The sequence below is a fragment of the Podarcis gaigeae genome (assembly GCF_964106915.1).
Source record: "Podarcis gaigeae genome assembly, chromosome: 9".
In the NCBI taxonomy this organism is placed as follows: Eukaryota; Metazoa; Chordata; class Lepidosauria; order Squamata; family Lacertidae; genus Podarcis; species Podarcis gaigeae.
This window is the reverse complement of record NC_139685.1, coordinates 15,367,134-15,511,312: the sequence shown is the minus strand read 5'-3', so window position 1 is coordinate 15,511,312 and position 144,179 is coordinate 15,367,134. Positions and strand designations below refer to the sequence as shown.

The 144,179-nt window shown below is 42.0% G+C and overlaps 1 long non-coding RNA gene across 3 annotated transcripts; it reads right to left on the bottom strand.

The window, feature by feature from the left end:
• Positions 1 to 24,726: 24,726 nt before the first annotated feature.
• Positions 24,727 to 137,319, bottom strand: LOC310852168. Of its 3 annotated transcripts, XR_014568000.1 has the most exons (5): positions 135,754 to 137,319; positions 134,148 to 134,202; positions 62,621 to 62,647; positions 27,689 to 27,770; positions 24,727 to 24,859 (listed from the first exon to the last, which is right to left on the bottom strand). It is a non-coding gene; the product is annotated as an uncharacterized lncRNA (long non-coding RNA). The 3 variants fall into 3 exon arrangements; XR_014568001.1 differs by lacking the exons at positions 24,727 to 24,859; positions 27,689 to 27,770 and adding an exon at positions 39,459 to 39,559; XR_014568002.1 differs by lacking the exons at positions 24,727 to 24,859; positions 27,689 to 27,770; positions 62,621 to 62,647 and adding an exon at positions 111,591 to 112,300.
• Between the last annotated feature and the right edge of the window lie 6,860 nt (positions 137,320 to 144,179).

The window sequence follows — 144,179 nt, the reverse complement described above, 5'->3', positions numbered from 1 at the left end:
AAAGCGAACAACCCTATTCTAGGGAGGGAGGGACGGGCAATCCACTGCACGGGCGAAAAGAGGAAGCCCTAGCCTCGTGCAAGGAGTTTTAGCATTTCTGGCTGTCAATCAATAAATGGCAACATTAATTTCTTCCCAACAACAAGGGAAGCCCCAATCGCATCAGTGGCCAACAATCAGTTAGCCCGCCCCCAACTTTGGAGTGTCCTGGTGGCCCCCACCGCAACACGTGCTCTCCATGAAGGAGAACATGCTTTGTGGAGCAGCAGCAGTCACTGTAACCTGGAGCCTGAGTCAGAAAGCCTACGAAGATCAAATCAAGTTTGCGTTGCCCAGCAGTCTGAAGGAAGACCTCAACGAAACAGAAGGGCACCCCATAGGTTAAACTTTTGCCAGTTGCAATAGGCCTCACTATGGAATAGCCCCCACCCACCCACCTTTAAATGCTAAGTATGGATTGGGCATCATTTCCTGCCAGGAATCATGTAACTTGTACTTTACAGGACATGTTACCCATATATGAATCCATGCTAGAGATTAGGAGCCCATAATTTATAAGATGTTTGACTCCAGCTCCCATAAATGCCAGCTGATGTGGCCAGTCATGAGAAATGATGAGATCTGTAGTCCAGCAACATGGCTTCCTCAACCCCGGTCTACACACACCTACCCATGTGGAGGTGAGCATTCCCACAATCAATACACCCACAAGATCCCCGTTTGGTTGCCGCAGGTCTACTGCCAGTCCTCATCACACACAGTGGAAATCACATAGGAATCAAGGGTTGTACGATGTTAGTCCTAGGGAGAGCAAACCCACTGACATTAACATACATGGCTCACATAAGTCTATTGGTATCATTGGGTCTGCTAGGGACTGTGCCCTGCTCAATATGCTTCTCAAGAGCCAGTGTGGTGTAGTGGTTAAGAGCAGTAGTCTTGTAATCTGGGGAACCGGGTTCGCGTCTCCGCTCCTCCACATGCAGCTGCTGGGTGACCTTGGGCTAGTCACACTTCTCTGAAGTCTCTCACCCCCACTCACCTCACAGAGTGTTTGTTGTGGGGGAGGAAGGGAAAGGAGATTGTTAGCTGCTTTGAGACTCCTTCAGGTAGTGATAAAGCGGGATATCAAATCCAAAGTCGGCGTCGTCTTCTTCTTCTTCTTCTTCTTCTTCTTCTTCTTCTTCTTCTTCTTCTTCTTCTTCTTCTTCTTCTTCTTCTTTTCCTCCTCTCCTCCTCCTCCTCAAACCCCTGCCATTCCCTGCACAATAACTCCCTAGAGCTTCCCCTTCCCACCCCATGCAAGTACTAATCTCCCTTTTCATTTTCTCAACTCCATTTATAAAGATACTTCTCTGTTCTTCTCTGTAGCCCTGCTTTGCCCCTTCACCCTAAACAGCCTCGGTCCAGTATACCTGAAGGAGTGTCTCCACTCCCATCATTCTGCCCGGACACTGAGGTCCAGCGCCGAGGGCCTTCTGGCAGTTCCCTCCCTGCGAGAAGCCAAGTTACAGGGAACCAGGCAGAGGGCTTTTCGGTAGTGGCACCCGCCCTGTGGAACGCCCTCCCACCAGATGTCAAAGAGAAGAACAACTACCAGACTTTTAGAAGACATCTGAAGACAGCCCTCTTTAGGGAAGCTTTTAATGTTTAACAGACTACTGTATTTTAATACTTTGTTGGAAGCCGCCCAGAGTGGCTGGGGAAACCCAGCCAGATGGGCGAGGTATAAATAATAAATTCTAAATTCTTCTAAATTCACCCCTATGACTCCTTCTCCTTTTGTGCAACCCCCTTGCACACAAACCAAGCTCATGCTAGCCTCCTGCATCTTCCTCCTTCCATGCATTGCAACCCCTTTTCGTCTTCCAAGCAATTATGAAGCCACCATCACCTCCTGTTCTTTGGACCCTTTTGTGCCCTTGCTTCACCCCCATTCTGATGCCTCCCTCTCTCCCCTTGCAATATATATGAAGAAAATGAGGGGAAACGGATGTTCAGATGTTGTGCATCAACTAATAAAAGCACACTGAGTGATAAAAGAATGCAGGACCAGCATATTGGATGATGGAAGTTGATTGCTGCCACTAATTACATGAAAGGTAGACAAAATTAAAGCAGAAATGTTGCATTCGCCATGGTCTTATGTGCTCCCATTAACTTCTTCACAGAGAGGTGTCGCCGGCGTCTGTTACTGTAAATCACAATGGAAATTATTCTAAATGAAAATTGTTTCTAGTAGAGTCAAGACCCAGAGAGATGACTTCCAGAAGGGAGAACAGATGGTTCAGTAGCATTTATTGTGGATCCTGCCCACCTCCAATGTTCCATAAATTAACCTGCCTGTAACTGAGCCAATGGGGGATCAATACTAATGCCAAATGAAGTTCAGTGGACCAGCGACAATAAAGGAAGTTAAGTATGCCATTCACAATGGCTAGTTTCCCTTTACAGACTAATAATTTTCCACAGTGGCCTCCTTCTGGGAACAGCTATTTGACAAAATTACTGTGACTCTCGTACCTCCAAATAGTGTATAAATGTAATTAACGCTTCTTGATGCAATGCATTATGTAACTAAATTACTGCTCTTCATCTAGATATTGCCTGCATTAATTCTGTGTTTATAGCCATCAAACAATCACTGTTAGGGAAGGATAAACACATTGGAAGCTTCTCAAAGTGTCCAGATTATGGTACATAAATGATCTAGCATTTAAAGGTGTTTTCTTTAAAAATGTGCAACCTTTCATTGATTTTAATATCTTACCAAAAAATGGGTTATCCGTTGACCCATAGGAACCCTTTGCATCCTCCCTTATCCATTCTTGCTCTCCACAACTCAGGAAGGAAAACAGTAGGAAGGAAACAGTAGAGGGAAAAAGGAGAGGGAAAGAAGGACCCAGGAATGGAAGGGAGAGACCACCTAGGGTTTGGGTGCAGTAATCTAGAGTGTTGTTGCTGCATCAGTTTGGGAAATAGTTTCCAGACTGAACTTTAGGTTTCTTAAGCAAGTGCAGTTGATGTATGTTACCCCACCCACGGCCTGACAAACCATTCCAAGATATGTCCTTCTTTGAAATCTTACAGGGAATATCTTAATCCCAACATGTGACTGAAGCAACGTGATTGCACCTTCCGCCAACCTGAGGACCTGAAGCTCATCTGTTGGGAGCCTTCAAAAGTTGGCAAGTTGACTAGAATCACCCCACACTCTTCTTCCATGCACTGAGAGAAAATAGGAGCCTTTGGCAGCAACTGTTTTAGGCTTCAGAGAAGGGATATTCCCATCTTTACCTAGAGATGCTTGTTTACAAAGCTATTGTACTACCAACCTTACTATACGCTTGTGAAACGTGGACCACTTATAAGCTCCATCTCCAACTACAGTGGTATCTTGGGTTACAGACACTTCAGGTTACAGACGCTTTAGGTTACAGATCCCACTAACCCAGAAATAGTACCTCCGGTTAAGAACTTTGCTTCAGGATGAGAACAGAAATCATGCAGCAGCGGCGTGGCGGCAGCAGCGGGAGGCCCATTAGCTAAAGTGGTACCTCAGGTTAAGAACAGTTTCAGATTAAGAATGGACCTGCAGAACGAATTAAGTTCTTAACCCGAGGTACCACTGTACTTGAATGATTCCATCAATCGTGTCACTGAAAATTTTTACACATCACTTGGGAAGACAGGCAAACTAATGCCACTGTACTGGAAGAAGCAACCATCACCTGTGTTGAAGCAATGATTCTTCAACATCAACTTTGTTGGACTGGTCATGTTGTGTAGATGCCTGATTATCGTCTTCCAAAGCAACTACTCTATTCCAAACTTAAAAATGGAAAGTGTAATGCTGGTGGTTAACAAAAGAGGTGTAAAGACTCTTTTAAGGCAAATCTTTAAAAAGTAGTATAAACACCGAGAACTGGGAAACACTGGCCTGCGTGTGCTCCAGTTGGGGAACAGCCTTTACCAAAAGTGTCATGGGCTTTGAAGTAGCATGAACTCAGAACGAAAGGGAGAAATCTTCTAAGAGGAAGGCACACTTGGCAAAACCTCACCGTAACCAACTCCTGCCTGGAAACCTCTGTCACCACTGTGGAAGGATGTTTGGATCCAGAATTGGCCTCCGCAGTAACTTACTGTTAAAACCATGTTTATTGAAGACAATCTTATTCAGCTACAAATGATCACCAAAGAAGAAGATTCCCAGCCCTATCTAGAGATGCTGGCGACTGAACCTGGGACCTTTTGCATGCTAAACAGATGCTCTACCACTTAGTACACTCATGTTCCTTACTCAATCCACACATTCACTTGCATGCACGCATGAATCCATTCACAACATTATGTTCATTCTGTAAACCTTTCCTCCTTTCCCTTGACTCTCTTGGATCTCTTTCTTTCTCCCCTTCCCTCACCAGCTGCTTTCCCTCCTTAGGCCCACCCCCATGGAGCAAGTGAAAGGAGGCAGAGCTCACCCACCCATTAGGCAGGATGAGGCAGCCACCCTTGGTGGCACCCACCAAGGAATGGCAACCCTGTTCTGCTGCCCTTCTGTTTGTCCTAGGCATGGGTCTGAGGCAATGTCTTTGCTGGTGCCTGGGGCCTGCACAAATGCATACCAGGCGGAACCAGAGGCAGGGTGTGGAGGATGAACAAAACCCACTGAGCCAGCCCAGTGATGGTGGGCATGGGGCATGAAGGGTTCATGGGGCCGCACAACACCTCCTGCCTTCCCACACAGAGAGCAACCTGGTTAGCAGAGGCAGCACTTGGCAGGGACATCCCTCCAATGCTGGCCAGGTGGCCATTCAGTGATGGGGCTGGGGGTGTGGAGGCCAGGCCAGCCAAGGCTCTGGGACCCAGAGACCCCCCAGCAGCAGACTGGGCAGGACTAGGATCCCTGTGTGTGGATGCCTGATTCACACTCCCTCAAAATCATGCACCAGGGGCTATGCTCCGCCCCCCCCACGACTCTCCCCATGCTACCAGAGGCTCTGAGGGATATTGTTGGGCTTTCCCAGGGAAAGCAGAGGAACAACAACATTGTTTACCACTGAATCAGAACAGAGATCAATCAGGCTTTCTGCGGATTGACGTTTGTTCTGATTCAGCAGCAAACAGTGGGTTTTCCGGGGAAAGCAGTAAGACAAGAGGCAAAGCCCTCTTGGACCCATGCCTAGGATTCACAGGGCAAATGGAAGAAAACACAAGACAAACTGAAGTATGGATGAGTCCTAGGTGCACCACACTGGCTTTACATTTGAGGCATTTGCTAGAAATGTTTTAAAGCAAGTTAAATGATCTTGAATATGCTCTCAAGGGCAATGGCTTACAACTCCCAAATGAATCTAGCATAGGGAGCCATGTGTGCCTCTTCTAGTTTCTGGTTTAGCAGCAGGAGCAGCCACCTGAGGCAAAGAACGATGCTGTCAACTCTCTGGATAGGAAAAAAAATGGGATCTGAATCCAGCCACAAACATACACAAAACTGCAGGTGTTTCACCACCTTGGGAACACTGATTGGAGAGGTGTGATAAGGTGATCAGCGACTCTCAATGCTGCGCAACTAGCAAGGAAACGTGCAGCTCATTCAAGTGTTACTTCATATTCAAATTGAATCAGTGGGTATCTTCAAGGCAGGCTACACTTCCAGTCAAGACAGCTAGATTCAACTGTTCCTCCTGTTATACAACAGTCAGGAGTCCAAAGGAGGTCGCAAGACACACCAGAAAGGAGGAAAATGCAATTTTGCAGCAGGTACCTCTCATCTATTCGTCAGGATAACATAAAATTGGCTTCTTTTCTATGAAAGGATAATGAGGACAGGTTGATCCGTAATCTGAGATATACAGGAACATGCTGTACCCCGGCGCTGCCAACGCTGACTTCACAAACATTGCAGGGAAAAGGAAAAACTAATTAAGGCAACCGTGTGTTTTGGCCGGAACAGTCATAAACAAGTAATGACAGCAGGCCTGTTTCGCATTCTGACAACCTCTGCACTTGAAGAAGTGACCTTAAGCATTTTAATTGCTTCGAGTTTCCAGGCCCCAGGTAAATAAGAGCTCTGACATCTCCTCTTGGTAAAAGAGAAAGGGAGACTTAATTAAATCCATATTGCTCAAGTATACCCAAATGGACAGAAGCTTTGCATGATCCCTCAATTTTGTTTAGAATGATGCAAGCCGGTGGATAAGTAGCCACATGCTCTACAGAGTGAACTTACTGATCTGCGTGAGCAGGGATTGGTTTATTCATGCCGGTGTTAGAGATCACCACTGTGATTAATAAAATGAATGTGGAAGCAAAGCTCTATCTGTGTAGTGGAACAGCTGCATACCATCAACTGCGTACTAGTGATGTAGTTTGCAATCTAAAAAGAAGTTATACTGTACTTATTGAGTCTTATGGTCATAGCAGCCCCTCCAGGTGTGCCTATTTTCCAAGTACACCCCCGATTTAGAGAAGCCATCCCGGTTTCTCATTTGATCCTGGAAGGTCCCGCTTTTCCTTAGAATGTCCAGGCTTGACTACTGTAATTCGCTCTATGCGGGACTGTTAATTGCACATGTTAATTTTGGTGTCGATGAACACAATGAGGGATAACATATCAGTCTTCCAGATCAGCCCTGACTGGTATGCTTTGACGAATGTTCTTTTACCACATGTTATATCTCTGTGATAACCTTCTTTCCCCCTTATGTCATATAATGCATTGGTAGATGACATGAAGAATTTAGGAGCAGGTACGAGGGAGGCGTTTAGGTCAGGTTGATTCATATTTTGTCTTTAACTCTGCAGTTGTATGTATACCACCTTGGCAATAAATCCCATTGAATCTACAAGCATTTCTTTCCAAATATCCATGCACTGGATCAGGACGCTACTGGCCTTCCTGATTTCATAGCTTTGTATACTGTTGCTTTCAGGGTTGAGCTGTTCTCCAGCCTGCATCCTTGCAAGCAGTAAAATATGAATTTATGAGATGCTGCAGTTTTATCTAATCTCAGTGTAGAAAACTGCTAATTACACAACGATTTCCATTCCCCTTTGTAAATCATTAGGCCTTACCCATTTCCACACACCCCCTTAGCTAAGGAGGAAGCAATTAGAAGGAAGTGTACTGGTTACAGCTTTTAACAAGGACGCAGCTAACTCGATTTTGTTTCATTATTGCTCTCCTGATTCAATTAAAATAATTTTAGTTATAGGGAAAGTCTGGGAAGTTGTGCGCAGTTTTGAAAGCCAAAGAAATAAATATCTGCTGATAAAAGCAGCAGTCTCTGAGCTCTGTGGACATTCTGGAGTTACTTGGACTTAGGGATGTATAAGCCTTTTCAGAGGACATATATAGATGTAACACTGAACTTGAGTCACTGATGAAGACATCCCTAATTCTGTTCTCATGCTCATTCTGTTTTGATGTTTGTTGACCCATTTGTAATGCTTTATGTGTCTTGGAGTGGGGTTTAATTGACTGCCAGTTGCTCCTTTAATAGAGTTGCCACCCAAATCTCCCCTAGTGCAGCATTCAAATTAGAGCTTTTGTCCTCAGGTGACATTTTCATAACAGCGGTTCCTTTTTCGGAAGAGTTTCACACATTGCAGTTGAGCTTGTACTTAGTCAGTGTGAACGGTGACGGATACTCCGGAAAATCTGATGGCAATCAAAGGAAAAAGCAGACTTCCCGTAAACACATTTCATGATCAGCTCCACATTTGCAGGAGATTAATATTACCTAGAAAGAAGAAAATAGCACTTTGGCCCAATTAAAGATTAACCTCAAAGCCAAGTAATATGTGCATTATTGATTGGTTATATAATGAGAATGTGCCACACAGGAGTCTCAATTTACCCAAAGGTTGTGCAAAGGCAAAAGAATCCTCCTACTGAAAATGTTGACTTACGTTTTTAAGTTCAAAGCTTGACAATATTAAGTACACATGCAGCATATTCCCAGTAATTGAGAATTAAGTCCCACTAAATTCAAGAAAGTGCTCTCCAGTGATTGTGCTCAGAAAGGTGGCCTTTCTTGAAGCTTAATTGCATGCAGATACGCAACTGCATATGACTTAATTGCATACAGAGGTGAAAGACAATTTTTTGAATTAAATCGGGACCACAGCATTTTTTCTTTCCTCTGCTAGAAAAAAAGACTGCTTAGGAGTTTTCAAAAGAGTTAGTCTCCTCACACACCCTTGAACTGGAATTCTGTTTGGCACTTATTAGTCATCTTGGAATCAACCAATTTTTTCATTAAATTTAAAAGCATGTTTACTGGTTAAAAGTCAACAACAGGAAGAAATGTGTCTTATTCTTTTAAACACACAAAAGTAAAGCTCTACTAATAAAGAGCTCTTACATCTGCTGCTTCCATTATCCTGATTAACTATCATTAAATCCGTAACAGCAGTGAACAAGCTGCTGTTTTAAAAAGGGCATTATTTCTATTCTGGTAGAAAAAGAGTAATGAATGGTGGGAACACCACTTGAATCCAAGAATAAGAAATATGGCATTTAAAAACACATGTTAAAATACATGTTAGTGTTTTGGGAGGGGGGGAATGGCAAAACTGAATGTTCTTTATTACTAAATACCATGTTTATTTACCTGGGAATAAATTACAATGAAGTCAGTGGAACTGAGGAGGCAAAGCGTGTTCTCCTTCATAGAGAGCACGTGTTGCGGTGGGGTCTGAACAGGCCACCCCTCTGTTGCTGGGCGGGTTAGTATGGATGACCATCTGCAGTGATTGGGCGGTTGGGTTACTGGGCAAATTTTGGTGTTGCCATTTAGGGGGACGGACCAAAGGTTATAAAATCAAGACTGGGCTCTTTTGCTGCGTGCATCGAATCACCCACCCACCCTCCGTGATCTAGGGGTATTGCGTTGACCTTGCTATGCCTGTCATGGGGTCGTCTGCGTTTGGGGCAGGGGCCTGGTAGGAATTTTGTCCATTTGGTTGATTGGCTGGGGCCATTTGGTTTTGCCTACTGCGTAGCAAATTGTCACAACTTGTAAGGTTGCGATTAGGCTTTGGTTAAACAATTGGTTGGTGGAGGGGTACGTCCCTGCCCTTCCAATGCTGCTGCGGAAAGGGAATTCTGTTAAAGGAATCCAGGGGCTTGCCATTCTTTCGTCTGTACCCCTGAATGGGGCTTAGGGCCGCGCAAGCCTCCGGGAGTATGGGGGGGGGGGATGAGGGATTGGCGCCTGGCTCCATGCTCTCCCCAATATTGTTTTCCCTCACTGGGTTTTGCTGGAATCTGGAAGTCAGTTCTCTCCCTGGGCGTGGGGACAGATAGTCATAACCAATGCCTAAGCAACCACTCACATTTATGTATTTTAATAAAGTTGTGGCCAAAATTATGCCAAACACCTTAAACAAAAATTATGTGTGAATTGTGAATTATTTAGGGGTGGCTTGGGGGACCTCAACACGCAATGCCTAGGATTGCACTGTAATTTTCCTAACCATCACCATGGTCCTGCTGTTTCTCACTTGGGTTGCTTACCAAGTGGAATCATCTTAAAAGATGGTCCTGGTTACGGGCAGGCCCTCAACCCAGTTCCCCCCACCCTGGTGTGGACGGAGTAATACCCTCATGTCGGGGTGGCACCACGATCACCCCAGGCCTATTGGCCAATCATTTTGAGTGAGGTGATCATGGGGGGGGGGGGGTATAAAAGCATCAGCGTGGCGTGTGCCAAGCACCTGCTTCACTCTGCCAAACACCTGCCCACCCTCCCTCTAATTTGGGTGTCCTCTGGCCTTGCTTTGGACTTCAGAGTCTTGGGATGGGGACTGGATAGGAATTTTTCCATTTGGCAGATTGGTACTAGCCTTTGGGTTTTCGCCTACCTCTTAGCAATCGTCCCAACTTTGTAAAGTTTGGCAGTTAGGCATCGGCTTATTGATGAGTGGGGGAGGGGAGATCAGCCATCACCTGCCCCTCCATTATCCAAGGGTATTCTGTTAATGGAATCCGGGGCCTGGATCCTGTCCGAAGTCCGGTTGAAGGGCTAAGGCCATGCCAGGCCTCTGGGAACACCAGGGGAGATGCAGGCAGGTTCCCCCAAAGCAGCTTCCTCTTTTGGTGGTTTACCTTTACTGTCTTCCTGCAAAGGGGGCAGGAGTCCGATATAGTCTTTTGCCAATGCCTAAGCCAATACCGCTCACATTTGCTGTAATCAATAAAGTTGTGGCCTAAATTTTGCCCCTTAACCTTAAACCAAAATTCTGCATCAGTGTGAATTAATTTATTTTAACAGGGGCTGGCTTGAGGGTCTTGGCACGCAAAGAGAACATACACACAACATTATTACTTTTTAAATGGAATATTTGTGCTTAGACGTAGGGGATATTGTGATAGCTTTCCTGATTATAATGCTTGTGCTTCTGTCCCATTTTCTTATGTTCCCTTTGCACTGAACTACCTGTTGCATTATGGAGCGGTGACTTTTTGTTCAATATACGAGCATGCCACTCTAAATTCCACTTGCACCAGTGGGTGTGGTGCAACACAACAACAAACAACATTGAACGTTGTTTCTTCCTGCTGCCCTTTTTGCACATATGTGCTTTTGTCCCCCTATGATCCCCCCATGAAAATGGCAGGAAAGGACCGTATGCCCCAAATTTCGTCACTTTATTTCCTTCAATTTTTCTGAGTTAACAGGATTCTCAACAGATGTCCAATGGCGAGGCTCAGTCCAAAAGGAATGAGTTCAGTGGAAGAGCACATGTTTTCCACAACCATGGCTGAAATTTACCCTGTTAACTCTGCAGTTAAAGGACCACATTTTTTAAGGATGAGACCAATTTCTGCCAAGGACTATGAACAGCCAGTAAGAATTGGACAAGATGAGGGCTGAGAGACAGAGGCTGTGCATTGTAGTTTACTTTCCTCAAACAGATACAGTTCCCAGCACCTCTGATAAACTAAAGGTAAAGGGACCCCTGACCATTAGGTCCAGTTGTGACCGACTCTGGAGTTGCGGCGCTCATCTCGCTTTATTGGCTGAGGGAGCCGGCATACAGCTTCCGTTTCATGTGGCCAGCATGACTAAGCCACTTCTGGCAAACCAGAGCAGTGCACGGAAACGCCGTTTACCTTCCCACTGGAGCGGTACCTATTTATCTACTTGCACTTTGATGTGCTTTTGAACTGCTAGGTTGGCAGGAGCAGGGACCGAGCAATGGGAGCTCACCCCATTGTGGGGATTCGAACCGCCGACCTTCTGATCGGCAAGTCCTAGGCTCTGTGGTTTAACCCACAGTGCCACCTGCATCCCTTTCTGATAAACTAACATTCCCATAATCCTTGAAAGGGATGTGTGCTTTAAATGGTGTGTGTGTGTGTGTGTGTGTATTGTCTGACTCACTGTAAGACAGCTTCATGTTTTATGTTATTGTTCAGACTGGGAATGGAGCCATGCTGAAGCCTCAAAATCATATTCCAGAGTAGTTTACCATAAGGTGCCCCAGCAAATGAACCATCATAGAATTATAAAATCGGAAGGGACCCTGAGTACCATCAAACCCTTGCAATGCAGAACTATGCAGCTGTCCCATTCAATGCTCAAACCTGCAACCAATGTAGTTTCCAGTTCAAGTCCCAGCTGATAGTTGCACAACCTCACCATTTCATTTATCTAGCTTGGCATTCCCTCCATCTGATATTTAAGACAATATTGGACAGCGATCATATATTCAATGCAATCATTCAGCAAAGACACGTTGGAAATTGTCGTGAGTTATTGGGCGAGTGTGAACTGGTTTGAGTGATTTATTACCTAAACAAGAAAGTTTCATTTTTGGACTTTTGCCACACAAGTACACTAGCTCATGTGTGGGTTTATATATATATATATATATATATATATATATATATATATATATATATATATAGCAACAGTGCCTTCTTTCGTTAAAACAAAGAAAATATAAAGAGGAGAGTTCATATTTCTTTGCTTGGTCTAGAATAGGAAGCATGGTTAATTGTAATGCTTGATTCAAATATGAGAGGTATCTTTCAATCATCCCATTTATATTTTGTCTTTGATTCTAAGGAAGGTGGTGAGTTGGAGATCATGTAGGTGGGGATGAGGGAGGGTTTGTACACTCATTGGGGAGAACTTGGAGAAGGGATCAGTGTGACGACATTAGATTTGGCTCAAAGTAGCTTAGAATAGGTCATCAATTTCCCATTTTTTCCCCCAGTTCAAGATGTTCACGGGTTTTATCGGTCTGCATTTTTAAGCAAACCGATCAGATCTGCAGTGCCCAGACTATTACATGAATCACTAAGACATTTACACTTCAGCTTTCACACTTCTGTAAATTTCTCAATACAGTTCTCAGCTCAAAGAAAAAGAAAATGCATATGAAGATGTGTAGTTCCATATATGTAAGGTAAAGGTAAAGGGACCCCTGACCATTAGGTCCAGTCGTGACCGACTCTGGGGTTGTGTCGCTCATCTCGCTTTATTGGCTGAGGGAGCCAGCGTACAGCTTCCAGGTCATGTAGCCAGCATGACTAAGCCACTTCTGGTGAACCAGAGCAGCGCACAGAAATGCTGTTTACCTTCCCACCAGAGTGGTACCTATTTATTTACTTGCACTTTGACGTGCTTTCAAACTGCTAGGTTGGCAGGAGCAGGGACCGAGCAACAGGAGCTCACCCCATCGCGGGGATTCAAACTGCTGACCTTCTGATCAGTGAGTTCTAGGCTCTGTGGTTTAACCCACAGCGCCACCCGCGTCCACTCCATCCATATATATTAGGATAAATACATACAAAAATGTCTTATGGTAAATGTTGCTTGAAACTTGCAGTAGGGGGGGGTATGTACAAAAATGCACAGTTGTATGCCATATGCTAAATATGCTTGCTATCTGTCATCTATAAATCTATCTGATTGATGTGGAAATAGGAGAGAATGAGCTTATGAATGAATGTCATGGACCAGTATGAACCATTCATTCAGCTTTACTTATATGGTATAATCAATACAAACTGTATTTTACTCTTGCTGGAGCCTATGTTTTATTCGCTTTCATCCTTCTAGATAACAGCACTGGTTTTCAAACATCCCATCCTTAATCAGCCCTTTTCAAATTCATGTCTCTGTGTGCCCTGCTTGTCGCAAAGAATTCTGGCTCTGGAGAGCATGTGCAATTCACATGTGACATTGAACAGGCTTAGGATGTCTCCAGCACTCCTATTTTGCAGTAGATCAGTAGCAGTAAAGGGAGACAACCATCGTATCTTCCATCATTTTTTGCACTGAGGAACACCTGGTGAGCTGCTGAGGAACCCCAATGTTCTTAGAGATATATTTTGAAAGCTACTCAATTATACTTCCATGATGCACTGTAATGTCTTGTGTACCCTCCAACATTTCTCCAATGAAAATAGGAATGTCCTATTCCATTATTATTATTATTATTATTATTATTATTATTATTATACCCCACCCATCTGACTAGGTTGCCCCAGCTACTCTGGGTGGCTTTCAACATAAAAAAATCAAACATTAAACATTAAAAAAAATGTAGTTACTTATATCCTTGGCTCAGGAGGGGTCACAAAATTCTCATCATTTCTCCGATGAAAAGAGGAACATCCTAAGGAGAAGCGGGGCATTCAGGGAGCAAATTAGAAACTGGGGTGGCTTCTGTAAATCTGGGACTGTCCCTGGAAAATAGGGACGCTTGGAGGGTCTGGACTTTGGGGGTTTATCTGCCAGTTTATACAAGTTATCCTTGCAGACATTCCAGTAGCAGCCCAACAACTGGAAGTGACTTCTATTTGGCCATGAGGACTGCAACATCTAACACCACTCTCAGATTCTAGCCTAACTAGGAAAACTGATGTGTTTCTAATATGATGGCAGTTCTCTAACACCATCACTTGATGGGCCAGCAAGAGAATTTCCCCCCATCAAACAGTTTCCAAAGCTTAAATTCTACTTAAATGAAAACTATAGCAAACTTTCCTGGTTAATGAGATTCTGTGTTAATCCCCCATGCTGCAAATCAAATATTTAAAGCCTTTCACAGCTAATGGATCATATAGTGCTTTCTGATTAACACCAACAAGCTAGTTTTAATACAGTGAAGCAATCAACAGTCTTAACTATTCTGCTTTCTTAATGCCTTTCCCAGTTTATCAGTGGAGGGGACGCAATCTAGATAATAAATGCTTTATTTGTATGCAAACAAATTAATCTCAAATGATAAAGGAGAATTTCCTATTTCTTTGCTAGGTGGCAAGCATTTTGACATTAAATGTTGATTATCCATTCCCTATCTCATAAATATCAGGACTAAAGTTTACTAATGCAAATATTGAAGGCACTGGTATGTGGCAATTATTAGAGCTCTGATATAAATAAATTTTATTTATTAGCAGCATATTTTGCCTAAGTAGATGGAGAACAAATTGCTGCAATATATACATTAATGGTTCATCTGCCATTTTTCTGTTCTAGACTATCAAAATGCCTCTCTTTCCCTTTCCACAATTTCCTAAAATACTGCTCTCTATTTATTTTGAAACATAATTTTCATTAAAACTCAAACTTGGTATGAAGCCATATTTGTGACAAGAGCACAATAAACATGAAAATGAAGTGTAGGGAAGAAACGCTTACCTCAAATAGGGATGGGGTTGAAATTTGATTGAGTTTGCATTTAAAGATAAATTCAGACTTTCCAAAACAATATGCAAATTGAAACACGGTCATCCTTCACACTTACCCAAATTTTTCAATGCAGTTCTCCAGCCAAGGTAATGTATACAAACATGTTTATATAAGAGTGAAGTGTGCCTATAAATGCATATATTACTGAAAATAGCATACAATCTTGTATTACATTTTGGGGGGGAAGCTTTGAGAAAATGTGTGTATTGGGCAAACTTGCATATAAGAATGTGTATAGGAGGAGAGAAATTTGTACAAAAATGTCGATGAGAACCTAAAATGAAATTGGAAAGTGATGTCGAAATGTGGAGAATTGAACAAAATTGAAACAAAATGAATGCCCATCCATTCCCTACTCCCAAATCTCATTCTGCACCATGAAAAGAAGGGCCCTACATGGGATGTCTCTTATAAAGGGGGAAAGTTGAAAAACTTCACCCAGAAATAAATTTATCACAGCAACTCAGCTATATATATATATATATTTGCTTTACAGAAGTTTCATTCCCAGTTTTGATACTGAGTGATGATGGCGGTGACAGTAAAGTAGAGGTGTGAGAAGGACAATCACATTTGTTACATTTTGGACACACCGTGAACCTCTTGTTTACTTGAATTGCAGAAACAACCATCATCTCCGAAAGGAGGCCAGTCAGTTCCACATAGGTTTCATTTAGGCTGGTGGTTCTTTCTTAGAGAGGACCATGAGAAAATGTTCATGCACAAATTAGACTAGGCAAGCTGCAACTTGAGAGACCGGCCACATTTCGTAGAGTGAAAAGGCAAGTCAAGCAACATAAGTTCACACGCTCATTGTACCCCAGGGCATACAAACTATGGTTGGCATAATGAGTCCAGTGTCAGAGGAGTGGTACAGAATATTTTGTGTGATATATTGGGAATGTCAATGCAGATATACTTGGTATGAATAAAGTTGGAAGGTAAAAACTTGAGAATTACTAGGTATGCTTTCTCGTTCTGTCACCGACGAGCCAAAAGTCTTCTGCTCCCGAATTCTTAGGTCTGTTTATACAATATTTGCAATGATCACTTAGGGAAATAATTTTAATTCAGTAATAAATTATTTTGCTTAAAGCTGTGCTCAGGCCAATATTAAAAACTGAGAATTGGCATCAGTGCTAAGGAACTGAGGTAGCAATCCTATACCGATTTATTTATTTGCTACAGTTCTTTCTATTCTACCTTTAAGGATACAAATCCTTCCAAGGCAGGTTACAAGTTAAATTAAAATACACACGCCTTCAGGATCCTTTTCCTAGGCAAATTCCATTAATCTGTGAAAGGTGTGGGTTGCCTGTAAAATAGCCCCTCTCCTTGTCTGCTGACTATCTATCTGGCTGTGATCTTCAACCTGTCTTGGGATCCTCAGGAGGGACCAGGTTTTTCTGTGTTGGACACCTCCATGCCAGATGGAATCTATTATTGTAGGAGAACTATTAGGCAACCAGTGCTTGCCTGGTCTTCTGGTAATCAGAATGTGGAGCAAACCTGCTCACGTAGCTGGTGGCCAAGACCTAACCCTTTCCTTCCGTTATGTGAGAAAGGCAACTTCCAAACCAAGGTATCCAAGGATAGCTTTGCTCCCTGCATGAGTGAGTGCATTTGAGTATCTAGCATGACGGCCGCACAAATATTTTTCTTTCCCTCAGAAACCTGAGCTTCAACTAAGTTATTGACTCACATCAAAGACCTGTCAACCTTCAGGGTCTGATTGTTCTATACTTTGAGGATGGCAAACCAGAAATGCATCTTTCAAGTTGATTGATTGATTGCATTTTTATTATGACTGTACCACAGACTTATGAATAAAAAAAAGATGTGCAAGAATAAATGAAACTAGCTTTCACCAAGGTACGGATCTGAATTTCTCAAATCAAAGGATCTCTCTTTTAAGGTACAAAAGACATTGGCTTAGGCTGCAAGACTTAGGTGTGGGAGTGGGGATTCTGGAGAAAAAACAACCACCATATGCTTCTGGGTATTTCAGTCAAGGGACGTGGGTGGTGCTGTGGTCTAAACCACCGAGTCTCTTGGGCTTGCCGATTGGAAGGTCAGTGGTTCTAATCCCTGCGATGGGGTGAGCTCCCTTTGCTTGGTCCCAGCTCCTGCCAACCTAGCAGTTTGAAAGAATGTCAAAGTGCAAGTAGATAAATAGGTACCACTCCGGTGTTTCTGTGCGCTGCTCTGGTTTCACCAGGTCATCATTTCAATAATTCATTTGCAGTTTATGAAGCATTTCTGTATCCTTCTGCTGTGCTGAAGAATTCCACGAAACAGTGGGTATATCCGGAATCACTGTTCACTACGTCTGTTTGTGGACCACTTCAGCAGCGTTGGACGTCATAAAACAAAGCTTTACGGCTTGTTTTCACCAGATAAGAATCTGACCCATTGCTTCTTTCAGAGCCTTGCATAGTCCACAAAGACATTCAGAGACTTATAAGACTTATGTTTATTTGGTTCTATGTTTTCAAGAGAATCCATCAAGAGTGCATATTTTGTGACTTTCAGAGATTTATAAGATTTCTGTTTATTTGGTTTTGCAGAGAGGGCATATTTCATATATTTCATACTGTTCAATGTTCTGTATAGATTATAGAAAGAGTTGACATCGCATTGTTGTACTTGGTCATAGTGTTGCCTGGGATATTAATGATAATTGTTTGCAACACAGGGGTTTAATTGTTTGGTTACTGGTTTCACCAGAAGCAGCTTAGTCATGCTGGCCACATGACACAGAAAAACTGTCTGTGGACAAACGTCAGCTCCCTCGGCCAGTAAAGTGAGATGAGTGCTGCAACCCTAGAGTTGTTCGTGTCTAGACTTAACTGTCAGGGGTCCTTTACCTTCACCTTTTTATCTCTGTTATATGCTAGGGATGTTGCCTACACAGCTGCCATTCATTTCGATGTGACTTGTGAGTGAGAGCTTCCCTGTGTGCCTCTGAGCACACTCCAAAGCAAACCCATTAGGCATTAAAATCCACAATAAGTCATTTGTAGGCTTTATGTTGACATGGAAACCAGAAGCAGTCTCTACTGGCAAGGATGACAGAAGGGGTCAGAATTGCAGGCAAGCACTTTCGGGGAGGCAAGGACAGAACTGAAGCCACAAGACAAACATAAATCATGCCCCTTCTGGTTCAAACTAAGCATGAGAGATGTCAAAGAACCGGCACTGGGTGACAGAGTTCTCCTACTTGCTTTGGAGAAGGCCATAGCTCACCTGTTTTACACTCAGGAAACCTCAGCTTCAACCCACAGGGTTGGCAAAGACTCCTCTCTTAAACCCTGGATAATCATTTCCCGTCAGCAGAGACAGATAATACTGACCTAGATAAACCAATGGTCTCACTTTGTATCAGGCAGCTTCCTATATTTATTTATCTCATATGCTTTCACCACCAGTAAGCTTAGTCCCTCTGGTCTGAGGTGGACTAATGCTTAAGTCATCCATGGTTTGTGGGGAACGAAGGAAGTTATGAGGAGACTTTGTTAAACTCCACAAGGAAAATGGCTTACTCCTTTGGTGGGCACATTTTTCCTCTTGTGTCCAGATATAATAAAAATGGGTTAATTTGCAAACAACTGATTTATAGTAGCACTGGAAGGCAGCACTGCTGCTTTATCACTACATTTGTTAGGGATGTTGAAGAATGCTGGGTATTTTATGACTAAGAATAGTTGATCAGCTTGTACTGTGCCATACTGACATTTGAAATTTTTTCATTAGTCCCAGCAGGAGATTCAGAGTTTTATGCTTCCTGTCTTCTAAAGTAGCAATGTAGGAACAAAAATGAATATGTGTATTTATTTTTTTTATCAAGTAAAGAAGATTGTAGGGTTTAGACTTGATTAAATAAAACCTCAGTAATAGGATGTTCCCTAGAGCAGAATGATAGTGGCTGTTTGAGAGTGCATTTACTTTTAAGAAAGTATGTGCAGTGACAAGGTAAACACGGCATTTCCCCCCTTCTTTGAAAGACTCTGAGCTATTTACTTCCCAATGTTAGTTACAAAGTGACAGAAATTATCAGAGTTCTGTTAAGTAACGGTTTGAGTTGGCTGCAAGGTTTTCAGAGCTGCTGTGTTATTAACTTCTTATTTATTGCACCAGGGGTGGGAATATACTTGAATGTTGTTCTCTCTGGAACAAATAGTGCATACTCAGTTTCACACTGGACAGTCTACCACAGGGATGTCCAACAGTGATCTACTGGTAGATCCCTGGAAGGTTTTGGTCGATCGTGGTCAATCGCTGCGTCCCTTTCCTTAGCGTTGGTAAAATAGAATCCAGCCTTGCCCCCTAATCCTGCCCTCCATTTTTGCACAATCTGCAGAATGGAAGGTGGAGTGTATTCAGTGAGGCTGTTTGTCTTCTCAGCAATCTGTGAGCGGCTCTTCCCTCCTTTCTTCCCCCCTAAAAAAGCTCAACAACTTTGCCCTGAACCCCAAAAAAGGAGGTAGATCACTGCCAGTTTTTAATTCTGTGAGCAGATCACAGTCTCTTGGGAGTTGGCCACCCCTGGTCTACCATGCTTCATGGGCACAAACAAGTCACACTCAACACAATGGGTTGTTGATGTGATGAAGGTGATATTGTGGTTGCAATCCATTCGATGTAGCTCCAACAAAAATATGCAAAAATGCAGTGTAATAAACAACACAGAATTTACCATCACAAGCTATGGTTATGACCACTAGCTTAAAACATTGTTAGAATCTTAAGTGTCATCAGCCCCAAACAGCATGACCAATGTTCAAAAATAATATGACCAATGCCAAAGGGAAACCGAATGAACTACCCATGAATTAGGTATATCTATGGAGGATCGTTCCACCAACAGCTATAACAAATAAATATAATCTCCATGTTTAAAGGCAGCATATCTCTAATAACCACTACTGGGTATTTCAGTTAACAAGATGGAGAACGGGATGCTGTCTTCATTCCCCGAGAGCATCCCAAAGGCATTTGATAGGTTGCTGTTGTGCTGGCTTAGACAGATCTTTGGTCAGGTTGAAGAAGGATCTTCTTATGCATTCTTGATAAAATATATAATTGGCTATACAAGCAATCAACGAATACTTTATTGCAGTCCAAAGACCCACAAAACAATTTCAAAGCTAGATACAGTTAAAACGACCAGACAGACAGATGGAAGAAACCACAGCAGTCATTTTGTTTTATCTAGGGCATAATGATCTTTGTTTCGTATAACCTCCAAAAGAAACTTTGCCACGGCCAGTGTAATATCACCTGACCTGTCTTCCAAAAGATATTTAATATGGAAGGCTTCAGATTTTCCTGGCAGATTTGCCAATAAGGGTTTGATCAGTTGATCCCTTGCATGCTCACATATCCACAATGCAGTAGGATATGCTTCACACAATTGACGTCCTAGGAACATAAATTGGCTATACAGATACACATCTGCACTACATAATGCATCCCAGGGTGTTTAATGGGGCCAGGTAAGTATCAGCTTTACACATGAAAGGCTGTTAAATGTACATTATCTTCTTTGTATCCATAAATTGTAGCCATACCAGAGAACCCATAATATTTATCAAAGAGTTGGTTCAAACCTGCCTGTCCTATAACTTAAAAACAGTCAGCATATTAAAGATGTGGCTTCTGTGTGTAAAAGGTCACAGTGGTCACAGACCACTCTAAAGATGAAGCATGACATCATGCACAACAGAATCAAGTGATATACATGCATAAGTAAAGCAGTTCATAGACAAAGTGCCCCGGTGCTGATGGGAGAATTAGCTTATCAGGTGACTTGTTTGCTGAGCATCCCAGACTAAAAAGCTGGAAGTTGGCAGTCAGCCATCATTACAAATTCAGTTTGATGCAGTTAAATTGAGCCTGACGATGACTGCTTCATCAGCTTGGGATGACACCCCCTTTCCCCTATTGCAGGCATAGGCAAACTTTGGCCCTCCAGATGATTTGGCCTACAACTCCCATGATCCCTAGTTAACAGGACCAGTGGTCAGGGATGATGGGAACTGTAGTCCAAAACATCTGGAGGGCCGAAGGTTGGGGATGCCTGCCCTGTTGTCTTAAAAACTGGTCCTTCTCACTCATCCATGCATTTCATCCAACAACACAATTGGACTACTGGTCTTAATGAGCATAGTTGAAAGCAAGTGACCAAGTTCAAAGTAAGGACTTGTCTAGACATGCTTTGGTGACCTTTGATTAAGGATTTTTATGAATAAAATAACAACCAGCAGATGTATATTGGCACTAACTTGATGGGATAAATGATACTTGAATAAGAGTTTTTCTCCTGCACCTGTACAGCTTTGATTTTGTACAGAGGATACACCACTTTATACCATCATTTGACATTTTCTGTTTCTCTCATACATAGAGGGTGAGAGACCAGCTCTAGTTGTGACTGCGATCTGTTTTAAATTGTTTTGATGGTGCATTACACATTGCTGTAAATCCCACTGGGACCTCCTAGCAAAGGGTGGGTAACAACAATTTTCTGCCATGCTTACACAAAGCTACCTGCATGTTTCTCCCAATGGGCAAATAGTGGTTTAAGTAGTGGTGGTGGGTAGACATAGAGCAGAGAAAAAGTGTTAAAATGTTATTTTATTGCATTGTAAGTTCTCTGGTCATTTTAGCAGTCCCATGTGGCTGCTTGGACATTTAACACACACACACACACACACACACACACACACACACACACACAGAAGATCCTGATCAAAGAACCACATCATTTCTAGCTTGGCCCTTAGTATGGTAAGATTCCTCTCCCCCCACAGTCCTCTAAAGAACAAGGGGACTAAGACTGGCTTTGGGGGCTATGAGAAAGCTGGACAAGAAGAACAAATGAGCCAAGTTAACACTGAGATTGCTCAGTTGATAAAGCATGGGACTCTAATCTCAGACTCTCAGGGTTGTGATTTCAAGCCCCATTGTAGCCTTATTAGACTTTACCAATTGGTGGGCTCTGTGTTGCTCCCGGACGGGAGGAAGGAAGTCAAATGACACCGAGGGTTGGTTCAGAGAAAGCGTTCTTTATTTCTGCTCTCTGGAGCAGCAGAAAGGCATTTGCGTGGTCAGTCCACAGCAAGTCCAAAGAAATGAGAAATTTCATGCAGTATGTATATCCTCCAGGCACCCTCTCCCCCTTCCCCAGGAATCCAGCCACGTCAGCTTGTATACGTAGGTTGACATCACAGATGTTCCTGCTCCGGTACTCTTAACCATAAAAGGGTTTTCCTTCCTATACTTCTGACCATAAAAGGGTATTACTGTTCCTATACTCTTATCTTGGAGCAAGAGGTCACCAACTCCAAGAACACACTCTGGCGCTGTTCCCGGACTAGGTCTGTGCGTCAGAGTGTGGTAAGATACTCCCTACTCCACTGGAACAGCCAAGGTCATCCATTGCCGTGACTGATAAAGGAGAGAGCTTTGTTTATACAGCTGTGTTCTTGTTGTGCATTTGCTCAACAGCTCAAGTTAATGTATTTTAGAAATGCTCTCTTGGAGAAAGAAGAAAAGGAGGGTTTTGGGTCCTGTTTCAAACTGACTGCACAGAAACCCATTCCTTCACCATGTTGGGCAAAATATTTGGTTGGACTAGAACTAGATGATCCTTGTGATCACGTCCGACTCTACAATTCTGTGCTTCTGTGAACTTTCCTCTTTTTGTACTGCCAGTGAAATGAGCAGAAGGAAAACCTTTGCATCTCTTTTTCTGGCATTGGACTTTGAAGCAGCACCAAAAGCACGACAACTGGAAGTATAACTCCTTTATGCTTCCCCTCCCTTCTATCCAAGTTGCATTCGACTAAGTCCTATGCACATTAGATTATGTGAAATCAAAGGATCTAACTAACTTAAAAATTGATTGCTACATTGCCACTTTTTTTACATGCCTAGAAGCTCCAACTCGTACATGAGAAGCCTTCAGCGTTGCATGAGATTTATATTATTTCATAGTTCTGTGTGCTATTGCATGCATCTACTTCCATGTCATCTTTTTTTACCAATATAATGTATCTGGAAAAGACTGGAAGTTAAGCAGCTACCAGGAAATCCTTGAAAATGGCAAACTGCCTTTCATGCATATTTAAATACAAGTAATATTACACCCGGATTTTTCACTTGCATTAGCTTCTCTCCATTCAGAATCAGACTTCATACTGAATAGTGTGACACAGAAAATAGATATAATAACCATTATAGCAAAACAAGTTATCTTTTTGTTAGTTCTCCCCCCTTTACAAAAAGTCTTGCAATTAAGCCTCATAAGCAAATATTATATTATTTTGGACATGATATTAGTAAGAATAGCATGCAGTATTAATTCTGACATCATCTGTAGATTCAAGATTGCAAAAGGATTTGTCTGAAACACTCATCAATTAAATATAGAGAGTTTAAAGCATCTTTCAAAGAGTCTATCAATCCAGATTCCCAGCCCCTCTCCAGACCATTCTTTTCTCCAGCACTTACTGCAAAATGCCCCTTGAGGGACATTAGATGTTGCACTAGAATATTAGCTGACAACCAGCCTGAAAAGTGGAGGACATGATTCTTGATCAGCAGAAAGGCCAATGATTTATTTCTTTTGATTAGACTGAAATCCCCATTTATCTTCAAGGACAAGGAAAGCAAATCAGAGGCTTCTGGGAAACGGAAGACTTAAAATCTTCAATAGTTGCAAATTAGGCGGCTCACCAATTGATCACTATATCAGTGCTGCAGGAGATCAGTAGATAGATCCAGGTTAACCATTTTGCTGCCAAAATTCCTTGGAGCATCTTACTGTCCAGAGGCAGCTGCTGGGAATTGCAGGTGGGAATAAGGTTTGGCTTATGGACTTTTCCTACAGGCGTCAGTTTGGCCACTGTGAAAACAGAGTGCTGGACTGGATGTGTTTTGGACCTGTTCCAGCTTGGACGTTCTTATGTTCATATAAAGAAATATGGCTTTCCTTCATCTCCAACTGTTAATCAATGCCAAAAATATTTTGGACCAATTTGAATACAATGACAAAAATTAAGCATGGAGTAATGGATAATTTCACTTATTTTTAAATTGATTTTGTCACCTTCTCATCTTGAAAGATGTGCATTAGGTGTCAATATGCAGAATGCTTACCCTCTGAACACTTGGAATGAAGCAGAACAGAGACCCACTTTTGAGCACATGAAGGCATTTATACCATGAGCAATTATGAAGTGTCTCTAAAGCAGATTAACAGCCTTAGCACTCATAATGCAGCTTGCATGGTCCAATCTGTTAGTGGAAGACTGCAGCTCAGAAAGAAGAGGAAAAACCAGACTAAGATTATGGTGAAGGTGAAAATGGGAAGATGAGGCCTTGTGTGAAGAAATATAATAAGGTAAGGGTAAAGATAAATGACCCCTGCCTGGATGGTTAAGTCCAGTCAAAGGTGACTATGGGGTTGCAGTGCTCATCTCGTTTTGAGGCCAAGGGAGCCGCCGTTTGTCCACAGACAGCTTTCTGGGTCATGTGACCAGCATGACTAAACCGCTTCAGGACACTGTGACGGAAACCAGAGTGCATGGAGACACCGTTTACCTTCCTGCCCCAGCAATACCTATTTATCTACTTGCACTGGCATGCTTTCGAACTGCTAGGTTGGCAGGAGCTGGGACAGAGCAACAGGAGCTCACTCCGTCGCTCGGATTCAAACTGCCAACTTTTCCAATCAGCAAGCCCAAGAGGCTCAGTGGTTTAGACCACAGCACCATCCATATGCCACATATATTATGTGTATGTAAAGAGAGTAATCGGAGTGGGTCTATTATTTATTTATTCTTGGCTATGTATTTTACCAACAAACGATAGTAACCCACTCTGGGATCAACTTGCATAAGGATAGAAATGTTTTCACTAAATAAATATTACAAAAAGCAAATGGAAGAATTTAGCTTTTATTCCACTGTTCAGTTGGAACACATGAAAGAACACTGAGCTATTTCTGGGCAAGTAGAAGAGAGAGACTCAATCCCCAGTTCACCTTTTGTTAAAATTCTTGCAGCTTCAATGAAGCACCGTGAGGAAAAGTTGTATAATGATGCGCAGTGATCCTGCAGTTACCTTGCTTCATTTGGCTGAGGATATAGGGAAATCATAAAGTGCATTTAACTAAAACATAGTGAACGTTTGAAGCATTTTCAAGTCCAATAGTCCAAAATATGAGCTATATTCAACTGGTTGTCAGTAGGAAATTATGAGTCATCCAACGTTTGGGAAAAGGTGGAGCTTTCCCAAAATGATCTGTGTGCCTTCAGGAAGCAGAATCCAATGATGCCCCCTTCATGGGCGAGACTGTGAATTGTTGGGAGTCACTAACAACAACAACAACAACAACAACAAATTATTTATACCCTGCCCAACTCTGGGCAGCTTCCAACAGAATATTATACAATAGACCATCAAACCTTAAAAGCTTCCCTAAACAGGGCTGCCTTCAGAATATATACAATAGACCATCAAACCTTAAAAGCTTCCCTGAACAGGGCTGCCTTCAGATGTCTTCTAAAGTCTGGTAATTGTTTTTCTCTTTGACATCTGGTGGGAGCGCGTTCCACAGGGCGGGTGCCACTACCGAGAAGGCCCTCTGCCTGGTACCCTATAACTTGGCTTCTCGCAGTGAGGGAACCGCCAGAAGGCCCTCAGAGCTGGATCTCAGTGTCCAGGCAGAATGATGGGCGTGGAGATGCTTCTTCAGGTATACTGGACCGAGGCTGTTTAGGGCTTTAAAGGTCAGCACCAACACTTTGAATTGTGCCTGGAAATGTACTGGGAGCCAATGAAGGTCTTTCAAGACCAGTGTTATGTATTATGTGTTATACAGACCATCAAACATTAAAAGGTTCCCTAAAGAGGACTGCCTTCAGATGTCTTCTAAAATGTATGTAATTCTTTCTCTCCTTGACATCCGATGGGAGGGCATTCCACAGGGCGGGTGCCACTGCCAAGAAGGCCCTCTGCCTGGTTCCCTGCAACCTCACTTCTCACAATGTAAGTATATTTGTCAAAACCATTTTTGTTGATGAGTTTCATTATATGTATTTTTCCAAAAATATCTTCATTATTAAGGGAGTCAAAAATACAGAGACTGAACCAGTTTGTTTTTTGTTTGTTTGTTTAAAAATGTTCATAGCACTTGCTACAGGTCAATGCAGAATGAGAACATTTCATGACCTCAGATTCATTCTGGAACATCAATAATCAAACATGATTAACAGTTATTTTGGAAGACAAAAACCCTATTCAGGTACTTGGATGAACATCTAGAACATATGGAACCACCCCATGATAGAGACAGCCAAGCTTCTGTAGTATATGCACTGGTAATGCTCTGGTAACCTCTAGGTAAGATTACTGCAATGCATTATACATGGGGCTGCCCCCGAAGATGTTTCAGAAACTTGAGCTGGTGAAGAAATCAGCAGCCAGATCGCACAGTTGCACAATACACCAATCCAGGTCCAACGGTACTGGCTGCCAATTTCTTTCCAGGCATAAAATCAAATTGCTGGTTTTGACCTATAAAGTCCTAAGCAGCTTATGACCACAATACCTCAAGGACTGTTGTTATTGTTTAGTCGTTTAGTCGTGCCCAACTCTTCATGACCCCATGGACCAGAGCACGCCAGGCACTCCTGTCCTCCACTGCCTCCCACAGTTTGGTCAAACTCATGCTGGTAGCTTCGAGAACACTGTCCAACGATCTGGTCCTCTGTTGTCCCCTTCTCCTTGTGCCCTCCATCTTTCCCAACATCAGGGTCTTTTCCAGGGGGTCTTCTCTGCTCATGAGGTGGCCAAAGCATTGGAGCCTCAGCTTCACGATTTGTCCTTCCAGTGAGCACTCAGGGCTGATTTCCTTCAGAATGGAGAGGTTGGATCTTCTTGCAGTCCATGGGACTCTCAAGATCAACATCAGGGTCTTTTCCAGGGGGTCTTCTCTGCTCATGAGGTGGCCAAAGCATTGGAGCCTCAGCTTCACGATCTGTCCTTCCAGTGAGCACTCAGGGCTGATTTCCTTCAGAATGGAGAGGTTGGATCTTCTTGCAGTCCATGGGACTCTCAAGAGTCTCCTCCAGCACCAGAATTCAAAAGCATCAATTATTCGGCGATCAGCCTTCTTTATGGTCCAGCTCTTACTTCCATACATCACTAACCTCAAGGACTACCCCTCCGCATATGAACTGATGCAGACCCTGCAATAATAATCCAAGGCCCTTCTTTCTTTGCCCCATCTACAAGAGTTCCAGAAAGTGGCAACACAATAACAGGCCTTTACTGTGGTGGCCTCATTTGTGGAATGCTCTCCCCAAGAAGGATTGTCTTGTACCTTCATTGCATATCTTTAGTCACCAGACAAAATAATTTCTGCATAATCAGGCCTTTTAAAAGTGTTTGTGAAAAGGGGGTTATTGGTTTGTTATTGGTCTTTTTTGTTATTTTATGGATTATTATTTTTTGTTTTCATTTTTATGTCATGAACTGCCCTGTGATCATCAGATGAAGGGTGGTATACAAATTCAATAACTAATAAATAAATAAATATAAATAAATAAGACTTTTTTGGTCATCTGACACCACATGAAAAGGCAGAAAGAAATGGTAAAACAAAATCCCTATCATTTAACTTAAAATTTACCCTATTTTTACAGTAGGGACCTGAAATCAACCTTAACATTTTATTTTATTTTTTAGCAGTTTGTCTTCAAAATTATGGGATCCAATCTTGGTTTTATTAAGCCCCCCCCCCCCAGCTTTTCTCTAAAATGAAGGATAATGGAAAGAATAGAGTCAGAGTAATGTGAAGCAAACTTTTCAAAGAACTCGGGGGCAGCAAATGAAATACTTTAAAAATGCAATTCTAAGAAATAATCTGACTACTTTCCAGGAGAAATAGCAATTCGAATTACTTTTCTTAGCAATCTCGCCACTCCTGTCTTGATTGGAAGTCATACTACGGTTGTCATGGTAGCCCGCATGGGAAAAGCTTTACTGTGCCAAGGAAAAGGTAATCAGTAATCAATTACCTTGAAGTAATCAGTATTACATACCTCTTAACGCATTATTTTTCAGATCCAGTAATCAGCAGTGCAATATAGTTGCTTCTTCAAACTACTTTGATAACCTTATCCACCGGGTTTATTCCTTTCTGTTTCTGCTAAGAAGCCTATCTGATTTCTGAAACAATTAGGTAGCTAAATAATCTAAGGCTGCAGTAGTCTTCTTTTGGCATGGATGTCCCATGTGACCCAGAGCACAGAAGATTGTGACTCTCAGACTGCAGCAAAGAGGCTCATGGATAGGGTTGCCTGGTCTCCTAGGTCAACGGTGCAATCTATACATGTCTATTCCAAAGTATATTCCATTAATTTCAACGGTGATATCCAGGAACTGGTACAGGATTGCAACCTCAAGCTCTGGGACTCAAGAGAGCTAATATCTGGCAGCTAACAATATTGGCTATTTTTTAAAATTATTTCTTTACTTTTTACAAAGAAGTCTCAAAGTGACTTCCAAAAATTTATATAAAATAAGAAGTGGCTTATGCAGATGTTTAAAATATTAAAAATGCCATAAAATAAATTTTAAAAATGCAGACCACAGAAATGTCAAAAGTGTTAATCCACAAATACAATCCAAAGCCCTTCTCCATGTGCCTCCTCTGAAAAGAATTCTTTGGATGATATTTAGATTCCTATGAGAAGCATTTAGATTCCTATGAGAATTATTCAGGGTTTCAGAAGTACCCCGAAGCCAGCCACCTACTCCTCCTGGGAAGTGTAACCCAGAACAGGTTGAACAACACATGTCCCACATATGTCTGTGAATTAGGGACAGAGCTGGTAGGATGGAGCAAAATGTAATGGAGACAAGAGGTGTCCACATGTAGGTCAGGGAACAGAAGCTGACTGTGACTGGTGACTCGGAATGGAGTCTGATGAAGCTGAAGGTACAAAGAGATCCTGTTAGGGACTGGACATCGGATGAGGAATGGTGGAGACCGCCTCCCTCTTCTCCTGAACCTCCCCGAGAAGAGGAGGACAGTATAGATTTAGAACAGTGGTTTGCAGAAGGTCATGGTTCAGAGGCTGCAGAGGGGAGAAGCTGGGAAATATTGGGAGGGGAGCAGGAGGAAGAAGAACAAGCACCAGAGGAGAGACAGCTGACAGACTCAGTGTCCTTGGAAAGCATTCCAAATCCAACCCCCTCCTAGGACCTGGCGTGCATTGAGGGCAGAAGAACAGAAAGCTCAGAGGCAGAAAGCATAGATCAGCCAATGCAGGGATGACATATAATAGGAGAGATGGAGAGGTTGGGACTTCACTCAGAGCAACACCATTGTCCAATAGGTGACATCCTATATCCCTCTCTGTGAATACTGAATAAAATACCATGGTAAGAGCTTCTTGCTTTTCCAATTACAGGCAGCCTGCCATGAGGTAGGGGGGTCAGATTTCCTGAAGTCTGACAGATCCTGAGCCAAGCAAAACACCTCAAAACAATTAGCCCTATCCCCTTGGTGCTGATCCCTCACCATCAGTCCTTCTCCTGGAGATCATAATGAAAGGTTGAACCCTGCAGCACAAAGCCAGGTTCTGCCCCCGGACCCAATATCATTCCGCCTGACACTCCAGTGTTTCACTGCTCTCCAATATAATAAACTATACACAAAACTACTTAATGACCAGGGGGCTGCATGCATACTGTTGTAGCATTATGTTAAATTCTGGATTAGGGTATCCTCCATGTTGGACTTAAGCTCCTGTCATCCCTCATGCTTATAGGTGGATTGGTTGGAGTTTGGAGTTCAGCATCATCTAGAGGGTACCACAATGACTGAACCTACTTTAGACCTAGTTTGTGACATACTTCCCAAAAATATTGGCCCTACTGACAGAAAGACAAAGGATCTAGCTGGGGCAAAAATAATAACAACAATAAAATTTGAAGCCCCAACATGCTTTGAAATTCCTCCTAATATGGGAGAACCATACATTGAAAATGTTGTCTATAAGAATAAAACAAAATTATTATAAATTAGTTTGGAGATGGTATTTAACGTCGGTCAGATTAAATCAAATAAACAAGGAATATTCGGTGTTATGATGGAGGGGATGCCAGGAAACAGGGAATTATGTTCACATTTGGTGGGGGTGTAACTATGTACAATTTTTCTGGCAAAGGATGTTTAAGGAGATAATAGAAATCACTGGGTTAAAGCTGACCGAAAGTCCAGAGGTGGCATTATTATCAATTTGTGATGGGGCAGGTTCACAGGCTATGAAGGACGAATTATTATAGCTAGGAATTGGAAGGGGCAAGCAGACTCTAAAATGGAAGAATGGTATAAATAGGTGTGGGATATAGGTATTAATGATAAATTAACATGTGTCATTAAGGTAAGACATTAATGAAGAAGAAATGATTTTGAGGAGATATGGTGTTTGTAGAATCTGTACTGTTAAAACGGAAAGAGGTCAAACCATCACAAGAGGTTTTGAAATTTTGGGAGGTTGGAGGGTTACAATGGAATGGGCTTGGTGGTGGGGTGCACATTTTTATTCTTATTTATTTATGATTATTACTTTGTCAAAAAAGAAGTTCATCCAATAAAAAGAAAGAAATTCCTCCTTAGAGTTATATTTGTGATTTAATAATCACATGAGTGCAGTTAGAGAAGCCATCTAAGATACTGAGTCAGAAGTATCTTATCTGGCTGGTGATGGTTCTCCAAGACTACAGGAAGAGTGGTTTTTGCAGCCCAGTAACCTGAGGCTCTTTTAAGTGGCGAGTCTAGGCTTTGAACATGGGACTTCTCTGCACAGAGTATGTGCTTTACTGCTGAATGAAGTATATATCTTCCCTCCTAAATGTCAGCTGTGGCATTTTATGTGTCATTATGTGCTATAACGCTGGAAAGGGCTCACGTTTACTTTTAAACTTCTGAGAGCGGTTTAGTCTGGGCATCTTCCTGAGGGAAGATGTTTCTATACTGAAGTGATTAAAGTGCTTTCAGGCACACCAGACATTTGTCTGAATTATTCAAAGACTTTAGATGAACACTGTAAGAAGAACAGCTATCACAGTCTTCCTGCATATCTGGAAAGTTGACTTGTCCTGGCTACATTGAGAAGAGCTTCCTTCCCTTCCCTAATAGAAGGGATGAGTGTGTGTCTACCATTATGATTCTGTGGGTTGGCTCTCCCCTTTATTCCCCTCTGCCTGCCCTCTGCTTGACCTGGGAGAATTTCTAACACTAATATCAGAACTGTCACATGCTCAGCTCTCTGGGGTTTTCAGCAGTTTTCAGTTTTCCTTCTTTTTTGGCCTCTTCTTCTTTTGCCTTATGCATTGTGCAAAAATGCATATGTACACTGATGTACAACAGAGCCTCACCGTATATTTAAAAAAAAAACCCAGCACACATTTAAAGCACATTACTTCCCCCTGAACCTTGGGAATTGAAGTTTGTGAAGGATACTATAATTTGTAGCTCTGCGAGGGTGAAGCCAGCAAGCTAGTCAGACAAATACATCTGACCCAAGGAAGTGGTAAAATTATACAGAGGGAGAAGCTGAACTAAAAAGGCAGGATGGGTAGCTGTGGTGAAAGAAGCCAGCAGTGAGACTGCTTAGGCCAAACATCCCAGATAGAGACTATCATAAGCTTAGGCAGGAACAGAGTCTCTTGAGCTTCATACAGCAGAGGCCATATTGAACTGGCAATGCCTACAGATACAACACAATAAAGTCGTAAAATTATGATATGCTAGGATACAGGTAGGGGATGCTATGATAGATAGACAGACAGACAGACAGACAGATATTAGGTAGATATGCCAGTAAAAATATGTATATGCATATGTGTGAGGGAGGTGGGGAATGTTAGGGAGAATGGTTCTGGTTTAGCTTGCTAACTGCCATGCTAGGCTCCTAACCCCATTTTCAGGGTGTTTTGTTTTGTTTGATAATGTCAGATGAAGCATGCTTCATTCATCCTATCATTCTACCACCACCTCAGGACTCTACTATCTCATTATTATACCCCATTATTCTGATATATAAGGGACGCGGGTGGCGCTGTGGGTTAAACCACCTAGGACTTGCCGATCAGAAGGTCGGCGGTTCAAATCCCCACGACGGGGTGAGCTCCTGTTGTTCGGTCCCAGCTCCTGCCAACCTAGCAGTTCAAAAGCACGTCAAAGTGCAAGTAGATAAATAGGTACCGCTCCGGCGGGAAGGTAAACGGCGTTTCCATGTGCTGCTCTGGTTCGCCAGAAGCTGCTTAGTCATACTGGCCACATGACCCAGAAACTGTCTGCGGACAAACGCCGGCTCCCTCGGCCCATAGAGCGAGATGAGCGCCACAACCCCAGAGTTGGTCACGACTGGACCTAATGGTCAGGGGTACCTTTACCTTTATTCTGATATATGTAGACTAGACCAAACTCAATTAAGGGAAGGTGAAATTAATATGAGGGGACAAAGTGGGAGGGGCCAATCACAACAGGGACGGGTGGGGCATAGCAAAGAACGCATAGCAGGAGTGCAAAGACACCTGTGGTGGGGGCTCTGAAAGTAGCTCCAGTCCAGGGCTATTTTTCTAGAAAACGTGGTGCCAAAACTCACCCGAATGCTTCCTTGTTCTCTTAGGATAGCAATGGTACCCACCTGAGAGGTGCCAGAACTGAGTTCCAGTGAGTTCCAGCTGGGGGGGAGCCCTGAGCCCAGCGATTATAAAGCTAGGAGTTCAAGTTTGCCTGTATCTGATTCACCCTACATGTTGCAATTTCCATACAGGAACTTGACAGGGGAAATAGCTTAATGTGTGAAGCATAGTTGTCACAGTGGAGGACAGCTGAATAATCAATTTATTGAATTATGAAGTAGGTTTCAGCGGGTAACAGCTCCTATGTCAAAATGATAGACAAATTCTTAACCCTTGCCACATTCCTTGTTTCCCAAGATGTATTAGTGCATGCATTCTAAAGCTGTCCACTGTGTTTAACTATCTGCAAAGATAATCCATACAATGCATACTTAATGCAATATTCCTGATAGCAGTAAATTTCATTAAGTTGGGAGAAAAAGGGCTTTGGTCCCACTCCCAAGTACCGCCTTATCAATCCAGTCTTTGTCATTGCACTCTTTGTTCTTTCACATTATGTCATGTTAAATTGCAGGAAAGATTGGGGGCAATCGGAAAAAAAGAGTGACAGATAATGCAGTATAATTGCGTGGCAATTCCCGCCCCCTCACCAGATGGAGTAAATAAAGACACCGGACACCAGTATTTAGGTTAATGGGCGAAAATGGCCACAACTTTATTGATTACAGGTAAGAGCGGTATTGGCCTTAGGCAGTGGCCCTAACAAACTATCCGGTCTAACCGGGAAGGGTTAAGCACCAGCAGGGGGAGCCCCCGAGATGCACATCCCTAGGCGCTCCCCAAGGGGTTACCGCTCGGGGGCGCGCTTTAGGCCCTAGCCTCCGTAGGTTTCGGACGAGGCGACGCCCCTCGGAGTCCTTTAATGAACTACCCTTCAAGGATTGGGGGAGGTGATGGCTCTCCTCCCCCCCGATCTCATTTGCATAACAATACCCCGCCAATGCCTAACCGCCAAAACCAATGAGTTGTGATGTTTTGCTACGAGGTAGGCAAAAAAACCAAGTGGCTTCAAAATTCAGCCAATTAGCCAAATGGAAAAACTCCTACCAGGCCCCTTGCGGCGACCAGCAGAAGCCCATAGCAAAGTCCGAAAGCACACCTAAAGGGCTGGTGGGTGGGAAACCGTGGCTGCTGCGAAGAAGGAAAAGGGGTGAGCCAGGGTTGCCCTGACCTTAAGTGCCCTTAGGTAGGCCCGCCCCTTCTGCCTGCCGATTGGCCGGCACTGTATAAGGTGCATACTAATGGGAAACCCTAAATCCCGCGGGGCTGGCACCAGCCCCGCGAGAATGTGGATGGGGTGTGAGCCCGCAACCCCCCTCCTTAGTTCGGGAGTGGCTTTGTGTGGCAATTCCCGCCCCCTCCCCAGATGGAGTAAATAAAGACACCGGACACCAGTATTTAGGTTAATGGGCGAAAATGGCCACAACATTATTGATTACAGGTAAGAGCGGTATTGGCCTTAGGCAGTGGCCCTAACAGACTATCTGGTCTAACTGGGAAGGGTTAAGCACCAACAGGGGGAGCCCCGAGATGCACATCCCTATGCGCTCCCCAAGGGGTTACCGCTCGGGGGCGCACTTTAGGCCCTAGCCTCCGTAGGTTTCGGACGAGGCGACGCCCCTCGGAGTCCTTTAACGAACTACCCTTCAAGGATTGGGGGAGGTGATGGCACTCCTCCCCCCGATCTCATTTGCATAACAATACCCCTGCCAATGCCTAAGCGCCACACGAGCAAGGCTCGCCGCCAATACCCTCAGACCTGTAACCAATCCCTGATTCCCTGGGAAATGTCGGCCAGCCAAATATCGTTACCCGCATCGGAGAGATGCACGCCATCCCTGCGATAGAGTGCTTCCTTGCTAAACTGGATGCCTGGGTGTTCGATGACCCGCCCACCCATCGCAGCCACTCTACGTGCGGCCGAGCGCTCCAGGATCCTCCTGGCTCTATTCACAGCCACAGGATTTGTGGCGTCCCACCAACAGCGCCTCTCAAGCAAAGATGACCAGATTATTGTTATATTTGAATAAGAAGCCCGCAACTCCTCCAGGTCATTGAAAATATTCCACATTAAGTCCACCCCTTTTCTATAAGCCAGGTTGTTCTCACCCAGTTGGATGACCAGTGCGTCGGGTGGGCCCTTGGCAACAATTCTTTTTGTTACTGCCAGGAAGAATTCTTCCCAGCGCATTCCCCGCTGTGTAGTCCAGGACACTTCAACATTGTTAGGGAGCTGCAGGCCATCGCACCAGCCCCTGGAAACTGCACGCAGTCTTGCCCAATGTACAATACTGTGGCTGATGATCCAGAGACGCACTGCCCCGATGCCTGAAATAAGAGAGTAAGAAATCTGGATCAGGGGGGGTTGATGGGGGAAGGGAAAGTTAGTGCGGTGTCCGGATGTAACCCCTGTACGCGTTGGACTTCCACGTCCCATGTCCATTATCCTCTCAGCCGGTAAACCCATGTGGACAGCGGTGGTAGCAGCCCTGAATCGGAAGGAGTGCACGGCATACTCCTCGGGTGGAAGTCCGATGGCCGTGATTGCCTTGCGCATAACCCTCATGAACTGGTGTTTAGAAAGGCAAGAACCATATGCGTGTATGAAGAAAGGGCCACTTGCTTTTGGCCTTAAGCACAGAAACTTTCTAGCGTTCTTTACTGGGCAAGGGCCAGCCTTCTGCGTTGCCTACAGGCGGATTAGAGCCCCTCTACCAATCTGATCTGTCTTTGAGCTACGGATTTTTAAGATTACATCTGAGCTTGACAAGGTTACATCCTCTAACAGGAGCCCCCTATTGTTACTAAACGGTTGGTCCTCACAAACCACCTCGCCTATGCGTAAGGCACCAAAGAAGGCGAAGGAAAATGCCGTGGAAAATAACTTGGCTTCATACCTAGACCAGCAAATGACCCTGAGCTTCTTACGTATTTGCACGAGAATGTCATAAGTTATCGGTCTTCTTCTGTCCGAGCTAGGTGGCCGCGACCTGCGCCAGCCCTCCAGCATTTTCCGCACCACAAAGTGTGCACAGGGATCGACTGAAAACAGTGCTTTGGAGAAGAACGATATTGCCGTGGAATGAATATTGAGGGTTTTGGGGGCCCGACCCAGGTCGCGGAGGTGCATGAGGTATTCTATGACGTCTGACTTAGACGGGGGCCTGCCCGTCTCCACAGAATAGTGGAGAAACTTCTCATCAGTAGTTTTGAGTTCAGAAACATAGTAGAATTTAAAATACTGATATGCTCCATCTAGTCCAACCTCCTTTGATGCAGGATTCTCAACTAAATCATACTTGACAGATGACCATCCAACCTCTGCTTAAAAACCTCCAAGGAAGCCGAGTCCACAACTTCTCTAGGGAAACCATTTGTTGTTGAATATTCTCCACAGATAGGTTTACTGGACACCTTTTTATTGTCATTTTTAGTGCCAGAAAAAGACCTGAGTTATTTAGATGCAAATTTAATCTAATGGACTTTTTTATGCTGCATTTTAAAATTTTGTGGCTGTTAGCTGTCGTCGTTTGTGTCTTTCTGTAAACCACCCCGGGAATATGACTGAAATCTGGTTTTAAAATACTTATAATAAATAAGATAGACAGCTACTTTCTTTCTCTGTTTTAAAGGGCAACCCAAACTGACCCATTTTTGTGTGATTTAGCTGCTTTTCTTCTCTTTAGTCTGACTAAAGGCCTTGTAGAAAGAACCAGCAAAGATAATTACTCTTGCATCACTATTATCATTTTGAGGACATGAACTAAGTTTCCTTACTCCTGTGTGAGTAAGAATGTAAGAGGAGGCACCAGGGACTGGGCCTGCAGAACATTGTAGAATTTCCTTTGATGAAGTCATATGGTACTGTAAAATGATGAAGGATCTGAATAGTAAGTCCAAGGGGAGAGGCTTCTGGGTGGAACGGAGAGTGCTGTTTTCCAACAAACACAATACTGACTAGTGTCTAGACGACCTGCATGAGAGAACAGACATTTCACCACCCACAAAACTGAGTTGCATATGCAAGCAAGGTTGTGTTGTATGCCCCCCCAACCTCAAAATCTGTATAATAAAGCATGTACTTTTTGTAATCAGGCATTTCTCTGTCTTTTATTTTTACACTTTCATCTCCCTGTGAGATGCTTTTACAGATGTTTCAAAAGGTACAAGGTATCTCCCTTGACACCCGATGTGGGTGGATTCAAAAGATGTTCACTTCTATCACATTGATTCTTTTCATCCAGAACAGAAGGTGGCAACCCCTTATCTTATACTGATGAAAAAACCTGAGCCTTGAGGTTGACAAAAGTGTTGAGATCAATGAGGTCCCCAAAGGAGTTCACACAAGAAACGGAGAGAACCAGACAAAATTCTTACAAAAAGTCCCTACCCGTTCCTGGTTAGTTCCCAAGACTTCAGAAACACATGAATACTATGCAAAGTGGTTCAAAACAATTATCTGGAGGCATCCAGCTGCTGCATGCTGATGTATCAGATCACAACCCTGGAGGACAACCAAAGTTAGAGGTTAAGTGATGGGTAGTAGATTTACAGCCTTGCGTCTAGCTAGGGTACACGCTAATCTGTGTATAATTAAATCACAAAAAGGGGCATATACAGTTTTGCAACACAGGAGAGCTTGGCAGTTGTTCTAGGAGCCTGCCTGGGTGGATAAACATATCTAATGGCGAAGACAGCTACCCTGTGCTCATTCCTAGTTGTTAGTTCAAGCATCAAGCTTCTTTGTCTTCATGATAGCTATGCTACCATTTGTATATAACTTTTTTAAGAGGGGCAAGGGATGATGCGTGGAGGAGAATATTCAACAAGCAAAGCAAAGCATAGTTATTTCCAATATCTTCATATCTGTTGTATATGGGCATCTATGGAAACTCTGAGAAGAAGTAAATTGCATTTGTGTTTATGAAATAGCCAACGTGAGTCAGAAAAGATGGTCCATGCCCAATAACAGACAGGAAAACAACAGCTTTTAATCACTTTTGGGGGGTTAAAGTTGCTAAATTCCTTGGATGCAACTGAAAGGGGAAGTAAGCCCCAAATACTGGCTTGGGCGAACAAGGAGCATTCCAGAATTCAAGCTAGATAAACTCATATTCATAACATTAAATCATTATTTTGTTGTTCAGTTCTTTCAAAGTATATGTCAAAGCTAGAGATATGAAAGCTTTGTGGGGGGGTCCACTCACTTTTTGTTTTTTTCTCTCAGGTTTTCACAGCCTTAGTCAAGACCTGGTGAAGGGTATATCAATCACTGTTCTGACTGATCAAATGAGGAATTTCAGGAATTTTATTTTAAATCTTTATGTAACTCCATCAATGTTTCATGGATAAAGCTTTTATTCTGTTCCTTCTTTTCAATGTTAATTTAAGGTTTCCTCATAAGATTCATGCTTCCTGAAAAGCAGCCGTGTCAGTCAGTTATAGTAAAAAACAGCAAAGAATCACGTAGCATCTAAAAGATTTCAACTAGAGTTACCTTAAGCCCGGGGTAGGAAACCTAAGGCCCGGGGGCCAGATGCGGCCCAATCACCTTCTCAATCCGGCCCGCAGACGGTCCGGGAATCAGCGTGTTTTTACATGTGTAGGATGTGTGCTTTTATTTAAAATGGATCTCTGGGTTATTTGTGGGGCATAGGAATTTGTTAATTTTTTTGTTTCAAAATATAGTCTGCCTGGGTCCTGCTGCAAAAGCTTGCCAACCCCTGCCTTAAGGCAAAACAAGTGTAAAGCTAAAGGTAAAGGGACCCCTGACCATTAGGTCCAGTCGTGACTGACTCTGGGGTTGCGGCACTCATCTCACTTTATTGGTTGAGGGAGCCGGCGTACAGCTTCCAGGTCATGTGGCCAGCATGACTAAGCCACTTCTGGCGAACCAGAGCAGCACACAGAAATGCCATTTACCTTCCCGCCGGAGCGGTACCGCTCTACTTGCACTTTGACGTGCTTTCGAACTGCTAGGTTGGCAGGAGCATAACAAGTGTGCTAGGCTTTAAAGTCCTACAAGACTCCTTGTTCTTTTGAGGGTTACTTTGTCACATATGTATCTAACTATTCATTGCATTGAAATCAGTTGTTTCAAATGTTGGAACCCTTTCCAGCTGATGCTTTAGAAAAGCATTTGAAGTTTTCTACTTGGTCTTTATGACATTGTAGGGAAACCACCAGCATTCTGTCAAGAAAGAACACACAGGGAGCTCAGTCTTGTCTTTGCAATATTGTGCAGTCTGGCGGTTCCTTCTTCCTCACATGCAGGTAGCGTTTCCTTGTGAAGACCAAAAGTTATGCCAACCTAAGAAGTCGTTGTCTTGGTGAGCTTTCCACTAACAAGTGACTGCTAGCTATGGTGAAGAAGCAGTCTGCATATGCTCACAGAAATACAGTTACTATTATTAATATACGTATCTTTCAGAGCTAAACTACCCCATTCCAGAAGGTTCCAGAACTCTCTTCTGAAACACTCTAGCTCGAATTAAGCATTGCTCCCAAGGAATAAACAGAGGGAGAGCAACATGCTAAAGATGGAGGGAGGAAGTAAATGCAGCAGGTCTTAAAAAGAGCAACTGATGTGGGTGGAGAAGAAACCAAGGAGCAATTGATGTGGTGACATGGGACTGTGCCCATTTCATTGGGGATTATGTGGGCACCCACCCCATGGAATGCTATTCCCATTATGATTTAGAGGGCACCCAGTCTTCTCATAAGTGCTCATGCTGATTGCTGTTGATTTTGGTCATTAGCGTATAATGTGAACTGCTTTGATATTTTCCACAAAATGAAATGTGCTACAAACAAATAAACAGAAATCACAGGACAAGATTGAATAGTCTTGCCTTCCAAGGTTATTATCGACTAGGGACCGCACTCCTAGTTGCATTGCTTCCCAACCTTGCTTACCTACCACCCGCTGCCTGCCCTTTGACTTTTTTCCCTTTACATGTCATCCAGCCACATTTCCCCGCTTATAACACTCTCATTTGCTCACCTGCCTGAGCCATTCAACTGCTGCTCTCTCAACCTGCCACAATTTGCAGGGTCACCTAACTGCAGCATGATCGCACCCTCGCAGTAAGAAAGCACTTGCGAGGTCTATGCTATTAGAGTCAGATAAAAATAAGAGCAGAAAGAATGCCCCTCACCCCCAAATCAAAATTCTTGATTATAAGCAAGGATGGAAAGGGACACAGTTCTGGGCATGTGCAAGCCTCTGGCAATGAGATTTGTTGTTCCAATCCTAGACTTCCAGAAGGTATCCACACGCAAAGCTACATTGCTACATTGCATGTGGGACAGAGGACATAGCAAGATATTATATAACCAATTTGTTGGCCACAGTAGAACTTCCTTTTGTGTCATCCTGTTTAGGATTGGACAGTATGTGTCCCTTTCATCTGGCAAATGAAGCTCTAACTGAGCTGCTAGCCGAGTCCACTATAGGCAACCTTCCAGCTTTCTGTGTTGGTTTCTCCTCATTGCTACAATCTGGGTTTTAAATTCTCCAGTTAACAAACAAGCTTCTGGCATACGTTCAAGACAGTACACAATAGAAACACATTGGAATGTCTCATTTTTCTTAAATATACACCCTGTCAGCAGTTCAAAGGATGTGTTATAGAGTGCTTTGGTGTCCAAGAATAACTACATATTGGTACAAGCACCTTCAATACCATTATGATGTAGCATTATTTAAAACTGGGGCACCGGCCAACTCTTGGCCAGTAACAAGGGAACGAGGATGTAGTAATGCTCGTCCCCAACCTCTTGCCCCTCCCTTCTCCTGTCTCTGCTCTCCGGCCAGACCAGGACGCCCAGGACAGGGTTGGCGGACGAACATACGTTTTTGCAAAACAGAACAAACAAAACCCGGTAGGGTTGCCACCACTCCCTCTTGTCCAGGGGACCCAGAATCACAACCCAGGGAGAAGGCCGTGACCCATTAGCCTGGCTGTCCCCTTCTCTACAAGCTGTATCCACAGACTTGCAGGCAGAAGTTCTACGGTATAGCGTAACCAAGCGTAAGGCTAGGACTTAGCTATTCCCTTTTGGAAAGGCACACAACCAAAACAGTTTCATCTTTAAAATGTTTATTTTAAAATAACATAAGAAACATGCTAAAATAGCAGGCACATCTTTCTGAATGTTACAGGTAAGAAAACAACAAAGCTACATAGACTAACTAAGATTACATACTTACAACTCTAACACAAAGATAGGATAGTTGTTGTTCTTTAAGCCCCTGCAATTAGAAGACGATCGAAGATCTCCATTTCAAAAGATGAATAGCGGCCTATTAAGCTGGAACCATAGAGCCGGGCATCTTTGCGATTTGCAGGGCAAGGCAGAGAGGCCAAGAGCAGAGGATTCTCTGATCTTTTATTTCCAATTCGCAACCTGCGTCGTAACTTTCAAGCCAATCATAAACTCAAATTATTTTTTGAATGCACCAATGATCGGCTTGCTAGTCTATCAATTTACCTCTTGACAGCTGGGCCAATTTGGAATTCAAACTTTTAAATCAAAGGGTTTCCTCCCTTCCGCCAGAGACACATTCCCAGGCAATTCAAGGGCAGATAACAACACTGGGAGAGGGGATGTTTACATCATTGAACTCAGGTGTTAGATCCTTCATTAATCAAGACATCCTGGGTTCTAATAAACCTTTCAGCTGAGGAGTCAGTTGTCTAGAATTTTAAAGATACACAATTCCTTTCCCAGGGTCCTTGTGGCTGACGAAACTCCCACAAGGCCTCACTCTCTTTTGCTTGGCCAAAGAATAATTTTCTAAATATTCCTACTTTACTACAGAGGAGAAAAAGCATTATGTTCAGAGGAAGCCTGTTATGGCTGAATTTCAATAACAGTTAAGATGTGGCCTCTAGCGGCATTCAGAGATGGAGAAGGAGCAAAAAATTCTGCGGAGCAGTTACTGAATTGTGGTTGCCCATCATTGGGCCAAATACTTTCATCACTATCAGGGGCTCAATTGAAGCGCAAGTTTGTGTACACCAGATGTATATAATTTACTGTATCCCCATTTTGAGATTTTGTGATAGGTGAACCTAATTCTGATGTCATTGCTGGACAGACAAACAAACACCCTCTCAGGAGCAACTGTATAATGCTATTGTTTAAAACACATAGGTAAAGGGACCCCTGACCATTATGTCCAGTCGTGACCGACTCTGGGGTCGCGGCGCTCATCTTGCTTTATTGGCCGAGGGAGCTGGCGTTTGTCCGTAGACAGCTTCCGGGTCATGTGGCCAGCATAACTAAGCCGCTTCTGGCGAACCAGAGCAGCACACAGAAACACTGTTTACCTTCCTGCCGGAGTGGTACCTATTTATCTACTTGCACTTTCTACGTGCTTTCAAACTGCTAGGTTGGCAGGAGCAGGGACCAAGCAATGGGAGCTCACCCCGTTGCAGGGATTTGAACCGCCAACCTTCTGATCGGCAAGTCCTAGGCTCTGTGGTTTAACCCACGGCGTCACCCATGTCCCATCTTTTAACTTTTAAAAACCATTAAAACATTAATAATACCCCTGTCTCAGTGTAATTGGATATATAATGAAATGTGATATGAATCACTTGCAATGCAATTTGTAATGCAACATGGAACATGCATTACTACCGCACTTCTTAGACCGGGTGTTAAACAAGTTTGAAACTTCCTTGCTTCTCTGTGTGCTTCACCTTGGCATTGCAGCCACCTCCTTTTTTCTCCCTATAGACATTCCTTGTGGTTGGTGTCACATTTTAAAAGGTTCACCTTTATAGGGACTATAATTTGAAATCAAAATTGCTGATTCGACTGTTTCATGCTACATTAACAGTATTCTTGGAAGAAAACAAACACCATTACAGGTATTCTTGCATTTCTTATGAAAGAGATCCCCCCTGCCATTTCTCCTCCCTAGGCTGTATTAGTATTTTGAGACTGTAATTGACCATTACCCTGTTTACATATGGAAGACGATGGATGGAATTCTCTGTGGGGAGAAAGCAGTTTAAGGGCATCTAAGTCATTTCACCTATACGGGCTATAGGGTCCAAATAATATCTTGGAATGGCATCAAAAAGGCTGCTTTCAAGTCCCTCAGGGCTGATCATATTCCAAGTGACCTAAAAGCAATTTTATATAACTAGACTGCACAAATACCAAAATGACATTGTAGCCATCTCACCAGGTTGCCTGGAAATAGAACAATTTTCAACACTTTTTGAACCAAGGTTCATGCAATTGATCAAAAAGCCTTCTTTTTCTGCTTTAGAAATGGTGCTGCTTAGATAATATTCCCTACACCTTGAGAAAGATATGCCTACCAGTTAAGAAAAAAAAATATATGTATTTATTTGTAATTCAGTTTATTCAAAGAAACCTCAGAAACTCTGCAAGTCTAGTCTAGTCACTATAAATAGCTAACTGCTACCTACCCACCAACACACATGAAGAGTTACTGCTCAGTCACATATAATTGTTGCACTTAGAGTTATTGAAGTGTTGTTTTCTAAAGTCATAATTATGACTGTACTTTTGAAAATCTTGAAGGCAGGAGGAAATATAATCCCACGGTCCTTTTAGCAGTTCTACAAAAGAATTTAAATTGTTCTTTGAGAAGACCACTAAGCTCCCAAGGGTAGGTTCATATACCCCGAAGTTAGTTCAGTGGTATATGAAGTGAAGCATCCCTGCTGCCGTTGACTTACTGATATGATAACAAAGACTCATACTACCACAGCAATTCTTAGGTATAGAATCAGGGAGGAAATGCCAATTCCCACAGGAAAGCCACTTGGAAAGTTGTTGTTGTTTAGTCGTTTAGTCGTGTCCGACTCTTCATGACCCCATAGATTAGAGAATGCCAGGCACTCCTGTCTTCCACTGCCTCCCGCAGTTTGGTCAAACTCATGCTGGTAGCTTCGAGAACACTGTCCAACCATCTTGTCCTCTATCGTCCCCTTCTCCTTGTGCCCTCCATCTTTCCCAGCATCAGGGTCTTTTCCAGGGAGTCTTTTCTTCTCATGAGGTGGCCAAAGTACTGGAGCCTCAGCTTCACAATTTGTCCTTCCAGTGAGCACTCAGGGCTGATTTCCTTAAGAATGGATAGGTTTGATCTTCTTGCAGTCCATGGGACTCTCAAGAGTCTCCTCCAGCACCATAATTCCAAAGCATCAATTCTTTGGCGATCAGCCTTCTTTATGGTCCAGCTTTCACTTCCATACATCACTACTGGGAAAACCATAGTTTTTACTATACGAACCTTTGTTGGCAAGGTGATGTCTCTACTTTTTAAGATGCTGTCTAGGTTTGTCATTGCTTTTCTCCCAAGAAGCAGGCGTCTTTTAATTTCGTGGCTGCTGTCACCATCTGCTACATATAATAAAAGTTGGGTATCTCTGGAGACCCAGTGGAATTCTGCTGCTTAGACCGCCAGCATTATGGTCCATTGTTAGGGTGAACTTTGCAAGCAAGTGGTTGTAAAGCTATGAGGTCCATGTTGTGTTTTTCCAGTAGTTTCAACAAACTGGAGCAGCTCAACTCAGATTTAACTCGGGATAAAGAACCATTCTTTGTCCTGAACGTTTTCCCCGGCTTAACGTGGGACTGCAGACCTCTTCAGGTGTTTGAAATAAGCATTTGGTTACCATGTGCAATATGGCATACCTTTCACACACGTTCCCCAAATCTATTTCAGACGATTGGTGGAAACTGTGAGTTTGCATTTCTTAGTACAGAAAGAATTGATCTGATGTGTACAGATCTTTCCTATTCTAATTAATTCAAGAGGGTTCTGAAAGCTTGTCTGTGTGAAAGAAACAAGCTGAAGGCTCATGGTGTTTGGGTTATACCTTCAGAGAAGCTGAGTACAGCTGGCTTAAACTGGTTCTGTTATCTCTTCTGTCAAGGTCATGCTGACTATAATAAGAGTCCAGAAGGAGCCTGGGTTTCATTTTCTCTATCTCTTTTCCTTCTAGTGTGCTGTTCTGTACATAGTATGCTTAGTGTTAAGGTTTAGACTTATTATAAGTTATTGTAAGTTTAAGTTAAGCCTGCTGCAACTGGATTTCTTATGGACAGTGCCAATCCTAAATCTATTGGATTTGTGACCATTATGCTCATTTGCCTTCAGTAGCAGTAAAGCTCTGCTGGATGAAATACAATTGCCTCTGATCTATTTTTGGGGGAATCCTGCAACGTGTTTAAGTTTTCACTCTGCTAACTATACAATGGAATCTACTCTGGATCAATATTGAGTAGAATTTCAATGACAGGTTATGGAACAAAATTTAGGAGGGGTGTGGAGAGAGGAATTTCCTTTGCATGACCAGACATCACAGCAAATAACTGAATACCACTCCATGTGAGGGGAGCAATGGTGACACACACTTAAATCTGCCCCCTGCATTGCTATTCCACTCAACTGGTTGTGAGTAATGTTCTGAAGCAGAGAAGCCTCTGTACTTGTTGGGAATACCGCGCACATCAGAACCCTGATCTTTCTAGTTCCAAAATTTGTGAAGAGCCTCTGTGTGTACAGGAGGCTCATTGCATTGGATAGTTGTCCTCCATGTCTTAGAAGGTGACTAGAACAGTGATGTGGGGTGTGTGGAATTTATTTATTCAGTTTTATTTATAAGCCACAATTCCATTTTTTAAAAAATTAACAAGGTGATGTACAACATAGAAAGTGCAACATTGCAAATAACGGGGGGGGGGGGGAATCAATAAACTGTTTTTTTTTTAATAAAAAAAACCCAACAACAACCACAAATATGTTCCAAAGGCCTTTCTGAACAGTACAGTTTTCAGAAGATGTCTAAAAGAAGGCAGGTATGACTCCTGCAAGAACTCTATTGCCAAGGAGTTGCACAAAGCAAGGCATGCCACACTAAATGCTCAGTCCCTGATAAAGGTTGACCAAATCCCAGAGGCATGGGGGACCACCAGATGTGCCCCACTAGAATATCTCAATGATGGCAAGGCAGCATAAGAAATCAGGATGTCCTTCATATACCTTAAACCCAAGTTGCTTAAGACTTTGTGAACACAGGAAATTTGAACCTGCCCACTAATAGACTGAAAATGAGCATAGCTCTCTCAGCAATGAGAGATGAGTTAGTGCCCCCATTATCACTGCCCCCATAAGAAAAGAATGCTAAAATTGTAACACCTGAAGAGAGCTGGAGTATTCTCTGGCCTTAATCCCTTCTTGAGGTATAGATGCAGGTGAGCTGCATTTCTGTGGTTGGAAGAGAGTATGAAACCTCTGAATTGGACTGGCTTGGTAGAAATATTAGGTTTTCTGCCCTCATCTGATCAACAGAGAAGAGCCTTAAGCCTATTAAATTTCAGCTTCAGGTCCAGTCCCATATAAAGTTCCTGCAATTTAGCTTAGGGCTGTTGGCATGGAGAACAGTTCCTTGCAGATGCAGAGGCCCTGAGAAAACCTTGTTTTAGTTTTGCCTGGTGCAATACCATTAAACTCTCTTGAGTCATTATTGGTTCTTAGCTTTGCGTCTCAGCACTGAGGCTTGTGCGTGCACACATATGTTAATTCATGCTGTGGTAAACCTTCTGCCCCCAACCACTCGCCCCTCCCTCACCTGTCTTTGCTCTCCGGCCAGACCAGGCTTCTTGAGCGGGGTTGGCAGGCAGGGTTTACATTTACAAAAAAAAACAGAACAAACTAGAACCGGTAAGGCTGCCACCACTCCCTTTGATCCGGGGAACTCAGAGCCACAACCCAGGGAGAAGGTTGTGCCTAATTATTGCTAGTTATCCCCACTCCACAAGTTGCATCCACAAACTTGCAGACAGAAATTATACGGTAGAGCGTAACCAAGCGTAAGGCTAGGAATTAGCTTTCCCCCGGAAAGGCACACAAACCAAACAGTTTCTTCTTTAAAAATTTATTTTAAAAGAACAGAAGAAAACATGCTAAAATAGCAGGCACTTCTTTGGTAAGTTACAAGCACGAAAAACAAGAACATTGTAAAATCTAGCTGACTTACATACTCACAACTAAGAGACAGAAAGAATGGTTAAAGTCCTTCCAAAATCCGCATTCAAAGTCTTTTCCGAATCTCCATCACAAAGGGTGAAAAGACGGCTACTAGTTGGAACATCAGCAGCCGGGCGGTTTGCGGATTGCAGAGCGCGCTTTCTCAGCCATTCCCAAGATCTTTTATTCCCAATTTGCACGTAGCGTCGGAACCCCGAAACCAATCATAACTCCTGATTATTTTTCAAATTCTCCAATGACCGGTCAGCGACCTAATCAATCTAACTTCTGGCAGCTAGTCTCATTAAAAAACCAGAACTTAAATCAAAGGGGTTCCTCCCTTCCTTGGTATTTATGCAGATACACACTCTCAGGCAATTAAGGCAGATAACATCACTGGGAGAATGCACATAACTTCGGACCCAGGTGTCAAAGCTTTCATTTAATCAGGGGTTTCCTTTCCCATAGTAAATCCCTCACACCCTGGGAGCCTGTTAGTCTGAGGTTAAAGGGACAGGACTTATTTCCCATAGTCCTTGTGGCTTGTTGGTTACCCACAAGGCCTCACTCTTGTTGCTTGACCAAGGAACAGAGACTAACTTTACTACACATGCTGTATGCAAAGTAGCTTTTAAAAAAATCTTAACATCATTAAGGAGTTCTTTTCTGATCTCACAATATTCTCCACCCTTCCAGAGTTTTTGTTTAATTTAATGGAGCATACTGCAACCTCCCTGCCCACCCTCTTTTTGCAAGTTAAATGAGAGGATGCTTAAGTCAATATTCTTTCCTCAATTTTTAAGTGCTTTTTGGGAAATTTGCCAGATATGCTCTTGGGGATGTGCTTACCTTAAAAAAGATATAGAAAAAATATGAAAGGGCAAGAGGACAGAGCAAATTACTCAGACTCTCCTCTCCAACCATAACTTCAGGAAAATGTTGTACATGTTGTATTCACTTTCAGTGATGTACTCAAACAGCAGGTCACAACACGCCCCATCAATTTGATGGTTTTGTCCTTAGAATATTTATCATTATGTTTAATGATTGGGGTCTTGAAGTAACAAAATAATGGCAGAGAGAGAAGCACTCCAGTGTTAAACCCTATGTTAAGGACATAAAGAATTGCCTTGATAGGATGGACTAAATGTTTCCTTAGCTTTCAGCAGTGTTCAGGCACATAATCCTTGGCAAAAGTAGTAGTGCTGGTCATTAATTTAGGTGACTTTAAAAGGTAAGGAGACACCAATGCAAGAGGAAGAAAAGAGAGCACTTCTTAAGTACACAAAAAATGAACTGATTCAGCCTGACACATTTCAAATACCCTTTGTCAGGGTCAATGCTAAACCTAAGCAACACCCTGAGTGACATTCAGAAATCACTTTGCAACACAGGAAATTGGGTGTTGTTCCTTGGCTTTACCAGTGCTGCAGAAGAAGAGTTTGAAACAAGGTGGGCTGAATCAGCTGTATGGTTCTGAACTTCAGGTCCTCTTTTCTCTCATTCCTTTAAAAGCAGAGCAGACAAACTCATGGTGGAGAGGTAGTCCGTCAAGTGATGCTAGCCATACCAGTAATAGTTAGCTTTCATTTTCATAAAAGGGCAAGGACAGTTTTCATCATCATGTGAAGTGATGCACGTTGGGAACAACAACAATAATAAATCCTAACTTTGTATATACACTAATGGGGTCCAGACAAGTAATGATTGGCATGAGAGGTTGGATAATAACCCATTGTAAATGATGAGCCGTTTTGTGGTTGGCAGCTATGAAAAAGGCACATTCTATGTTAAGGATCGTTAGGAAAGGGATCAAAAACAAAACTGCCAATATCATAATGCCATTATATAAATCAGTAGTGCAAACAACATATTAAGCAAGTGCCCAAAAGTGTACAGTGAGTGTGCCTGATGTCAATAGGCACAGAGTCTACAATGCATAGCTGCTGTCACACTAAAAGATCAATTTTGTACATGTACAGACTGGTATTATGTGGCATCTGTAACAGTGCCATTGTCATAGAGTCATTGGGCATTATGGCATTGGGGAAGGGTAATACATGGGATAGGCTGATTCCACAAATAAACTGGTACCAAATTCTTAAGGGCTCTATAGACTAATAGTAACACTTTGAATTTGGCCTGGTAGCAACAAGTGCAGATTTCTAAGCAATGATGGGGGCTTTCACTATGGTAGCAACCGTGTTGCAGCATTCTGCACTTACTGCAGCTTCCAGCTCAAGTGGAAGCCCTACATAGGATTACAGGAATACCTGAACTACTGTGATCAAGCTCTGCTAGACCAGGAATGGCTGTAAACTTTGCACCAGTCATGGGTTGTAAAGGACACTTCTAACCACTGAGGTTACCTGAGCCTCCAGTGACAGAGCTGGATCCAGAAACACGTCTGAAAAATGCATACCTGCTCCTTTAAGGAGAGTGTTCCTTCAGTGTCCAAAGCAGGCAATTGACCAATATATTGGATCCAGGAACCACTCATGCCCAGTGCCTCCATCTTGCCAAAATTAAAGCTCAGTTATTCTTTCCTCTTCCATCCCACCACTGTCCCAGGGTTTCTCCTGATTCAGATAGACGTTATGGAGAAATATGGACCAACTCTCACCTGGAAACCTATGTCCCCACTGTGGAAGGGCATGTGGATCCAGAATTGGCCTCCACAATCACTTACAGACTCACTGTTAAGACCGTGTTCATGGAAGACAATCTTACTTGGCTACAAGTGATCACCAAAGAAAGAAGACTGATGTACTTCGACAAAAGACTGCTTTGAGAAGAGGATGCTCTGATCCAGCAGAGCTCGTCTTATGTTCTTATCTCGCTACTACCAACTCCCAAACATTGGTCTTTTTTTATAGAGGACATTGACCATTGTTCTCATCATCTTAGTTACCCAATTTCTTGATTGTCTAATTTTTGAGCTGGGCCAATAATCAGAGCTGCATAGTATTGCAAATTTGAATTTATATAATGGCATTATAATTGATGTAATATGATTTTTGTCCATTTCCTAAGAATTCTTAATAACAAATTTGTTTTTTTAAATCGCTTCGCTACAATTAATTGATGCTTGAGGTTCAAGACTTAGACCTGCTTCGAATAATCCCATTGAAATAAATGGATTCAAGTTAGTAATGATGACTAAATAGAGTTCCACCAATTTCGTTTGGTCTTCTTAAAGTTTGGATGAATGTTCCACTATTTCTTTTCCATTTTGATGCTCTATTATTAAATCTGACCTCTTCTTCCTATGAAAGGTATCTTTCGTAGGAGGACTTATTTTATCCCATGACTCCAAGTCTTTGATGAAGAACATTTGTGGGAAGCCTTTTGAAAGTTCAGTTACATAATGTCTACTGGAAGTCTACATGGTTGGTGACACACTCAAATAATTTTAAAAGGTCAGAAAGGCAAAACTTCTCTTTCCAGAAGTCATGCTGACTTTTCTTCAGGGAGGTTCGCTCCTCCCCATGTATATGAAATAAAAATCAGAGAACAGTTTGTTTTCCTTAGCCCATTTCCAAAATTTTGATCCCTATGCATACACAGTAACTACACTGGGACTGAATACCTGTGCTTACCAATCTCTCCCACTTTCCATATAAATTCATTCTTGTGAAGTAGGATGCAGAACCAGTGACAATGGGAGATTGCTAGAGGCAAGAAAAGCATCACGTGGGTCAGCCTTAACTGACCTAGATAACCTTAGCATTGCTCTGGAGCATCATTTTATGGCATGGTTTGTGAGACTAACCTCCATTTATTTAATTTCTTTCCATTAATATATTAGGAGGGCATCTATAATTCCTTGGATGTGCAGGATGCTTTACCAATGCCAAACTATTCAATACAAATCACACCCTTCTAGAGCAGCTCCTCTATCTCTGCTCTTTATCCCTCAGCCTCTATCTCTCTGTGAACACAACAATTTCAAATTTGAGTTTCTTGGATGAGTGCAATCTGGTTTTAGTGATTTAGTCAGCTCCAAAACTGTACTTCTTTGCTCACCTCAGGCTGACATAGTTCTCCAGATGCTATCTTCTTCTTCTTCTTCTTCTTCTTCTTCTTCTTCTTCTTCTTCTTCTTCTTCTTTTAAGCAGAATTTTATTAATCGAGATTTTCAAGATAGTCTACAAAGGATGCTCTCCTTGAAAAGAATGGTTGTAGTTTGGGTTTCTCTCCAACCCTTCTGCAGCAAAGACTAATAAATATAATTCAGCCCGATTTTCGGCTATATTTCTCTATCTTCCTTCAGGAGTACTTTTTATTATCTTTGCCTTTTAAACAGTCTCATTGCTCTCTGGCTAGTTTCCTGCTTCTGATGCATTGGAGATATTTTTGATTAATACTCTTCATATCTTTGAAAATCTGCTCCCCAAGTTCCTTTGTGGCTTGCCCTGTTGTAGCTTTATCATTGGATTGCAGGACTTCAATTCCCCCCCCCCCCCACACCCTTTCAGATGATACAATTGAGTGAGACTTTCCTCTCTCTCTATCTCTCTTTTAAAAAAGAGAGAGACTTCTTTCCTTTTATAGCTTTTTTGACTCCGCTGCCTATGAGTGCATTTTTAATCTGTGGTATTCCTTTTGTTGGAGCCCTAATTATATTTATTTTAAGCAACCTCCAGCTTCCTAAAGGAATCTGATATTTCAGTGCATGCCTTTCTGTTGCATCCAGACTTTGCCATCCTCTCTGCAGTGAGTGCTGGATTCTGGAGTTAACGGGTTTTCTGATTCCTCCTGCTCCTTATTGGGGCGTTCTGGGACCATCACTATAAGGATCCTCTCATTGCTCAAAGCCAAACCAGACATACATTTAGAGTTCCTGCTGAATCACAGCATTTAACCATAGCTGTCAACCTTCCCTTATTTGGCGGGAAACTCCCTTATTTCAGTGCCGTTTCCCACTGCTATCCCGGATTGTTGATATCCCATAAATTTCCCAGATTTCAAAGGAAGCAGCTCCTCTCCCTCCCTGCCGGCCAGGGAGGCTCTTCAACTGCGTTGCTTGGCTGCCCAATAAGGAGTCTAAGAACAACTGGGGGGTGGAGCTTGCATGCCTTGTACCGATCACATTGGCCACGTTGCCTGGGGACTCACCTTTGCTTCAGCGCTTCCCATCGGAGAGGTGACGGTGTGGTTTTCCTTGCTACTGTATCCCTTTGCCGGGTTGCTATGCTGTGGGAACCACCGCTTGAGGCTTCATTTGGCTGCTGGCTGGGCTGTCTGCCTTTGGGCCTTTGGCTCGGAGGGGCTCTACTCTATTTGTGTGTGTGTGTGTGTGTGTGTGAGAGAGAGAGAGAGAGAGAGAGAGAGAGGGAGAGAGTGAATGTGTCACTTAAGCTGATAGTAGAAATGCTGTAGCTTCGCACACTTACCTTCACACAATGTGTAATTAGCTGGGGGAATTTTTTTACCACAGGATGTGGTGAGGTCAGTACTTTAGATTTACAAGGGGATCTGAGAGATGAATGGGAGATACAGTTTGTCAGTATTAATGGACAGCTAAATAGAAACTTAACCCCAAAAGTTAGGACCAAGATTCAAATCCTGACTGAGTAACTTTGCTCACTAGTAGCCTTGAACCATGCATTTAACAACAACACCATGACAAAAATGCAGCAAAACACAACATAGGCTCAACATAACCCCATAGTACTAAAGCCATGGCATGGTCTCATGCCTTATTCCCCCCAAAAAAATTGGTGAAGCAAGGTGAGGCTGCCAGAGAAGGAAATTCCAGAACCAGGGAGCACTTGCTCAAAATACCTTGTTGCTGATACATACCAGGAAAGCTTGAGGAATTCAGTTTCTGGGAATTCTGATCAGTGGAAGAGCTAGCTGTGCCGGCACCCAGAGCGCCGTGTACCTGGGGGCAGGACTAGTGTCCCAGGGGTGGGGTGAGCATCCTGGGGGGTGCTCAGCCCACACCGAGCATCCTATGGGTGTACTGCCCATGCTGAGCATCTGGGGGGGTGTTGCCCTCACTGAGCATTCTGGGGGGGTGCACGTCCTGAGGGTGCACCACCCATGCTGAGTGTCCCAGGGGGTGTGCATCGGGGGGAGCGCAGCGCCTATGCTGAGCATTCTGGGGGTGCAGTGATGTCACCCCCCTCAGGGATGATATCTGGGGCGGCCCACACCCACCACACCCACCTTGCTCCGCCTCTGATTCTGATGAGGACTACCTGACCTGCATCTCCCAGATTAATGTGTAGACTGGTGCGTAATTATCATTAGGTTTTTGCATTTCTCATTTTGTGAAACAGTTATCGGCTCAAAACGGGGGAAAAAACACATTATAAAATGTGTATTTTGTAATAAAATGCATTTAGAACTGTGCACATTAAGATAATGTACACTTTTGAATATGGATTGTGACAAAACCATATATAAATACATATTTATGTATGGATTTTCATGCTGATTTTTTATATAAAAGAATGCAAATAAATAGAAAAATTTGAAGGATTCGACTAACAAGGGAATAATAAGGGACACAGGTGGCACTGTGGGTTAAACCACAGAGCCTAGGACTTGCTGATCAGAAGGTCGGCGGTTTGAATCCCCGTGACGGGGTGAGCTCCCGTTGCTCGGTCCCTGCTCCTGCCAACCTAGTAGTTCGAAAGCACGTCAAAGTGCAAGTAGATAAATAGGTACCGCTCCAGCAGGAAGGTAAACAGCGTTTCCGTGCACTGCTCTGGTTCCCCAGAAGTGGCTTAGTCATGCTGGCCACATGACCTGGAAGCTGTACGCCGGCTCCCTCGTCCAATAAAGCGAGATGAACACCACAACTCCAGAGTCGGTCACGACTGGACCTAATGGTCAGGGGTCCTTTTACCTTACTAACAAATTAAGACTTGTGAAATTGACCAAGAAACAGATTTATCTGCCCATCCCTAATACATATTGATCAGGATGATAGGCCAGGAGAAAGGGGGATGTGGAACAGACCATTGAGCTGAGTTTGTGAGGAGGTAGTTATAACATAAATGGATTTCTAACCATTGGTTGTCCACTTAAACATCTGCAGCTTGAATATAGAGGACACATAAAATAGCTTTTATTGAATAATTACAGGTGCTGCATTCGGTGGCATCATTTCATTCAGGCATTCAGATGCCCAAGGCATACTCCTACACAGCATTTGATAGACAGAATGAGAATAAGGATTTATTATTATTATTATTATTATTAGAAAAATTGAATTACAATGTTTAACGAATTTCTGAGTGGAGGGAGAAAGTGAGAGAATGTTGAACTTCGACGCATACAGGAACTCAATATAGAAGCTATACTTAATTCAAATGTTTTTAGGTCATAACCTTTTTTGTCCTAACAAACACTGGAACTGATTACAGATTTGGCTAATGCAGCTTATGATTATTCATACAGGTAGATAGGTTAATTTCAGCTGTTTCAGAAAGCTTGAATGAAATATTCTCTTTCAAATTCTCACAGGCTAAACTTCATTGTCTGTTTGAGTGAGGCTATTTTTGAGGATGACAAGGTGAATTTTATCATCTCAGGTCATCTCTGCTGAAATGCCAAAATGTTATTAGTTTCTGATACATTTGACAACATCTTTCATTCCCCCTTTACAAAGAGTTATTCAGTTGTTTTTTCAGCACAGACTGGAGCAGAGAAGATCCATTTCCTTGTCATTACTCAGTGGATTATCTTTCTAGTAAAGCCTTGAGGATGGACAACAATCCTAAACATACATATTAGGAAGCAAGTTCATTGGACCCAGTAAGACTTGCTTCTAAGTAAATGTATGGATTTGTCTGCCTATGCATTTATGGAAATGCAAATGTACAGAAGCTTTCCATCATATGTATGTCTTTCCCAAGAATGGAATTATTGATAAGAAGCCAGGGAATAGCTCAGAGCTCCATTCTGTCCACCCCAATAATACAAGTTGTGTTATTTATTTTATTACTTAAAAATTGCATATACTACTCTTCTGCAGTGCTTCTAGGAATGTATACAAAATGTAGGAATGTATACAAAAAAGAAATTAAAATGCAAAAATCGCAGCATGTTACAACAGCATCAAAAAGCCTGGGTAAATAAAAGTGCTTCACCTGGCACTGGAAAGATAATGAAGCCCCAGAAAACTTCAGACCAGATTCCCATCGCAAGCACATTATCTTGTATAGCAGGGATGCTGGTGGTGCTATGGTCGAAACCACTGAGCCTCTTGGGCTTGCCGATCGGAAGGTCAGCGGTTCGAATCCACATGACGGACTGACCTCCCATTGCTCTGTCCCAGCTTCTGCCAACCTAGCACTTAGAAAGCACATCAGTGCAAGTAGATAAATAGGTATCACTGTGGCGGGAAGGTAAGTGGCATTTCCATGCTTTCTGGTTTCCGTCATGGTGTCCCATTGTGCTAGAAGTGGTTTAGTCAAGCTGGCCACATGACCTGTAAAACTGTCTGTGGACAAACACCGGCTCCTTCGGCCTGAAAGCAAGATGAGCGCCGCAACCCAATAGTCGCCTTTGACTGGACTTAGCCATCCAGGGGTCCTTTACCTTTTACCTTTGTCTTGTATAGCCCTTCCCTGTCACTTTGTTCCTCAGGAGAGACACCTCACCATGCTTGGTCGATGGTGATGGCCATCACTATGAATCAAAACAGTGTCTATTTTTGCATGCACATTCCCTTTCAACTATCTACTCTTCTTCAGTAGCACCTGCAACAAAATGTTGTGGCATGTGAAGTCTTCCTGAGTAGGATAAGAGCCACAGCTCAGTGACAGAGCCTTGCAAGCAAAGAGACCCTTGCCTGAAATTTTGGAGAGTCTCTGTCAGTCAGTGTAGACTCTATGGAGCAAGACGAACCACTGGTTTCACACACAGTATAAAGCAGATCCCTATGTTCCTATGTTCCAACCATGGCCTCCTCCACAATATTCAATTCCAGTTCTCATCTCCCAAAGAGTCAGTCATCATTCCGTGGCCAATGGTCATACTCAGTTCTCATTGTTTAAGGTTCCCCCACCCCCTAAAAACCCCAATAATTATTTTGTAAACCTCAGGGTTTTCTTGACCCTGGTGATGCATTCTTCTGACACAAAGGCAGTCTTGTTTTTGCTACCTAAACAGCACATTCAAACCTAAACTTGGGAATCAAGGGAATGATTCATTCTGCTATTTCCCCCTGCCTTTCCACACTGAACACAAAGCTCTTAAGGCAAGTTATCAACAATAAATGACATTTTTTTTAAAAAAAAACTGTATTAAAGCTCAGAGCAATAAAAAGTAGAGTTGGGCTGAAACCTTTCTTATACTTTCCATTTTCTCTCTCTTCATCTGTGAAAGAGGCTTCCATTTTCCTGCATCATTTTTCTTTAGCATATTAGCGGGTGTTGGGCTAGTCTTACTTTTCTGAAGTATGGAGGGTTGAATGTGTTGTTATCACCATTAAATATTTCTTCAGCACTCTGCAGCCTCCCTAGATGCCTGTGCTTCCCAAAATGAAAAGCCCCAAGGGAAGCATTATCTTGAAATCTTCCACTCTCTCTTTTTTTTAGAATGAGGAGCCAGGGATGCTACCAACCTCTTGAGATCTACTTATTTTCTTTTCACAGTATGTCATTCTTTTATGTTCATACATATTTTTCAAAAACTGGAAAAAAACTTCACTTATTTAAAGGGGGGGGGGAATTGCAAGCCTGCTCACCTTCGGGGTTCAATGCAACAAAAAAATCCCCTGTGTTTCAAAACATCTGACAAACATAAAGCAACACATAAATCTGACAAACATAAAGCAGCACATAGGCTAATAGTATACCAGCAATATTTATATAGCACTATCAAACTTTTTGTAGAATTCATCACGTCAAAGGCTGGGCTGGATGAATCCCAAATCAGAATTAAGATTGCCGGAAGAAATATCAACAACCTCAGATATGCAGATGACACAACCTTGATGGCAGAAAGTGAGGAGGAATTAAAAAACCTTTTAATGAGGGTGAAAGAGGAGAGCGCAAAATATGGTCCAAAGCTCAACATCAAAAAAACGAAGATCATGCCACTGGGCGCATCACCTCCTGGCAAATAGAAGGGGAAGAAATGGAGGCAGTGAGAGATTTTACTTTCTTGGGTTCCATGATCACTGCAGATGGTAACAGCAGTCACGAAATTAAAAGACGCCTGCTTCTTGGGAGAAAAGCAATGACAAACCTAGACAGCATCTTAAAAAGCAGAGACATCACCTTGCCAACAAAGGTCCATATAGTTAAAGCTATGATTTTCCCAGTAGTGATGTATGGAAGTGAGAGCTGGACCATAAAGAAGGCTGATCGCCAAAGAATTGATGCTTTGGAATTATGGTGCTGGAGGAGATTCTTGAGAGTCCCATGGACTGCAAGAAGATCAAACCTATCCATTCTTAAGGAAATCAGCCCTGAGTGCTCACTGGAAGGACAAATTGTGAAGCTGAGGCTCACAATTGGCCACCTCATGAGAAGAAAAGCCTCCCTGGAAAAGACCCTGGTGTTGGGAAAGATGGAGGGCACAAGGAGAAGGGGAAGACAGAGGACAAGATAGTTGGACAGTGTTCTCGAAGCTACCAGCATGAGTTTGACCAAACTGCGGGAGGCAGTGGAAGACAGGAGTGCCTGGCATGCTCTGGTCCATGGGGTCATGAAGAGTTGGACACGACTAAATGACTAAACAACAAGCAGAGGTTGGATGACCAACTGTCATAGATGCTTTAGTTGAGATTCATGGCCAGCATGACTAAGCCACTTCTGGCGAACCAGAGCAGCGCACGGAAACGCCATTTACCTTCCCACTGGAGCGGTACCTATTTATCTACTTGCACTGGCATGCTTTTGAACTGCTAGGTGGGCAGGAGCAGGGACCGAGCAACGGGAGCTCACCCCGTTGTGGGGATTCGAACCGCCAACCTTCTGATCGGCAAGTCCTAGGTTCTGTGGTTTAACCCACAGTGCCACCTGCGTCCCTGTTCTACTTCACATAGAGAAACATTAAAGTCCTACAAATATGGAAGCCTCTAGCTTGATCAGGACAGATATGTCAGTTTGATTAATGTAGAAAACTTTTTTGTACTCCATTTCTCTCCTTTGTATGCTCTCATTGCACAATAATCTACCTTCATCTTTAAAAGGTTGATCAGAAAGAAATAATCTTAAAAGTGCTTTCAGAACCTTTCCTTGAATTGGTGAAATTCCTAGAGACATTTTGCATTTATTTTTCATGAACTAGGATTTACTGTGAATATCCCCCCTACCCCAAGGTCAAGAGAGACAATGAAATCATAAAATGTGGTGAAAGGATTAAAAGTGTGTCATGTCTAAAAACGTCTTCATTTTCTAGCTTGAAACGTATGGCTTATTCATGTTTTATACGAGGGCCTGTGCTGTCCATTAGAAAATAGTTACCATACTATATTGCTGCATATTTTTTCACATTATATTAAGTCATGCTTTCACACACCACGATCAGTTTTTTGGGGAAACCAACATTTTGAATAAAAACTCTCATTTTTCACACTGTTATGATCTTCAAAGGAGAGAATCAGAGTAAAGCGTGATAAAACTTACCACAATAGCATTGGGCTTAAATTAACCACAGTTTGTAAACATTTTACCTTGTTACAGCAGACCCTACCAAAGCTATTATTGCAACAATAAAAATCCTCACCAAAACACCAAAGATAAAGGAAAGAGTGGAACGTCTTCCTTTGAACCTGATATGATTCTTCAATAATGTAACTTTTGATGCATTTTATTATCAACCATTAACAGTTTTAAATTGATACATAGTATGACTTGTTGATATATATCAGAAGAAGAATACTGCAGGAACTAATCTGAACTTCATGAACTGGCATAAACATAAATAATTGTGCAAATTTATATCGCCACAAGCTGCAAAATTCCTGTAATTCTTCCAGTTATTCATTCCTTCAAAGGGTTGCTGCACATTGAAATATATAACGATATGGTATTATATAAACAGGATAGCAGAACCAAAGGGCAAGAGGGTGGAGACACTGACTGGAGGCTGGTTCACAGAGAATCCTAGAATCAAAGAGTTGGAAGGTATTCCCAAAGGCCAATGCAGGAATCTCAGCTAAAGCATGCTGTGGAAGGGAGATTATTGGGTTGTCTTTTTGTTTTTGTTACGTGTTTGTGTGTTTTATATTGTAATTTTGTGTTGTGAAACACCCAGAGATCTGCAGGTGTAGGGCGGTATACAAATTTAATAAATAAATAAGATGGAAATTCCCAGATGTAAAAAAAAAAAAAAGTTATTTCTGTAGGCCACTACGGCGGCCTGTGTTTTGTTAGCCCCAAAATGGAAAATGAGCGAGGTTCCAACCAAAGAAGAATGACAACTTAAACTGGTGGAATATACACAGCTTGCAGATCTACTGTATTTTTCGCTCCATAGGACGCACTTTTTCCCCTCCCAAAATTAAGGGGAAATGTTTGTGCATCCTATGGAGTGAATGCAGGCTCCTTGGCTTCAGCGAAAGCAACGGAAAGCCTCCAAAGCGCAGAGGGAGCGCTCCCTCCACGCTCCGGAGGCTACGCGTTGCTTTCGCTGAAGCCTTGAGAGCAAGAGCACATGTTCCAAAGGCTTCAGGTGGCTATCCCTGAAGCCTTTGGGGCACAGCGGTAACTCGCGCTGCACTCCGAAGGCTTTGGGTTCCTTTTGCTGAAGCCGGGAGAGCAAGACTCCCCCTCTAAAACAAGGTGCATCCTATAGAGCGAAAAATACGGTAATAAGAGAACAAGAAGAACATTCTTTAAAGAAGATTGGAAAATGTTTATTGAACATATGGGGGGAAATTGTGTACAGCTGAAAATGCTGGCAGCATTAAGATGAATTCAACAGCGCAAATAAGTTTTGATGGAAGTAATAATGGAATACTGAAAGGTTTAGTAGTTTGTATAAAATATGCAGGGATTTGTGCTACGCAAAGTGAACCATGGAAAGAGAAGAAGGGAAGTCACTGATATTTTAAGGTTGTCAAAATGAATATTCTGACCTGTAAAACAGAAAATTTAATAAAAACAGAAAATTAACAATATATTATATATATATATATATATATATATATATATATATATATATCACACAAATTTAATAAATAAATACATGAATTGTATTGCAATACTGGACTAGATACGACATTGTCTGGTCCAGCAAGTTCATTCTCGTGTTCAACGCACTTTGGGAATATGTATTCCGGATCTAAAGAGCTACTACCTGAAAACTTGGTAAATTTCAACTCCTATTTATTTTGGCAATATTATAAAACAATCAGACTACTTATCCCTTCTTCCCTTTAAAAATGGGCGGGGGGGGGGGGAATGGTAGGAAGAAAATGTTTAAATTTAAGGTTTGAATTGGTTGGAAATCCAGGCCAGTAGGGGAGATGAGTGTCAGTTTGGAACACAACAACTGGATTTTTAATCCACGGCGCCAGTTGCGTTCTGCCAGAGCTTCACAGTTTTGCCAAAACCTTGGTTCATTCATGGCTAATCTGTGGGGTTTTCCTCTGCTGACTCTAAGCCTTGCAAACTCTTCCGACACCTCTAATGATGATCCTTGTATTCTATTACATATCTACAAATTGTAATGACAGATTTTTGACGCAGATGTTTTTGCATGATATTTGGAATGACACTTGACAGTTTTCAGTGGATACAACTAAACCAGAGTTGGCATACGTTAATTATAATATAATGCCGCAGTCATTTTGAGGAGCTTCAGGGGGTAATGACGGCATCAGCTGCTATGCTCAGCTTGAGCTAATTCCTCTGAAAGCAATTCTTACAAGGACTGTATACATTATTTGGCCTTTAAAATTACTATGCAATATTTATTTGTTTTTAATTTTCTATTTACATTATACAACAAGTTGGACTCTTGGGTATGCATTTATGTCGAATTTGCCATTTTTAAGTAGCTGGCATATGTTTCGCAGGAAGTCTCCCATCCAGACAATAATATATACATGTTTGCTTTGCCAGTATAAAATCATGCGTCTTTAGACCAGTCTGTGGATTTTATAGAAGATGTGATAATTGTGAACACACGAGAGGTGCACTGAAATCCTATGGCTGTTTCACACTTGCATCACTTGGCATCAGCAGTCTCAAGTTATGACTGGCATGCTTCAATGGGCTATGGCAGATTCAACACTAAAAACCAAATTAAACCAAACACAACCCTTTTTGATTGACTGACTGACTGATTGATTGATTGATTAATCCATTGAAATATTTATAGGCAATTCTGATGATCTACCAGGGTCCTCTACCCAGCGTCCCAGCTCCTATTCCTGACATCACACAGAAGCTGTAGAATTTGAGAGTCTACCTGATAGTCAGCTGAAACCTAAGCAGGGTGCCAACTTGAATAAAATATTGGTGGAGAGGGCAAGTAATCCCCAGCCAACATAATTGATCACAAGACGCGGTGCATGCACTGCCATTGAAATTCTACATAATATTGATCCGGAGTAGATTCCAATGTATAGGTAGCAGAGTAAAAACTTGAACATGTTGCAGGCTTCCCAACAAATAGGCAATTGTATTTCATCCAGCAGAACTTTAATGCTACTGAAGGCAAATGAGCATAACAATCACAAATCCAATACATTCAGGATTGGTACTGTCCACAAGTAATCCAGTTCCAGCAGACTTAACTTAAACTTACAATAACTAGTCTAAACCTTAACACTACAGTGGTTCCTTGGTATGCATACGTCTTGGTTTGCATACATTTTGGATTACAAACACGTCAAACCCAGAAGTGCATGACCCAGTTTGCAACTTTTTTTTGGATTACAAACCTTTTTTATTATTATTACGAACAATTTTTTTTTGGAGGCCCCATTGGCGAAAGCCTTGGGTTACAACCTGTTTTGGTTTACAGATGGACCTCCGGAACGGATTATGGTTGTAAACCAAGGTACCACTGTATAGCATACTATGTACAGAACAGCACACCAGAAGGAAGAGAGATAGAAAGAGAAAGTGAAACCCAGGCTCCTTCTGGCCTATTATTATAGTCTCAAATCAGTCTCTTAAGCAATCTCTTAAGCAGTCTCTTAAGCTTAAACCAAAAAATAGTATTCTCTATGAAATTGAATACAGTGGTTACATATGCTTCAGGTTACATACGCTTCAGTTTACAGACTCCGCTAACTCAGAAATATTACCTCAGGTTAAGAACTTTGCTTCAGGATGAGAACAGAAATCGTGCTCCGGCGGTGTGGCAGCAGCAGGAGGCCCCATTAGCTAAAGTCATGCTTCAGGTTAAGAAAAATTTCAGGTTATGTATGGACCTCTGGAACGAATTAAGTACTTAACCTGAGGTACCACTGTATCAATATACGTATCAAGGCTTTGAGATCAGACCACTGAAGAAGCCTGGAAAACTACATTGGGAGTGTGCTACCTGCAAGCCCCAGTAAAAGAGCCCCATTGGGGGCAAACAGCGGCCTCTTGATTACTTGGAGTGCCAGGGCGAAACAGGTGCAAAACGCCGGCACCCTGTATACAAGTTCGCTAACATCCATCTTAAAAAAAAACAAAAAAACAGAGACATCACCTTGCCAACAAAGGTCCGTATAGTTAAAGCCATGGTTTTCCCGGTAGTGATGTATGGAAGTGAGAGCTGGACCATAAAGAAGGCTGATTGCCAAAGAATTGATGCTTTGGAATTATGGTGCTGGAGGAGACTCTTGAGAGTCCCATGGACTGCAAGAAGATCAAACCTATCCATTCTTAAGGAAATTAGCCCTGAGTGCTCACTGGAAGGACAGATCGTGAAGCTGAGGCTCCAATACTTTGGCCACCTCATGAGAAGAGAAGACTCCCTGGAAAAAACCCTGATGTTGGGAAAGATGGAGGGCACAAGGAGAAGGGGACGACAGAGGACGAGATGGTTGGATAGTGTTTTCGAGGTTACCAGCATGAGTTTGACCAAACTGCGGGAGGCAGTGGAAGACAGGAGTGCCTGGCGTGCTCTGGTCCATGGGGTCACAAAGAGTTGGACACGACTAAACGACTAAACAACAACAACAACATCCATCTACAACTTCACTAGCATCTCTCGGTATTGTGAACAACATCAAACTTACCTTTTGTTGGTATCTTCATGAACTTACCTAAAAGCATAAAGAAAACAAAAGACTGAGTTAAGCACTTGAAAAATCCATTGAAATCAGACATTATAAGTTCATCTTAGGTTGGGTAGTTCGCAAGTCTCTGTGGCTTTGTGTATTTTTCTCAGAAGATTGATAAAGAATGTTTGGCTCCTTTAACACTCTTAGACACCTTTCATTCTACCTGGAAAGCTTCCCTGTTTGAAAAGATAAGAAGCTTAGGATTCTCCCCGCAGATCTTGATAGCGGCAGGATATGAGAGAGCCAAAAGTCAATTGCTTCAACGCATTAGGGACATAGAGTTGCAATGTCATATGGGCAAAATGAATAAACATGCCACAATTAGAGACTTTGGGAGAGGGTTTTCACCCGCAAATTATCTGGCTAATTTACAAATACCTAAGTACAGACACTGCTTTACCCTGGCCAGATTCAACGTTCAGCCCTCTGCCCTGCTGCTAGGCAGATATGAGGGCAAACCATATGAATCACGTGTTTGCCCATGTGGCTCATCGGAAGTGGAAACAAGTCTGCATGTATTGCTGCACTGTAGTTACTACGAGGATTTACGCCTGACCTTTATTGCCCCAGTTCTACAAAAGCTTAAAAATGAACCAGAACTCCAACGTATGAGAGCCTTGGTAGAAGATAAGGTTCCTGAAATTACGATCAACGTTGCCAAATTCTGTGTAGCCGCTATTAGGTGTAGGAAACAAGAGCTTTCCAATGTCAATATGCAGGTGAAGGCAAATACTTAATTTTATTTATGCTGTCTAATTTTAAATTGCTGTTATGGCCTAATCTGTATTGAAATTGTCCTTTGTCCTTTGTTTTTTTCCGGTGTTATGCTTCGCTGACTAGCTCTACAAGTTAATCTGGTCTGTGACCGTTTAATAAAATTTGATTTGATTTGATTTGAATGTATAATCATTTTGGTAATTATTGTGTGTATATTAGTCACCAACATGTTGTATGAGTTGTACTACTACTATCATCAGCACAGATTGCATTTTTCAAGCACTTATTATTATAGTCAGCATGACGTTGAAAGAAAGAGATAACAGAACCAGATTAAGCCAGCTGTACTCAACTTCTCTGAAGGAATAACCCAAACATCATGAACCTTCTGCTTGTTTCTTTCACACAGAGACACTTCCAGAACCCACTTGAATTAAGTAGAATAGGAAAGATCTCTACACATCAGTTTGATACTTTCTGTACTATGAAATGCAAACTGACATGCACACCATTTGAATGGCAATGCCCATCAACTTTTTCGGGGAGGGGCAGTGTGGCGTTTGCCTCCTAGGTGGGTCATAAGGAAAGGGTTAAAATGAGTGTGATGTGATTGGCCAGTGGGAATGCAAGGGAGGAGTAAAAGTTAGAGTGGGAGGTTTTGAAAGTCAGTTGAGGTTTGGGAATTGGAGAAGGAAGAGGCAGTGGGTTGGTCAAGTTGTATTGTGAGAGAGTGAGGGGAATTGTTAGGTGGAGTCAGATAGATAGTTGGGAATAATCAGTTTGAAGTTGTTAGGAATTAAGATGAAGAAACTGCCAAGAAAAACTAACTGAAACCATAAGCTTGTTACTGCATTTAAAAAGAAACTTGATTATTTGTTAATGTTAACATCTGTCTGGACTCCATATTTCCCCATGAGAAATGAGGTGGTGGCAGCAAAGAACACAATCACATTGGTGGCACAGGGTCAATAGACCGTCAAACGTCCAGGGGCCCTGTGTGATCGCCACAGGCACTCTATGAACCTAAGGAGTGTGGTGGGAGAGACCACTGACGCTGGATCATTTAAATGGCCCAATTAGACAGTCAAAAGGCAGACCTGTTTGCCAGGGAGCACGTAGGAGAGATGGGAACCAGATGGGAGGAGGATGAAATACAGACTAACATAACTGTGCAAATAATACAGCATTCTCAGAATAATTTTAAGCAAAAGTCCACACCCATTGCTTCCCCCCCCCCCCGAGGTATGGTATGTAAGATATACAGATTTGTCATGCCGATGTAGATCTATTTTCCTTGCTTGATCAGTACTTTCATCTACATTGAGAGCATGCAGAAGTTCCCTTGGAACAGATTCTGTAGACGGTAATGGACGTAAAAGGTGGCGTGGGGGGTGGGAGAGATGAATTGCAAACAGGTCCCAAAAGAGAATTTATTAATAGAGTACCAGGGTCATGTGCTAAAGCTCTCTGGAAACACATTGCGGTATAGGAGAACTTGCATTTCTTAGTTGCCCAGCTGAAGGTACTTGCTGAAACATGTTGGACAATTCAACTGTGTTAATAACTTCTCCTTTGGAACCAGCTTAAAGTTCAGCACAATCCCTTTCACACATCTGAAGGGTAGTGACTTGTTTGCTACTGTAGAGAATGCTCAAATCTTAAACTGTATCTATTTGGTGGGGCTGACCGTCTCACATACGCCTCCAAGCCCATCTTAGGAAGTATCTTGGCAATCCTATGATCTACGATGGTTTTGTTGAATTCTATTAATGGTTTTTGTTTTAATGGTATTATTAAAATGGTTATTAAAAACGATTAAAATAAGTCAATGTGCTGCTTCCAGTGGCATAAACACCCCGTCCCAACCTATGAAAACCACATTGCTTTGGCCTCACTTTCTATAAACACTAGTTTAGATACATGTGCTTCTTTGACTTTTATTAAGTTTTTATAAATTCTATTTTAGCTGGTCCCTTGTCAGCCTAGCAGCTAGCAAACATCCATTTACCAAAAACCTCTTCTTTTCTTGCAACTCCATTAAAAAATTTTTTGGGGTAGAGTGAATAGAAAGGAAAATCCTATTAAATAGCCCCATAGTTATTATTGGTGGCTATGTCTTGTCTAATCTTCTGACAGTGGTAAAAAAATTGTGGTGTGTGTGTGTGTGTGTGTGTGTGTGTGTGTGTGAGAGAGAGAGAGAGAGAGAGAGAGAGAGAGAGAGAGAGAGAGATGGTATTTTAACCTTTCACTTTACTGCTGTCTTGTGCTTCAGCAATTCTCCCTAATATGAAGCATTTTAACAATCTTTAAATCTTGAGCTATTCTTACTTATGTAAAGACCTCGAATAACGTCTGCTCACTTCATAGTAAAATGAGAGGGTCATAACCTCCATTTAGTGGTAAAATCTTTCACACAAAAAGCACATTTCTCTGATTCTTACCAACAAATAACCTCTCTCATTCAATATCCTTCATCAATCCCCTTTTTTGTTATATGAGAGGAGGAGAGAAAATGAAGAAAAGCAATTTAGTTTTGACTCCTTGAATCTTATAAATAATGTGTTGTTTTATGCTTGCTCAGTGTCCCTTTTAGACCTTCTGCACATGTACACTGAATGTATAAAGGAGGAAGTGCGGTGGGATCATGCGTCTGGTTGGGTCTACCCCCTGATTCTGATCTGCCTTGTACTCTTTGCCACAACCTTATCCAGTTAAAGAGCTGCAAAGTGTTCTCTATCTCCATACAGCTGTATGTGCTTCTTGAGAGCAGAAACCCTACCTGAATAAGAGAGAGTTTGGATTTGATACCCTGCTTTTCACTCCCTTTAAGGAGTCTCAAAGCGGCTAACATTCACCTTTCCCTTCCTCCCCCACAACAAACACTCTGTAAAGTGAGTGGGGCTTAGAGACTTCAAAGAAGTGTGACTGCTCCAAGGTCACCCAGCAGCTGCATGTGGAGGAGCGGGGATGCGAACCCGGTTCCCCAGATTACGAGACTACCGCTCTTAACCACTACACCACACTGGCTCTCTAAGTTCCCTATGAAGTTCCCTATGCGTGGAGTAAACATTGGCACACCACTGTGTCAGCGTTCAAAGGTTGAAGGGTAAGTGCACCCAAAGGAATTGCCATTTTCCACACCCACCCTTAGCTTTCAAAAGTTTCTACTCATAATGAGCATCCCATGTGTTTTCTGGTCCACCTTCCAATTCTCTCTCTCTACTCAAGGTCTTCTGACTTCCCTTAAAAATCCTCAGGTGCTTTCCCAAAAATTTGCTTTGAATTTCACTTCCTGTGACAACAGAGAATTGTGTGGAAGCCATCTGAGGAAGGTCAATAATCTGAGCACCTGATTACTTGTGACATTCCCATGTAGGAACAATGCCATGGACCCTCCAAGTGTCCCTATTTTGCAGGAACAGCACTGGATTTACAGAAGCCATCCCAGTTTCTGATTTGATCCTGGAATGTCCTGCTTTTCCTTAGGACATCCCTACTTTCATCAGAGAAATGTTGGAGGGTATGGAGTTATGCAACCCACCCCTGAGCCAAGGACATAAGTAACTATACAACCTTTAGAAGACACCTTGAAGGCAGCCCTGTATAGGAAAGTTTTGTTTAATGTTTTATTATGTTTTTATATATGTTGGAAGCCAACCAGGAAGGCTGGGGCAACCCAGTCGGATGGGTGGGGTATAAATAATAAAAGTATGTTATTCTTATTATTGTGGGATAGGTAAAGGTAAAGGGACCCCTGACCATTAGGTCCAGTTGTGGCCGACTCTGGGGTTGTGGCGCTCATCTCTCTTTATTGGCCGAGGGAGCCGGCGTACAGCTTCCGGGTCATGTGGCCAGCATCACTAAGCCGCTTCTGGTGAACCAGAGCAGCACACGGAAACGCCGTTTACCTTCCCACCGGAGCGGTACCTATTTATCTACTTGCATTTTGACGTGCTTTCGAACTGCTAGGTTGGCAGGAGCAGGGACCGAGCAACGGAAGCTCACCCCGTCGCAGGGATCTGAACTGCCAACCTTCTGATCGGCAAGTCCTAGGCTCTGTGGTTTAACTCACAGCGCTACCCGCATCCCTTTATTGTGGGATAGGATGTCCCTACTTTCATAAGAAAAATGTTGGATGGTTTGATGCCAGATTGTGAGAAAAAATACCCATAGGTAATTCCTCCGCAAACAAATAAAGCGGGAAGGGAAGTAAATTGCACATACAGAGAAACAGGATGCACACTGTGAATTTTCCATTGTTTATTTCCTCTTTTTTCTCTCTCCTTTACAGATAATTTATCCTGTTCTTCCCACTCTCAGCTCCTAGGGAAATGATACGAAAATCTTGACCACCCTCCTAGATGTATGATAACACACATACACACAGGATTTGCAAGATGTTGTAGTCATAAAGTGGTGAACGGCATGAAGAAAGCTTAAAAGGTGAAGTTACTCATATTATTAGATATGGAATAGTTAATTAATGATTACAGGAAAATACTTTGTAACTTATTAAAACTTGGGAGTTAAACGTTATTGCTGCAGGTAGACTGATACATACACATGCAAACAGCATTAAAATACAATCCTTTAATCTCTTTTCAGGACAAATTTAGCAATAAAGAGAGAGAAAAGGTTTTAAAATAGAAAGTGTTATCTGCCAAATATATAACTTTACGGAGTGCACAGGTCTGATAGATACAGGAAAGCAGACATAAATTAGAACAGTCAATTTTGTTGGCGGTGGGCCCTTTGACAGATTCATGACAAGATGGAGGAATAATTTTTGTAAGAAAGAGAAGGTTGAAAGATTCATGATCCGACACAGAAAAATCAGTTTTATGGGGGGAAGCTGGCCTAGGAGATTTGTGATGGAAGCGTTTTTTGAGAACTCTTAGGTGGATAGATGCAAGCTAAGAATAATTATGCGGCGTGATCCAAAGCATGCTTATTAGGAAGTCGTTCCTGGTGAGTTCAGTGGGAATTACTTTTCTATCAGGACTAGCCTGAAGTGGAGAGGGTTTACTTTCTAGTTCAAAGTCTTTGAGGTCAATGGAGTGTGCTGGGAATTAGAATGCCAGAACAGAGTGCATTGCTGCATTGACCAGGTGAACTCAGAAGTCCGTCTTTTAGGATTTATTCCAGAATAAACTGTCTATACTTCCTCCTGGTTACACAGGGCCTAATAAAAAACAACCTTATTCCCTTTTGCACATGAAGAGAATTCTAAGGACTGAGGAAGCACAAACACAAACAGACACAGTCCGTGGTAGATTACCAGGTTAGTTCCCAGCTCCTACTCAACTTTAAGGAGAGTTCTAGGACACAGATATAAATTATAACTAACCAAACATTATGAGTGATACTCAACTGTGGCATCCCATCAGTGAAAGTATTTCCACTTGCTCAATGGGACTTTCCCACCTCTCTTCTCCTTGCATTCTCCCCAATTCTGCTCCAGAAGGTTAGGGGAACCCCTAAAACAGATTTAGGGGAGAGTAGTAGAAGGAAAGGGGGAAAAATTATTTGTGCAATCAAAAAACCTTGCACTCTCTTTTTAAAAAACATAATATTTATTACTTTTTAAAAAGGAAAAAGAGAGAAAAGAGAAAAAAGAAAAAAGAAAAAAAGAACAAGAACAAGAAAAAATAAAACAATACAATACACAACCCCAACACATCACCCAACACAATGAACTTGAACAAACCAAAACAAAAACATTTTTTTTTAAAAAAAAACATACATCATACCTTTTCCATATTCTAACTTTCATTCCCTTATATCATTGATGGAAATGAATTGCTAAAACAATTAATGGAAGTGGAATACAAAGAGGGAGGTGAGAGGAGGTTGATGATAAAACCTTGCACTCTCATAGTATTCATTTAAAGTTATGCTGAATTCCACCTAAAGTCGTTCTCTCTCATTTTCTTTGGGGAAAAATGTCCCTGTTTTTGACACTCTTCTCAAAATAACCTAACAAGCTTTCATTTTCATCTGAATTGCACATACATTCAAACAAGTCCTGTCACATCAGCATTGTAATGATATGCTGATATGAAGGTCTACTTCTTCTTCTTCTGTGATCACTCGTAGCCGAGTAAGATTGTCTTCCATAAACACGGTTTTAACAGTGAGTCCGTAAGTGACTGTGGAGGCCAATTGTGGATCCACATGTCCTTCCACAGTGGGGACAGAGGTTACCAGGTAGGAGTTGATCACAGTGAGGGTTTGCCAAGCATGCCTTCCTGTTATCTTGTTTCTGCCTTTTGTCCTGAGTCTGAGCATCTTCAAAGCCCATGACACCTTTGGCAAAGGCTGCTCACAGGCCAGTGTTTCCCAGTTTTCAGTGTTTATACTACTTTTTTTTTAGCTTTACCTTGAGGGAGTCTTTAAACCTCTTTTGTTGACCACCAGCATTACACTTTCCATTTTAAGTTTGGAATAGAGTAGTTGCTTTGGAAGATGATAATCAGGCATAACATGACCAATCCAGTGAAGTTGATGTTGAAGAATCACTACTTCAACACTGGTGATTTTTGCTTCTTCCAGCACACTGGCATTAATTGGCCTGTGTTCCCAAGTGATATGTAATATTTTTTGGAGACGCTGTTGATGGAATCTTTCCAGGATTTGGAGATGGTGTTTATAAATGGTCCATGTTTGACAAGCATACAGTAAGATTGGTAGTATAATATGATATGAAGGTATCCTCTTCTCAGTACCAGAGCCGCCCCTTGGTCAGCACTCTATGTGTTGTGCCCCATTGACCCATACAACTTTATCCAGTGATGTTTCCTGACATGTTGAGTACTCCCTGAGTCATCTTATAGCATCATCCCATTTCTTATCCCATCCTACGGAGGCTGTCCTGTATCTCTTTGCAAAATTCAATAGGGGCAATGAACTAGCTTGTTGATCCACCATGATCTCATGTTCCTCTTTATCAAAGTCATTGCTGATAAAAGAATCAGCAGCAGCTCCAAAAACGCACAGCACACATTTTCAAAAAGAAGCAGCAACTTGAAATCAACACACACACACACGTCTGTACCCTGAACCACTGACCCAGGAAAGCATTTGCAATCCCCTCCTTCTTTTCACACCACAACTGCAATCGGAAACATCTTCAGCTGTCATTGAAGCATACATTCACTTCCTAACAAATAGGTTTTTAAAATTATTTTTTGCTGCAGTTAATTTAAAGTTCACCGCTGTAAGCAAGCATCATTATTTGCAGACCTGCTTAGCATTAACACTTCCATGCCATTTCTGAACAGAGGAGGAATAATGAGCAATTAGAAGATGCAGACCTAGGAAACAGGAGCTGGCAATATTTCAAGACAAACACAACAGGTTAAAATAGAAATGCCACACACCGAGTCTGCTTTTTTTGTGTTGCTTATTTCAGTTAATTTCTGGTGATGTACATGACTGATGTCATAAAAGCCTGGCAAGTGACAGCCAATGGAGCTTGCCATTTAAACAAGTCAATAAACAAAAAACAAAAGAAAAGTCTCATGGATCCAGAATTTCACAACTGAATATAATGAGAACGTATTAGCTGCATTACCAATAAAGACTTCAAGATGAACTCAAATTCCAGCTTCTACCTTTCGATCGGTGGCAGATCGTTTAGCATGTAATGATAATGATGATGATGATTTATTACTTATACCCCTCCCATCTGCCTGGGCCTCCCCAGCCACTTTGGGCGGTTTCCAACAGGATATAAAAAACACAATAAAACATCAAACATTAAAAGCTTCTCTAAATGGGACTGCCTTCACATGTCTTCTAAAAGTCAGATAGTTGTTTCTTACCTTGAAATCTGATGGGAGGGTGTTCCACGGGGCGGGTGCCACTACTGAGAAGGCCCTCTGCCTGGTTCCCTGTAACTTCACTTATCACAGTGAGAGAACCGCCAGAAGGCCCTCGGAGCTGGACCTCATTGTCCAGGCAGAACGATGGGGGTGGAGACACTCCTTCAGGTATACTGGGCCGAGGCCAGTATATACTTCAGTGTTCCCTATCTGTCAGGGACAGATTTCTTGTGTATCTTCTGGTACCTCTACCTGACAGGTTTCTGTCTCTGCCTTTAAACATTTTTGTCAGTGTGTGCACATGTGTACTAGTATTCTTTTCACCCCATCCCAGAATTACCTATGCAGATGAATAAATTCTGCTGCGCATGTTTTGAGTTGCAGTTGTTCAATACAAGAAAATCCAATCTAAACCTAAGCATTCAGCTGCATGGTCTTCTATTCAACTTAAAACATTTGATGACTGAAAATTCAGGTATGGATTTGGAGAGAGGGTTCAAAATGCCTTGTCAATTATCCACTTTATTGGTGGACAGAGAAAGTGTGACAGGGGGGTGGGATTTCTCTACATTTCTCCAACCATTTCCCAAGGCTGAGATTCAGCATCGCCAGTGGCATTAGACAGATTGTTTCTTTTTCTTTTCTTTTCTGGCACCAGGAGCAGCAAAGTTGACAGCCTAGCCAACATTTTGCATCTTCAACAATGTCTCAGATTGAGCACCATTTCATGGCATTGCAGAAATAAATCGTAGCTTGGCATAAAAAGAGGGCAGGTAATATTCGAAGAAATTCCACAAAGTGGCCCCATTTGTGCGTGGAGAAAAAGGAAACCTCGGAACCTTTTTCAGGAAACAAATGTCTTCAGTGAAATTTCAGCTCCTATCTAAAACAAATACAGCATTTAACAGGTGGATCTGTGCCCCAGTTGACTCCCCATCCCATCTGAGCATATTGCTATGAAAAATGCTTCCAACAGCCTCCCACATGGGGCCATAATGTGAATATTAGAGACAGACTACACAAAGAGAGAAGATAGAAAGAAAAAAAAGGAGGAAATCCCACACAAAGAAAAATAGTCTTCGACACCTAAGACTAAGTTCAACATATTTATTCTCACATATTTCCCAAAAGATAGGAGGGCATCCTCCTTTTCTATTTCTATTTCTTCTTCACAAAAAGAGCTACTTAAAAAAAATCATGATGTCAATATTTGATATCTCTCTTACCCTCCTGATTTTTCCTTTCTCACTTTAGGGCATTTAATCCACTTATATTAGCAGCAACATGTCCATATGGTTAAGAGAACAACAGAACTATAGTTTATCTAGATGAAATGGGAATGTATTTGACCACTGTCATTACTTCAGCAATTATTAAGCCAAACAAACATAGTATGACAAAAGGAATTAAGGAGAATAATTTAGGAAATGAAGTTCTTTTTTTAAAAAGTAGGCTTTGCGTATTGAGCTTAAATCATTTTGGAAATACAATTTCCAAAGCAGACTGTCAAATAACAAATCTGGGGCACCAAATCTGGGCCTCAGAGACTTAGAATTAGATTCCCCCCACAGCCATGAAGCTACCTGAGTTAATCTTAGAGCATTATATGGTTTCCAGGGTTGTGAGAATATGGGGAAACCGTCAGCTCCTTGGAGGTAGGATACATATGTTCTAAAGAACCTAGCAAATCTAGTTCATGATATGGGAGACTCAATGTGATCTCTCAGTCCAAAGATGCAATGCCCCTCTTCACCCAGGACAGACTATCCTGTCAACACTATATGAAAGGGAGGAAGAAATTCACCTGTGTAGGGTGGACGATGTCGGGCATGCTTGAGGAGATGCAAGGTGTGACAAGTTGGATCATCTTAAAAGATGGTCCTGGTTACAGGCAGGCCCTCAACACAGCTCCAACCCCCCAGCATGGGTGGAGTGAGGCCTTCCACGTTGGGGTGGCACCGATCACCCCAGGCCTCCTTGGCCAATCACTTTGAGTGGGGTGATCGTGGAGTGGGGTATATAAACAGCAGTGCAACGTGTGCTGTGCACCTGATTTGCACTGCCAAACACCCACCTGCCTTTTTATTTTAGGTGTCATCTGGCCTTGCTTTGGACTTTGGTTGGTCACCTGTCTTGGGATGGGGGCCAGGTAGGAATTTTTCCATTTGGCAGATTGCCACTGGCCACTTGGTTTTCATCTACCTCTTAGCAATCATCACAACTTTGTAAGGTTTGGCGGTTAGGCACTGGCTTATTGATGAGTGGGGAGGGGAGGTTGGCCGTCACCTTCAATGTCCTTCAATGTCCAAGGGTATTTTGTTAAAGGAATCCAGGACCTGGATCTGAAGGGCCAGGCCCCTAGGAACACCAAGGAGAGTTGCAGACAGTTTCCCCTGATGTGGCTACCTCTTTTGATGGTTTACCCTTTCATGACTCTCTGCAAGGTGGGCAGGAGTCAGATATAGTCTATTGCCAATGCCTAGGCCAATACCGCTCACATTTGCTGTAATCAATAAAGTTGTGGTCTAAATTTTGCCCAGTACTGTAGCCTTAAACCAAAGTTCTGTGTCAGTGTGAATTTATTTCTTATGGGGGACTGGCTTGGGGCCTTGACACACAATGGAATCTGCAGCAACTAAATGAACATCGCTGAAGATAGGATACACGGCACAGCCTCACTTGCAGAACTCAGTGAATGAAAGCGTTTGAGTGCATTGAACTCAGGCAATACTGGGCTTACAACTGGTGTGCTTGCCTGGGCACATTAGTGTGGCATGAGACTGGGACGCGGGTGGTGCTGTGGTCTAAACCACTGAGCCTCTTGGGCTTGCCAATCAGAAGGTCGGCAATTCAAATCCCCGCGACGGGGTGAGATCCCAGTGCTCTGTCCCAGCTTCTGCCAACCTAGCAGTTTGAAAGCATGCCAGTGCGAGTAGATAAATTGGTACCACTGCGGCAGAAAGGTAAATGGCATTTCCGTGCGCTCTGGCTTCTGTCACAGTGTCCCGTTGTGCCAGAAGCCGTTTAGTTATGCTGGCCACATGTCCCGGAAAGCTCTCTGTGGACAACCACTGGCTCTCTCAGCCTGAAAGTGAAATGAGTGCCACAACACCATAGTTGCCTTTGAGAGGACTTTACCGTCCAGGGGTCCTTTACCTTTTACTTTTGTGGCATGGGGAAATTTGTTCATGCACTGCTAGAAATAAGTTAACTAATTCATTAGGTTCCAATGAATCCAAATCTCTATGCATGCAGACAGCTGTCCAATGTGTTTTGCCACATCCTATTTTAACTTTGCCTCTTTCCAATTAATCTGCTCTTGGGGTAGATAATGTTGTCCTCTGTCTGCATCAGGTGCAATTGGAACATTCATCCATTCCCACAGCAGAGACACTGTTGTTACCTGTGCTCAAAGGATCTCCATCTGCATCCATTGTATCTCTTCATGAGTCACTGCTCAGGCTTTCCTATCATAAGTAGTCTTTGGAACAACGAAACATGGAGTGTAGGCCAGTGGCACTGGCATGGCAGGGCTTTGGGGCAGAGATCCAGGGTCCCACTCAACAGAATGAACAGGAAGGCACCCACAGGAGGAGGAGGAGTTTGGATTTGCTATCTGCATTCGCCCCATAGGACGCACACACATTTCCCCTTCATTTTTGGAGGGGAAAAACTGCGAAAAATATGGTACATTCTTGTCAGTCTTGTGCAGGGGAGGAGGAGGAGGAGTTTGGATTTGATACCCCACTTTATCACTACCCGAAGGAGTCTCAAAGCGGCTAACATTCTCCTTTCCCTTCCTCCCCCACAACAAACACTCTGTGAGGTGAGTGGGGCTGAGAGAATTCAGAGAAGTGTGACTAGCCCAAGCTCACCCAGCAGCTGCATGTGGAGGAGCAGAGACGTGAACCCAGTTCCCCAGATTACGAATCTCCCACTCTTAACCACTACACCACACTGGCTCTCAGGAGAGTTGGCTAGGCACATTTTGAATTAAGTAAACTTGTACCCAAGATCGCCCTCCCTGCAAGACCATTACCCAGTGTCTAAAAATACCTAAGTGCACCAGTGGGGGGGGGGGGTGATTTCCTCTGAGACCAGGATTTTTTTTATTTAATTACACTCCCAAATTAAACCTTTTCAAACTGCGAAATGTAGCATGACTCCGATTGAATTTCAGAAACCAGTAAATAAATGTGTCAACTATGACACATTTGAGAAACACAGACCTGGGTTACATGTGTATTAATGATTAGTTTAGAAATCTGTTATTTCAAAGGGGGGAGATAAGGCAACATTAACAGTCTTTTCAATGTTATTTCAAACTAAGGAATGAACATTGCCAACTCAGAATGTCACTGAAAATGTTGTCCCCAGATTCCATTGACAAAGGTTTTTTATAACTCTGCATGTTTCATGTCATCTTAAAAAGATAAGAAAAAGAAAGAGGGAGTAAAAGCTGCTAGTGGTTCGGTTTTCAAATGTACTGGACTGCTTGAGTCTACGGCAGCACAGGCTGCATTTGAATTCCAGATCCAATGTTACCATTATTAGGGATTCAAAACAGATACACGTATCACTTAAAAACACAGATAAAATCCAAGTGCATTTGGTACTAGTTTTTTGTATTCAGGATACATCTTAGTGAAATCTGAGAAACTGAAGGGGGGAAGTTAGTAACTTTTCTGAACACTTAGGGTGTAATCTCACTATATACAAGTTGTACAAGTGACAATAAAGTATTTCTATTTAGGGACTTGGCCCAATCATCCAAAGAAACTGATGAGCAGCAAGTCTAATGTTAATAATAATGAAAATGTGTACAGTTTCTTTATTTACTTGAGGTTTGCAGCTCATGATTTGATTAATTTCAAAAAAAATTAGGAGGAATGCTAATTTTGTCAAATTGCTATTTGCTTCAAGAAAAGAAATGAAAAACCTCGTGGAGCTCACTTAAACACCAATTGTGTTTCTACTTTTGTTGTGGGCAAAATCTCCAAAACCAAAATTAGATATTTCTATATAGGATAGAAATTATACAACCAGGAAGAGTCAAACATATTCAGCAAAAGGGATATGAATAGAGAGAGGGACTGCATAAATGCAACTGAACTCTGCATTATATGCAGACTTTGGCAGAAACACAAATTAGTGTGTGCGCTTCTCAAGCAGAAATTTGGATGAGCTTATTTGCTATTGTGTTGTGGGAAAGAGGTTTCCTTTCTCAGCTTTTTTAAAAAATGGCACACAAGTTACTGGTATATTTGGTGCTCAGAACCTCTAGCTTCACCCTAAAATATTGAAAATTTTCCAGTTCTGTATTGTATATTACTGGAACTCCACAATGGTTTTATATATACTCTTATGTAGTTTTAATCTGCCATTAGGAAATTAGCCTGATCTCTTAAAAATGTAAGTGCATTCAATTTGATGCAAACTAGTTAACACAACTTTTTAAAAAATCATTACCGGTTGCCATTTAGAGAATGGCAGTTGGCCAACAAAGTACTCAATGAAATATTCTATATGTGCATCTTCCACTGAATCAGGTTTCCAATTTTTAAAAAAATTCTTCTTTTTAATGCAAATGTTCTTCCTCTCTTTTTTTCCTCTCCCCTCTCTCACTGCCTTCCACCCACCATTCGGTTTCAAATTTTAGTAGAACATAACTTCAGGGGTCTAAACGGTATTGCAAAAACATTTTAACTGACAGAATTCAAACATGTCAATGAACTAGGAAATTATGTAAAGCAGTCTGGGGTTGGGTAGGGGGGAGTTAAGGCAGGATAGCAGAGGTTACACATTGAAGGGGAGCACATAAACAATAACTTTAAAAAAATGCTCTGAGAAGAGAAGGAAGCCATATGGAATACTCAGTTGAACATTTAGCTATCAGGCCTCTCAAATCTTAAAACAGTCGATGACTGATATGTCATCTTGCGTGGATGCTATGCATTAATTTATACTGGTATTGAGAACATGGCTGATGAAACTCAGCAAGTCTCTTAGGTTTATGCTCACCATGTATTCAATAAATAAAAGTAAAAAGATAAAAGACACCTGGACGGTTAAGTCCTGTCAAAGGAGACTATGGGGTTGTGGTGCTCATCTTGCTTTCAGGTCAAGGGACCCGGCATTTGTCCGCAGACAGTTTTCTGGATCATGTGGCCAGCATGACTAAACTGCTTCTGGCACAACAGAACACCGTGACAGAAACCAGAGTGCACAGAAACGCCATTAACCTTCCCGCTGCAGCGGTACCTATTTATCTACTTGCACTAGTGTTCTTTCAAACTGCTATGTTGGCAAGAGCTGGGACAGAGCAACGGAGCTCACCACATTGTGGGGATTTGAGCCGCCAACCTGCTGATCAGCAAGCCCAAGAGGCTCAGTGGTTTAGACCACAGCACCACCCGCGTATCAATAAATACCAGAGGTGGGGCGAAGATCATACTGTTTGGCCTGATTCTTACCTTGGCATGGTGAGAATGGGCTTCTACATGTGTAGAGCTACATATGCATGGACTTCCCACATGACTGGAAGTGATAGCAATGACAGGTATTTTGGTTCTGGCCAGCTAAATATTTATTGTTATTGTGAAATGTATTTCTCTTCTATTGCTAACAATCTGGGCGGTTCCATTTGTAACCAACAGATGGGATAAAAATATAGATAGGACAGATGCTATCCTGACTGATGCTGTGCAGAAGTCCAATATACAGAAGAGACAAAGACAAGCAAATCCACCGTGCCTTTTCAACATCTGCCTCAGTACTCATACACCGCAGCATGCCAACTGTGAACCAAAAGTGAAGATTGGCAGTGCTCCTATTTCTGTATCCAATGCTCCCTCACTGTCTAGCCCATGGCTCTGGCTAAGGATTTACTCTGGCTCAAAATAAATTTGGAGATCGTTTATGGAATTCTTGGCCTAGCTTGTAGAAAGAAGGCTGGGTGGAGAAGGAGAATGTGAAGTGGTCACCTCTTTTGTGGTTGGGGCAATAACATTTGTGTGCACGCATGTACACAAATAGGAAAGATGAGTTCCTCTTAAAGAGGTATCACGCCTCAAATTACTAACAATGGCGACAACAACTATTATCTTGGCCACTGTTTCCCACCTCCAAAGTTTTGTACTCCATCAATGCCAATGGCCAGGCATGATGGAAGTTGTAGTCCAAAACTTCTGCTGGACACCAGGTTGAGGAGGAAGGCTGATCGCAACCCTTTACCTGTGATTTATCCAATAGATCACTGTACATTCACCTTGCCAATCATGGTGGTCTTCCAGTGTGTTTTGACAGGTCATTCCACTCTTCTACTTTGTCCCAATTACTGTCGGACATAACTATGCTGTGTAGTATAGACAGGGCTAAGGCTTAAAGAGGGAAACTCCATTCTGAATATCACTACATTGAGAAATTACAATGATGAAGACTTTCTTCCATTGCTGATGATTGTCATGCTATTTGCCATGTAAGAGTGCAACTGAATAGAAATGCTGCAAGATCGGTACTTCAAAATCGTGATGGATAATTTCATAAAGGCAAAGAATATGATTACTAGATTACTAGTTTTCTGAGTGACAGGCCATTCTCAAAAGGCATATGGATTAATGAATATATCTTGGGACTGCTTCTCTCCCCCCCCCCCCCCCGCATAATGGCATGGCCATATTTGGTTTGCTTCAAGTGGTGTTTTTCAGTCTCATAATGCTATCTTTTGATGTGAAGTGAATGATTTGATGAACACTAATGTAGACCCATTGAGGACAATGTGACGTAAAACAAAAAAAGCAAAAAGCTGGTATACTGTATTTCTGATTACAGCAGAAATAGGAATGATTCATAAATGACACATTGACTTCCATTGCCCCATTCAACTGCTAGAAAATAATATATGAATAATGTAATGATGATAAAGATAAGATGTCAACTGGCAGTCAACATCTGATGCAATTATCCAAAAGTACACTCTTCAATAAGGCAGAACATTTGACTAAATTGTCACCTAGCAAGCTGAGTAAAAGTCACCAGGCATATATGGTAGACCACCAGAGGCTCAGCAAACATCCTGTTTTTTCTTGCCTGAAACTGCAACAAATGGACATGATTATCACCTTCATTGTTAGCTTTTTGCCGCTTTTCCATTGAAAACCACGCCCAAAGCAGCTCAAAGGCTTGGCAAACATCAGGCAGGGCACAATACATGATTGGTAATCTGCATTCAGTTTGGTAGATCACACGTTATAGGCCTGTTTTAGAGGAAATGAGTGGGTTCTGCAATTGCAGAAATGCACATCAATTACTTAAAGTACAAGTTTTCTGCCAATATAAAGAGTAGGAAAACATCCCTGCAATTTTGCTGCCAGGTGCGGTGAGACATGGAAACATACTGTAGGAACAAAGGAAGATGCCTTATATTCCTCCATCTTACATAGTGTTCTCTACACTGATTGGTAGTGGCTCTCTGGCATTTTAGAAAAGAGTATTTTTCAGTCCTACCTGAAGATGCCAGGAATTGAATGTAGAATTTTCTACATGTCAATCAGATGCTCTACCATTGAGTTACAACCCTCCCCCAATAATATATGCTTAATATAAAGTACTTTGCTGGGAAGTGGTAATCAAAACTATACAATATGCAATGTTTAACTGTTGACTTTGAACTAATATGGGTTCCGGATGAAATGCTGGCCTCAAATAAGAAAGATCTGAATTCAGGTCCTTGCCAAGTAAATAATTCTCTCACTAGCACTGGGCAATTTGCAACCACCAAGAATGAACTTCTCCTTCTCCTTCTCCTTCTCCTCCTCCTCTTCCTCCTCCTCCTTTTCTTTTGTAAAATTGGGATTTACCAGGAGTCTTACAGGGTTTAACTGAGGATGATTGAGGTAATGTAAATAATTGAAGTGCTCTAGAAATGATTAATCATCATACCATCTGGGTTTCTTCTCTCAACTCTGAGTCCAGCTGCCATGGAAATTGAAAGATAGGCTGTACTCACAACACAGAGCACCAAAATATATGTTAGAATCAGGAAGCGAGCAACTAGTGATTCGCTAAGTCAGGAATCAACCTTGTTGTGCCCTCTAGATGTTGTAGATGACAATCCCTATGGGTCCCAGCCAGCATTGGCAATAGTCATGGATAATGGGGATTGTAACAAAGAACATCTGAAGGACATCATGTTGACTACCCCTGCTGTCTCTATTCATGAGAGAATTGCTTCACTCATTTTTTATTGATTGATTGATTGATTGATTGATTGATTGAAAGGGTTCTAGATATCTTTTCTTCTTCATCAGGCCCTGAACATTAGAAATCAATGTGGGCTCTCAAGTCCACTCAGGCAGTGTCTGGTAGACACTTTTTTGAGTAATTCTCCTTCCTCACTTCTGTGCTATAAGAAGCTGACTCACAGGTACCATGTCTCTTCCTCCCTCAAGCCCCCGCAGAACCTGACACTTGTGGCCTATTTGTAGGAGAAGATCCTTGGACCAAACTAAACAATGTGAAGATCCACCAAAGCCCTTTCCGAGGCTGGAGAGGAGAGGGTGTTGCGGGCAGGACCCTCCCACACTCGCGGGGGCTTCCCTTGCCCCTGCGAGAATTGGGGAATCCCTGGGCGTGCCTGCAACCCCGCTCGGCAATCGGCGGGCGAGGGGAGGCGCGGCCTGGGCTACTTAAGGCCAGGCACGCCCAGGGACCACCCTCTTTTCCCCTCGCCCCAGCAGCTGAGCGGTTTTTTTGAATGATGGTGCAGTGTAGGCAAAAAATGTCTCCTCCTGCATCCAATTTAGGATGGTAACTCCAAAACCTTATTAGATATCACTAGTGCTTGGAAAAGTTTGTGCTGCCAGAAGTTAATGTGGGAAGCATTGTCCCTGGAACATGTGGCTCCATTGAACAGGCCCTAATACCTGCACCAGGTATTGAGCTACAGAAACCGGACAATTGGCCAAGTACCTTCCTCGTGCTCTTTTCCTTTATAGTCTAAACAGCAGCAGTGCTCTAAGCAGCCCCATCCTGCATCCTCAGGATTGCAGTATTGAATTTGCAAGTTGTCTAACGTTAGAGGTGTCTCTCTCAATTGGCCTAAGGCAATGCCTTTGCTTGCTTACACTGCAAAAATCCCCAGGGTGGTTTGCCCTCAATTTGGTCTAATTTGGGATTAAGATCTGCAGCTATAGTTATGGAAATGCCTTTGAGTCTGAATTAGTATGGTAGTCATGAGAAAATACACTTTTTTTTTTTGTAAAATCAAAGCTGGTGTTTAATAATAAAATGTCTGAATTTCTCCTTTCATGAGAAGTTGCAGAAGCCCCATTAAATAAGACATTTAAATGGATTTGTGTGTGTATTTAAAATATATGTGTGTGAAAGGCAACTGCTTTAAAAGAAGGAGAGAGGAGAAATCCCTCACATCCCATTTGACTTAAATTTGAATTGAGACAGATTAAAAAAGACAGGGGAGCAGGCAGGGAATGACTGGTCAGCTTTTAAAATTGCATATATTTTGTTAAAAGGCATACAGTTTGTTCCTGATGACCCAAGGATATGCATGTTCTCAAATGTTGCATTAACAAAATTGTTGATGATGTACTGCCATCTTTTGGCTATACAAATAACAAAAAATGGAGGGGGGAGAGACGTTGCTGTTTCAGAAAGGTATGCTTCATTTGAATTGAAGTTATGAGTTTCTTTCCTGTGATATAAGTTAAATTAAATTTACTAGCAATTACTTTGGGGGCAAAAGTGGCTACAATCATCTTCCAGACACAAAAGGAAGCAGTATGGCTCCATTCAGTGTGAGTGAATAAAATAGTAGCAATGCTCCACAGGCATAGATGGGGGATGGTCTTTGTCCAGAATACTGATTTTAGACAGATATTTTGAGGCAAAATAGGGCAGTGTACATTATTCTGTCCCTCAGAGTTGCATGAAGCTCATGCGTGTCAAGCTGTGTCCCCCCCACAACAATTAGAAGAACAGAAGGCCTGACTAAAGCCTACAAAATTTTGCTTCAAACACTTGGTGGGTTCTTCCTTGGGCAAAATATCTGAGGAAACCAAGAATATTTTTATGAGATGAGGAGAGTTTCTCAGGGGAATTTCATAAACACAATAAATAAATTGATTTCATTGATTGTACTTTTGTATCATCTTTCTTTTGTATTAATATGTTTTTCACCGCTCTGGAGGGCTTTGGGCCCCAAAAAAGCAGTGCATAAACAAAACATAATCTGGAGCTACCAATTTATTTATTTTTCAAGGGATTAATGCATAGACAACTGTTCATCTTGGAAGTAGCTGAGCATCTGTGAGTGGTTCAACTGAACTCTTAACAATGACATTGGTTGCTTTAAAAAGCTTGGATGGAGTCCTCAAAAAACATCAGGACCCTTCCTCTGAATGCATACATACCCTCCAACATTTTTCCGGTGAGGAAATATTGAGTAATGAATTCAAAAGTTTAGCAAGAATGTATAAATTATTGTTGGAATGGTATACAAAGGATGAAGAGGTGAAATCAGTTATGATTGACTGGGCCAAAGATTTTGGATATAATATACAAATAGATGATTGTGGAAAGATGGAATAAGATTTACGGCGTGCACTGCTATAAAAGAAAATGTAATGAAGATGATGTATCAATGGTATATGACACCTGTAAAACTGGCAAAGATGTATAAGATAAGTAATAAATGTTGGAAATGTAGAGAAAAGGAAGGAACGTTTTATCATATGTGGTGGGACTGTAAAAAAATTAAAAACTTTTGGGAAATGAATTATAATGAATTGAAGAAAGTATTGAAATATACATTTGTAAAGAAACCAGAAGCGTTTTTACTAGAAATAATAGGTAATGAGATAGATAAGAAAGATAGGAAGATATTTTTATATGCAGTGTCAGCAGCAAGAACTTTGATGGCCCAGAAGTGGAAACAAGAAGAGTTTACCTACGATGAAGAATGGAGAATGAAAATGATGGATTATGCGGAACTCGATAGACTAACAGCAAGGATCCGGAACAGACGTGATCAAAGATTTACAGAAGATTGGATGAAATTTATTGAATATATGCAAAAATTAAGTGATAATCAGATAACGTTTGTAAGTTTTAAGGAAGCTCTGTGAAGAGAAAAGGTAGGAATATTGTTAGATTGTAAAAAAAGTAATTAATAATATGGTGGTGTAATTTAAATTTAAGAAATGTGGAGAAAGTAAGTACTAGGAAGGTTTTTCAGGCGGGAGGAGGGAAGTCAATAAGGAGGAATTTGGATGTAAAAAAGATGTTCTGGATGTATAATTTGTTATGGAAAAAGAATAAAAAATATATTTAAAAAAACATTTTTCTGGTGAGAATAGGAACATTCTATTCAACAACAACAATAATTTTATTATTTATACTCCGCCCATCTGACTGGATTGCCCCAGCCACTCTGGGAGGCTTCCAACATATATAAAAACATAGTAAGACATTAAACATTTTTTAAAAACTCCACTATTCAGGCCTGCCTTCAGATGTGTTCTAAAGGTTCTTCCTTATTTCCTAAACTCAAGGGTCAGATAACTCCATACCCTCCAATATTTCTCTGATGAAAATAGGGACATCCTAAGGAAAAGCAGGACATTCCAGGATCAAATCAGAAACCAGGATGGCTTCTGTAAATCCAGGACTGTCCCTGGAAAGTATGGACACTTGGAGGGTCTGCACATAGTTGTTGGAATGCAACTTAGATGGGGATGGCAGGATTAGTCCTGCCCCACCCTACACATATTGGATGTAATTGTTGAGGGTAGTGCTTGAACACCCCTATGGTTGTTCACAGTTCCTTGCCCCGTGTTACTGCTTCTCTGCACTTGATTTTCAGAGCTACAGCTCTTCACTACTTAACCTGTGAAGGACTTGATATCTTCACTTCATAGTTCTACCAATCTTAGTAGAACTTAGTAGAACTTAGGAGCCAGTGTGGTGTAGTGGTTAAGAGCGGTAGTCTCGTAATCTGGGGAACTGGGTTCGTGTCTCCGCTCCTCCACATGCAGCTGCTGGGTGACCTTGGGCCAGTCACACTTTTCTGAAGTCTCTCAGCCCCACTCACCTCACAGAGCGTTTGTTGTGGGGGAGGAAGGGAAAGGAGAATGTTAGCTGCTTTGAGACTCCTTAAAGGGAGTGAAAGGCGGGATATCAAATCCAAACTACTCTTCTTCTTCTTCTTCTTCTTCTTCTTCTTCTTCTTCTTCTTCTTCTTCTTCTTCTTCTTCTTAGTGGAACTAACATGCATACCTTTCAAGGTAAAGCACCCTTATGTGTTTCTCATATTTCCCCAGCCTTCAATACAGCTGCAAGCTGTTATTTCAGGACAGCAGAATTGGCCAAAATGTTGTTAAATCTACCCTCAACCTTTTTATTCTTTCTAATGGTCTTTGTGTTTAATTTTGTCAATTAAATCACATTCAGTAATTGGGGGAAATGCAAGAACTTATTCTAATGCACACATTATTTCTACATTAGACAGATACAAGCACCAACTAAATCACCAAGGTTGCATCAAGTACAAAACACAATTATGCCATTAATTGTGCTAGAATGGTAAAATTTTAAGTGCAACAGCCCACTGTGACAAGCTTTCATTGTCACACCTACAAGGAGATTCCACAAGTGTACATCAGTATATGATGCACACACAACAGCAAATAGCAAAAAAAATCCAGAAATTAAAATCCTCTGACAATCATAGAATTGTGAACTAGCAAAGGGTATTGCAGCAGGCTGCTGTAATTTGGCTGGAGAGACCTGGCTTTTTCATATTCCCAATGAAACATGTGGCACAATTGCAATCCTATCCATGTTTACCTGGGAATAAGCTTCATTGAACTCAGGGGTGCTTACATCCAATTGCTTAGGTTCAACCTTTAACAAATATTAAGCTTTAGCAAAGTGTACCCTTTAGCTTTGCATGAGAAATGTGAACAACCTTGTCATAAAGTGCTAGCATTTAATGTGCTAACTTGAAGTAGGAATGCCAACAAAAGAACGGACACAAGTAACTAGCCTCTGCTTGATTATTTTCCTCATTATTGGGTTTACTGTATGCTAATGTGTCACAAACAATAGGAAAAATCGAAGCTTCGTTGTCACCTCATTAATTTGCCAGAGCAACAAGAGCCTGTCAATTATACTGGTTCTCTGGCAGAGGACATAATCACTTTTGTGCTAAAAAAATAATCCTGGAACTCATCCTGCTCTCATCATTCTTGCAACACTAATTGGGGTGTTTAGTTCTACTGCCAATCTTTTTTTCTTACCTTGAAATTCCTTGGATGTTTTGAGCAGTGACTTAGTCTTTCCCAAGCTCTTTCGGGCTCTGTCAAAATATCACAGGTGTTCTGCCTGAGCAAGAATCTCAAAGTTTGCCACAAAACATAACTTCAGCCAAAATCTCTGTTCCCAAGTACTGCTAAAGGGATGTTTAGACAACCAGACATGAGAGAGAAGAGGTGGGGGCAGACTGGGCATCACCAACTATGCTGGCTGTACTGTTGGTTTATTTTAAAATTTGATTTGTATGTCACTTTTGAACATTTACACATAAATAGACCAACCAGCCAGTCCTTCTGTTAATCTGGCATAATAAAATTAGCAGCAAATTCTAAAACCCAGTCCTGTCACACCTCTGAATGCCCATTTCAGAGAATCACAAGTGGTGAGAGCACTGTTGTGTTCAGGTTCTGCTTTGATGCCTCCCATATGCATCTGGTTGGCAACTGAAAGAACAAGGGGTTGAACTGCATTGGTACATTTCCAAACCTTGCATTATGTGAAATACATTCAACAAACACACAAGACATAACCGGCTGTGTATACACGTAAACAATACTCTTCTATATATCCTTATCGCAATATGAAATGTTTATCTTGATCATAAACAACACATAAAGTGCAATAATACAGACGGAAGTCCCAATATTCATTCATAAATACCAAATATCTGCTGGTTTCTCTTCCACATATGTTCATAAAGTCCGAATTGCAGCCCACTACAGTTCCACAGTGTTGACAAGGATTTCCGGAATGATGCCTTGTTTCGCTCTCATGGGCTTCATCAGTTGTACATATTCTAAGTAATATAAATGAATATAATGTCACAATTCAACATATTTTAACAGATTAAAATTATATAAACAATTGTGCTATAGAAGTACATACCATATATGAAGTATCAAGATAATAGAACTTATATCATAGTGGTTTCTGCAGTGAACAACCACTGTTACAATGTAAGATTATATAGACAGGAGCAGCATTGATTTTAGTTACAAGTGACAGCAATCTGCAGCTGTAAGGTTTTCTTCTTAAAGTGACCCCTTTAAAACAACAAATGTAAAACAAACTTTATCCATACACAGGTGTTATACATACAAGCATTAGTAATGACTCATAGAAAGCAACTATAATCAATTACAGTATTCAAACCTGAGGGATGCAAAGAATCAAGTAGAAAAATAAATCTAGTTTCTTTCTGTATAAGAATTTTCTTTCCGGACTTCCGGGTTAGCGCCAACATCTAATGGCGGATTCCCTCCGAGCTCCGGAGGGAATCTGCTCAGTAGGGATCGGGTTCTACCGTGCCGGCGACGCGGGGACCCTTAAAAACCACAGGTGCGAATGCCTGTGGACGTGGTGACTCGGCGGGCACCATTAACGCTCCCCCCGACCCGCAAAGGAGCCTTTTTAAAGGCTGCGGAACGGGGGACGGGGGGTGGCGCGGTGCTGAGAGTCTTCTGCTTCCCCTGCTGAGTGAAGCCGCATGCCATGGATGGAGAGCGCTGACTTTTTCCTTTAAAAATTCGGACTAAAAGCAACAACCCGTGAGTAATACGGAAACCGGACTTTAAATGAAAAAAAATTCTTAAATTCGGCACGAACGGGGGAGGGATAAAAAGGAAGTCTGCCCCCCCCCATCTTGTAGATATTTTAAAGCAAAGATCGGATAACTAAAGTCGAGAGAACCATCTTTTCTTTTCTTTGGAAGAAAAATTAATATTTTCGCGATTGGACTGTACAGTTGAATTTGCTGGAGGATAAGAGCTAACTTAAGTTAAAGTACAACCCCCCCCCCCGGGAACCGGGAGTGATCAGCGAGAGAGCCTGTTGAAAAGATACGGACTTTGACAGCTGTCAAACTAGCTGTCAAAGTTGGGAATAAAAGGAAACGTTGTTTTTGGTGACTCTGCTGGCTAGATCTTTTTAAAAATTGGATACAATTTAGCAGGAGTAAAGGAAAATAAGCTACATTTGGACTTTTGGAAGTAAGTGGAAAGATACTAAGTAAACAGGGTCCCCCTAGAGGGGACTTGTGGGATACTGTAAGAAATGGCTCTCAGTGGGAAAATACTGGAGGAACTGAATAGGACTTTTTATCTCCTGGGAAAGCTTCATGACCAAAGTGGTATCTTAGCAACAACGACAACAGCTTTGAACAATACTGTCAACAATCTTATGGGAACAGGAACTGAATTGATACAAGCTTTTGTTTCCGAACCAGAAGTTTTGGAAGGTGAAATAGAGGCTGCTACAGCTGAGGAAATGAACTTTGAAAAATCCCAAGAGACACATGAGGACTTTTTGGAAATTGAAGGAGAAGCCACAAGGTTGCAGAAGATCAAGTTTGACCAGAGGCCTGGCAGGATAAATTTATCGAAGATGGAAATTGGAGCTTCAGGGCCATATAGATTCAAAAGATTTAAGAAACAGAATTTGAGCTCCACTTCTAAATACCGAGGCCTGCTGGCAAGAAAAAAGAATACTATGGTGATAAGGCTTCCTAGAGAGTTGGTGTTGAAAATAAAGGACTGTCAAGAAGACCGGCAGAGAGAGACTAAGAGAGGGCCAAATGCCTCAGGCGTTTCGGACACAGGCTAGAATAGCTGTACTGACATTGGTTTTAGAGACCACAACCGGGAAAGGGAGGGGGGGAGACTTGGGAATCCAAAGGGTGTCTAAATATAATTTGTTCAGATCTTATATATATGTTTATTCTGTGTAACCTTTAAGGAGGGTGGGAAAATCGCGGAAGGGAGATTTGGGTCGACTTTAGGAATAAGGTTTAAAATTAATTCAAAAGTGGTTTTTCTTTCTAGATTATATAGATACAAGATTTTAAATAAGTATTTGTTGAGTGGATAAAAATGAAGTTATAATACAGAAGGGGGAGGTGTGAGGAGGTCGGGGAAATAAGGCTCAAGAAAAAAAGGATTGAAATTATACTTGTTTGTTTGTTTGTTTGTGTATGTTTGTATGTTGGTTTGTGTTTATGTGTTTAAAACCTCAATAAATATTATATTAAAAAAAAAAGAATTTTCTTTCCTAGTTCTACAGGACCAAGATACACCCAAATTATGAAAAATGTCATATCTTCATCCAAATGCGACACTTGAATGAAATGCTGTACTAAAGGAGTGTCAATTACATTGTTCCTAATCCTAGACTGATGCTCTGATATTCTGAAGCTGGAGACGTTTTATGTGTTTGTTGATTGGTACATTTCCAAGCACAATTCTAAGTGTTGGTGCTGACTTTAAAGCCCTAAACAATCTTGGCCCTGTATACTTGAAGGAGCATCTCCACCCGCATCATTCACCCTGGACACTGAGATCCAGTTCTTAGGATCTTCTGGCAGTTTCCTCACTGAGAGAAGTGAGGTTACAGGGAACCAAGCATAGGGCCTTCTCGGCAGTGGCACCCACCCTGTGGAACGCCCTCCCATGAGAGGTCAAGGAGATAAATAACTATCTGACATTTAGAAGACATTTGAAGGGAAGTTTATAATGGTTGATGTCTTGTTGTGTTTAAATTTGTTGGAAGTTGCCCAGAGTGTCAGGGGTAACCCAGTCAAATGGGTGGCATATATATAATAAATTGTTGCTGCTGCTGCTGTTGTTGTTGTTAGCGTGGACCAGCAGGCTCTTCTTTTGCCCTGAAATTTTATTAGAGAGCATACTGACAGCTCTTCTAGAAAGACTGGCATATAAAGGACAGAGTAAGGTTACTCCACACATAAAAATATCTTCTGAAATTTGTTGGTCAAAGAAACTATATGAGTTCATAGGGAAAAGAGCACACACTAAATAATCCCGAGGTCAAATAATTTTGTGCTTTGAGGTTCTGGACCAGTTTAACTTGCAACCACTAGAGCCATTTAAAAAATATGTGCTATACAATTCTTGTGGCTGACAAAATCAGGAATCTGGGGGGTGAATTCTAGGCCAACACTGAACATCTTATAAGAGTCAAATTTAAAAGTTGCTGAGGTAGATATGACAGTGGCCCAACAACTTTTCCCCAAGAGAGGTTGCAACTTAACCTGATTCAGGCTAGGTTACCTGAAATTGTAGCTTTCATTTAATAAGTTACACTTGCCAACTTGTTATCACTGGCCAGCATTTATGGATCTGTCCCTGTTGTTAGCTCAAGCAGTTACCTGACAATAGGGGAACAAGTTGGAGTGTAATGAGCCTTTTACACATTTGGTGTCTTTTAAACTGATTGCTGGAATTTGTCCCTAGTCTCACTGAAGCTATCAAGGTTAGATAACCAACTCCTTTTACCTGGTCTGCAGATCACAATAATATCATTTTTTTAAAAAAAAAATAATAATAAAAAGCAGGTATTTTTTAAGAAACAGTTATGCTGCTTGCACCCAACAAAGGAAATGAATCCCAGTGAATTGCCGGAAGAGAACTTCTGAAGGTAGCACATGGAGAAAAGACATCCAGCATACAATAGGGAAAGTTTTGCTCCAAACTATGCCTTTGCAGAGAATGTAGAAATAATCCGAAGAACTTTTCAGCAAAGCTTATTCTATGTCAAGAAACCGTGTCTAAGAATACATTTCAGAAGAGCTTATTCTGTGTCAAGAGACCATTTATAATACCTGGAGAAAGTGATACACACACATAAAGACACAAGTGAGACTTTCAAAAAATGCTAGTATGTTATCATTGGTCTCTGTTGCATCTGCATAAAACAGCAGCAGAAGACTCTTTCAGGTGGTTCGCAATTTAGCGGAACCACCTGCTCCATTAGAGCACAGTATGGACCACATGATCTGCAATAGTTTTGCAAAGTTTTTTGCAGATAAAGTCACTCACATTTAGGAAGAGGTAGACTCCACCATGGGAGCAGGGCCGGGGCAGGAGAGTGCTAGAGTCCTGTCTAGTAAAGTTGCATGGGATCAATTCCAATCTGCTACCTCTGAGGATGTGGACAGGCTGCTTGGACGAGTGAAACCAACCACCTGTCTCCATGATCCTTGCCCATCCTGGCTTATAAAAGCTAGTGGGGAAGGGCTGGGCGATGGGCTTTGTGGGGTGGTGAATGCTTCTCTCTGTGAGGGAGCCTTCCCAGACCTGCTGAAAGAGGCAGTCATTAAACCGCTTCTTAAAAAAACATCTCTAGACCCGGCCAATATGGCCAACTATCGCCCAGTCACAAATCTTCCATTCTTGGCCAAGGTGATTGAGCAAGTGGTTGCTGAACAACTCCAGGCACGCATGTTAAAGAGAAAAACAACTACCAGACTTATAGAAGACATCTGAAGGCAGCCCTGTTTAAAGGTAAAGGTAAAGGGACCCCTGACCATTAGGTCCAGTCGTGACCGACTCTGGGGTTGTGGCGCTCATCTCGCTTTATTGGCCGAGGGAGCTGGCGTACAGCTTCCGGGTCATGTGGCCAGCATGACTAAGCCGTTTCTGGCAAACCAGAGCAGCACACGGAAACACTGTTTACCTTCCCGCCAGTGCGGTACCTATTTATCTACTTGCACTTTGATGTGCTTTTGAACTGCTAGGTTGGCAGGAGCAGGGACCAAGCAACAGGAGCTCACCTTGTCGCGGGAATTCGAACTGCCGACCTTCTGATGGCAGGTCCTAGGCTCTGTTGTTTAACCCACAGTGCCACCCGTGTCCCTCTTTAGGGAAGCTTTTAATGTTTGACCGACTATTGTATTTTAATATTTTGTTGGAAGCCGCCCAGAGTGGCTGGGGAAACCTAGCCAGATGGGCGGGGGGGGGAAAATATTATTATCATGCACTAATAGTTGTATTCATGGTTCCACGCAGCCAGCCAAGCTCTGCTTCATGTTACACCATTCCACCTTAAACATCCCACTTGACCTTTCTCCATTTCCCATTATCTTCCTGTAGCTCATCAATAAGCTTTAGTTCTCATTCTGCTGTATTTGGGGTGGGGTGCTCCTTTATTATTATTTGTATTATTATTATTTATAAAAATGTGTACACCTGCAAACCTCAGGGTTCCTGCAAGCATGCTGCTATTTCCCTTTTCTTTCTGAACAAGCTGAGAAAAGGACTGGAGTTCTCCATCACTTTCATCTTCTCTGCTGATAAAGCTTGATGGAGTTTCGATTTGATATCCCGCTTTATCACTACCCAAAAGAGTCTCAAAGCGGCTAACATTCTCCTTTCCCTTCCTCCCCCACAACAAACACTCTGTGAGGTGAGTGAGGCTGGGAGACTTCAGAGAAGTGTGACTGGCCCAAGGTCACCCAGCAGCTGCATGTGGAGGAGCAGAGAGGTGAACCCAGTTCCCCAGATTATGAGTCTATCGCTCTTAACCACTACACCACACTGGCACTTGATAAAGTGCATATGCTTAAAGTGAATCTTTTCTGTGTTCCATCTCTTCACCACCCTATAGCATGGTCAATAATTGGAAGAAAGGGGGTGCTTTCTTAGCTTCTCTATAATAATAAAAAAAACCAAATCACACTCCTAAACCCATGCTGCTGTCACCATCCCATTTCACTTACTCACCAATTAATTATTGGTATGTTAATTGTCCTAACTGATTAGATGTGTGTTACAGGAGTGGCACAAAGCTTGTCTGATACAGCTCTTATATTAAAGCTGTAAACATTTATCTCCTTCAAGATTGTGAAGTGTACATGTTTTTCTATGCACTTCTTATTCTGAGCTAATCTGAGGACTCTGGAAAATTTCCAAGTGTTAGGGAGCTCCAGGAGTCCCTGTGGTGGGCAAGCAAATGATTCTGCTGGGGCCGAAGCCCACCATGCGAATTACTAAAGTGGTACCTCAGTTTTCAAACGTAATCCGTTCTGGAAGACCGTTCGAGTTCTGAAACGTTTGAAACCCGAAAACTCAATATGGAAGCCTCAAAACGAAAAGCTCAAAACGGAAAACTCAAATGGAAGCTGCGTGGCATGTTTGATTTCCAAAAAGTGTTTGAAAACCAAAGCATTGACTTCAAGGGTTTACGGCATTTGAAAACCAAGACGTTCGTCAATGGAGATGTTCGAAAACCGAGGTACGACTGTACTATGATCTCCTAACACAGCAGTTTGTAAAAGCTCTTGTGGACATCAGTAAGTAGGCACTGAAATATAGGATTCTAAAGAATCTGCTTGTGATAATTATCTTGGTAATTCTTATAATGTCTGATTGTACTTTGGAACAGTAGCACCTCCGCTTATGTTACCCTCGGGCAACGTAAACTTCAAGTTGTGAAAGCGGCAAACCCGGAAGCATTTCGCCATGTGTGCATGCGCAGAAGCGGTCTACCACTTCTCCTCACGTTGAGAAAACCTCGGGATCTGGCTGGACCTCCGGAACCAATCCCATTCGCAACTGGAGGTACCACTGTATAAGAAACCAAAGCTACCAGCTTTTCCACATACAGGAAAGCATAGAAAAGTAAAATAAAATTGGATAGTTTTCAATTGCTCTGTCTACCTCAACTGTTCTTGGTACGGAGGGGGGGGGGACTGTTTTGCTAATTATTTCAGAAAATGTCTGGGAGGAAGATGCACTCTATAATTATTGATGCTCATTATATATTCACATTTCCTTGAACAGACTGAAGGGAAATTAAGGGGGAGAAAGCACTATCAAAAGATACTCTGACTATGTGGTTGAAATGTAGTCAAGAGTGAAAATAAAAGTGAGCAGACAAAATAATCTCCTGCATCACCATATCATTCTGTGATTATCTTCCCATAAAGCAGATGGAATATTTGTCTTCATTTGATGTGTGGAAAACATCTGTTTTATTCAACTTGCCTTCAAAGCTGGTGCATATTTTGAAATTAATACAGTGAGAAAGGGAACACAAACATATAAGAGACAGGCAAACATGCAATAAACAGACAAAATCAAATTTCCTTTCATTTCTTAGACTTTCTACTGAATTGTGCCTGATTTGTGAAATCCTGCTCAGGAAAAATATCAGTAGGGTAGTTTCAAAGATAACTTGAAGAATGTTGATATAATTAACAGAAATAAACACCATATTTTTTGTTCTATAAGACTCACCTTTTCCCTCCTAAAAAGTAAGGGGAAATGTGTCTGCGTCTTATGGAGCAAATGCAGGCTGTGCAGCTATCCCAGAAGCCAGAACAGCAAGAGGGATTGCTGCTTTCACTGCACAGCGATCCCTCTTGCTGTTCTGGCTTCTGAGATTAAGAATTATTTTTTTTTCTTGTTTTCCTCCTCCAAAAGCTAGGTGCGTCTTGTGGTCTGGTGCATCTTATAGATTGAAAAATGCGGTACGTCAGTTATGCCATCTGAGCAGCCATGAGGTAAGGTAGAAGCCCAGATATGACGGTGAAATATGAGATAGTCTGTCACCATATAGCATACAGCGGAAATTGCATTGGGGTAGAAAATGTACCCCCAAAACCATTAGTATGATCCTTTCCTCTATTTTATCCAGCATAGATGAGGGTTAAAGTTTTTGTTTGCAGTTCTTTTTGGCAGGGCAGAGCCCAGTTTGCCCTAGGAAAACCAGTCTCCACTGAACTTGTGCCATGTTAACATTTTGAGGCAAATTGTCACAGAGCTTTGAGGCAAATTTGTAGCAAAGTTTGTAGGACCTAACCCAGCAAAATATATGTAGGAACTATGTAGGAAGTTTAAGAGTTTCAATGAGATCAGTAACATTTCTCAGAGCAGGGGAATAAAATCTTTAAATGGAACTATTTTAAGTAGCTGAATATTTAACCTTGCAGAAGATGTGGGCAGCAAATGGATAAGATGGTCAGACTGGATGCAAAATGTGTTAAATTGCTAATTAAACCTTAAATGCAAAATGCAGTCAGAAACGGAATATCATTTCCCCCCTCTGTGGATCTTTTTCTCTCTTTGAGTGAGTCATGAGAGGGAAAGTAAAATATGTAACTCTCACAAATGGATGGCTACTCAAAATCAGGTGCTGGCAGCCTGGTTCCTATGAAGTGTTCAATTTGCAAACACTTCCTATTAGGGAATACTACTTGTGGTGGTAAAGGTAAAGGTAAAGGACCACTGGGTGGTTTGTTGTTGTTGTTTAGCCGTTTAGTCATGTCCGACTCTTTGTGACCCCATGGACCAGAGCATGCCAGGCACTCTTGTCTTCCACTGCCCCCCACAGTTTGGTCAAACTCATGCTGGTAGCTTTGAGAACACTGTCCAGACATCTCATCCTTCGTTGTCCCCTTCTCCTTGTGCCCTCCATCTTTCCCAACATCAGGGTCTTTTCCAGGGTCTTCTCTTCTCATGAGGTAGCCAAAGTATTGGAGTCTCAGCTTCAGGATCTGTCCTTCCAGTGAGCACTCAGGGCTGATTTCCTTAAGAATGGAGAGGTTTGATCTTCTTGCAGTCCATGGGACTCTCAAGAGTCTCCTCCAAAACCATAATTCAAAAGCATCAATTCTTCGGCGATCAGCCTTTTTTGTGGTCCAGCTCTTAACTGGACGGTTAAGCCCAGTCAAAGGTGACTATGGGGTTGTGGCACTCATCTCGCTTTCAGGTCGAGGGAGCTGGTGTTTGTCCACATACAGCTTTCCAGGTCATGTGGCCAGCAGGACTAAACTGCTTCTGGTGCAACAGAACACCGTGACAGAAACCAGAGTGCATGGAAATGCCGTTTACCTTCCCACCACAGAGGTACCTATTTACGTACTTGCACTGGCGAGCTTTCAAACTGCTAGGTTGGCAGGAGCTGGGACAGAGCAACAGGAGCTCACCCTGTCATGGGGACTTGAACCATCAGCCTTCCGATCAGCAAGCCCAAGAGCTTCAGTGGTTTAGACCACAGTGCCACAACATCAATGAAGCAATCTGAATTTAGCTCCCTACAAGAGTTCCTGCAACTGGACAAATTAACATGTGATGCTGCACCCCATCTCTATTGCCCTCTGCAAAACCGAGGGTGAATGTGTGAAGCAGGGAGTTTGCATCTGCTTGCAAAGATTCCTGCCATGATGCAGAAACATGGAAAATCAGGATTCCACTTCATGTGAAGAGCTTACATGAGCAGAAGAAATCTTCCCAATGGAAACTGTTGGACTTGTTCTTCCACCCTTACTTGTTAGTTTGGGACACTTGAAGAGAGGTTTTTATATTTCTGCCTTGTTTTTCTCATTTACCTTCAAACACTTCAAGAAGACGGTTGCATACAATCTCCACACTTCTTTGGCGATCACTCGTAGCCAAGTAAGATTGTCTTCCATAGACATGGTTTTAACAGTGAGTCTGTAAATGACTGTGGAGGCCAATTCTGGACTCCATAGTGGAGACATTGGTGTCTGGGTGGGAGTTGATCACAGCGTGGATTTGCCAAGCGTGCCTTCCTCTTAGCACATTTCTCCCTTTCTCCCTGAGTATGAGTGTCTTCAAAGCCCGTGACACCTTTGGTAAAGGCTGTTCTCCAACTGGAGTGCTCGCAGGCCAGTATTTCCCAGTTGTCAGTGTTTATACTATATATTTTTTTAGATTTGCCTTGAGATTTGCCTTTGCCTTTTTTAGATTTGCCTCCACACACACACACACGTGCGCGCACACACACACGCACACACACACACACACCAGCTACAATATCTTATCTGCATTAACTGAAGTGGGCTGACCAGATGGTGTCTCTTTAAGTTTTTCAACAGTGTAATTAAATTTCCTCCGTTTGCACCAGATTAGCAACTTGCCCAGTTAGGAAAAGTACAAAATGGACATGCCTTGCAACTGTTATGACATGGGATAACTAAAATTGTTAGACTAAGTGAAATTTAATGGAAAATGCTACTAGAGTTATTTGGCCTCAGCACCTTCTTTCAAAGTGAACTGACTTGCTGGAGGTAAATCAATTAGAGGTCACTGCTGACATGTCAGAGAGATTGGTGGTATCTTGAAATAGCAGCATGAGTTTTCGAGATAACATTACTGTGGCACTACTAATCCTCCTATCATCTATCAATATCCTACACCCCCTCCCCACAACAACTACATTTTAAGGTGACTTCTTGAGTTCTAAGACTGATCTGGAAAGTTCTGAGAAACCAGCCCTGTAATGAGATGCACAACCTACTCCTAGCTACGCTTACTTAGAAGTAGGATCCATTGATTTAAGTAAGATTGACTTCCATGTTTTTATGCATAGGAATGTAGATGTGAACCATAGATGGTTCCATAGATTTCAGCATAAGTGGGTACAGGTTTACATCTTTGATAGGATACATTGAAAAAGTATTAAATGAGCTCTACAACTACTTGAAATGTTTGTTGTTGTTATCAGAAAACCATCAGAAGTGGCCAGAGGTACATAGAGAATGTTAAGAAATTATGGAATAATGTTGAGGTGGTGAGGAGGTCAGAGGAGGTCCTATTGTGGTCAAAGAGGAGACTGGAAGGAGATATGATAGCCATCTTCAAATATCTAAAGGGCTGTCACATGGAAGAGAGAACAAGTTTGTTTTCTTCTGCTCTGGAGGATAGGACTCAAACCAATGGCTTCAAGTTACAAGGAAGGAGATTCCAACTTAACACATAGAAATACTTTCTGACAGTAAGAGCTGTTCAAGGGTGGAACAGTCTGCCTTGGGAGGTTGGGGACCCTCCTACCTTGGAGGTTTTTAAGCAGAGGTTGGGCGACCATCTGTCATGGATGCTTTAGCTGAGATTCCTGCACTGCAAAGGGGTTGGACTAGATGATTCTTGGGTCCATTCCAGCTCTACAATTTTCTGATTCTATAATGCTATAACTCTTGAACATCCAGTGAAACTAGAACTCTTGAACATCCAATGATGGAGGATTCAGGACTGATAAAAAAGTATTTATTCATATAGTGCATAGTTTTCATTCAATTCACTCCCATAAGAAACTGTGATGGCCACCCATGTCAATGCCTTTAAAAGAGAATTGGACAAATTCATGAAAGATAAGGCTATCAATGGCTACTAGTCACAATGGCTATGTTCTGCCCCCATGGTCAGAAGTGGTAATACTTCTGAATATCAGTTGTTGGAAGCCACAAAATGGGAGAGTGCTCTTGTGCTCAGGTCCTACTTGCCAGTTCAATGCAGGGATCTGGTTGGCCAATATGTGAACAGAATGCTGGATTAGATGAGACATTGGTGTGATCCAGCAAGCCTCTATGTTCTTCTACAGAAGATTTAATGCCTTCTGAAACAATCAGACTTCTTTGAAAATTAGCATGCTAATCATGAGACTGTTGACATATGGGGATCCATATGGTAATCCATATAGACCAAAATAAAAACAAACACGTTTCTACTATATTTTGAAGTCACATAATGAGTTATTAAAATAATACTTAATTTTTTCATCCATGCTAATAATTGCTGAGTTAATAATTTATCCTGGAAAGCTGCACATTAAACTTATGCAATCAAGAGTACTGGAGGGCATGTATTTTGTGTCTAAATATGATACTCTTTGAAGAATTCAGTTTTCTGGTGGAGCCGTGCACCAGAATGGGGGGTAGTTCAAGAGTAGTATCAGAAAACTGGGTGTACCCCAAGGTTTTACAAAGTGCAAAAAAAATCAAATAGGAAACTTGTCTATATGGGGCAGGGGATCCAATGTTGTGCACTACAGCCCAGGGCAATGGCAGAGATGGGCCATAATTCTTGACATGGAGTGTGGACAAATACAGGAATATTGAAACTGAACTTAGTAGACAAGTCAGTGAGCAGCTTCTCTTTCTCATAAATTACAAGGGATAAACCTGTAGTTGGGGGCCCTGTGGATAGCATTCAGCTGCTGAATAGAGGCAACTTCTCTTGAGAATCAATGCTGCAAGGGCTGAATTTCAGTCCATTTCAATTGGACTTAGATGCACTTACTTTCACAGGATTGTACTCAAAGTTCTCAGAGTTCTGGCAGCCCATTGTTTCCAGTTACATCTAGCTTATATCCAAATCCCCCAGTCCCTTAAAGTAAGTGTAACATCACCCTGGCCTGTGCCATTTGCCAGAGGAACAATGATCACTGGACTTCTCCCTGCTGCACCATCACAGGGGGAAAAAACAGTCTGACCTAAGACATTGGCCAAAGAGGGAGCCGAAGCAGATATCTTCTCCCTCCTTTCTAGTACTTGAATTATGAAGAAGAAGAAGAAGAAGAAGAAGAAGAAGAAGAAGAAGAAGAAGAGGGGGAGGAGGAGGAGGAGGAGTTTGGACTTGATATCCCACCTTTCACTCCCCTTAAGGAGTCTCAAAGTGGCTAACAATCTCCTTTCCCTTCCTCCCCCACAACAAACACTCTGTGAGGTGAGTGGGGCTGAGAGACTTCAAAGAAGTGTTACTGGCCCAAGGTCACCCAGCAGCTGCATGTGGAGGAGCGGGGAAGCGAACCCAGTTCACCAGATTACGAGTCCACCACTCTTAACCAAGGGCAAGAGGACCCAGCTTCTTATTGTCTGCAATCCTCTTCTGCTCACTGTTTTAGAGAGTTAATGAATTAATGAATGTTAGAATGACTCTGGATTATAAAATAAGGGGTTAATAGCGGCAAGGGATAATTTAAAGAAAATGTTATATTAAAATTGAGTTAAAAGTAAGGGAAGGATTTGCTGATAAATTAATCAGAAATTAGAATACAGAAAGGGGAGGTATGAGGAAGTCGGGAAAGTAAGTTATAAGAAAGAAAAATTTGAATTTATATGTGTTTTATGTTTGTATTTTTTATAATGTCTTTTTTCTTTTTTTCTTTTTTCATTTGTTGGTTATTGTGTTGTGTTGGAATGTTATAAATTTGTGGAAACTTTAATAAAAAAATTATTTTTTTAAAAAAAGAGAGTTATAGAGGGACACATTGACTAAAATTGGGGCAAGTCAAGAAGCATCATATCATTGTCATCTTCTCCAATTGCCCATTGCTCCATGACTGTGAACTGAGAAGAACACTAGTTTCAACTACTTGTTGGAGGAGCAAGTCAAGCTTTTTTGGGGGAAGGGGGGTCGTTTTAGCTGCTTTGGACATCATTTCAGCGAGGGGTGGAGGACAACCTAGAAGTCATTTCCATTATTTCATAACTTCAGTGTCCATGAAGAACAAACATTAGATTTACAAAAAGCAAGTAGAAAAATAGAAAGATGTTATAATACTGTCCAAAGGAAAGAGAAAGCCAGAGTCTTTGGAGCTGTGAGGGATAAATCCCTAAACTTCAAAGCAACCATGTGGCTTTTAAAGGGGGAAATTGTTATATGAAGTAATGTAGCACAAAATCAGAAAGGTCATTTTATTAGTCCCTAGATGGATTTAACTAAAGTACACTGGAGGGTACTGAATAGCAATGGTGATTATTGATATAGCCATAAACGACTCCGCAAGTTGCAAGGCAATAGGAGAGCAAGCCCTAGATCTTGAGACAGAGGATTGGGTGGGGAATGTCACTCGCTTGCTGTGAACACAGCTCTGAGCAATTTGAATCAATGATCTTGCTTCATGGTTAACCAAGAGAAAATTGGACACGTTTGTGGCTACAATAAAGAATATCACTTCTAAGTGACCTTCCCAGAAATCTATATTTCTGAAAATCAAGCTAAACTGCAGGTGGTGGGGAAAATGATTTAGATTAAATTATCTTGGTTAAGAAGAAAGTAGAGAAAATGTGGACTAAGGGATGAGTTTCCAAGGGTTTGAAAGTGAAGCTATTACATGTATTTCTTCCACAGTGTGCCGGGGGGGGGGGGAATCAAAGGGAAAGAGTTGTATGCATTCCTAGAAGGAGTTAGAGGAAACTGTACCATTATGTGGACAGGTAGGAGAATTTTGAGAGAGTCAAAAGTGGTGAGGAAAGAGGACATATTGAAATATGTGACTGTGCTTGGAGAGCAGGTAACAGAAAGAAATGGAAACAGGAGACAGGAGAGTCACAGAGCTGTGCTAAACTAAGTTCTAACAGAGTAAATACACTTTCCTGGAACTCATCTCCAGGTCCAGAAATAAAGAGGTAAGGCATGGGTTTAAATAAGGGCCACAATTTTATCCATTTTAAAGGGCTCTGAAACAAATCAAATCTAAATATTTAGGTTCAAAACTCACTTGAGCGGAGTGCCTTAATTACTGCAGACCCGATGTTTAGAGTGACATCATCGTGCTTTAGTGTAATTTGTCATCCTGGCCTTTTCCAGCCACACCTTCTATGTGACAGAATCCTGTTCTCATCACCACAACCTGAACTTTAGATGAATGAGTCAGGTTGTCCTCAAAGTGCCTATTCCCTGACTTCCAGAGCCCAGTAGCTCTGAGTCTCTGATTAAGGCACCTTAACAGCTGCCTCTGGGTACATAGTGACATCTTTTCATCCAATTCTATATTCTGTTATCTGTACTGATCCTGCCAGTTGTGAGCTATTGCACCTTCCTCTGATCTTCCCCAAACCAACCCACGGGTCCCACAGCACAGAGCGAGCAACTTCTCCTGGTCCAATGGAGAATCTGAATTGAGAGGGAATCATTATTTGGCCCCATAAGTTCTCACTTCAGCATCAGCTGGCTAGCTGGGAGGGGGCAGAATGCAATATTCTCAATTAGAGAGGGATTAGGAATTCACACTACCCTGGTGCCTGGCTTCTGTTGACCAGCCACTATGAGGTGAGAAGGCCATTGGATCCATTCCCATGTCCTGGCTACAGGATACAATTGTACTTCCCCTTCAACTCTTCCACATGCATTCAGGAAAAATGTCCACCCCCTCCATTCTAGTCACCCAGGAATGAAACTGTGTCTCAGTAAATTGACACAAGGCAAATACAAATGACCAGTGAATTGTGAAAGAAATTGTGTGATGACAGTGACCGGTTGATATTTTGGCCCTTCAAATTACATTCAGCAAAAGGAATCAGCTATAAAGTAAGGGTAAGACCACCTCCTGTTTATGACCATAGCAATTTGAAATTCTCTGAATTTCACAACACAATTTCCCAGCAAAGTAATGTGTACATAAATGCATCTACCAATTAAAATAATCTACAGAAACACACTATAGTCAAAACAAAAAAAATTCCTTCCAGTAGCACCTTAAAGACCAACTAAGTCAGTTCTTGGTATGAGCTTTCGTATGCATGCACACTTCTTCAGATACACTGAAACAGAAGTTTCCAGACCCTTCTATATAGTGAGAAGGTGGGGAGGGGTATTACTCAGAAGGGTGGTGGGAATGGGTGATTGGCAGATAGCTGTGATGAGCCTGTTGACGACTCTTAACGACTGCAATAGGTCTTACAGTCGTTAAGAGTCGTCAACAGAAATCGTCATCACAGCTATCTGCCAATCACCCATTCCCACCACCCTTCTGAGTAATACCCCTCCCCACCTTCTCACTATATAGAAGGGTCTGGAAACTTCTGTTTCAGTGTATCTGAAGAAGTGTGCATGCACACGAAAGCTCATACCAAGAACTGACTTAGTTGGTCTTTAAGGTGCTACTGGAAGGAATTTTTTTTTTGTTTTGACTATGGCAGACCAACACGGCTACCTATCTGTAACAGAAACACACTATAGTTAGGGAAATGGCTCTTCAAAAATATGCATGTCAGGCAAAATGTGCACTAAAATTCTAGAGAATTTCCACATGTTCTCCCCCCCCCCCCCGGAAAAAAAAATTGAAGTGGAAATGCCAAGAACTGAATTAAAACAATTCGTGGTTTCAGAACATGTTACTAAGCATAGAAATAATAACCATCTATTACAAAGGAACACCATGGAGGGGGAAAAAATAAATGCACTTAACAATGCTGACTTTTCTAGTTCGGCACTGATGTTGAAACACAAAGAGGATGTCATCAATACAAAAATGAGCTTTTGAAATCAACACATTTTAAGCCAGTCAAGTGAATATAACCTTGCTCTCAGAAAGCAAATCAGATTCCAAGCTGCCAAATGGATCTAGAAAAAGGCTCTACTTGCAACATTTGCTTCTTATAGGCTTCAAAAAATTAAATCAAGTCACAGCCAGACATAGGTATCAGTAAAGCACCTGGACACATTATGATACATTACGAAATAAATAAGCTTCTAGTTGCAATATCCAGACCCTTGTTAGCCAACAAGTAATGAAAAATGTCAAATTATCCTGAACAGCTGGGAGGAAGGAAACAGTTACAGCATTATTCTATTGAAAGAGTGTTTGCTTTTGATGTCAAGCATGTTATATCGTTGAGGGGTTTTATTGTACCCATTAGTCCTGAATTGTTGTTTCTGAAGGTTAAACTTTCTGTTGTGGAAGCAGTTTTGAGTTTGCATCTTCATTTGACACCTTCTACAAAGCTGGTCAAAAGGAGGGGCACTTTTTCTGAACATTTAGGTCCATGGAGAACAGCCTCCACGTTTTTAGCAATATTTCAGCTACGATGGAGAAAGAGAGATGATGTGTTTGTCCACTGAAGGCTACGCTAGTCTGTGTCCTCAGTGATATCAACATACTGCCAGCTCTGGCTCTATGTTGACAAAGTGTCATTTGGTTTCCCCCCACATGGCTGGTATTTTCCATGTGTCTATTCCCAGGAAGTAGAGCACAATAAACTATGATATCAAAGCAACAGCAGATCAGGGAAAGGAGAAATTGGACAGTAAGAAGCATGCATGAAGAAGTCAATATTCATGTTGAGTAGGGTTGCCATACGTCTGGGATTTCCTGGAAGACAGTAGTCAGTAACAGTGTCAGGGCGGAAATTGCTGAGATGTCTGGGAAAATTTGGTGAATTTCCTTAAAATGTTGAGGAAATCTTCCACTGTCCCAACAGAAGAAGAAGAAGAGTTTGGATTTGATATCCTGCTTTATCACTACCCGAAGGAGTCTCAAAGCGGCTAACATTCTCCTTTCCCTTCCTCCCCCACAACAAACACTCTGTGAGGTGAGTGAGGCTGAGAGACTTCAGAGAAGTGTGACTAGCCCAAGGTCACCCAGCAGCTGCATGTGGAGGAGCAGAGATGCAAACCCAGATTACGAGACTACCGCTCTTAACCACTACTCTTAACCACTACACCACACTTGCTCTCTCAACAGTTCTGCTCTCAACAGTTCTGCTGTTACCCACAGATACAAAATGGGTGATATCTGGCATACTCCTAAGTACATACTGGCAGCTGCCAATATGATGCCTGCAGTTATTGTTTGACTCCAACTCCCATCAGCCACAGCTACTATGTCCAATGGCTAGGCATACAGAGCCGAGCTGACCTTCAACATCATCTTGAGGACACCCTATTGCTCCCCCTTGACTAAGGTCATTGGAGACCTTTCTGAACATTTTCCAGAGGAGGGGAGGAAATATATCTGAATATTGTGATAGCTCATAGGCTGCTATGATTGGTAGCTCTTCTTCTTCTGAGGCTATGATTATATATTTTTTTTTACAGTGTGTACTTTCTTTAATGGTCGGTTGACTGTGATAGATATTTGACAGACTGATTGATGCTCGGTCGGAACATTTAAATATTTTGACTCAGCATGGTGAGCAAGTGTAGTACATTGGTTAGCAGGTCAGTTTAGGACTTGGGAGATTCTCTCTCAGCCATGAAGCTCACAAGGCAGCCTTGGGACAGTCACTGTCTTCTAACCTAAGGTAGAGTCAGGTGACAGGGTTGCCGCAAATAAAATGGGCAGGGGGAGAGCCATGTTTGATATCTTGAACTCCTTGGCAGAAAGCGGGATGCAAAAGCAATAATTAATTAATTAAAATAGATAAATATATTTCATCAAAATTTTAAACAGCAGAATTATTAGGGTGACCAGTTTTCCCATAGTGTAATAGTAGGATGTGACCACAGACTGAATGTCGAATCTCCCTTGGGTGACCAGACACAGTTATTGACAGGGCTCTAGCCCCTTCCACATGTCTGGGACTCAAAGAATCAAAGAAAAAACATTATGGTCAAGGCTGGGACCTAGTATAGTGACTGGCGTTTCTGTGGGTTCAGTTATCAGAAGCTTCTTCAGATGCTCAGTGAATAGTAATTACTGTTACTCTGCATCTGTTTCATATATGAACATTTCTCATTATCCCCTTGGAGAGGAGAGAAACTGTACTAACACCAATATTAATGAAAATATTCCATGAAGCAAATGTTTGTGTTGGTGGACATGCCCAAAGATTAAGACCTTCTGGGAGATGATTTATAATGAAATGAAAAAGGTATTTAAATATACCTTCCAGAAGAAACCAGAGGCCTTTCTCTTGGGCATGGTCGGCCAGTTGGTGTTAAAGGAGGATAGAACTTTCTTTATGTATGCTACGACAGCAGCAAGAATACTCATTGCAAAGTATTGGAAGACACAAGATCTACCCACCCGGGAAGAATGGCAGATGAAGGTGATGGACTATATGGAACTGGCTGAGATGACTGGCAGAATCCGAGACCAAGGAGAAGAGTCGGTGGAAGAAGAGTGGAAGAAATTTAAAGTCTACCTACAGAAATATTGTAAAATTAAGGAATGTTAGAAAGATGTTGGAATTAAACTATGTGGTTTTAGCAGAAAAGATATAAAGGATTAAGTAAAGAGGAATTGATAACAGGTGAAAATGTAAAGTTACAATATATTAAGATAAAAGCAAAAAGGGTAAGGATTTGCTGAAACATCTACTGAACTAGAGTACAAAAAAGGGAGGTGAGAGGTCAGGGAAATAGGTAAATGAAAGATAAGAGATGGAAAGACTGATTTGTTTTTAACTGTTTTTATTTTTCTGTATTTTGTATTTTTTGTTCTTTTTCTTATTTTTTCTTTTCTTTTTTCTATGTTTGTAATTTCGTTGAAACTTTAATAAATATTATTCAAAAAAAAGCAAATGTTTGTGTCTGTGTGCTACAGGTAAAGATAAAGGGCAAGATAAAGATAGAACTTCTCAACATGTAATATAGCCAATGCAGTGGAACATTTTAATTTGTGATTAATACGCTGATTTATTTATTAATTACACCAATTGGTGTGTACAAAACTTTTAATTTGTGTAATTAATAAATCAAAATTGTAAGCACTTGTTGAAAAGTTAATATGCTTTGGATATACTATAGGTACCAACAAAATAAATAGGTTGGGGGCTGAGTTGTGGGATTCCCTAACCACAGATGTGCATCTGGCACCTTCACTTTACGGCTTTCAGAGAATGTTGAACAGCGTTTCCAAAATTTGGGTCCCCAGTTGTTTGAGGACTACATTTCCCATTATCCCTGACCACTGGCTTTGCTAGCTAGGGATGATGGGATTTGTAGACCAAAAACAGCCAAAGACCCAAGTTTAGGAAACACTGGTGCTGAAGATGCATATATTTATCTGCAATGTGTCTTTTCTGTTTCTGTGACTGTCATTTGTTTTAACTGCTTTTAATGCTGAATTTTAATTTTTTTGTAACTGAGCCTGGGACCTCCTGGTAATGGACTGGTTCTTAAATGAGGAGGAAGAGAAGGAATTAGGAATGGGGTAAAGAATCCCATATCATAGCTATTGTTCCTTTAACAAAGCAGTCACAAAAAAGTGACTGTGCTGGTTTTTAGCTAGTGCTGGACCAAAATATTATGCCCAGGCCTCCCCCCCCCTTTTTCTTTTTGCGGCAATGGTAGTTTAAAAATAAGAAAGCCAATCAGGTGCTTAGAGGAACCCATAAGCAAGACCTGAGTGCAACAGTGCTCTCCAGACTTGTCATTCCTAGAAACTAGTATTCAGAAACATACTGTTCTTGATAGTGAAGACAGGGTCACACACCCGCTGCCACCCCAAAATTAATCTTTCTGAGATCAGAAACAATGGTCAAGCTTCTCTGCAAGACAGCTTGCCTTCCATTAGTGAACTTTCCCTATAACATGTAGCAAAAGTGGAATGTCCTATTCTGGGGCAAACTTTCAGTTCATGCAGGGCAAAAGTGAGGTTCAACAACTCTGGCCAATAATAATCCCCTTTGTGAACTGAGTGCACACCTTGGAATCCAATCCAGTATTGGCTGCAGAGTACGGAGGTTGTATAGGCCACAGGTTCATAAGAATGATCATTGTGGAAAAGATTCCTTTCAGGTAGAAAGTTTGAAAACCACTCTGTTGGAATGCCAACTCTCAAGAGGAGTGCGAAAACTGATGCAACCACACTCTTCAAACAAGTAACATTTTTTGCTTATAAAAATATTTTGCAGCTGTGACTTTATATATTTCTCATTGCTTCGTGCTTCTTTTTGAAAATGTTCCTAATCTTACTCTCTGATTAGCCAACTTGAAAGCATCATAAGCACTTCGTATTAATTTGCACAACATTTAAAAATATTGCCAAGATACCGTCATAGAAGGTCTCATATAGTAATATTATAAACCATTACCTCTCACCCTAGCATTTCTATTCCATTTGTCCAAATGTCTGGATGTCTGCTCTTTTATGATGGGTTTTATTTAGTGTAATAAGTCACAAATATCACATAAGCCTGATTAAATGGGGGTGACTTTTAATAAATGAGCACATATAAACTTGGGTTTTCTTGGATGGTACCAATAACAACTGTCATCTGGGTTGCAAATACAGGTGCCATAAATCATCTGGTTTGCTTTGTGGATCTTTCAACCTTACCAATCACACGTTGATGCTCTTAGACTGTAAGCTGCATTAATATATAATTCAGGCAAGGATCTGTATGGCATGAGTTCTTATCCTAGATTTCTTATATGTCTTTCCCCTCAGTTTTCAGGCATTTAATGACAAATCACAACTCACTTTATGTGAGTCCCGATGTCTGCAGGTTAAACTCTTCATTTGACATTTCAAAGGGAAGAGCTTTAGGATTAGCATTTCTCTCCCTCAAACTTTTTGCAAAGTGGAGCAAGACTTTTTTTCCCCAAAGCAGCAAGGCTGAACATACAAACTTGGACCAAGTCAACCTTATACAAGCACAGCAAAAAAGGTCAGCCTCTCCGATGACACAGTTCAAATAGAGGAATTTACCTGCTGATCCTGGAATGTGTAAAGTGATCCTGTGTCCTACATTACTGAGGACAGTCTTTTAGTTAAAGAAGCCCTCTGTTTACATAGCTCTCAAGTCCACATCCAGTTTAAAGATATCGTAAGAAGGGAAATCAGGAACCTTGAAGTTGCTCATCAATGGTTAGCACCTAGCTAGAGGGCCTTCTCAGTAGTGGTGCCTGCCCTGTGGAATGCCCTCCCATCAGATGTCAAGGAAGGTAACCCTGTTTAGGGAAGTTTTTAATGTTTGATGTTTTATTGTGAGTTTAATATTCTGTTGGGAGCCACCCAGAATGTCTGGGGAAACCCAGCCAGATGGGTGGGTTATAAATTAATTATTAATTAATATTCTATCAACAACAACAATTACTACAACAGCCCACAGACTAAACAGGCACACAGGTGATCTCATTCTTCCATACTTTGTGAAGATGTGTTTTTTTCTATATAAATTATTTCTCAATTTGCCTCTCTATATATGTATTAGGATATGATAATCCTAATATTATGCAATTTTTGTTTGTCATGCATTTCCTAGACTTTGATTATATGTGAGTGGCACTCTAGATCTTGACAATTTCCCAGCCACTCTGTTTCTTGATTCATTGTACATGCTTATACATGCACAATATGTTTGGGGGGGGGGGGAGATTTGCCACAAGTGGGAGAACCGAGCGGGTAGCACTGTGGTCTAAACCACTGAGCTTCTTGGGCTTGCCGATCGGAAGGCTGGTGGTTTGAATCCCCATGACGGAGTAAGCTCTGGTTGCTCTGTCCCAGCTCCTGCCAACCTAGCAGTTCGAAAGCACAGCAGTGGGAGTAGATAAATAGGTACTGCTGTGGTAGGAAGGAAAACGGTGTTTCCGTGTGCTCTGGTTTCTGTCACGGTGTTCTGTTGTGCCAGAAGCAGTTTAGTCATGTTGGCCACATGACCCAGAAAGCTGTCTGTGGAAAAACACCTGTTCCCTCGGCCTGAAGGCGAGATGAGCACTGCAACCCCATAGTTGCCTTTGACTGGACTTAAGTGTCCAGGCATCCTTTACCTTTCTTTTACCTTTTTACACATTTCTTAGTATAAGAAGAAATGGCAACTAAAACTAGGACACCAATAATGCCTGGAAACAATAGAGAAAGGTGTGGAGGCATGATGCAGACAGGCTAGAACAAGGTGGCTCAGCTGAGTAGCTGGGGAAATTACTGTAGATGTTCTGATGTGCAACTTTTAGATGAGCAGCGATTCTGTTGAGGGGTGGGCAAGGGACAATCTTGGATGGTACACCAATATCTGAAATATTTTTCAACATTCCTCTCCTGCTTGCTTGCTTTCTTTACCTGCACAATACTGAGGTATGATATTGAAGAAGGCACACAAAAGAGAAGTTCTAATCATTGGCATTTAAGCCTTGTCCACATTCCTCTCTGGTTTTACAAGTTACCTGCTCACTGATCCTTCCATCATATTTATTTAAACCTGATGAAAATCTTGAAGGCTCTGATTGAAATAAAAATATAGCTTGCTTACTATGTGGATGGGTTGCCCCCTGGTTCAAATCAATATGTTCTGTGCTGCAAGGCAAAACACAGAATACTTGCACGAGTCTTTCCGAACCACAGGGAAAACATTAGTATACCACAATAAATCTTCATCAGGAATAGAGGAGCCATGATTCCCTAGAAACTGGATCAGCCAGTTAATGGGAGCACAAAAAGAAAGCTAAATATCAGAAGAAAGTGCACCATTGACAAAATACTCAACAAGTCAGGAAATAAAGTGATGGCTTTTTTTTCCAATCTGGGAGACCTGAAGGCATAACCATTTTGAATATTCCTAGTTCATCTTCTGAGTTATGACAGATCGGTAGGAGACTTGCAGTCGCTTGAAGAGCCGGAACAACTTTTCTTGTCACACAAAGTGGCATGCTGAATTTCTACTGGCAGCTCTACTTTGCAGAGTTGGCTGACATGCTTATCATATATATGATGTGTGTGTGTGTGTATACACACACACAAATGCACCCCCCCCCCTTTCGGCAGATATGTTACTACAATTTTATAATATCATTGGAGAATACTGTTATTAAACCCAATCATAATACAGTGGTACCTCAGGTTACGTACGCTTCAGGTTACAGACTCCGCTAACCCAGAAATAGTGCTTCAGGTTAAGAACTTTGTTTCAGGATGAGAACAGAAATCGTGCTCTGGGGGCACAGTGGCAGCAGCAGGAGGCCCCATTAGCTAAAGTGGTGCTTCAGGTTAAGAACAATTTCAGGTTAAGTACGGAAATCCAGAACGAATTAAGTACTTAACCTGAGGTACCACTGTATGTTTAAAGTTTCATGTCCATCAGTTCAGGTTTTCAAGAAGCTTTAAGCCAAAGTTTTATTGTATATGCTGTTGCAGGTGTTATTGTTCATTTTGTTGAAGACTATTGACATAGGCTAAACGAATGAATGAATTTATTTATGATTTCAGTCCCAGACCAATTCCAGCTCACATACAGTATCAGAGAAATCATAAAACACAATGGGGATAAATTTAAATATATAATTAGGTACAACAGGGTCAATACAAATATGGCAACGTTAAAAATATAAAGGTTAAAACCTTAGTCACTAAAATATAACCTAAAATTGTTGTCTATGTCCTTAATCTTTAATGTTAGCACAGCTTGTTCCCTAAGTTTTATGGCAATCACACATAATTTGGCCACTGAGGAGCTCCAGGGGATTTATTAATATTAATAATAAAGGAGATGAGTTGAGAATTTTATTTAAAATAATAATAATATTTGTAATATCTTGAGCTCTCCAGTGCCCCACAGGCAGTCTCCTGGTTTACTACCCATTTCAGAAAGCCCCTGGAGCTTATCCTGACGTAGTGTTTTGCCAAAAGAAAAAGGGGAAAAAGCATTCGAAGAAATGGGTAGAATGAGAAGCTGGCTGAGTGGCCAGGAGAAGTTACTGTTCCAAAATTGTTAAAAGCAAGAATATGTATCACAAAGCGTGTTCTCCTTCAGGGAGAGCACGTGTTGTGGTGGGGTCTACTGAGCCACCCCTTTGTTGCTGGGTAAGTTCTCCAAGATGGCCAGGGGGCATTGATTGGATTGCCGAGTTGCTGGGGCAAAAGTTATGTTGCAATTTTGGTGGGAGGGGTAAAAGGTTTAAATACTCTGCACGCAGCCTTGTACTTTCTCTTTTGCTGCGTGCAACGGATCACCCGCCCACCCGCCCTAGAATAAGGGGTTTGTTGCGTTGACCTTGCTATGCCTGTCATGGGGTCGTCTGCCTTTGAGCAGGGGCCTGGTAGGAATTTTTCCACCTGGCAAATTGGCTGGCTGGGTGGTTTTTACCTACTGCGCAGCAAATCGTCACAACTTGTAAGGTTGTGGTTAGGCATTGGTTATAAATCTGGTGGAGGAGGGGTTAGGATAGGCTGGGCCTACCCCTCCATGGAGGGGTTCAGGATAGGCTGGGCCTGCCCCTCCATGGTTGCTGCGGAAAGGGAATTCCGTTAAAGGAATCCTGGGGCTTGCCATCTTTTCGTCCAATCCCTGGAATGGGACTAGGGCCGGCAAGCCTTCGGGGAGCGTGCGGGTGAGAGTTGAGGGTCTGTGTCTCAGCTCCAATTCTTCCCCGACTTGCTTTCCCCCGCACTGTCTTTCGGTGGTGCCCGGAAGTCAGTTCTGTCCCCAGGCACAGTTTGTATTTTAATAAAGTTGTGGCCAAAATCATGCCAAAAATCTTAAACAAAAATTACGTGTCCGTTGTGAGTTATTTTGGGGGGTGGATTGGGGACCTCAACACGCAACACCCACTTCTTGTTAATGATTTTTAGGTAAGAATAGCAGGAGATCCATGCCCATGCACACACACCATGAAAAAGTGATGGGGGGGAAAACCACTGATTTCATTACGGGTGAATAGCTTCACAAAATAGGATTTTAGGATTAAGGACTACTTCAGGTGGTTCTCTGCAAATTTGTGGACAAAAGTCTGTACCAGCAACTGGGGAGAAGCTGGAGTGCTTAATCCACCCCTCAGATGTTAAGCGAAATATACTCAGAGTTGAGTGTTGATTTCATTCTCTTTATTTCAGCTCATGGTAAACAGTGAGTGCTTTCTCCCAAAACCTCTGGCTATATATACATTATTTACACAATGGGTCCCGTGTGATTGGCTGATTCAGCTCCCCTCCTGGAGCCTGATTGGACTTTTCCTGCAGGCCAATCAGGTTGCTGATTCAATTCCTCCTGGAGCCTGATTGGGCTGCTCCTGCAGACCAATCAGGTTGCTGCCTTCTAGCATCCTACCTGCCTAATGTTCTAGGATCCAAGCTCAGTACATGACATTAACTTTACCCCTAAGGTAGACAACTGAAGAGAACTACAGTAGCACTGTGGTCTTTTAAACCAGTTTTAGAACAGCCCCAGAGAATGAGCCTCTTCATGTTCAGTGAAAAACGAGGGCTGTCTTTAAGTTCTGTTGTGAACAGCTGTGAATTATTTTCAGCAAAAGCAGAAACACAGATAACATTCTAAAGAAAAGCCACAGTTGAATCAGGATGGCATTAATATCTCTTTACCTAATGGAGGTTAGTCAACAAGCAATTATGGTATTTGTGATAAATGTGATAAATTCGTGATGAAATCAGTGGTTTGAATTGGACTGAAAGGCCTGAATTTGAAGTTGAGTCATGCATCCAGAAAAGACTGTCTTTTCCTTAACAAGGAATATGCGTTTTTTCATAAGGTGGCTTTTTCCAATCTCCTTCAACTTTTGAAAAAAATGTTGGTGATCTCAGAAAGCTTCATAATCTGCATGTGCCCAGTGAGGTGTAGCTGGGGAATAAAGTCATGCTTTAGGATTTTCTACAGCTTATTTAAGTCTGTGTTGTGAACTGAAGTGGCAAGAAAATAGACATTCTAATCAACTGACATCATGTCACTTTTACCGGAAAGGTACAGCAACCCAACTTCTTACTTTTATTGATCATCCTAATGCATGTTTTATATTTTATGTGAACCACTTAGTATTTTTTTAAAAAATTAAATGGTATACGAATTATGTGGTTGTTGTTGTTTTTTTTAAAGAAACCTAGTTCAGCAGTGGCTGAGGAAACCCAGCCAGATGGGTGGGGTATAAATAATAAATTATTATTATTATTATTATTATTATTATTATTATTATACACTCCTCCCTGCCATTACATAGAAGAGAGTTCAGAAATGGAAGTGAATTGTGTGCATTATTAGGTGGAATGTGCTCCACCTAAAAAATTCAGTTCAGAACCTGCTTCACCGCTTGAGAAAAGAGCAAGATTAAGTCCAAAGCATTTCAAAGACTGACTGACTGCATCAAAATTGTTATGGAAAAATGAGCACACTGTCTCTTTATTGAAGCTAGACATTGTCCTTCACAAAAGAGTTCTTTCTTCCCCTTCTTCCCATTTTCTTCCCAGCCTGGTGTTTATAAGGATATAACTGTTATTCTAAAGCAGCAATGCTGCAGCAAGCAAAGGCTCTAGCAGCTCAGTCAGCTGCTTGTGGCTGCAAAGCCAAACAGGATGTTTGTGACTGTTGCCATGGAAACAAAGGGGCAGTCCATTCTTATTGAGCACAGGATATGAGCTCAGTGTGTGTCATATGACCTGTACAGGATGTACATGGGTGGAGTTAGGGGTTTCTCTCTGTTTGTTGAAGAGAGCAGACATCTTTTACTGTATGACTGCTAAAGACAGGAATAAAAGCATGTAGTTACATTTCTGTCTGTGTCTGATTCCCCTCCCTGGGGATATGCAGGGAGGAGGAGGAGGAGAAGCAGATGGTGTGTTTTTCTCACAGCCTGAGGAAAATCGCCGGAATGGACCTCGTGTGTTTTTCCTGCCGGGAGTCGCCAGAGGGAGGTCAAAGGAATTCAGCCGGTGCCTAGACAGATAGGCACATACCTCTGACCGGGCAAGAATTCCAACAATAACAAGCTTGGAGAGAATTTTTTTTTGTAGAAACAAAATCTGCACAGAAAGAGAAAAAAATCCAAATCTTTGAGAAACTCCAAAGCAAGTCAGAGGTTGGGACACTTAGAGAGATCCCTCATTGGATAAGACAAGCCCCAAATGTGTCTGAAGTGGCTCCACTTTGCTTCATGATTTGGGATTCAACTAACTCTTTTGCACACTCCAGGTCATTAGCTTTGCTCTTTGATAGAATTCCCCAACTGCCAGTACAAACAATTCTGTTTTGAATCTTTATTGGAAGCAAATCTTTGCATGATGCTTCTTGTGATTTCCTAGTCTGCAGACATCTCTTGGGAGAAAGAAACCATAGTTAGGTCATGTTTAATATAGTGTTTAGAGAAACTGAAGAAAGAAAGAAAGAAAGAAAGAAAGAAAGAAAGAAAGAAAGAAGTGAATATTTAATGTTTCATCATGAATCTTCACCAGTAAATCTATCATTTCCCTTTAAAAGAAAACTCAGGTTGCTGACTGCCTTCAGTTGGTTCTGAAGTAAAACAGGGGCATCCAAAAGTAAGGTACTGTAGAAGCACTTGTGTGATTTCTCTTTTTCTTTCTAAAGAAGGATGTTCTTGACCCTTCCTTAATGCAATGCCATCTAGGTAAGCTGGTAGAGGAGAATGCCTGTGCTACCACTGTTTTGTTTCAGTAGCTAGGTAACAGATTTTCAAAGTGGGTTCTCTGAGAATTGCACCTGGATAACACTTAAGGTTGTGCGTGAATAGCCTCACAAAATTACTTTGTGTTTTTATTGGGGGCAGAAAGAGAGCTTGTTGATGCATTGACAGCCCAGCTTCTATAATCCTTCACAATGTTCCAGACCTATCACGATTATTGAGCATAACAGGGGAAAATGGTGACTTTCGCAATAACTAAAATTAAAATTTAAAAACTGGAGAATGTTTTGAAGGGAGGGAATGTGCATAGTGACCTTCTTTCATGGGAAAGGATAAAGGAAAGAAGATAAAGTCCCAATCAGAGAAGAATGGCAGATCAAGTTGGTGGATTATGCCAAAATGGCTAAAATGACCGGAAGAATCTCAAATCAGAAAGACATTTTTTTTTTAAAAAAAAAATAAAGAATGGGGGAAATTTATCTTAAAAACCATTTTAAACAGCTAATATCATTAGTAGGATTGGAATAACACTTGTAGTTTAATGGTGAATTTTGGACACAATGGAGCTGTAAAAGTTTTGGATTATCATAAAAACTGCAGGTGAAAATGATTAACAATAGGACCCACAAAGGAGAGTAAGGAAGTCAAAGGGATTCCATGAAGTCTTGTTTTTATGTTGTAAGTTGGATATGTAATTGCAAAATTTTAATCTGAAAACAAATAAATTTATGTGGGGTCGTATCAACTAACATGGATAAGTCACAAAGCCAAAATGTTACAAAAGACGGCAGACTACCAAAGACTTTCTTTGAAATGACAGACAATATGGATTGGATTGACATTTGGAGAACCAAGAACCCGCTGGGAAGAGAAGGAACATTCTTCTCTGAAGCCCAGCTGACTTGGACAAGAATCGACCAAATATGGATATCTAGAAGTCTGGCACCCAAGGTTAGAAAGGTGGAAATCTGCCCAAAGACCTGCTCCGACCATAACGCACTGAAGATGGACATGACACTACTACCAACCGGTTCCTTTAGATGGAAGATGAATGACAATTTGTTTAGAGATCAGGAGATTATTAAGAAGGCCCAAAAAGCTTTGAAGGACTATTTTGAGATAAACATGAACACTATGGTGGAAAAAAGAATTATCTGGGACGCAAGCAAAGCAGTGATGAGGGGGTTCTTGATACAACAGAATGCTGTAAAGAAAAGAACACAAAATGAGAGGAAAGATAAGATTTTGGAGAAAATTAAAGAATTAGAGAAGAAATTAAGATCAAATCCGAAGTCACAGCCGATTCTGAGAGAAATCAAACTTCACCAAGCACAATATTCTAAACTGATAAATCAGGAAATAGAGTGGAAGATCAAATTAATGAAACAAAAAACTTTTGAATCGGCAAATAAATGTGGGAAACTGCTAGCTTGGCAGTTGAAGAGGAGACAAAAATTAAACACAGTTACAAATTTAGAAATTGAAGGAAGAAATATTCAGAACCCCGCGGAGATCAGAAAGTGTTTCCAGAGATATTTTAAAAAACTATATACCCAAGGGCCGCAAGATGAGGTTGAGATTAAACAATTTTTAGAAAAAAATGGACTTACAAAATTGTCACAAGAAAACAGATCAATCCTGAATAACAAAATAACATGACAAGAGATTGAACAAGCCATTCAGAACATGCAATTGGGGAAATCTCCAGGGCCAGACGGCTTGACCGCCAAGTATTATAAGACATTAAAAGACTATTTGATTCAACCAATGATGGAGGTCAGCAACGAAATCATGGAGGGGAAGAGGGCGCCGGAATCGTGGAAGGAAGCTTTCATAACATTGATACCAAAATCGGAAATTGAGAAGACACAACTCAAGAACTATCGTCCCATCTCCCTTTTAAATGTGGATTACAAAATATTTGCAGATGTATTGGCAAGCAGACTTAAAAGAGTTTTAAATGAAGTAATTCATAAAGACCAGGCAGGCTTTCTCCCAGGCAGACACATGTTTGCTAACACAAGGAACATCATTGACATCTTGGAACTTTTGCAAACAAACATAAATACAAAAGCAGTGTTAATTTTTATAGATGCGGAGAAGGCCTTTGATAATATCTCTTGGAAATTTATGAAGGGAAACTTAAAAGAAATGGGAGTGGGACGGGGTTTTGAGAATGGGATTGATGCAATATATTCAGAACAAAAGGCTAAATTGATAGTTAACAATGTGGTTACAGAAGAGTTTAAAATTGAAAAAGGAACACGACTAGGCTGCCCGATTTCCCCTCTGTTATTTATATCGGTTCTGGAGGTGTTCTTGAACATGATTAGAGGGGACCGGTTGGTGGAAGGGATTCAGGTCGGAGCGAAACAATATAAACTTAAAGCTTTTGCAGATGACCTAGTTTTGACTTTGCAGGAGCCAGAATCTAGTACAAAAAGAGTATTGCAACTGATACAAGACTTTGGTCGGGTAGCGGGATTTAAATTAAATAAACAGAAAACCAAGGTGTTGGGGAAAAATTTGACAGATACAGAGTCAGAACGGTTTCAGAGAGAAACAGAACTAACTGTGGTCAAAAAAGTAAAGTACCTAGGGGTAAACATTACAGCAAAAAATCTGAGTCTATTTAAGGATAACTATGAAAAATGTTGGTCTGAAATTAAGAGAGATTTGGACAGTTGGACAAAATTGAAGCTTTCTTTGCTAGGCCGAATTGCTGCTATTAAGATGAATGTATTGCCAAAAATGTTGTTTTTGTTTCAAACACTACAGATTGTGGACAAAACGGAGTGCTTCCGGAAGTGGCAGAGACATATCTCTAAATTTGTCTGGCAGGGCAAAAAGCCCAGAATTAAGTATAAGATATTAACTGATGCGAAAGAAAGAGGGGGCTTTGCCCTGCCAGACTTAAAGTTGTACTATGAAGCCGCAGCTTTCTGCTGGCTAAAAGACTGGCTACTTCTCGAAGACACTGATGTACTGGACCTGGAAGGTTTTAATAATGCTTTTGGTTGGCATGCATACTTATGGTATGATAAGGTTAAGAGCAATAAGGCCTTTAAGAACCATATTGTCAGGAAAGCAGTGTTTAATGTCTGGACAAAATACAAAGACTTATTGGAAAACAAAACTCCAAGGTGGCTTTCACCTCTGGAAGCTAAGGCCCGAAAAAGACCCAATATGGAGGCCAAATGGCCAAAATATTGGGAAATATTAGAAAAAGATGGAGACAATTGGAAATTGCACAGTATGGAGAAAATGAAGGATAAAGTGCGAGACTGGTTACATTATGCTCAGATTAAAGAAGTCTTTAAAAACGACAAAAAGCTAGGGTTCCAGGTGGAGAAATCGAAGTTGGAAACAGAACTGTTAGAACCAAAGACTAAGGTACTTTCAAGAATGTATAACTTGCTGTTAAAATGGAACACACAAGATGAAATGGTTAAATCAGCTATGATAAAGTGGGCACAGGACATTGGGTATAATATTATGTTCGAGGACTGGGAAAGGTTGTGGACCACTGGGTTGAACTTCACTGTATGTAATGCTTTGAAGGAAAATGTAATGAAAATGATATATAGATGGTACATGACCCCAGTTAAACATGCTAAGATATACCATTTGTCTGATAATAAATGTTGGAAATGTAAAGAAAATGAAGGAACATTCTTTCACCTCTGGTGGACCTGCCCTAGGGTGAAGGCCTTCTGGGAAATGATATATAATGAGCTGAAAAAGGTATTTAAGTATACCTTTACTAAGAAACCAGAGGCCTTCCTTTTGGGCATTGTCGGCCAGAAGGTGCTAAAGAGGGACCGAACATTTTTCATGTACGCAACAACGGCAACAAGGATACTTATCGCTAAGAATTGGAAAACTCAAGATCTACCCACGCTGGAAGAATGGCAGATGCAACTGATGGACTATATGGAACTAGCTGAGATGACTGGCAGAATCCGAGACCTGGGAGAGGAGAGGGTCGAAGAAGATTGGAAGAAATTCAAGACTTATTTAAAAAAACATTGTAATTTGGTTGAATGTTAAGAAAGGATGCTAGATCATAAATAATTGTGCACCACTAAATTAGATGGAATTAAGAGGACAAGTAAGTTTGAGGAAAATTTATAAATCTATTGGAGAACTAACAGATTATATTTAAATGAACCTGACACAAGACTGTAAACAAGATGATAAATTGCGGGCAAGAATTGACAATGATGCAAATGGGAGCGGGAGGTGTGAGGGAGTCCAAAGATGTTAAGAAAGTATGTTATGATATATGTTATTCTCTTTCTTCATTTTTGCATTTTTATTCAAAAATCTTAATAAAATATTTATATGAAAACAAATAAATTTATGTAAATAGAAAAGGATGAGGGAAGAAAGAAAAATCTCAGAAAAGGTTTCAGAAAAATGTCTTCTGAGAAATGCTAGCTCAGCTTTTGGGAATTGTACAGTGTGGTCCTATGCATGCTAACTTGACGGCAAACTCCAATGTGTTCACTGGGGCTTTCTCCCTCATATACCTGTGTTTAGGCCACATTTTTAGGTGCACACTTAAAAAGTAAACCTATCGGAATACACATAAAAAAGAATGCACCAAGAGATCTTTGCTATTTGGACCCAGGTGTCCTGTGAAAGTGAAGCATATTATGCACTGTGCCATATTTACCTCAGGAAACATCTGTGAGTTTTAAAACCAAAATGGATTCCTTGCAAGGTAATAACTGCAACCGAGAAGAGCATTAACTTGACTTTTGTGAATGACAGGGCTTGATGCAAAAGTTACATCACACTGTCGGTGTTTTGCACAGATTACCTCAGGGAAATGGGGAAAATATGCAAATAACATAATGCCTCATCCTATGTACCTGCTGGTTGAGTTTTGATTTACTGAGCTGTCTCTGGGAGATTTTCTTGTAAAAAAAAAAAAATTCTCACTTTGAGGTGGGGATAGACACGCTGTTTTCCTATCAGTAAAAATGGAGGGGGGGAGTATTTTGCTTCTTCAAACTGTTCAGTCTCCTACCTCAAGTGAGAGAGAAAAGCCATGTTAGCAGTTTAACATTACAAGTGACATTTTTACAGAGTTAGCAGGTGTCAAACACAAGCCATGTCACTTGCCGCCAACAGAGAGGTCTGTTGTGGAAAAAAAAAGTCAGATTAAAATAATAACACTCATTATATTTCTCGGAGAAATGCTCTCAGCGTGTCAAAGTGGAATCAGAAAGTCAGGGAAGACCTCAGCACAGCAGTGTGCTGTCTGCATGGTAATGCAATTGGAGACCATAACATGTTGTAATGAGTGCTAATGAAATCGTGTACGGAGAGCCTGAGAGTGAGGCACGAAGGAAGAATGATAAAAGGGATTCTAAGAGGAGCTCATATCACATGTAGAGAATGATCAATCAGATAAGGGCTGCTCAAGTTAAGCAAGACAGAGAGAGGTGAGTCCCTAATGAAAGCTCAGTTTGTCTAACAAGATATGATGATTAATAATGACAAGCATGGCTGAAGTATCCACTGCTAATAAACAGGCCTCACCAGGGGCAAAGGAACACCAAGTTATGAGGCCATAGGTGGAGCAGCCAAAACACTCTCCGCAGCCCAAGACGGATTGCTAGGAAGGTATGCATTGGCCACAAGAAACATATGACATGTCACTGGTGACCTTAGCTATACAATTTTGGAACTTGGGAAGCAAGCCTACAACTAAAAGCAGAGAAAAGAGAAAGAGGTGTAGTTTGTTTTACAGGACACCCTATTATTGTTTAGCTAATGGGATGTGCTTTGTTATCTTGATGAATGTAAGGATAGCTTTGCTTGGGAAGCCAAGAAGCCAGACCTGAACACAATACAACAGTATCTCCTTTGGAGCTTACCATCCTCACTGTTGGTCAATTGTAGCTGTACATGGCAGAATAAGCATGAGGTATCTTGTGCACGGGATGCAGGTGGCTCTGTGGGTTAAAGCCTCAGCGCCTAGGACTTGCCAATTGAAAGGTCGGCGGTTCGAATCCCTGCGGCGGGGTGCGCTCCCGCTGCTCGGTCCCAGTGCCTGCCAACCTAGCAGTTCGAAAGCACCTCCGGGTGCAAGTAGATAAATAGGGACCGCTTACCAGCGGGAAGGTAAACGGCGTTTCCGTGTGCAGCTCTGGCTCGCCAGAGCAGCGATGTCACGCTGGCCACGTGACCCGGAAGCGTCTCCGGACAGCGCTGGCCCCCGGCCTCTTGAGTGAGATGGGCACACAACCCCAGAGTCTGTCAAGACTGGCCCGTACGGGCAGGGGTACCTTTACCTTTACCTTTATCTTGTGCACACCAATGGCTGGTTTTGTCACATTTGAGTTAAGTATTATGACATGCCCCGTAACCCTTTCTCAGGTTGCACTAACTAGTAAATGTGGTACTTATGGAAATGTGTGCAGGGTACTAAAAGCCTTTCCCCTTTCTTTTTAAACTAATGCCTTGTATTCATTTGTTTGTTCATTCGTTCATCCAAAGCCTGGGGAGGGGCTAGAGCCATGCCACGACCCCAGCGGTAACCCAGGGGATGCTCGAATTGATCCACATCAGTGGGGCTCCCCCTACTGGTGGTTTACCTTTACCAGACTCCCTGCAAGGCAGGCAGGAGTCAGATATAGTCTGTGGACGCCAATGCTTAAGCCAATACGGCTCACATTCTGTAACCAATAAAGTTGTGGCCTAAATTTTGCCCATTAGCAGTAACCTAAAATTCTGTGTCCTTGTGTCTTTATTCTCATGGGGGTACCTTGGGGCTTTGACACGCAACTAGTAAATGTGGTAGTTATGGAGATGTGTGCAGGGTACTAAAAGCCTTTTCCCTTTCTTTTTAACCTAACGCCTTGTATTCATTCATTTGTTCGTTTGTTCATTTAGGAGTATTTATATCCCACCTACTAATTGAAGATCTTGAGCTTCTTAGTATATATATCTGCACACACACACACACACACACACAGAGAGAGAGAGAGAGAGAGAGAGAAATAACCATAAATAAAGAATAAAAATGTGCACCCCACCACTGAGGCCATTCCATTGTAGCCATCCAACCTCCCAAAATTTCAAAACCTCTCGTGATGGTTTGACCCCTTTCCGTTTTAACAGTACAAATTCTACAAACGCCCTCCATATCGCCTCAAAATAATTTCTCCTGCATATTCCCTGTCTTACCTTAATGACACATGTTAATTTATCATTAATAACTATATCCCACACATCTTTCTACCATCTTCCATTTTAGATTCTGCTTGCCCCTTCTACTTCCTAGCTATAATAATTTGTGGAGCTGTCAATAAATTTGTGAGCAAGTTCTTCATAGCCTGTGAACCTTCCACCCCATTGTAAATTGATAATAATGCTACCCTCTGGACTTTTGGTCAGCTTTAAGCCAGTGATTTCTGTCATCTCCTTAAACTACCTCTGGTTTCCTGTGGGAAACTAGGGAGAAGAACATGAGCACAAGAACCCTTTTCCCTTCTGTGGTTTCCAGAAACTGATATTCAGAAGCATTACTGTCACCAATTGTGGAGACAGAGCATAGCTGAGTAAGTAGCCAGTTGAGCTAGTAGTAACCTGAGAATGCTTACTGTGAATGTGGATAAAAAGAAGCACTTTTCAAAGTTTGCAAAAATGTGAAATGAGGCAAATTCCCAAACATGTGGCATATGGTGCATTTCATTTAAAATGTTCAAACTCAACCATGCCCAGCTGATTACATGGGCCCAAAACTAGCATACATTTGCCATAGATTGCAGGGACTAAAGGTAAAAGGTAAAGGACCCCTGGATGGTTAAGTCCAGTCAAGGGCAACTATGGGGTTACGGCGCTCATCTCACTTTCAGGTCGAGGGAGCCAGCGTTTGTCTGCGGACAGCTTTCCGGGTCATGTGGCCAGCATAACTAAACCACTTCTGGTGCAATGGAACACCCTGACGGAAACCAGAGCTCATGAAAATGCTGTTTACCTTCCCACCGCAAAGGTGAAGGGGAGTGAAGAGAGGTGGGGCTTCACTGATCTCAGATGAATTAAATTTTAATTTTAGAAGCTGAACAAAAGTGGTGCCCAAGACTGGCATCTCCCTCTCTCTTGTTTTCTGCAATTTGGCAGCTATTTGTATACTCAACATTAGCATTGAACATAATAAGATGCTGCAATAGAATCTAATACTGAACAGTATCCAACAGCTGGCAGGCATTTGCAGTCAATATATTAAAGTACAAATTAGCAAGTCTGTATAGATTATATTCATCATTCAAATATAAGCATTCAAAACATGTTTTGAATGTTGGCGGCTAATTTTGATTCTGGAATCTGAAACTTTGAAAGTGGTTGCAGTTTTCAAAATGCTGCAAAATGTTATTTTGCATCTGCCATTTAGTTGGAGTCTAAAAAGGTAAAGGTAAAGAACCCCTGACAGTTAAGTCCAGTCACAGATGACTTTGGGGTTGTGGCGCTCATCTCACTTTAAAGGCCGAGGGAGCTGGCGTTTGTCTGCAGACAGTTTTTCTGGGTCATGTGGCCAGCATGACTAAGCTGCTTCTGGCACAACGGAACACCGAAACCAGAGCAGCGCATGGAAACGCCATTTACCTTCCTGCCGGAGAGGTACATATTTATCTACTTGCACTTTGGGGCATGCTTTCAAACTGCTAGGTTGGCAGGAGCTGGGACTGAGCAACAGGAGCTCACCCAGTCATGGGGATTCAAACCGCCAACCTTTTGATCAGCAAGCCCAAGAGGTTCAGTGGTTCAGACCACAGCACCACCCACATCCCCTAGCTAGAGTCAAAGCGTGCCTAAATTTTGTGAGGAGAACCTGAGCTTACAGGGTTAAACAGCTCAGAGTGTACGTCCTGCCTACTGTGGGGTGGGGTGAGATTATGCGTCATTTCCAAGAGTCTCATCCCTTTGTTCTCTTTTTCTTTCGCTTTTAAGGAGAGTGGACGTGTATTCACGATGTTGTGCGCTGTATTAGACAATGGATAGTTCTGCTATAAATAAAACTGCTTTTAGTTATTAGTAAGATCTGTGTGAGACTCTGTTTAGCACACTGAAGAAGCACAGAAGACAGCAGCTTTCTCTGACCGCTGCCGATCACTGTTTTTGCTCGGAGCATTGGAATGTGGACTTTGGAATGCGGAGGCCTGGCGCAGCGAGAGCGGGCTGGACGCCAGACTTATCTGAGCAATAAATCTTTCTCAGGTTGTTCAGTGTTGTTAACTCCAATTGCTTACTCTGACTGCTTCCCGTAAACCTCGTTCTGTGCCAATAAGCACAGGGCACCTTTCCCGGAAGCACTGAGGCTCATAAAGGTAAAGGGACCCCTGACCATTAGGTCCAGTCACGGACAACTCTGGGGTTGCGGCGCTCATCTTGCTTTATTGACTGAGGGAGCCAGTGTACAGCTTCTGGGTCATGTGGCCAGCATGACTAAGCCGCTTCTTGCGAACCAGAGCAGTGCACAGAAACGCCGTTACCTTCCCTATTTATCTACTTGCACTTTGACATGCTTTCAGACTGCTGGTTGGCAGGAACAGGGACTGAGCAACAAGAGCTCACCCCATCGTGGGGATTCGAACCGCCGACCTTCTGATCGGCAAGCTCTAGGCTCTGTGGTTTAGACCACAGCACCACCCACGTCCTCGGCCCCCCTGGGGCCCATAGATTGCAGCAAAATCTTGTCTGTGCAATGGGTTCATGGGGAGAAGCTGCTCCATGAGCCCTTGCAAAAGTGAGGGGAAAGCTTAAAGAAGGCTGCTTCCCCTTTGAGCTCAGAGTCAGTTCACCTCAAGAGCTCCCCACTCACCCTTCCTTTTTTAGGTGAAAGGAGGAATGGCATTGGGCAGGCCCAACATACTATAGCCCCCCCGTAAGGAGCCTGAGGGGAGGACTGACACAGCACCCCCAAACTTGGGTTGGGGTATGTGCCTGGTTTGAATCTGCTCCCTAGTCACCCAAGGAGACCTTGTGTGCTTGGCTTGTACCAAAGCAAGATTCAGCACTGACCGACTCCCATTGAACAGGTTTGAGGTGGTCCAAATCCAGCAGACCCATTCCACCAATGTGGGGTTATGGAATGATGAAGTGATCTTGCCATTCCAACGCTTATTCTGCTTGCTGCTGTCAATAAAGATTTGGTCTGATTTTCTCCCATCACCATTGTACAGTCCGGTTATTTGCTGATCTCTTGGGTCAAATAATGCCTGGGGAAATCATTTCTAGTAACAAAAAATTCCCAATCAATGGAAGTTTTTGCCATGAGTAGAAAAGAGTTTATTAAACCTTAATGGCAATAGAGTTTCCATATACAGTGGTACCTCGGGTTCAAGACCCCTCGGGTTACAGGCACCTCGGGTTACAGAAACTTCAGGTTAGAGACTCTGCTAACCCGGAAGTAGTACCTCAGGTTGAGAACTTTACCTCAGGATGAGAACAGAAATTGTGTGGTGGCAGCAGGAGGCCCCATTAGCTAAAGTGGTACCTCAGGTTAAGAACAGTTTCTGGTTAAGAATGGACCTCTGGAATGAATTAAGTTCTTAACCAGAGGTACCACTGTAGTATAAGCTAATATCCATTTTATTATGGTGTGATAGCTACTGATTTGGCAGTAAATTACTAATGATGCAATCCTATATATTTCTACTTTGAATTAAACGGAGCTCAATGAGACCTACTATAGGTTATTGTATAAAGAATTTCACCTTCTGGATTGTATCCAGCTAAGTTTTACTCAGAGTAGATATGTTGAAAATAACAGACATAAGCCCAGAATTGTGAATACCTGGAATATATTTGTATTTATAACTTTTTGTGTGCACTTTCAATAAGCAAAATGCAAAAACATTAGCAAAAAGAAACAGTTAAATCACCAGTGATGTGTGACAACCCACACTTACGCATGATGGCTGTACATTACATTTTCATTACACCCCAAAAGGAGAGGCATGCAACTAACTCATTGAAATAATGCAAGCAAATGAAAATAGAGAGAAGATTTCTGGTAGATGAATAAAAGATAACAGAAACTTACAAAACAAATACAGACAAGTATAGCAGAATGTTGTTGAGTATCTTTCCCCCCTCAAGTGATTAGATTAAAATAAAATCAACTTTCATTAACTGTTTATAGGAATGACAATAAGAAACAAACAGAATCAGAGAATTCCAACACAAGCTGTGCAATGAAATGTCTGTTGATAAGCCATTTATCAATAGGTCTCACCCAATCCATCAAGCAACCCATTTACTTGTTTAATTTCTTGATGGTGGAATGGCTCCATAGCTGTCAGAAAATTTCATTTTTTTGGGGGGGGGGGAGAACAAAGGTAAATTTTGGTGTTCAGTTTTTCCCCCATTTGTGGGTGGTGAAGCATGCATTGTGATGTTGGGCAAATTTCAGGTGTCCTAAATTCAAAGATGGAAACTCATCAGTCCACATGCATCCAGAGTTTCTGATGGTAGGGGCTGGAAGAATCTTTAAAACACACAATGATTTCTCCTCACCCCTCCAAAAAAAAAAAATGTCCCACACCCACATTCATGGGGGATTTCTCTCTCCATCTCCTCAAAAACGGAGCCTATTTAAAGTTAGGAGCGTGTGCACTTATCATGCAAGTTGGGCTTCACTTCAGTGATGAAACGATTTATTTAAGATTCACATGGTCTTTAAAAAAATAAAGGAAAGATGCAGATGGGCATGCAACATTTGTCTACTCGTACAGCTGCTCACCTCCATTAACATGACAGAATTCAAACTGCCCTACTTCATAAATCAATTATTCATCTTGCTCAATAACTTGCCTCGGGGTGCAGCCAATCACGGGGCTTCAGAGATAGCCTTGCCACAGGCCAACTGGTAAGAGGTCATGACCTAGAGAACCAGCTTCTCATTTGTTGCATATAATCCACACTTCTTTCCTCGAGAGAGCTTTCGTGTATAAGCGTTCTGATATAAGCGTTCAAAAAAGGAAAATGGCAACAGCTTTTCCAAGCAGCACATTCGTTGCTATTGGGCTGGTTGTGTAGATCCAAGAAGTGGCCTTGTAACCCATTTGATTATTCTGCACCTAACCCAGCTCCCAATGGTTCAGGCAAAACTTGTTACCATCACCTCCTCCTTTTTTGGAAGACAATGTTCCAGGGATCAAACCTGGGTTTTATTTTATTTTATTGCATGCAAAGCATTTGATCAAGCCATGCCCCCATCATAGAATGGGAGTTGGGTTGGCCCATGCAATTGAGAACAGCTTGCATCCAACTGTGGCAAACCTAGAGACAGGGGAGAAATTCAATCAAGTTTGCATTTAGAGGGGAATCTTATCAAATTCTCATTCCAAAACAACATGATAATTGAAAAGCAACCACCCTTTGAAATTTGCACTTATTTGAATTTTAAAATGCAGTTCTCCAACCAACCAATGTTTACAAAAATGCATACATTACAGGAAAGTGTGTGTAAATGAATATATTGGTGAAAATAACATGCACAAGTGCATTGTATTAGGAGAAATTGCAACTATGTGCCACTAACTTAAAACCACATATAAAAATGTGTTCATTAGTAGAAAATTGCACTAAAAGCTGAAGAATATGCATGATAGATAGATAGATAGATAGATAGATGATAGATAGATGATAGAATGGCAAATCATTGCAGAAATATGGTGCTGAGTTGAACAGTTTAACTGTGGAATGATATAGAAATGGCCTGGGATGTAAGGCATAAGGTAAAGGTAAAGGGACCCCAACTATTAGGTCCAGTTGTGGCCGACTCTGAGGTTGCAGTGCTCATCTCGCTTTATTGGCTGAGGGAGGAGGCGTACAGCTTCCGGGTCATGTGGCCAGCATGACTAAGCCGCTTCTGGCGAACCAGAGCAGCACACGGAAACACCGTTTACCTTCCCGCCGGAGCAGTACCTATTTATCTACTTGCACTTTGATGTGCTTTCGAAGTGCTAGGTTGGCAGGAGCAGGGACCAAGCAATGGGAGCTCACTCTGTTGCGGGGATTTGAATCGCTGACCTTCTGATCAGCAAGTCCTAGGCTCTGTGGTTTAACCCACAGCACCACCCGCGTCCCTATGGGATATAAGGCATAGCTCAGCCAAATGTGAAGTTTTGCTTTAATGAAGTTGCAACTCAACATTAACCAGCTCTCCTCTTACCCTAGTGAGGCCCAACTCTGTTTACATTATCTTACATTTGTCCTCATCTCTGTTCACAAAATACTGATGTTGAGAGGGGTGTCTTTGTGTGCTTAAGAGAAGACATAAACTTAAAACTGGAGTGTGAAGTCAAGAGCAACAGAAAGATGGATATAGCAGGGCAGCTTGCCTTGTCTCCAGAGAGAATTTTGGTTTCTCTCAATTGTCTAATATTCACATTTTTTTTTGCAAAAAGTTTTCAATTAGAAATAATTGTACCTTGGATTAACCTACGATGTTGCCACTGCAATGGGAAAAATCAGAGAAGATTTCAATGGGGGGGCTGTGTTTTCATTCATATCTTGTTTCAGAAAGTGCAAATGATATAAATTCACCCTTATATGCATACCCAATCTAATTTATCCTCTATTACTGCAAGCAAATATAGGGACGTGGGTGGCACTGTGGTCTAAACCACTGAGCCTCTTGGGCTTGCCAATCAGAAGGTTGGCAGTTCAAATCCCTGCAATGGGGTGAGCTCCTGTTGCTCTGTCCAAGCTCCTGCCTACCTAGCAGTTTGAAAGCATGTCAGCGCAAGTAGATAAATAGGTACTGCTCTGGTGGGAAGGTAAATGGCGTTTCCATGTGATGCTCTGGTTTCGGTGTTCTGTTGTGCCAGAAGTGGCTCAGTCATGCTGGCCACATGACCCGGAAAAACTGTCGGCGGACAAATGCCCTTGGCCTGTAAAGTGAGCTGAGCGCCGCAAACCCAGAGTCATCTGCAACTGGACTTAACTGTCAGGGGGCCTTTACCTTGACCTTTTTTTACTGCAAGCAAAGCAATATGATTTAAAGAGCCACGTTTACTCAGAAGTAAGTGCTGTTGGGTCCTATTTCCAAGTGAGCATAGTTAGGATTGTAGCATTCTTAGCCTTGTTATTGCTTCTAGGTTTGCTTCTAGGTTTTCTTGCTAAATAAAAAAAAAAGACCACCACCAAGTATGGAATATTCTGACTGAAGTTTGTTGGGGGTAATTAGCAATGGCACTAACCAAATACCTGCCCTAGTTAAGAAACACTTCTTGTTCCTCATTAACCAAATTATTTTCAGGTCATACATCACATCCTTGACAATAATGCCATTTCCATGCTTAATTGCTTAAATAAATGTGTAATTAATGTCTAGTAATGGGATTACAGCTGTCTGGAAACAATGTCGCAACAACTTGCAACCATTACTTTTCTATAGCTGACTGCATCCCTCCCTCTCCCCGCCCTAAGACACATACATATTACTTAATTAAAAATGGAAATGTCTAATTTAATAACATCCTGTGGGGAGTTCAGAAATGTTTCCATTAACAACAACAACAAAAGTCTAAAGCATTGCTTTATGGACCATTTAGGAAAAGGATAATATTTAGCATACAGCCGTAAATTGATGCTAAACTATGATCAAAACCTGCTCACAAAACAATTAGTGCAATTTCTAAATTGCTGTGATCTGTTTACTAGTAAGTCACAATAAATGCAGAGAGAAACCATTGCTTCACAAATCTAAAGAGTTGTGAACAGGAGGGGGGAAGGGGACCAGATTGACAAATAAATAAATAAAATTAGAGAATGTTTGTTGTGGGGGAGGAAGGAAAAAGAGAATGTTAGCCGCTTTGAGACTCCTTTGGGTAGTGATAAAGCAGGATATCAAATCCAAACTCTTCTTCATCAGAAAGACAGAGAACAGGCCCACTCAAGCCCAGTTGATCAAGGCAGTTGGTGCGATATGGTTCCAGTCTTCTCACTCAGGCAGAAGGAGGGACAGGAAGGATAAAGATCAGTATAGAGATCTGCTGATTTAGTAAGATTTAAAAAACCCACCAGCTGAACAGATTCCATAGAGCATTTGGACCCTCCAGTACAAGCATAGGCAAACACGGCCCTCCAGATGTTTTTGGGACTACAACTCCCATCATCCCTAAACTGGTCCTGTTAGCTAGGGATGATGGGAGTTGTAGTCCCAAAACATCTGGAGGGCTGAGTTTGCCTATGCCTGCTCCAGTGACTAGAAAAGGAATGCCATGGTACACCTCCATCAACATGACCAGACACCTTCATTTGCCCCAGCTGCAACAAAACTGTCTCTCCTGTATCTCTCTCTACAGCCACAGCAGGCACTTTAACTTTCAAATGGTTAGACTTCAGCCCAAAAGGTCCACATTTTCATGTTGTCCCGACACAGATGGATGCCAACCACAAGGTGGTGATACAAGAACTAGGAGACAATATAATCTTCCACATTGACTAAAAAGCTTTTCAGGAGGAAAAGGAATGAGGGATGGGGACACACAAAAGAACCATTTCCTTCCCTAGATTAATCTGTTCCAGATAGTTATATACACTACACTGAAGTGCAAAGGGGGAAAAACCCTGGTACAATGTATTTTAAAGAATCAACAATGTTGTAAAAAAAAATGAATACAAAGAATAATGAAATACAGGTGCATACACACATAACTTTATTTGTATGTCACCTTTCCACAGTTCAAACCATGCTCAAGGAGGATTACAACATGAAAAAATGCATCCTTACAAAAGTAGTCGTAAACAATAAATAAAGCATTTAAAAATGCATAACCAAATGCAACAATTTCCACATAAATCACAGGATACAGAAAACAAACAGCAACAACAGCATCCCCCCATTCCCAACCCCCGAAAACCCAAACAACACCCCAGGCCTAGAATCTGTTCAACAGCCTCAGCTTTTGTAGCTGGAGTCAGTCCGAGCCCAGTCCTCCCAGGACAGGTGGACAAAGGTGCACAAAGCAGGGAGCAGGACTCACAGCCAAGACAGCAATATCCAAGGTAGATATTAATACAGGTTTTGAATAAACCAAGGGACAATTGCTAGATCAAGGTACACCCAGTTCAGCATTTTAGTAAGTTTATTAATATGCTGCTTTCAAAAATAGAAGATACTTCCCAAAGAGGCTCATACAAATATTTCTCCACTGTCCAAAGGGCAGCTTCCACTATGGGAATGAAAATGTATCAAAATTCATCTCAGCTCACTTGAATGTCCATAACATTAAGCATTTCTGTCCAGCAGGTTTCTTTTTTTAAAAAAAAAAAATGGAATGGATCTTGTTTCCTGAAACTAAAAGGGTACATCATTTACATACACAAAGCACACATACACTCAAAAAATTCATTCCTGATGCTCCCACTTGCTACTGTCTCTGAAAAATACCATATTTTTGGCCCAATAGGATGCACTTGTGGACGGCAGCCTGCAGCGCGGAGCACGGGGCGCCCTTCGGAGGATGCCCCATGCTTCGCGCAGGTGTCGGCAAGCCTTGCGCACCGGGGGGGGTGCATGGGGCGCCCTGAAGCAGAGCGCCCATGGCGCCGGGCAGACATCCACAGTGTGGGGAGCCCTGCGGGAGTTCCCGCAGGGCTTCCCATGCTGCGGATAGCAGCCTGCCGCCCGACGTGCGGGGCGCCCTGAAGCAGAGCGCCCCTCGCGCCGGGCAGACATTGGCCAGCCCCATAAGCTCGGTGGACAGCGGGGAGGCGCAGCACCGCCATCCCACTGTTCCCTGACCTGGTTTTGGGGGGGAAATAAAGGGGAAAAAATTCCTTTATTTCCCCCCCAAAAAAGTAGGTGCATCCTATGGGACGAAAAATACGGTACATCATGTTTCCATTAACCTGCCAGTCGCCACACTTAAGAATCTACGAAAGTCAACAAAACCAACAAAACTCATTTTCTTGCCCTCCTTCTGCATCCCACCCGTCATGACAGAAAGTCACACGGGAATCGTACCTAAAACAAACCCCAAACCAACTGACAGAACTAACTGGCAGCAGTATTTGTGCCCAGGGGGCAAAAGATTAGAAACAAGGTTTAGGATGCCTGCAGTTAAAATTCAGTTCACTCTGGCAGCCAAGGGGTGGGGAGTTCAGTGCTCCAAAAACACACAATTAATGTTGTCAAAACACAAGCAGTTATGAAGAACAGAAGCAACTCAGGAACTGTAGTTTGTAAGGGTGCTGGGATCTGTGAACTAAAGTTCCCAGGATCCTTTGGGGTGAGGGCATGTACTTTAAACGTATGCTGTGTCTATCAGCTCTCCGAAGTCAAGGGACATGTTTTGGGGCCATTTCAGTATCTGGAACCAAGGCAAAGAATGAGATGTGGGTAGATTAGATTGGGGGGACTCTTAAGGGTATGTGGTTGAGATAAACTGGCAGGAGAGATGTTATGCTAGATTAGGAGACCCTGGCCGTTCAGATCAGCCCTGTGGGTCGCAAGTTCTCCACTAAGGTTTTATTTTATTCCCACGTGTAATTGAGTATTTATGTGTGTGTTACTGTTAGTGTGCTAAACTCTGTGAATTTCCCAGCAGTACTCTGAGTTTGCAGTGGGAAATAGCATAATAATTCTGATATTTACCAGAAAATTGCAAGAACAGATAAATGCCTTTTCCCCAGTTACCAAATGCCTTCATACTTTTCATGATTTACAAACTGTAATAGCAGTTAATAAGGAAAGTTGGAACAACGAACCACTTGTAAAAGTAAGAAGAATATTAACGTTTCAGAAGAGTAATGTATTCTACTTCAATTTGCCCTTCAAGTACGGTAAATTTTTGAGTTTCAAAACCGCTAGTAATTTCTGTTGTAGCTGCTGTCCGTCACTAGTAAAAGGAAATCAACAGGTCAGGTTGAGCCTGAATGGGAGAAAGAGAGAGTGACTGTGCTGACTTTCAGTTTATTTAGCTTGTCTGTTTGCTAAAGAGACTAACGTGTGGGAAGGTTTGCTTGAAGCCCAAAGCCCACTTAAATGGTTGACATGGTGTGTTTTTTCTTGGAAAGAGTAATTGTTTGCTTGAATACATGTGACAGAAGAAAATGGTTTCCTAAGGACACAAATTGTGATGGAGAAAGCTTCCTGGAAATGTACAGGTGAAACTCGGAAAATTAGAATATCGTGGAAAAGTTCATTTATTTCAGTAATTCAACTTAAAAGGTAAAACTAATATATGAGATAGACTCATGACATGCAAAGTGAGATATGTCAAGCCTTTATTTGTTATAATTGTGATGATTATAGCGTACAGCTGATGAAAACCCCAAATTAAGAATCTCAGAAAAGTAGAATATTAAATGAAATCAGCGAAACAAGGATTGCAAATAGAGCAACAATAGCTAGTCATTCATTGTTGAGCCTTGGCTTCCTCAGTTATAGAAGCTTCTGAATAGTACTAATATAATATAATATAATTAATATAATATAATATAATATAATATAATATAATATAATATAATAATATAATATAATATAATATAATATAAAAATTTGTGGATTATATGTCCCACTCATCACCTTGTTGTGGTGAGTGGGCTTGCAAGTTCCTATGACCCTTGTGAGCGAAGCTATCGGGAATCCTGTACTTCCAGCAGGGTCATCCAAGGCGGTAAGATCAAAGGGAAGGAGCTAGACAAAGAATGATCCTAGAAGTCCTCAACGACAGAACAGGCGGATGATAACAAGCGGTATGTCCCCACTGTGGAAGGATGTGTGGATCCAGAATTGGCCTCCACAGTCACTTACAGACTCATTGTTAAAACTGTGTTTATGGAAGACAATCTTACTCGGCTACAAGTGATCACCAAAGAATCCTGTCATCTGCCAGCATTAACCTTTAATTCCTAATTTTCTACTTCTGGTACATTAGAGTCTGCTTTGTGTTGGCCCCATGGTTCTCCTGATAGCTATGCAACTGCGTTGTGTCATTCTACCCTTAGCTTCACCCACTCATTTGCAGGAGTTTTCATCTGAGAAATGTCAGAAGGTATAGGAAGGGCTTTATATAATGAGAATGGCATATTGCAGCGCACGTCGACTGCATTAATTGCACCCTTTTGCATGTTATCATCCTTACTGAATGCTGATTGTGTTGCTGAAAAAAATCTTTAAAACAAAACAACAGCTCTGCATTATGCTGATGCAGCACAGTGTGTCAGCAATGGGAGAGGGAATGGAAACATTGCATAAGATCTATAAGGAGAACTATTACACATCCTGCTCTTTGAACACAAAGAGGCAAAAAAAGTTCTACAAGACGTACCGTTGTTATAACATCAATACGTGAGTCACTTTATAGAGCAGCAAAATAATATATAGGTTTCAGCCTCAAGGAATCCAGATTTGAACTAGGAAAAGGGGAAGGTTGATAAGAGATAAATGCAAGTGATAAGAGATAAATTGCTGGGTTTCTTGCCAGTTGCAGATGATAAGTAAAGCTGCAACCCTCGTCCCATTTATTTGGGCGCAAATTCATTAAATGCAGTAGGACTTGATTTTGATTAACTGTGATTAGGATTGCAGCCTAAACAAATAAACGAAGGGCTTCATGCTTTTTGATGTTGAAGAAAAAATGAGGAGCAGCATCATATAGGTGTTCTGGGAGACACTCTCACACACAAATACATACACATACACACACACACCACCTTGATATGAGTCATTTACATTCCAGCTCATTGCAAACCTAGCACGATAACAAAGTATCGAGAATAGCTATCACAGCAAATTTGCTCCAGCACTACCATTTCTGGTTTGTACATATTGATTTAGAGTGCATGAAAGGCGAACTACATCAAATGATACGCGAGGAATAAATTATTCATTATAAAAATTTGACAAACATGTGTAAAAATAAATAATGCATGGCAATTTATGGCAACACAGTTGAACTTAATTTATTCAAAAACTTGACTCTATAATCTTGCATGAATTTTAATATGCCCTTCTATGCCTTTGTATCGTATGGAACAAAGTGACTGCGAATCTTATATCTTCTGGAAAATAAGCATTGAACTTACTTTGAGCCTCTCCTGTTTGTTAGTGCTACGATACTGAAATCTGGCAATCAATGACCTAAAAAAAGATAGAAAAGTAACAGCATTTGGACATGAGATTTTAAGAACGCTTCACTGATTCTCCCATGAAATGATTACCCAATATAATTTGCTGCAATAACATTTTTGTATGACCATAACACCCTATATAGCTAAGGCTCGTCACACTTTAGAGAAATCCTTCTTTCTATCCCATTCTGCATAATCTCAGAGATCCACTGAGGACATTATCTTACTCATCCTATACAGGTGAAACTCAGAAAATTAGAATATCGTGGAAAAGTTCATTTATTTCAGTAATTCAATTTAAAAGGTGAGACTAATATATGAGATAGACTCATGACATGCAAAGCGAGGTATGTCAAGCGTTTATTTGTTATAATTGTGATTGTGGTTCGAGGACCCGACCCCCGCAATGTGGAAAGAATACACAAGGACACGTGATATAAGGTTAATGGGCAAAGAAAGGCCACAACTTTATTGATTACAGCAGTGAAAAGGTATTGGCTTAGGCATTGGATTTCTTGAACAAGTGGGTTTATTCACCAGTAGGTGGAGCCTGTTGATGCCGATCCAACTATAGGCTCACCCCTAATGTCACCGAGGATCGTGCCATGGCCTCCCGCCAAGCAGGCATCGGACAGAATACACGACCGCCAGATTCCTTTAACGGAATACCCCCTAAAAATTGAAGGCATAGGCGATGGCCACACCTAGCTCTTCGACACAGCACAACACATTATTCCAATGCCTAACCTACCCACCAATACCACAAAAGTTGTGACGATTGCTACGAGGTAGGCGAAAAAACCAAAAAGGCCTAATGCCAAATGGAAAAACTCCTACCAGGCCCCCTAGACAACCAGGGCGACCAACCTAAGGTCCATAGCAAGGCCAGTGACCCCAAGCCCTAACTAAAAGGGAGTGGAGGGTGGGTGACTCGCGGCGTGAGGACAAAGAATGAGGCCAGACGGAGGCTGGCGCCGCAGCAAAAGGCTACTGGACACGCCCCCCCAGGCACCCGGTTGGCTGCCAGCTGAGGGGCGTGGGCGCCAGCCAGGTGTGATGGGGGCAGGGGGCTAACGCCCCCTGCTAGGGGCGGAGCTCAGGCTCCCGCCCACAACCACTCCCCTCTCTTGCAGGGAGGAGAGTCTTTATCATGGTGTACAGCTGATGAAAACCCCAAATTAACAATCTCAGAAAATTAGAATATTAAATGAAACCAGCAAAACAAGGATTGCAAATAGACCAATATTGGACCTCTGAGAAGCAGAAGCATGCATATGTACCCAGTGCTTGGTTTGGGCCCCTTTTGCATCAGTTACTGCCTCAATGTGGTGTGGCATGGATGCTATCAGCCTGTGGCACTGCTGAGGTGTTATGGAAGACCAGGATGCTTCAATAGCAGCCTTCAGCTCTTCTACATTGCTCAGTCTCATGTCTCTCATCTGTCTCTTGGCAATGCCCCATAGATTCTCTATGGGGTTCAGGTCAGGCAAGTCTGCTGGCCAATCAAGCACAATAATCCCATGTTCAACTTCTGCATATCCAGCTGGCCCCGCCTAACTACCCCAACTTTCCCTGAACCTTGTACTGAGGTTTCTCCCTTCTTCCAGCCATCTCCCACTAGTAACCGTCTCTTTCTCCTCAGCCACCCTGTCCATTTGTGACATCACAGGAAGTTTGTAGCCCACGGCAACTGCTTAGGGATGCATCTGCACAGCCTCCCATCCTGGTACTGGAAAGGGGAATGTCATGAAGGTTACTTAGATGTATTTAGAAATACCTTGATTTAGAAGTAGAAGATGGCTTGCTTAAGCTCTGCTGTCCCCTTCATTGCTGCTTTCGGGGAAAGCCTCGTCAGCTTGTGACATCCATGAAAGGCAAACACAGATTCGGTGAGGGGAATGGTCCTCATTCAACAGTTATCATCCAGCCACCTCCACTGGCCAGCCTGCCAACCTCTGCTGGCTTCCACCCATGAATATCCAGTGGTTCATCCACCCTGAGCCTGAAGGGCAGCCTACACCACTATCTGAACATGCAATTCCCAGGCATACCGTGTCTGGTGGGTGACCTATGTCCACACTCTCCATTGATACTTACCCCAGCACCAACCCACAAATATCCACACAGCTTTTGTCAATGGCCTTCTGTAGGTGAATTTCAACCAGCTTACATGCAGAAACGTCATCCTCCTTCAGCCCTGCAGCATCCCGGGCTTCCACATGCTAATCACAGCTTCTGCCAGGTCCATTGCCAGCTTCCAACCATGGATGTCTGCTGCTTTCAAGCTGAGGTCCTGCTCAGCAGGTACACTTGCCTTCTCATTACTCCACACCATCTCATTGATGGATGATGGCCTCCTTCCATTTGCCACTTGGCCTCCATGCGGAAGGAGATCACCAAGTACCGAATAACACAACTGTTGTCCACTGTGTCCTTTTCAAGCTTCCCCTTGGGCTGCTTTTGTATATCCACTGAGCTGTCATGTGCTTATGTGACATCACAGGGCATCCACAGCCAATGACAGCAGCTGGAGAGGCATCATCATCATCACCTCCTCAGGCCTCACAATGGTGAGTGCAGCTCAGCAGCCCTTTGCTAATTTGCTATGTACAGCTCACTCCTTATCTGTAATGGCATCAGAGAAAGCCATGCCATAAATCCAACTTCCCATTTTGATTCTCTGGCATCCTATCTGCATAGCCTAGCAATTCCAAAATATAGATGTGCTTTTAATCTCGCAAGTTTGAATGTATTGCCCTGCTGCACTTGAGGGACGATTCCAACAGATTCCACACGAAAAACGCTTATGTCCCTGTGGAGAAGGCAGTACTGAATTGGTGGCGCATGCCCTTCTGTCTTGCACTCTTTATAAAGACTTGAGGAATGAGATGATCACCCCTCTTTTATTGTCCATTCTGTGTCGCCCAACCACTGCCACAGTGTCCTTTCTCTTGGCAGATCAAGATGAGCAGGTGACAGCAAAGGTTGCAAGGTTTTTAGCTGGGTCAATCAGAATAAGATCCACCATTTGTCTCCTGATTCAGGACCCTTAACTGTGTTTTATATAATCAACTTTTTATTTCTGTTCTGTGTATATTGCAATGTTCTTTTGTTGCTATGGCCTATGGCTGACGCAAATAAAGTTTCATTTGTTCTCTGTTTGACAGAAAGGGTTTCTGGAGACAACTCAAATCAGCTATAAATATGCTTTTCAGAAATATATTAGAACTATATATTAGATAATAGCTGAGGAGACATATGTTATGGATCACCTGGGCTGCTTCCAACAGAATATTAAAAACACGATAAAACATCAAACATTAAAAACTTCCCTAAACAGGGCCATTTTATAAAAGTCAGATAGTTGTTTATTTCCTTCACATCTGATGGGTGTTCACATGGCGGGTGCCACTACCGAAAAGGCCCTCTGCTTGGTTCCCTGTAACCTCACTTCTTGCAGTGAGGGAACCGCCAGAAGACCCTCAGAGCTGGACCTCAGTGTCTGGGCTGAACGACGGGGGTGGGAGATTCAAGACAGACATAAGAGAGGACTTCTTCACCTATAGGCAGGTAAACTATGCAATTTGCTACAATAAAATGGACTGGTGATTAACCTGCACAGCTTTAAGAGGTAATTAGATAAATTTTTCCCAGTAGTGATGTATGGAAGTGAGAGCTGGACCATCAAGAAGGCTGATCACCAAAGAATTGATGCTTTTGAATTATGGTGCTGGAGGAGACTCTTGAGAGTCCCATGGACTGCAAGAAGATCAAACATATCCATTCTTAAGGAAATCAGCCCTGAGTGCTCACTGGAAGGACAGATCCTGAAGCTGAGACTCCAATACTTTGGCCACCTCATGAGAAGAGAAGTCTCCCTGGAAAAGACCCTGATGTTGGGAAAGATGGAGGGCACAAGGAGAAGGGGACGACAGAGGACGAGATGGTTGGACAGTGTTCTCGAAGATACCAGCATGAGTTTGACCAAACTGCGGGAGGCAGTGGAAGACAGGCGTGCCAGGTGTGCTCTGGTCCATGGGGTCACGAAGAGTCGGACATGACTAAACGACTAAACAACAACAGATAAATTCATAAGGGATAGGTTTGCCTCTGTAAACCTGTTTTGGGGGGTCACAAGCGAGAGAATGCCATTGCACCCATGTCCTGCTTCCAGGCTTCCCTTAGGCTTCTGGGTGGCCGCTTTGAGAACAGGATGGCCTTTAAATCCAACATCAGAAATGAACAGAACTGTGTTATAACTGTGCTGAAGTTCATTTTTTCTTATGCTACTGAAACAGAATTTGGCCATTTCATATTTTCAAATTGAAAGTTGTAGCCATCTCATGAAACAAGAGAGCATGAAACAACTGTTTGCCCATAATTTGGACCCTAAGAATTTTCAAGGAGGAGGACATGATCCTGTTCTTATGGATATCTGAGGGGCTTCATCCATTGCCCCCTCCCCCAACGTGCATTTAAAGTCATGAGAAGGCTCTCTGCCGATTTCGTCAGATAAGATTAAAGCCTAAGCCGGCAGCCGGAATGTATAAGCAGGAGACCTCAGGAAAACATAATAAGATAGCTTGATTTAGAAGCAGGCATTTAATGGTCTGAACACTGCACATAAACATGAATGATTACATGATAATTCACACCCTGTCATGTTTTATTAATTAGATATCGGAAACCATCTGTGCAATGTGCTTTAATGATATGAGGGGAGCAGTGGGGAAAAAATCACTGTTGCTTTTCTGCTTAGTAAATGGATCTAACATTTTTGTTGCCTTTAATACATGGAAAATAAGCACAATCAGCCACCATGAGAAATCCAGTTCAGACTTGGGCTGCACCCCAATGCGCCCCTGAATTTCACAGCCTTGTTCACCATTGAAAACCAGTTGGGGGAATTGGGTGCATATTGAAATCATATTATTTATGCTCATCAATTTATTTCTTGGAGTTAAGAATAAGACTGGGATAAACTGTGTTTGCTGAGCCCGTATTTTATACAGTCTGTATATGATGCTTGTTAGTTAATGTGTGGTGTGTTATGCCTAATAAAGGATTTTGAATTGAATTGAATTGAAATTGAAATCATCTGACATTAAGGTTTTACTGGTTTTGATTTTGTAAGCTGTTCTGAGAGCTTCAGCTAAAGAGGGTCTACTAAGTGTCTAAACAAAAGAACTTCTCTGAGCTGCAAGCTTCCTTTAGCATGGGGAACTTGTTGCTGAAAGAAACCAGTCCATGGTACTTTGGGCATTCACCCTGCCTGACTATCTTCAAGGTGCTTGACTGCCCTTAGACCTGAGTGTCTGACAGATATGTTAACTTTTTTTCTCTTTTGTCTATTGGCTTGTTTATCTACTGAGATAGCCATTTGTAACCCAAATAAATCCTGCTCCATAAAATTTATTACCAGGAAATAAAGTGTACTCACACTGAATTTTAATTGCTTTCATTATTCTTATTGATTAAAATTGCCCTGGATATCTGGAATGAACTGTAAACAACAACCAGGGCTCTTATTTTCATGGCCACTATCAATTATTCTGTTTTAGCAGCCAGATCTTTCAATTGGTCTGTGCTGGCCGCAATCTTTGTGGAAAAGGTTGCAAATTTCTAGAGAAGTATTATTAGCGTGTTAACTCCGTATTATTTTGCAAGTTATCTTTTTTGAATAGTGTGCATCTTTGCCTTCTCATTATCTAACAAGATAAATTATGTATTGATCTTTGTACCATGAAATTGTTTCCTTCCCAACTCATTCATATTTAGATTAGAAAGGTATTGTTGGCCTTGGACACCCTCATTATTAGAAAGAAATGTTTACAGCCGCCTCAGCTGTGACAGCAGATAGCTCTGACTAGTTCTGTTCTTTAGGATCAGAAGAGATAGTCCAATTGCTTTGACTCTAAAGGCGATTAGAGAATAATGAGAAGAGGAGGAGGAAGAAAACCAGTGGTGTAAATGGCAGTGAAGAGGAAAACTCACTGTAGGAGAAGGAGGTCTATGGAGGGTGTTTTGTCCAATATATGACACAACATTTAATAAAATGAAACATTCTAAGAGTACATGGCTTTTTGGATGTTCAGCGAAAACCATGCTGGCCAGTTGACAAGGAGGGAGGATACTTTAGACAGGTTACAGCAAACCTATCTCAAAGATCAACAAAGTCCTTTCCACCATAGCTTTAGAGACACTAGAGCTCTCCAATGGATAATTACCAGCACTTTACCGAAATATAATTCCTAGAATTCTGTAGGAAGAAACCATGACAGTTAAGCTGGTACAAACTAATGCCAGCTTGTAGTGCAAGATATCCCCTCACTCAGGGGTGGTTCATCCTGTTTTGCCACCTGAGGTGAAATGGGAAGGTGAAGCCTCCCTTGCCTTGCCGAAATCTCAACTCACTGGGGTTGCCTGGTGGGAGCTTCCAGCAATATCTTGCAAGGTTTCAATGTGACTGTGGCGATCACACAGGGTCCCAGACATTTCACCGTCTATTGATCCCTGTGCCACCACTTTATTTCTCGCTGCCACCACCCAGGCCCTACCTGGTACAATACTGAGTCCAGTCAAGGTTAAATTGGAACATAAACTTTTGTTTATTTATTGCATTTTAACAAGTGCGTGGTTTCATAAACAGTATTGGTCAATTACAATCATGGGTTCCTATCCAGACCTATAACTTCCGCTACCTGCTCTCCCTCACTAAACCACCTCTCAGATATTTACTTGTCTTCCTAGCTCCTAACTGTTCCTGACTCAGCTTATTTCTCTACACTAACTCAACCTACCCACAGACTCTATCCCAATTCACTCCCACTCCAACCAACCACCCAGCTCCCAGCGAACTCCTCCCTTTGCCCCTCCCAGAGCTGGTTTTATAGTCCCTCTGACTCCACCCCCCTGGGTTCTGATTGGGTAACCTGTTTAACTATTTCACCTCCAGCACTCTCATATGTTAACGTCACAGTGATCTCAGGAGATCTTCCTAGAAGCCGGTACTGCTGCTCCAGCAGCAGCAGCAGCTGCAACAGGTGGGGCATTCAATGGAGCATCACCCTGTGATAGTCTGCTGCTCAAGGCAGCTGCTTCAGCCTGCCTCATGAGAGGGGGAGCCTTGCCCTCATGGAATATTGTTCTTGTTGTACATTTCAAATTGCAGCCATTTTTTGAAAAGTGGGTATGACCTTGCCAGTTAAAAGAGGCAGTGTTGGAAAAGCAACAGCCCCAGATGTACTTTCTCACAGATAGATTATCGTAATCCACAAACTGAGCTTCATCTATGTAGTTAATGAAAATGATGTGAAAATTCATGCTCCTAGTATAGTTCTTGATCAATATAAAAAGGTGTTCAGATAATAATATTATCTGCCTCCCTCCTTCCCTCCTCTTGCTACCTATCTAACTCTGTTTCATATGTTCTCACCAAACTGGAAGTTACAGGTTTGAGGCTGGAGGCTGGATGGCAACTAACAGATTGAGGTTGAATCCTGACAAGACAAGTACTGTTTGGGGGACAGGGAGTGGGAAGGTGTGGGGGACTCCCTGGTCCTGAATGGGGTCACTGTGCCCCTGAAAGACCAGGTGTGCAGCCTGGGAGTCATTTTGGGCTCACAGCTGTCCATGGAGGCACAGGTCAATTCTGTGTCCAGGGAAGCTGTCTACCAGCTCCATCTGGTATGCAGGCTGAGACCCTACCTACCTGCAGACTGTCTTGCCAGAGTGGTGCATGCTCTGGTTATCTCTCCCTTGGACTACTGCAATGTGCTCTATGTGGGGCTACCTTTGAAGGTGACCTGGAAACTACAACTAATCCAGAATGCAGCAGCTAGACTGGTGACTGAGAGGGGCTGCCGAGACCATATAACACTGGTCCTGAAATACCTACATTGGCTCCCAGTATGGTTCTGAGCACAAGGTTCTGACCTTTAAAGCCCTAAATGGCATCATCCCAGTATACCTGAAGGAGCGTCTCCTCCCTCATCACTCAGCCTGGACACTGAGGTCCTCCTCTGAGGGTCTTCTGCTGGGAAGCAGGCAGAGGGCCTTCTCAGTAGTGGTGCCCTCCCTGTGGAAATAAACAACTATCTGACTTTTATCTGAAGGCAGCCCTTTATTGGGAAGTTTTTAATGTTTGATGTTTTAGTATGTTCTGGTATGTGCTGTGAGCTGGACAGGGGAAGAAGAAGAAGAAGAAGAAGAAGAAGAAGAAGAAGAAGAAGAAGAAGAAGAAGAAGAAGAAGAAGAAGTTGTTGTTCCTTCTTGGTGGTTGCTAATGAGCAAATTTGGACCCTGATTAGAGGGACTTAGTTAAGATTGGTTTAGTGCCAGGGAACTGGCCAAGTAAAGACAAAAAAATGTTGGGTCCTCAATTTAACAACCCCTCCCCTTCTGTTTCTAGGCTTGATTTACTGGACGAAACAAAGCAGCCCATTTTTCTATTATGATACAGAAGGAAAAACAAGTTGATATAGTAACAGCAACACCTGCTGAAGCCCAAAAGTTTTAAATTGGCTACTACTGCTGTTGGATACTTCAGGCCAAATTGTGTGCTGGCTCATATTTCATGCCCACTCATTCATCTTAAAGCTGTGAACACATGTGGAGTGCTGCCATTTGTTAAGCTGAAACAACATTTGGATCACATTTTGTATCCGACAAGGAGTGATTTTTAAAAACAAAACCTCTAGAATTCAATCCAAATAGAGCTCCAGATCTGCTTATTATATTCAAGTAGACAAGAAGTTTGCAATTGCATAAATGTGAAAAAGCCACTCTAAGCACCAGCTAAACACAGGAGTTTTTTTTCCCCTTCTCCCTCCCCCTCATTTTTCTCACTTAGTAAACAGGTGTCTAAAAACGCAATTCATCTGAACACATATGCTATCGTATTCAGAACTTAAGAGGAGAAGTGTTAGGGAAAACAAAATAGCTACTGGCTAGGATATTTCTCCACCAAGTTTCTATATGGAAACAAACCGCATAATTATATAATGTTGACATCGAAGTGAAGTCCCATGGTACTCTGTTAAGTATTGCTGGCTCCACCCGCTCAGAGCACCTAATTTCAATCACATCTGCTTTGAGGGCAATGTTCACAAACTCGAGTTCACAGAAGCGCTAATTACGTCAACTATCTGCAGTCATGCTCTCCAGTGTGTGGCAAGGCCAGGATGGGAGAAACACAATCACCAGCCCCGTTCCAAGTGCATATGTAAGAATGGCTGTGCAGGGAAACAGCATTACAGTACTTTTGCTTTGCTTCTCTCTTTCTGAGAAAACCAACATAGGCAAACTGTGTTCTGGCAACATCTGACGATGATGCGGATTTTGAAAATACAGGTACCATATTTTTCACCCTATAGTATGCACTTTTTCCCCTCCAAAAATGAAGGGGAAGTGTGTGTGTGTCCTATGGGGCGAATGCAGGCTTCAGGAAGCTATCCACAAGCCTTGGGAGCCCGTGGGAGTTCCCACCAGGCTCCCATGGCTTCCAGAGAGATGCCTGCCTCCCGAAGCCTGGGGCGTGTTGAGCAGTTGCACTCGGGCTTCGAGTAGCTCTGCGCAAGCCGCGGGAGCCCAGAGCTGCCTGTTCTGGGGGATGGGGTCGGGGGAAGCTCGGGCTTCCCCCGCCCCCGCCCCGCACCTGGGGGGGAAATAATTTTTTTTCTTTATTTCCCCCCCCAAAAAACTAGGTGCGCCCTATGGACCGGTGCGCCCTATGGGGTGAAAAATACGGTAAATGATGAGGAATGACAATGTGGGGTGGGTGGAATAAATTTAATAAACAAACTCAATCTTTGGACTTTTAAACTGTGTGGGTGGGCATTCCTTGTGTTACTTACTATGCTATATATCTTTTTGTTTTTATATTGTAAACCCACCCCTGGGTGATCCTTGGATGAATGTCAGTACAGCGGTACATCGGGTTACAGACGCTTCAGGTTACAGACTCTGCTAACCCAGAAGTAGTACCTT